Raw genomic sequence first — 131,591 nt, 5'->3', positions numbered from 1 at the left:
ACACCTTGGCCTCCATTATTCTTAAATGGAAGACGTTTGGAGCCACCAAGTCTCTTCATAGAGCTGGCCGCCCAGCCAAACAGAACAATCGGAGGAGAATGGTCTTGGTCAGGGAGGTGACCAAGAAACCGATTGTCACTCTGACAGAGCTCTAGAGTTCCTCTGTGGAGATTGGAGAACCTTCCAGAATGACAACCATCTCTGCAGCACTCCACCAATCAGGCCTTTATTGTAGAGTGGCCAGATGGAAGCCACTGCTCAGTAAAAGGCACATGACAGCCTGCTTGGAGTTTGCCAAAAGGCACCTAAAGACTCTCAGACCATGAGAAACAAGATTCTCAGGTCTGATGAAACCAAGATTGAACTCTTTGGCCCGAATGCCAAGCGTCACTTCTGGAGGAAACCTGGCACCATCCCTACAGTGAAGCATGGTTGTGGCATCATGCTATGCAAATATTTTTCAGCGGCAGGGACTGGGAGACTAGTCAAGATCGAGGGCAAGATGAACAGAGCAAAGTATAGAGAGATCCTTGATGAAAACCTGCTCCAGAGCACTCAGGACCTAAGACTGGGGCAAAGGTTCACCTTCCAACATAACAACAACCCTAAGCACAAAGCCAAGATAATGTAGGAGTGGCTTCGGGACAAGTCTCTAAATGTCCTTGAGTGGCCCAGCCAGAACCCGGACTTGAACCCAATTGAACATCTCTGGAGAGACCTGAAAATAGGTGAGCAGCAACGCTCCCCATTCAACCTGACAGCGCTTGAGAGGATCTGCAGAGAAGAATGGGAGAAACTTCCCAAATACAGGTGTACCAAGCTTGAAGCGTCATACCCAAGATGACTCAAGGTTATAATTGCTGCCAAAGGTGCTTCAACAAACTACTGAGTAAAGTGTTTGAATACTTATGTAAATGTTATATTTTTTCAATTTTATTTTGAATAAATTAGCAAAATGTCTAATATCCTATTTTTGCTTTGTCGTTATGGGGTATTGTGTGTAGACTGATGAGGGGGAAAAAAACAATATAATCCATTTTAGAATAAGGCTGTAACCTACCATGTGGAAAAAGGCAAAAGGGTCTGAATACTTTCCGAAGGCACTGTAAGTGTGCGAAGATTGGTGGGGACATGGTTAATGTGGCCAGTTGAGTTACAGCAGCTGTGTTCTGAATACCCATCACCACATTTACCAAGTGTACTGTTAGTGTGCTAACATTGTGAAATGAACTACACCATTCTTCACCTGCTTATGACAGGCTTCCTTCAACTTCTCAAAAGCTTGACTGGAGACTCTGATTAGTAGATGAGTAGAATAAATTGTGCTACTGCCTGGCCTGGAACAAAACCCGGACCAATGTTTTGCAGGGTTTTGCCAACCCCTGCCCTAAATCATGGACAAAGTAAACAAAGTCAAATTGCCTCACTAAAGTTCGGGTTACAAAGGGAAAAATCTATCAAGGCCTAATGGAAAAATAATTATGTTGCTTTACAGATATATTTAGATGTACAAAGGGGTTCACTACTGGATGTGTTTTGTCCATTGTGTGTACCAACTGTTAGCACTTTGTTGCGTGCATATGTGTCTGTTACCATGAGCAAGAGAAGGCCTGCAACTGATAAAACCTCTCTGCAAATGCACTGGTTGTACCCCCGACACAATGTAGCGCATTCACTGCGATCTGGAAACCCTGAGGGCTATGGTTAAGTTATTACAAATGGCTAAATTATTCATTTTCCAATAGAGAGAGAAAAGAAGGCGAAAAATACGTCAATGCTGACAGGAAGCAGGTTAAGGAGTCCTTGAGGAGTACAGTGGGATCTGCATCATCTGGAAACATGTAGGCCGATACAAGACCCTAAAGATCAGTAGGATGAGGTGCATGAGGAGAGGAGAGGGTGGCTTTATATGTAGGATACAGTTGAGATATATCCATGTTGGATGATAACTGTAAATGATACATGGCATGAAACTGGAAATTATACTATTCCTGAAAAAAAACACAACTCCGTGATCCGCATCATCTGGAAATATGAGGCACGCGTGGTGGTAACAACACCGTGAAGATCAGTGGGAGGAGGAGGATTAGGAGGAGATGATGGCGACTTTATCTGGAGAACTAGTTTAGATTCACGGTAGATGAAAACTCAATGAAAACATGACTTTGTGTTATCATGATTCAGTAAAAGGTCCACTACTCAAGTAAAAAGATGTACACTGTGAATAAACACATGAATAAACATACACACATGCGCGCCCACACACACACACACACACACACACACACACACACATACACACACACACACACACACACACATACACACACACACACACACACACACTTCCAGGAATTTTCGGAGTGTTTTTTAGCTTTCAATCAGCCGCCCGGCCCGGCGAGCCAACCTTTCCAGCAACGACGGGACAGACAGGAAGTGAGTGTTTCCTGAAAGGTTAGGGGCCGTCCAGCCAGACCAAACAAAAAGCTAATGGCGTTATTTGTTGGCCTGCTTTCTATGTTATAGCACTTTTTTTCCCTTTGTTTATAATTCCCAGTCTATTACCTGAAGACTATGTCTGTAATAGGAGTTTGGAGGAGGTAGGCTAGTGACAAGGCCCCATAAATGTTGAGATAACCTTACCCTAGATATAACGAAACACAACCATGTTTTTCCATATCTCTAAGGTCTTCAATATGAAGTGAATGATCGTGTAAAATGTTTCTACTGCAAAAGCGGTTAACATCTGCTAACCATGTGTATGTGACAAATAAAATTTGATTTGATTTGATTTGAACTGCATATAAGTATCCCTTATTCATTTTGTATTATGTTATTCTTTCTTTAAGATGGTTTCATAAGGCTTTTGGTATATCTAGGACTATGAGTGGCACTGCCATGCCTCTGTTGTGTTTGAATAGCTGAAGCAAACTAGTTGTTCGATGTGTGTTCATGTTTTAATCTTATTCACACACTTACAGCATTTTAACAATGGGCAATTCCACAAAATATAATAACAAACACACAGTAGTGTAACCAAGTTACAGGAAAGCAACCGTAGCATGCTGACCACACATTTCCCATCTCCTCATTGGTTTTTAGGAGCATATGCCCACATGTCAGCTCCTCATTGGTTTTTAGGAGCATATACCTACGTGGGTGATTGAAAGATGAACTGAGGTCCACACTCCAGTCCAGTCGGTAGTGGTAATGCACATTAAAGTTGGTTGCCAACCTCCATATAAAGTCCGAAGAAGAAGAAGCCTGAAGCAGGAGAGATTACTAGAAGCAAACGTTTTCCATTTTATCTGTGGATTAATTGTTGGAGTAGAGGACCTTGTGCATTTCAGGTAAAATAACAATGTTTATATCCCAGGCCAAATTTGATAGCAACAGCAAGCTAGCTAGTTAAATTGCCATAAATGATGAATGTGTTTCGACCTGTCCCCAAATTAATATAGTTGGTTCAGAGTTTGTTTTGATATTTCAACATGCGTGTTCTGATCACATCTGGTGAGGGTTGACAAAATCAACATGCGCGCGATGGCGCACGCGGATGCACGCACACGTGTGGTCTGGTAAGCATGTAATACAACAGTCAGCTACTTTACAGCCCTTTTATCCCACTAAAACTAAGTGTGCAAGGTTGATTCAAAGTCTCGAGGTGACCAGGACATGAGTGAGTCCTAAAGGGTGAGGAGACAAAGTAGCCAGTGGTGGTTGTAGTTATGGGGTCTGACCAGCTTGCACAGCTGGTTGTGAAGGAAAGTTTGTGAATAGGCTGTCACAAAAAGACTTGCCTTTCGATCTTTCTAATGCCTAATTGGCCCGTGGGTGGATTTTTTTATGTTGATTGTGGCGAAAAGTCTTGAAGGTCACATCCAACATATTTCTTTATATTCCTTTGGAAGTCAGGTAGGATGATACTTTGGCCTATATTAACTGTGGGTGGTTGGCATTGATTACGGACTACTGGGGCATGTCCAGCAGGAGATGTGGAGAGTGACAGAACCTGTGAGGGTGACCTCAGGTTACTTAGAGTGTAGCTAGGTCATAGACCAGTGTTGTAGTACTCCAGTCTGGTCTCGAGATCACATATTGAGTGTCTCGTCTTATATTGGTGTCGGATACATTTGTACTCGGTCTTGACTCGGTCTCGGACAGTAAGGATTCGTAAATTCTTCCCGAGACCAGCGGAGACCAGCGGAGTAAAAAACTCATAATTATCAGCTTCCATTCAGTCAGCGGAATAAACCGCTTCGCCAGGCCAAATATGTCAATGTCAATCCAATCAAATTAGCAAGGGCAATGATCACAAGTCAGTCATAATGTGGCTATTAGGCTAGCATATATATTTATATAGCAAGCTAAAAACACAGAGCCTGATGTTAGCCAGATAGCTAGCTAGCTGCTAGGAGGATGTCATGTCATGCCATCCGCTCATATCGTTTTTCAGTGGCTAAACACAGCTAGAGATGTAGGTATCATTTGATTAGCTAGCAAGAACTTGAATGACTGTTATCCAGTTAGCATATCACTTGCGTTCGCAAATTCGTTCTGGCTATCTACTCCGATTTCAGGACACCCTCGCCTGAGTGTGCCAGAGCGCAGAACCACTGATTAATTTACGAATGCTCAACACCCGCTGAATATGACCGGTGTCTGTAAATGTGGGGGGAAAAAGTAATATATAGTCAAGAACGCTCTAGATAACATGTAAACAGCCTAACCAGCTCAGCCTAACCAGCTCATATGTGTCTGGAAGTAGCTAGCTTGCAAGCTAACTAACTTTAGCCAGTTAGCTTGGGTGCTTGGTTGGGACAAGCATGCATTAGCAGGCAAGCTGCAGAAGAATGGGGAGGCTAAAATTCCCTGTCATTTATCAGTGCAATTTTGACAGCCAAATAGCTGAAAAAGTATGAGAAGGTTTATCTAATGTTCCTTCGTTAGATTTTTAGCTCGTCTTGCTCTGGTTAGCATTAGTTGTTGTTGATGTGCATTACTGAGAGAGAGACTACATTTTCATGGTTGTTTGATCAATTGAACTGTAAAGTTCCCAAATGTAATTACATATTTTCAGAAATCTATTCAGGTGTATTTTGTGACTTTTGGCGAATGCGTTCTAATTATCTAAAGTCACACTGTTCCAACTGCCTGTAAATACACAGTACGATTCAAAGATAATGATAGCAGGCCCGTGTGGCAAATGGCTTGTTTGTATACAGGCTTATGATGGCTCTGATTGGCTATAGCGCACCGGGCTGTGTAGAGTCCGGTCCTGAACAAGACAGATGTTTTTTTTCTGTTTTATTTACTGCAGTGACTATTAGTTGTCCAAACGCATGGCTGCTTTCCCACTCTACTGTATATTGTTATAGAATTTTCACAAAGGCCTTAAGTATACTAAATTCCAAAGCCTTCTAAGAATTTATGAAAATGTGGAAAGGACTTTATCTAAATCGTTGCTTGTCAGAAAATGTTGCTAAAATTGTGACGATCCTCCCACTCTGTCTGCTGAATTCTTTCTCTTTGCTCTTGTTTTCCTTAACAGGATGGCGGTGAGCAGAGCTGGGAGGGTCGCCAGCGACATGGGACAGACCTGGGCCCGGGTGTGTCCCGGGATAAATACACCTCTTCCCCATTCATCGAGGAGACTCTCTCCATGCAGACACGATGATAGATTTTGGTTGTGGCATTTTTGTGGCCGCTTTATTTGTTTGCTTTGGCACCTTTCAACACCACTCATTATCACATCTATGCACGCATCCACTCACTTACACTGCTGATTACTGACTACACACACCATTGTTAATTGTATTTAGGTTACTTCAGTTAAGAAAATATATTTTTGTTATTCCTTACCTCCACGTTGTCTCCCTTTTTGTTACGGACTTCGAGACGTAACAAAAAAAGTTACACTTTAAAGGCAACAATGTTTCACACACAAGTTATTTTCATTGATAAAAAACACAGTTCCACTCACCAGATGATAATCATTTGAAACGTATCATCTTGTTGAAAGTTATACTTGATAAGGGAGAAGCTAACAAATTAGCAATAACATCCTCTTTGATAACACCTGCTGCAGCCGCTGAAAACTAGCCAGCAAAAAAAAACTAGCTAGCTACCTAGACCGTGGGAAAACTACTGCTTGTTATTGCGCAGTGACCTGTTGGCCTTCGAGAAGGCAGACGTTCCCATACATTTTTGTACAAATGGTCCCATCCATTAAGTCAAAATGTGATTGGTAGATTCCACTGTCACTCCAAAATGTTGCCTTAATACAGTTGAATGGCAGATGCCTTTATCTAGCTTCTGATGGCCTAGCCAATGGCTGACTTGGCAAGCTAGTTTTATCTCCCCAGAGACCAGCAAAGAAAAATCCTGATTTTCTCTTCAGTGTTAACTCTTACCTTTCCAACAAAACTGAAGGGCCAAGAAACACGAGCAATGGACATTAGGCTCGTGGAAATCTGTCCTTCGGTCTGATGAGTCCATATTTTTGGTTCCAACCGCCGTGTCTTTGTGAGATGCAGAGTAGGTGAACAGAGGATCTTCGTATGTGTGGTTCCCACCGTGAAGCATTTGTCTCCTTCATTTGTTTTTCAACAGGATAATGACCCAACACACCTCCAGGCTGTGTAAGGGCTATTTGACCAAGTAGGAGCGGGATGGAGTGCTGCATCAGATGACCTGGCCTCAGCAATTACCCGACCTCAACCCAATCGAGATGGTTTGGGATGAGTTGGACTGCAGAGTGAAGGAAAAGCCAACAAGTGCTCAGAATATGTGGGAACTCCTTCAAAACTGTTGGAAAAGCATTCCTCATGAAGCTGGTTGAGAGAATGCCAGGAGTGTGCAAATCAGTCATTAATGCAAAGGGTGGCTACTTTGAAGGATCTAAAATCTAAAATATATTTTGATTTGTTTAACATATTTTTGGTTACTACATGATTCCATATGTGTTATTTAATAGTTTTGATGTCAACGACTTTTCTACAATGTAGAAAATAATACAAATGAAGAAAAACCCTTGAATGAGTCGGTGTGTCCGAACATTTGACTGGTACTGTACATATGGTACTGTACCACCATTTAATCTTAATGTGGCAGCCATATTTGATTTGGATTTAAATCTAGCGGGGCCCCCAATTGCAAGAGTAGGTGCTAAACATATCAAATCCACAGTGGAACCTTTGACTGGAAGAAAATCACAGTTTTTAGTGTCTGAGACCACTTTTGTATTTACCTAGGCAAGTCAGTTAAGAACACATTATTATATACAATGACGGCCTACCCCGGCCAAACCCTAACACGGACGATGCTGGGCCAATTGTGCGCCGCCCAATGGGACTCCCAATCACTGCTGGTTGTGATACAGCCTGGAATTGAACCAGGGTCTGTAGTGACACCTCTAACACTGAGATGCAATGCCTTAGACCGTTGTGCCACTCTGAAGCCTACTTACTTAAGAGCTGATGTACAATAGCCACAACATTTTTTTTAAACATGTGTAACTGTATGCATTTTTGTCAGGCAGGACCATACAGCACTGAATGAGAGCAAATTTAACTTGGAAGTTGCCTATTGAACAGCTAACAAACAGTGAAATTTGCATTCATCATAAATATTCATAGTGGATACTTCCGATTGTATCAAAATCAAATCCAATTGTATTTGGTATATGCACCAAAGGTGTAGACCTTACAGTGAAATTGTTTACTTGCAAAGCCCTTAACCAACAATGCAGTTTTAAGAAAAATACCTAAAAAATAAGAAATAAAGTAACAAATAATTAAAGAGCAGCAGTAAAATAACAATAGCAAGACTATATACAGGGGGGTACCGGTACAGAGCCAATGTGCGGGGGCCAGTCGAGGCAATTGAGGTAATATATACATGTAGGTAGAGTTATTAAAGTGACTTATGCATAGATAATAACAGAGAGTAGCAGCAGCGCAAAAGATGGGGGGGACTAGATGGGGGGGACTAATGACTAGATGTTCAGCAGTCTTATGGCTTGGGGGGTAGAAGCTGTTCAGATGGCTCCCGGACTTAGACTTGGAGCTCCGGTACCACTTGCCATGCGGTAGCAGAGAGAACAGTCTATGACTAGGGTGGCTGGAGTCTTTGACATGCTCTCGATTGTGCAGCTGTAGAACCTTTTGAGGATCTGAGGACCCATGCCAAATCTTTTCAGTCTCCTGAGGGGGAATAGGTTTTGTCATGCCCTCTTCACGACTGTCTTGGTGTGCTTGGACCATGTTAGTTTGTTGGTGATGTGACCACCAAGGAACTTGAAGCTCTTAACCTGTTCCCCTACAGCCCCGTCGATGAGAATGGGGGCGTGCTCGGTCCTCCTTTTCCTGTAGTTCACAATCATCTCCTTAGTCATGATTACGTTGAGGGAGAGGTTGTTGTCCTGGCACCACACAGCCAGGTCACTGACCTTCTCCCTATAAGCTGTCTCATCATTGTTGGTGATCAGGCCTACCACTGTTGTGTCATCGGCGAACTTAATGAAGGTGTTGGTGTCGTGCCTGGCCTGGCCATGCAGTCATGAGTGAACAGGGAGTACAGGAGGAGACTGATTACGCACTCCTGAGGGGCCCCCGTGTTGAGGATCAGCATTGCGGATGTGTTGTTACCTACCCTTACCACTTGGGGGCTGCCCGTCAGGAAGTCCAGGATCCAGTTGCAGAGGGAGTTGTTCAGTCCCATGGTCTTTAGCATAGTGATGAGCTTTGAGGGCTCTATGGTGTTGAACGTTGAGCTGTAGTCAATGACTAGCATTCTCACATAGGTGTTCTTTTTGTCCAGGTGTGAAAGGGCGTGTGGAGTGCAATAGAGATTACATCATCTGTGGATCTGTTGGGAATGCAAATTGGAGTGGGTCCAGAGTTTCTGGGGTAATGGTGTTGATGTGAGCCATGACCAGCCTTTCAAAGCACTTCATGGCTACAGATCTGAATGCTATGGGTCGGTAGTCATTTAGGCAGGTTAGCTTAGTGTTCTTGGGCACAGGGACTATGGTGGTCTGCTTGAAACATGTTGGTATTACAGACTCAGACAGGGAGAGGTTAAAAATGTCAGTGAATACACTTGCCAGTTGGTCAGCACATGCTCGGAGTACACGTCCTGGTAATCCGTCTGGCCCTGCGGCCTTGTGAATGTTGACCTGTCTTACTCACATTGGCTGCGGAGAAAGTGATCACACAGTCGTCCCCGAGGTGGTATACAAGTACATATTTCCAAGATGCATTAAGATATCCTAATGATGTTTGTTTGTGTATGTACAGTAGGGCAGACAACTGACTACTTGTATTCCACATTTTTCAATATCAGAGCTTGTTTTGGGTTACATGAGCTTAGGGTTACATGAGCTTAGGTGCATTATTCTGCACTGTTTGAGTTAATGGTGTGTGTCACAATATCTATCAATTTACTTTAGCTGTAAAACATTTTTATACAACCATCCATTTCATATATGGGAAACATTAGAGATACGGAAAAACATGGCTGTGCTTTGTCATATCTCAGGTAGGGATATACAGGGATATACAACGGGGCAGCAGGTATACTTCTAGATCCTAAAAGGGTTACTCGGCTGAACCCTTTGAAGAACCCTTTTAGGTTCCAGGTCGAATCCTTTCCCTTTTGGTTCCAAGTAGAACTCTTTTGGGTTCCATGTTGAACCCTTTCCACAGAGGGTTCTACAGGAATCCAAAAAGCCAAAACCCTTTTTTTCTAAGAGTGTAGCCAAGCAGTTAAGAGGGTTGAGCCAGTAATCTAAAGGTTGCTGGTTTGAATCCCCGAGCCGACTAGGCGAAAAATCTGCCGATGTGCCCTTGAGCAAGGCACTTAACCCTAATTGGTCATATAATTTGCTCTGGATAAGAGTGTTCGCTAAAGGAAAAACATTTTAAAATGGGTATCTCAGAAACGAAAGCCCTTTTTAAAGATTGGCCATTAGCCTAAGGGTGGGGGAGAAGGAGTGAGAAGAGGGAAGGGAGGAAGGAAAGCCGAAGGAAGGCATTGACTGAGAATTTGAGACCAGTGGTTGTCGTGATTGGCCCTAATGGGGTGTCTCTCCCTCTCTTTTTCTCCTTATTTCCCTCTCTCCCTACCCATCTCTCTCCCACATCTTGTCTGGAAATATCTAAAAATAGACGGAGCAGGAAGGTGCTTATAGGATCCAGGGGAGGGATAAGGGGGCAAAAGGAGCGGCATTGAAGTAATTAGCCAGAGACAAACAGCTGGGGAACACACGGTGTGTGTGTATGTGTTGGGGGTTGACTCCATGCAGCTGTGGGTTGTCTGTCAGAGTCTACGTCCCTCTCAGACTGTTACATAGCCAAACACACACACACACACACACACACACACACACACACACACACACACACACACACACACACACACACACACACACACACATACAGCAGGAAAGCGAGTAATGGGTCCCTGACAGCCAGAGCCCTAAAGAATGAAAGAATGTGCAACATGAGGCAAAGGAACAGCTGTATAGGGAAGTGGGTTTAAAGTTTAGGCTTTTTTGGCGGGTATTGGGATACGGCCTGAATTGAAGGATAGAGAGAGAGAGAGAGAGAGAAAACAAAAAAAAGAGAGAGAGAGAAATGGGAAGGAAGATTGAGAGGGCGTGATGGGGAGTTTACGAACATTGTTAGACAGAGGGAAATACGACGAGAGGTAATTATATAAAAAGCAGTTTAATTCATTGATTCATTTATTCAGTCATTACATTCGAGCTTCAAATAAGAATTTCCTGCCTCAGAAATAATAGCTCCACCTATGTCTCGATCAGCTGAAGTATTTGGACTTAGGTCATCAGGTTAACTAAAGCCGGATATCTTTATCCCTGGTGTGTTAAGCCCTTTTTAAAACTACCTGCAGAACAGGAGAAAAGTAGTGGATAAAAAACAACACTCGCTCAAGGGTACGCATGCACGCGAAGCACACAGGCATGTACACGACAGACCACACTTCCCTGTGTGGGTGGGCTGGAAATAAAATAATGTCATCATGGTTAGGTGGGATACAAACCTTTCGGGGGGTGATGATCCATGTACTGCATGTGTTCATATTGTACCTGGAAATACTGATTCATGCACAAAGCCATACATTGTGTGCACACATAACACTCGCTAAGTCACGCAGTATGCACACACACATGAACACACATACACACACCTCTAACAATACTATCATGTGTCAGAGGAGTACATCTGTTGACGCCTTTTCCGCAACACTTAGAGATTAGGACAATCTTGGCTAAGTGCATGCAGTCATGCAATACTCATCCCTTTGTCTTTACTTGGACAACAGATTTAGCAGTAGTTACGATTTTAGCTAGATGTACTAATATACTGTCCTATTACATCAGTGGTTCTGTTACAGTTACCCTTACAGTTACCCTGGCATAATGCCTATTTCCTTTTAGCTATTTTCCATTACTTCTTTGCGTGTCGGTGTCTGTGTTTTGCCTTGTCTCTTCCTCTCTTGGAGATAAGAGCAGTAGACAGCACCTGGATGTCTGTGGTTGACAGTGTAACTCTTAGACCCTTCAGAAAGAAAAAAAACCCACACTAACTCTAAAACACACTAAGACAATATTACCAAGAAAGCAGCAGGAAATAACTTTTGAGCAGCTACAAAGGATTTTAGACACAAATCATCATTATGCATGCACAAAATTACCTAACCCTAACTCCAAACCCTAAATCTAACCATATTAACAAAATGTCTCCACTTGTTCAAATTCTCCTCCTTATACTATCCTCGTGAGGACTTTGTGTCCCCGCATGGATAGTTAAACAAACATACAGCTAACCTTGTGGGGACACACAATTTGGTCCCATTCAAAATCCTATTTTCCCTAACCCCTAACCCTAAACCTAATCCGTACTCTAATCCTAACCTTAACCCAAAAACCTAACCTTAACCCTAACCCTAAACATAACCCTAGCTCCTAACCATAACCTTAAAACTAACCTTAGCTCCTAACCCTAAACCTAATTCTAACCCTAACACTAATTCTAACCTTGACCCTAAACCCCCTAGAAGTAGCATTTGACCTTGCGGGGACCAACAAAATGTCCCCAGTTGGTCAAATTTTTGTTTGTTTACTATTCACACACACACACACACACACACACACACACACACACACACACACACACACACACACACACACACACACACACACACACACACACACAAAACACTTTGAGTAGGTCAATGCCGATCATCGTTACATGTGCACGTTCAAGAGCCTTTGGTTTTGAGGCCTCCTCTTGTGAAATTCCCCTTACAGTGGTTCTACTGAAAGCTTGACTGTCACCGTAGTAGTAGACGTGACTTCATCAGAGCAAGTGTGTGGTGTGTGTGTGTGGTTGATTGGGAACAGGGGCGACATATTGACACACCTGCATACTGCCGGAAATGCACCCGGCAACTCACCGCACACACAGCATCTGCACTGTAACACTATTCTGTCTCTCCAAACGTTAGTCTCTGAAATACAGCATGACCATAGTCTCTAATTATGTCATTCAAACAATGGTCATACAGAACTAATTAACGTCCTAAGTCATTAAAAAAAAAAATGGGCCCTGATAGGCAGGGCTCATTTCAGTGTGGACAAAGAGGGTTAGGTACAACAACACACATGCATTTACCTCATTAGGACTCGAGGGACAGTGATTGTGTGTATGTGTGCATGCTTGCGTGTGTGTGTGTGTGTGTGTGGAGAGAGACAACACTCTCTCACTCTTGTCTGTGCAAGAGATAAGTTATAGGCGGCGTAGGAGAAGTAGGAGGAGTCTTTATTATCCATATCTGCTCCCACACACTTCCTTCACTTAGTGCCTCGTCCCGCTGCGATTAATAGGGAAGAAAGGGAGAGGAATTAGGGAACCTCCCTGTTATGTTACAAACCTTTGTGCCATTGACAGACATACACACGCACACACACACACACAAGCACACGCACACAGGCATGCCTTACACACTGTACACATACAGGCACACACACACACTGCATGCACACCAACACACATGCACACACACACACACACACACACACACACACACACACACACACACACACACACACACACACACACACACACACACACACACACACACACACACACACACACACACACACACACAGCAGGAAAGCAAGTAATGGGAATCAGAATAATAGAGATAAATGTGTCAGGCAAGTAGATCTAAAGTCTAAAAACAACATTTTCTACAACCCCCGATCTACCCCAACGTCTCATGGAAGATCACTGAAATACAAGAATTTTGCGTGGAAAGGAAGAGTTGACAAAAAGCTGTCTCATCTGGGTTGCGTTCAGTAGGGCATAACGCAACAAAATGTTTAAAAAGGAAAATTAAACATTTGACATGGCAATGAAGAGTTGACAAAATCTGTCTCCTCTGGGTTGTGTTCAATACGGCATAACGTAGCAAAGCTTTAAAAAGGAAAAGGAAACATTTTAATTCAGGTTGGACAAGTTCAGATACTATCTCCATTTCACTGTTTCTCCTGTATTGTGCCTAAAAATCAAATCAAATCAAATTTATTTGTCACATACACATGGTTAGCAGATGTTAATGCGAGTGTAGCGAAATGCTTGTGCTTCTAGTTCCGACAATGCAGTAATAACCAACGAGTAATCTAACTAACAATTCCAAAACTACTACCTTATACACACAAGTGTAAAGGGATAAAGAATATGTACAGTGCCTTGCGAAAGTATTCGGCCCCCTTGAACTTTGCGACCTTTTGCCACATTTCAGGCTTCAAACATAAAGATATAAAACTGTATTTTTTTGTGAAGAATCAACAACAAGTGGGACACAATCATGAAGTGGAACGACATTTATTGGATATTTCAAACTTTTTTAACAAATCAAAAACTGAAAAATTGGGCGTGCAAAATTATTCAGCCCCTTTACTTTCAGTTCAGCAAACTCTCTCCAGAAGGTCAGTGAGGATCTCTGAATGATCCAATGTTGACCTAAATGACTAATGATGATAAATACAATCCACCTGTGTATAATCAAGTCTCCGTATAAATGCACCTGCACTGTGATAGTCTCAGAGGTCCGTTAAAAGCGCAGAGAGCATCATGAAGAACAAGGAACACACCAGGCAGGTCCGAGATACTGTTGTGAAGAAGTTTAAAGCCGGATTTGGATACAAAAAGATTTCCCAAGCTTTAAACATCCCAAGGAGCACTGTGCAAGCGATAATATTGAAATGGAAGGAGTATCAGACCACTGCAAATCTACCAAGACCTGGCCGTCCCTCTAAACTTTCAGCTCATACAAGGAGAAGACTGATCAGAGATGCAGCCAAGAGGCCCATGATCACTCTGGATGAACTGCAGAGATCTACAGCTGAGGTGGGAGACTCTGTCCATAGGACAACAATCAGTCGTATATTGCACAAATCTGGCCTTTATGGAAGAGTGGCAAGAAGAAAGCCGTTTCTTAAAGATATCCATAAAAAGTGTTGTTTAAAGTTTGCCACAGGCCACCTGGGAGACACACCAAACATGTGGAAGAAGGTGCTCTGGTCAGATGAATCCAAAATTGAACTTTTTGGCAACAATGCAAAATGTTATGTTTGGCGTAAAAGCAACACAGCTCATCACCTGAACACAACATCCCCACTGTCAAACATGGTGGTGGCAGCATCATGGTTTGGGCCTGCTTTTCTTCAGCAGGGACAGGGAAGATGGTTAAAATTGATGGGAAGATGGATGGAGCCAAATACAGGACCATTCTGGAAGAAAACCTGATGGAGTCTGCAAAAGACCTGAGACTGGGACGGAGAATTGTCTTCCAACAAGACAATGATCCAAAACATAAAGCAAAATCTACAATGGAATGGTTCAAAAATAAACATATCCAGGTGTTAGAATGGCCAAGTCAAAGTCCAGACCTGAATCCAATCGAGAATCTGTGGAAAGAACAGAAAACTGCTGTTCACAAATGCTCTCCATCCAACCTCACTGAGCTCGAGCTGTTTTGCAAGGAGGAATGGGAAAAAATTTCAGTCTCTCGATGTGCAAAACTGATAGAGACATACCCCAAGCGACTTACAGCTGTAGTCACAGCAAAAGGTGGCGCTACAAAGTATTAACTTAACGGGGCTGAATAATTTGGCACGCCCAATTTTTCAGTTTTTGATTTGTTAAAAAAGTTTGAAATATCCAATAAATGTCGTTCCACTTCATGATTGTGTCCCACTTGTTGTTGATTCTTCACAAAAAATACAGTTTTATATCTTTATGTTTGAAGCCTGAAATGTGGCAAAAGGTCGCAAAGTTCAAGGGGGCCGAATACTTTCGCAAGGCACTGTACATAAAGATATATGAATGAGTGATGGTACAGAGCGGCATAGGCAAGATGCAGTAGATGGTATCGAGTACAGTATATACATATGAGATGAGTAATGTAGGGTATGTAAACAAAGTGGTATAGTTTAAAGTGGCTAGTGATACATGTATTACATAAAGATGCAGTAGATGATAGCTGTACAGTATATATGTATACATATGAGATGAATAATGTAGGGTATGTAAACATTATATTAAGTAGCATTGTTTAAAGTGGCTAGTGATATATTTTAGATAAATTCCCATCAATTCCCATTATTAAAGTGGCTGGAGTTGAGTCAGTGTGTTGGCAGCAGCCACTCAATGTTAGTGGTGGCTGTTTAACAGTCTGATGGCCTTGAGATAGAAGCTGTTTTTCAGTCTCTCGGTCCCAGCTTTGATGCACCTGTACTGACCTCGCCTTCTGGATGGTAGCGGGGTGAACAGGCAGTGGCTCGGGTGGTTGTTGTCCTTGATGATCTTTATTGCCTTCCTGTGACATTGGGTGGTGTAGGTGTCCTGGAGGGCAGGTAGTTTGCCCCCGGTGATGCGTTGTGCAGACCTCACTACCCTCTGGAGAGCCTTACGGTTGTGAGCGGAGCAGTTGCCGTACCAGGCGGTGATACAGCCCGACAGGATGCTCTCGATTGTGCATCTGTAGAAGTTTGTTAGTGCTTTTGGTGACAAGCCGAATTTCTTCAGCCTCCTGAGGTTGAAGAGGCGCTGCTGCGCATTCTTCACGATGCTGTCTGTGTGAGTGGACCAATTCAGTTTGTCTGTGATGTGTACGCCGAGGAACTTAAAACTTACTACCCTCTCCACTACTGTCCCATCGATGTGGATAGGGGGGTGTTCCCTCTGCTGTTTCCTGAAGTCCACAATCATCTTCTTAGTTTTGTTGACGTTGAGTGTGAGGTTATTTTCCTGACACCACACTCCGAGGGCCCTCACCTCCTCCCTGTAGGCCGTCTCGTCGTTGTTGGTAATCAAGCCTACCACTGTTGTGTCGTCTGCAAACTTGATGATTGAGTTGGAGGCGTGCATGGCCACGCAGTCGTGGGTGAACAGGGAGTACAGGAGAGGGCTCAGAACACACCCTTGTGGGGCCCCAATGTTGAGGATCAGCGGGGTGGAGATGTTGTTACCTACCCTCACCACCTGGGGGCAGCCCGTCAGGAAGTCCAGTACCCAGTTGCACAGGGCGGGGTCGAGACCCAGGGTCTCAAGCTTGATGACGAGTTTGGAGGGTACTATGGTGTTAAATGCTGAGCTGTAGTCGATGAACAGCATTCTCACATAGGTATTCCTCTTGTCCAGATGGGTTAGGGCAGTGTGCAGTGTGGTTGAGATTGCATCGTCTGTGGACCTATTTGGGCGGTAAGCAAATTGGAGTGGGTCTAGGGTGTCAGGTAGGGTGGAGGTGATATGGTCCTTGACTAGTCTCTCAAAGCAATTCATGATGACGGAAGTGAGTGCTACGGGACGGTAGTCGTTTAGCTCAGTTACCTTAGCTTTCTTGGGAACAGGAACAATGGTGGCCCCCTTGAAGCATGTGTGAACAGCAGACTGGGATAGGGATTGATTGAATATGTCCGTAAACACACCAGCCAGCTGGTCTGCGCATGTTCTGAGGGTGTGGCTGGGGATGCCGTCTGGGCCTGCAGCCTTGCGAGGGTTAACACGTTTAAATGTTTTACTCACCTCTGCTGCAGTGAAGGAGAGTCCGCATGTTTTGGTTGCGGGCCGTGTCAGTGGCACTGTATTGTCCTCAAAGCGGGCAAAAAAGTTATTTTGTCTGCCTGGGAGCAAGACAACCTGGTCCATGACTGGGCTGGTTTTCTTTTTGTAATCCGTGATTGACTGTAGACCCTGCCACATACCTCTTGTATCTGAGCCGTTGAATTGTGATTCTACTTTGTCTATATACTGACGCTTAGCTTGTTTGATTGCCTTGCGGAGGGAATAGCTACACTGTTTGTATTCGGTCATGTTTCAATGTTTCAATCCACTGTTTCTGGTTTGGGAATGTTTTAATCGTTGCTATGGGAATGACATCTTCAATGCACGTTCTAATGAACTCGCTCACCGAACCAGCGTATTCATCAATGTTGTTGTTTGACGCAATACGAAACATATCCCAGTCCACGTGATGGAAGCAGTCTTGGAGCGTGGAATCAGATTGGTCGGACCAGCGTTGAACAGACCTCCGCGCGGGAGCTTCTTGTTTTAGCTTCTGTCTGTAGGCTTAACATGACACAGGCCCTACTTAGGTCAGGCATCATGGTAACCATTGGCACTGGCAATCTTTATTTGATTAAGTTAAAGGACACCTGTCATGAGCCTTTCTCTCTTTGCATGTCCCTCTCTCACCCTGTACTTTTCTCTTTCTCTCTGTTAAGTGTATGTAGGTCAATGTAACCACAGGGCTGAACTGGAGCTCTACAGGTGTCCTGGATCCACAGCTGTGAAGCCTGTGGTTTTTACACAGAAAACACCCTGCTCCTGTACACGGACCTTATCACAGGCTGTGATATGGTCCGTGTAGCAAGATGTTGTCTGTGTATTATGCACAGTGCTCAGCCACAGTCCTGTTGCAGGGAAAATCTCATTACGACTTGGACACACATGCACACAGAGAGAACCAAATACTCATGGCTTACTGTATTGCGCTATGTTTTCTTTGTCCCACGTAGGGGTTTAGAAAACCGCAGAGGTGCAGCTTACGTATTTGACATTTACACGACACAGTAACATTCACAGCCCCGAGTCTTCAATATATGCCAGTTAGCAGACTATTCTATCCAAAGCGACTTACATTCATGCGTGCATACATGTTACATACGGGTGGTCCCAGGAATCAAACACACTATCCTGGCATTTCAAGCCCAGTGCTCGACCAACTGAGCTGCGGAGGACGAGTCTCACCACTCCGTTTGACACTACATGCCCTTGCTATAGAGTTTTTACATCTCTCTCTCATCTCTAAATCGCATCAGATCCATTTCTGTGGGTGCAACTAACAATATGCACTGAGTGTACAAAACATTATGGACACCTGCTCTTTCCATGACATAGACTGACCAGGTGAATCCAGGTGAAAGCTATGATCCCTTATTGATGCCACTTGTTAAATCCACTTTAATCAGTGTAGATGAAAGGGGAGGAGACAGGTTAAAGAAGGATCTTTAAGCCTTGAGACATGGATTGTGTATGTGTGCCATTCAGAGGGTGAACGGGCAAGACACAATATTTAAGTGCCTTTAAATGTGGTATGGTAGTAGGTGCCAGGCGCACCGGTTTGTGTCAAGAACTGCAACGCTGCTGGAGTTTTCACACTCAACAGTTTCCCCGTGTGTATCAAGAATGGTCCACCACCCAGAGGACATCCAACCAACTTGACACAACTGTGGGAAGCATTGGAGTCAACATGGGCCAGCATCCCTGTGGAACGCTTTTGACACCTTGTAGCGTCCATGACCTGATGAATTGAAGCTGTTCTGAGGGCTTAAGCGGAGGGGGCAACTCAATATTAGGAAGTTATCCTTAATGTTTTACAGGCTACTGTGCTTTTAGCCGCATCAATAAAGTGTTAATGTTTCACTATCTCACAATCAGAGACCAACTTCTCTGCCCTTTGGCCTCTGACTCATGATTTCTAACATCGCTTTACAGTTCTACGGTCAACTTATATGGATTGCAGAATGACTTCATCAACGGTGCTTAATTCTCTTGAATTCATATAAAAAGTAAGTTAAAGCTGTAACACATAGGGTATATCTCACTTCGGCCTTCGTATCCTAAATTTGGCGAAAAAAAGACAACATGATAAATAAGCGGATTATTTTAAATCTCCATCTCTTTACTCTTGCTCAATCACCATCCTGATTGATTTATTTTGTATACGTTTAATTAACCTTGTATAAGTGAAAAGTGATATTACATTTTCCCAGATGCCTATTGTATGTCGCAATCTGTTTGCAGCAAAATGCCACTGTGTGACAGTGCAGTGTGCTTCGTCCAGTGGATAATCTATGTCCCCACATTTGTGGTGGTGGGTCTACCTCTCAACATGGCTGCTCTGTGGCTACTCCTCTTCGGAATCCGTCGATGGACTGAGTCCACAGTGTACCTCAACAGTCTGATCATCAACGATAGCCTGCTCATCTTCTCTCTGCCCTTCAAGATGTACGCCTATGAACACATCATGTGGCTGCGCTGGTCTACTTCCTGGCCAAGAACCGCACGGAGGAGCCGGGCATCATCGACCCCCTCAGAGACTTTATCCACATCAGTACCTGCGTGAGCAGCGTCAACTGTCTGATGGATGGGGTCTGCTACTGTCCACTAGAGGAAACATGGTGTGGAGGCCCGGGGAAATGAACCAGCTACAGCCGATGGGCAACGTCTAGGCCAATGACCTTTTGCAGAAACCCAAAGAAACAGGCTCAGACATCCAAGACCATGGATTCAGATAAGACTTTCTAGACAGATCTTACTTATCACTTGTTAGGGTGTGCAGAGTGAAGAGCAGGGTGGAGACTCATCCCTTAAAGATGGATGGCTATCACCTCTGACAAACAGGAAACTCAAATCCCCACAGCAGAGGAGACAAGTCTCACGATAGACTCTGAATTAATGAATGAAGACGGAAGAAAGATGTTTTCAAATGAGTCATCCAACCTTCAGGTTTATGTTTCATTGTATTCTTATTGTCTTTTATTAAATGTAATGTTAAGGGGTGGATCAGCTTTAATATTGTGGATAGATTGTTGCTTCCATCAATGTAATTGTCTGTATCATTTCCTATCCCCCATATATATTTGGGGTAAATATATATATCCATATACAGTCGTGGCCAAAAGTTTGGAGAATGACACTAATATAAATGTTCACAAAGTTTCCTGCTTCAGTGTCTTTAGATATTTTTGTTAGATGTTACTATGGAATACTGAAGTAAAATTACAAGCATTTTGTAAGTGTCAAAGGCTTTTCTTGACAATTACATGAAGTTGATGCAAAGAGTCAATTTTTGTAGTGTTGAGCCTTCTTTTTCAAGACCTGCAATCCACCCTGGCATGCTGTCAATTAACTTCTGGGCCACATCCTGACTGATGGCAGCCCATTCTTGCATAATCAATGCTTGGAGTTTGTCAGAATTTGTGGGTTTTTGTTTGTCCACCCGCCTCTTGAGGATTGACCACAAGTTCTCAATGGGATTAAGGTCTGAGGAGTTTCCTGGCCATGGACCCAAAATATCAATGTTTTGTTCCCCGAGCTACTTAGTTATCACTTTTGCCTTATGGCAAGGTGCTCCATCATGCTGGAAAAGGCATTGTTTGTCACCAAACTGTTCCTGGATGGTTGGGAGAAGTTGCTCTCGGAGGATGTGTTGGTACCAATCTTTATTCATGGCTGTGTGCAAAATTGTGAGTGAGCCCACTCCCTTGGCTGAGAAGCAACCCTACACATGAATGGCCTCAGGATGCTTTACTGTTGGCAAGACACAGGACTGATGGTAGCGCTCACCTTGTCTTCTCCGGACAAGCTTTTTTCCAGAAGCCCCAAACAATCGGAAAGGGGATTCATCAGAGAAAATGACTTTACCCAAGTCCTCAGCAGTCCAATCCCTGTACCTTTTGCAGAATATCAGTCTGTTCCTGATGTTTTTCCTGGAGAGAAGTGACTTCTTTACTGCCCTTCTTGACACCAGGCCATCCTCCAAAAGTCTTCGCCTCACTGTGCATGCTCACACCTGCCTTCTGCCATTCCTGAGCAAGCTCTGTACTGGTGGTGCCCCGATCCCGCAGCTGAATCAACTTTAGGAGACGGTCCTGGCGCTTGCTGGACTTTCTTGGGCGCCCTGAAGCCTTCTTCACAACAATTGAACCGCTCTCCTTGAAGTTCTTGATGATCCTATAAATGGTTGATTTAGGTGCAATCTTCAAATCAATCAAATCAAATCAAATTTATTTATATAGCCCTTCGTACATCAGCTGATATCTCAAAGTGCTGTACAGTCTTACTGGCAGCAATTTCCTTGCCTGTGAAGTCCTTTTTGTACAAAGCAATGAGGACAGCACGTGTTTCCTTGCAGGTAACCATGTTAGACAGAGGAAGAACAATGATTCCAAGCACCACCCTACTTTTGAAGCTTCCAGACTGTTATTCGAACTCAATCAGCATGACAGAGTGATCTCCAGCCTCGTCAACACTCACACCTGTGTTAACGAGGGAATCACTGACATAATGTCAGCTGGTCCTTTTGTGGCAGGCTGAAATGCAGTGGAAATGTTTTTGGGGGATTCAGTTCATTTGCATGGCAAAGAGGGACTTTGCAATTAATTGCAATTCATCTGATCACTCTTCATAACATTTTGGAGTATATGCAAATTGCCATCATACAAATTGAGGCAGCAGACTTTGTGAAAATTAATATTTGTGTCATTCTCAAACATTTTGGCCAGGACTGTACATACATACATACACATACATATATATAGAAATATACATACATAAGCATTAATACATACACACATATACATACATACACATATATACAGTTGAAGTCAGAAGTTTACATACACCTTAGCCAAATACATTTAAACTCAGTTTTTCACAATTCCTGACATTTAATCCTAGTAAAAATGACTTGTCTTAAGATCACCACTTTATTTTAAGAACGTGAAATGCCAGAATAATAGTAGAGAGAATGATTTATTTCAGATTTTCTGTCTTTCATCACATTCCCAACGGGTCAGTAGTTTACATACACTCAATTAGCATTTGGTAGCATTGCCTTTAAATTGTTTAACTTGGGTCAAATGTTTCGGCTAGCCTTCCACAAGCTTCCCACAATAAGTTGGGTGAATTTTGGCCCATTCCTCCTGACAGAGCTGGTGTAACTGAGTCAGGTTTGTAGGCCTCTTTGCTCGCACACTCTTTTTCAGTTCTGCCCACAAATGTTCTATGGGATTGAGGTCAGGCCTTTGTGATGGCCACTCCAATACCTTGACTTTGTTGTCCTTAAGCCATTTTGCCACAACTTAGGAAGTATGCTTGGGGTCATTGTCCATTTGGAAGACCCATTTGCGATCAAGCTTTAACTTTCTGACTGATGTCTTGAGATGTTGCTTCAATATATCCACATAATTGTCCTCCCTCATGAGGCCATCTATTTTGTAAAGTGCACCCGATCCTCCTGCAGCAAAGCACACCCACAACATGATGCTGTTTCCTCTGTGCTTCACGGTTGGGATGGTGTTCTTTGGCTTGCAAGCCTCCACCTTTTCCCTCCAAACATAATGATGGTCATTAGGGCCAAACAGTTGTATTTTTGTTTCATCAGACCAGAGGACATTTCTCCTTAAAGTGCGGTCTTTGTCCCCATGTGCAGTTGCAAACTGTAGTCTGGCTTTTTTGTTGGTGTTTTTGGAACAGCTGCTTATTCCTTGCTGAGCGGCCTTTCAGGTTAGGTTGATATAGGACTCGTTTCACTGTAGATATAGATACTTTTGTACTTGTTTCCTCCAGAATCTTCACAAGGTCCTTTGCTGCTGTTCTGGGATTGATTTGCACTTTTAGCACCAAAGTACATTAATCTCTAGGAGACAGAACGCGTCTCCTTCCTGAGCGGTATGACGGCTGCGTGGTCCCATGGTGTTTATACTTGCATACTATTGTTTGTACAGATGAACGTGGTACCTTCAGGTGTTTGGAAATTACTCCCAAGGATGAACCAGACTTGTGGAGGTCTGCAATTAAGGCTGATTTCTTTTGATTTTCCCATGATGTCACTGAAAGAGGCACTGAGTTTGAAGGTAGGCCTTGAAATACATCCACAGGTAGACCTCCAATTGACTCAAATGATGTCAATTAGCCTAATAGAAGCACCTAAAGCAATGACATAATTTTCTGGAATTTTCCAAGCTGTTTAAAGGCACAGTCAACTTAGTGTATGTAAACTTCTGACCCACTGGAATTGTGATACAGTGAATTATAAGTGAAATAATATGTCTATAAACAATTGTTGGAAAAATTACTTGTGTCATACACAAAGTAGATATCCTAACCAACTTGCCAAAACTATAGTTTGTTAACAAAACATTTGTGGAGTGTTTGAAAAACGAGTTTTAATAACCTAAGTGTATGCAAACATCCGACTTCAACTGTACATACAGACATACATACATACATACATACATACATACATACATACATACATACATACATACATACATACATACATACATACATACATACATACATACATACATACATACATACATACATACATACATACATACATACATACAGTGGCTTGTGAAAGTATTCACCACCTTGGCCATTTTTCCTATTCCTATTTCCTATTCCTATGTTGCCTTACAACCTCGAATTAAAATGGATTTTTTGGGGGGTTGTATAATTTGATTTACACAACATGCCTACCACTTTGAAGATGCTAAATATTTTTTATTGTGAAACAAACAAGAAATAAGACCAAAAAAACTGAAAACTTGAGCGTGCATAACTATTCACACCCCCCCAAAATCAATACTTTGTAGAGCCACCTTTTGAAGAAATTACAGCTGCAAGTCTCTTGGGGTATGTCCCTATAAGCTTGGCACATCTAGCCATTTTTCACCAATTTGGACTATTTTGTGGAATGTCCAAATAAAAATCAATTTAAATTACATGTTGTAATGCAAAAAAATAGAAAAAATGCCAAGGGGGTGAATACATTTGCAAGCCATCATATACACACTTTTTCCAGAATATACCTTAATTATTCCCCTCAAACCCCACCATCCTTCCCCCAATTGGAGCAAACTAACAAACAAGAACACTCAGGCTTCAGCTCATGCGTATTATACACATTTTACAGACACAATCTAATTTACAATAGCTATATTTTGTCCGTTTTTAGTCCTTCCTCTATTTCTGATGTCCATCCAGTTTGATTTCTATTTGTGTTATTTCACAACATTTCCAAACCTATATACATTTCACAGACCCTGTATGTTTTACATTGGTGGTTATCTTGTTGTTATTAGTCTCACCCTTCAGCTCCATTCAACCACGCCCATCTATCTCTTAACACCATCCATTTTGGATTTCTATTTGCCAAAAAATTTTCAACTGTGCTGTGACGCTTCACAAACGGATTGAACCTTTCTATTCTCATAGCTTCTACAGATTGTAAACATTTTTGCTAAAATAATAATGATATTATTGATTGATTGACCATGAATTTCCAAATCACCCAGTATTGCTATCTGCAGCGTAGTTCTCGGTAAATGTTGCAATTCTTCAGCCATTCCTGGACCTGTGACCAAAAACGACATATGGACAGTACCAAAATAAGACAGACAGACAGACAGACAGACAGACAGACAGACAGACAGACAGATAGACAGACAGACAGACAGACAGACAGACAGACACGCTAAGCTCACACACCAGAACCTGAATATCCATGGCTTACTGTATTGCTCTATCTTTTGTCCTGCCTAGAGCTTTAGAAAACCACAACAGGTGTATTTATTTATTTGGATCCCCATCAGCTTTTGCAGAAGCAGCATCTACTCTTCTTGGGGCCCACAAAAAACGCAAAACATGACAAGTAGCAAAATACTGATACACTGATAAACAAGGAAATGTAAAATACAACGATACACAAACTATGTAACTAAAAAAGAAAACACACAATACAAAAAAAGAGTGTGCCTGTGTGTGCCTGTGTGTGTACCTTCACAGTCCGCTCCGTTCCATGAGTTGTTTTTAATCTGTTTTTTTAAAGGTTATTTTGCTGTTTGCTTGAGTAATTGGAGATGGAAGGGAGTTCCATGCGATCATGGCTCTGTATAAAATTGCATGGCCATGTATTCATTTTGGACTTGGGGACTGTGAAGAGACCCCTGGTGGCATGTCTTGTGGGGCATGTATGGGTGTCTGAGCTGAATGTTATTTGATTATGCAGACATTCTATTTTGTCAATACTTCTCAGAAAAACAATGAGAAGCAGTTATTATTATCTCATCCACCAGGAAAGACTGGCATGCATTTTGTTGATGTTAGTTCTGTATGTGCAGTTAGGGTTAGGGTAAGGCGTGCTGCTCTGTTTTGAGCCAGCTGCATTTTTGGTAGATCTTTCTTTGCCATATTACTGTACAGTAATCAATATGGGACAAGACCAGAGCCTGAACAATAAGAACAGTTGATTTTTGTGTAAAAAACACAAAACATATTTCTATAACAGACATACCCCTTGCCATCTTCACAACAACTCTCTCAATATGACTTTCCCATGATAATTGACCATTCAATGTTATACCTAGGAGTGGAGCTTCCTCAACTTGCTTACTTAGAAGCCCTTTCCCAACAATGCAGAGTTAAAAAGTAAGAAAAATGTACAGAAAAAAATTATGTAGTAACACAATAAAATAATAACGAGACTATATACAATGGGTTCTGGTACTGAGTCAATGTGCAGGGGTACGAGGTAGTTGAGGTAATTGAGGAAATACAGTGAATTCAGAAAGTATTCACACCCCTTCCCTTTTTCAACATTTTGTGACGTTACAGCCTTATTCTAAAATTGATTAAATTATATTTTTTCCTCATCAATCTACACACAGTACCCCATAATGAGAAAATGAAAACATGTTTAGATTTGTTTTTAAACATTTCTAAAAATACAAAAACAGAAATACCTTATTTACGTAAGTATTCAGCTTTCTTGCTATGAGACTCAAAATTGAGCTCAGGTGCATCCTCTTTCCATTGATCATCCTTGAGATGTTTTTACAACTTGGTGTCCACCTGTGGTAAATTCAATTGTTCGGACATGATTAGGAAAGGTCCCACAATTGACAGTGCATGTTAGAGCAAAAACCAAGCCATGAGGTCAAAGGAATTATCCGTAGAGCTCCGAGACCGGATTGTGTCGAGGCACAGATCTGGGTAAGGGTACAAAAAAATTCTGCAGCGTTGAAGGTCGCCAAGAACACAGTAGTCTCAATCATTATTAAATTGAAGACATTTGGAACCACCTAGAGCTGGCCGGCCCGGCCAAACTGAGCAATCGGGGGAGAAGGGCCTTGGTCAGGAAGGTGACAAAGAACCCAATGGTCACTCTGACAGAACTCCAGAGTTCCTCTGTGAAAATAGGATAACCTACCAGAAGGACAACCATCTCTGCAGCACTTAACCAATCAGTGGCCAGTCACGAGCAACTCATTAGTAAAAGGCATGTGAAAGAGCGATTGGAGTTTGCCAAAAGGCACATAAAGACTAGACCATGAGAAACAAGATTCTCTGGTCTGATGATACCAAGACTGAACTCTTTGGCCTGAATGCCAAGCGTCACATCTGAAGGAAACCTGACACCATCCCTACAGTGAAGCATGGTGGTCATAGCATCATGCTGTGGGAATGTTTTTCAGCAGCAGGGACTGGGAGACTAGTCAGGATTGAGGGAAAGATGAATGGAGCAATGTACAGAGAGATCCTTGATGACAACCTGCTCCAGAGCGCTCAGGACCTCAGACTGGGGTGAAGTTTTACCTTCCAACTGGACACAGACTCTAAGCACACAGCCAATACAATGCAGGAGTGGCTTGGGGACACGTCTCTGAATGTCCAAACATCTCTGGAGAGACCTAAAAATAGCTGTGCAGAGAAGAATGGGAGAAACTCACCAAATACAGGTGTGCCAAGCTTGTAGCATCATTCCCAAGAAGACTCAAGGCTGTAATTGCTGCCTAATGTACTTCAACAAAGTACTAAGTAAAGGGTCTGAATAATTATGTAAATGTGATATTTTCATTTCTTTATTTGCAAGAAAAATGGATTTAATCAATTTTAAAGTAAGGCTGTAACATAACAAAATATGGAAAAGGTTAAGGGGTCTGAATACTTTCCGAATGCACTGTAGGCTACATAATGGTTCAGAATAGTGTGAATAAAGAGTGAAACTTGAAAGTAGGGGGATTGTGAGCTGCAGCACATTAGAAAAAAACGAATGTGGGTAAAAAAAAAAAACATGCGCAGAATGTGACCCGGATACTTAGCTTTAAGTAAGAGGTTTCTGGAGGGGTGGGCGGGTGGGCGATCTGCATGCCAGTTATGATTTTCATATGTGCATTTACGTGGAACAGTTTCATTTCAACAATACAGTTTTTGTTTCTCAAAATTATTTTCACCTGGTTAATCATAAAATGAATGTGAGAGCACCAGCATCTGCCGTATGGGCATATTGATACACCGTGATCCATTGGTGGAAATGAGCTCATGGAACTCAGAGATAGCCTATATGCCAATAGAGCAGTAGGCCTATAACTTCCATTGTCAAGTAGGAAATATCTGCATGAAAATGCATTCATCTCTCTACTCCACCTGTATGCCTCCCTTTATATCTGTCATCACTTGGCTATCGCTAGGGAAGTGCAACAATGTATCAAATCAATCAACTGGGTCTAACCCAAAGCTATTGCTAGCAAACTTGCAACATTGTATCAATAGTTGTTCCGTGCCAGTGGCGTAGTGCAGTTTCACGAAGTCCCGCAAGGTCCGATCAAATTCATTAAATGCAACTAACTGGATTGATGTAAACCTTGTTAGACACCATAAAAGCCATTTCATTTGTACAATTATTGTCCACCAAGTGTTTACAGGCCTTGATTGTTTAATTCAAACATTAGATTATTTAAATATGTAATAGAAATCTACAAAGTTTTTATTTTTGTTTTATAGCTAATCTCTTTAGCATTTTGGCATTTTTTTTCTAGATTTAGAACATAAAACAACAGTTACAAAGCAAATATCATCCCTTAGCTATAGCACAGCAAATACTCTAATTGTTCAAGCATATGTTGCAGAACAGTGATTACATTTCTTTTCAGACCCCAAAAAATATCTTAGGGGTTAGCTATCAGTGACGGAATTGGCAAACCACTGACAGAGTTGACAACAGATACTCAAAACAGACATATTTTTGCCTCTAAAACTAAAGGTTCAATGCAAATGTTTGTAAAATATGGAAAATTATGAATGCGAAAATCCCCAATAAAAATATAACCATTCTATAAGATTGTATAGCGCTCTGACGGAGTTGAGGTTAGACAAAAGTCTGACAGAGTTAACAAAAATAGTTTACAAAAATAGAATTGTTCTTCATTATTCAAGTGTTAAACACAGTAGCAATTTAGTTTTTGCTTTATGACTCTAAAACCTAATTAAATGTAACATATTTGGACCAAAATCAGGTTGACAGTTTAAGGTTGTGAACAAGGTGATTGTTTGTTTAAATCTATCAAAAGTAGAGAAATTTATAGACCATGAGTGGTCTTGTTGCACTACATCTAATGAGGACATGAAGAAGGGGTACTTACCGTAAAGCTAACCTTGATCATTCCTGATTAATTTAGCATTTTAGACATAACTGACGGAGTTGACCAGATCTCCAAACAAATCTTTAAGGAAAAATATTATTTAAGTCACAGAGGTAGACATTGTGAGTTAAGACAATCAGAACTCCGACATCCCCAAATGGGCAATTGCCTACATTTGTGCACAGCAGGCCAGGTACTGTGTGCTCAGGCGTGAATGCTCCCACAACATTATCAGGACACATGGAGCAAAGACAATTAAATAATTTACAAAAATGGTTATAAAATCAACCAAAACTTATTCCTCAAAAGTGTAGCAGGTTGTGAACTCTTGCAAACAACGTTTCCACTTTGAGAATGAGAACAGTACATTACTGTAATTAATACATGTTAATGTTACCAAAATGCTGCCCAGCTAGCACAGTGGATCTGGGCCGATTCCGGCTGAGAGTCAGGGCATTTTGCTGAGAGTCAGACTCGCCGACGTCATGTGACCTGAGTCTGGGCCGCCTTCGGCAGTATTACTTATGGAGCATGTACACTAGATTGAGACAAATTGCTGCGTTTCCCTTAGGCCGCCCATTGTGACTCGCCTGCGGGCGTGCTGGCAGCTTATGGCAGTTGAGTTGCATGTTCAGTTGTGCGTCAAGAATTCAGCATAGCAAGTTTATATGAAGGTCTGGTTAATAAATGGGTACATAGTTCAATCGTAATATCCTCTAAAATGCTCTGGTGACAAACAAACTTTGTTGCCCTGTTTCCAGTTGTCCACATGGCTGGGAGAGTATATTCAAGAAAGTAAATACATTTCGAAAATTTGAAAAACCCCATCTATTATTAGCTAACTAGCTACAGTTCAGGCTAACTCAAATGAGCTGCTAAATTAGCTAGCTAGTTGGTTAGCTAGCAATCTAGCCAACTTCACATACTGTATAGATAGCTAGCTAAGTGAATGAAATATCACCATCTACCTAACTTCATATTAGTTAGCTATCTTGATGTACACTGCTGAAAAAAATAAAGGGAACACTAAAATAACACATCCTAGAACTGAATGGATGAAATATTCTTATTAAATACTTTTTTCTTTACATAGTTGAATGTGATGACAACAAAATCACACAAAAATGATCAATGGAAATCAAATTTATCAACCTATGGAGTTCTGGATTTGGAGTAACACTCAAAATTAAAGTGGAAAACCACACTACAGGCTGATCCAACTTTGATGTAATGTCCTTAAAACAAGTCAAAATGAGGCTCAGTAGTGTGTGTGGCCTCCACGTACCTGTATGACCTCCCTACAACGCCTGGGCATGCTCCTGACGAGGTGGCGGATGGTCTCCTGAGGGATCTCCTCCCAGACCTGGACTAAAGCATCTGCCAACTCCTGCACAGTCTGTGGTGCAACGTGGCATTGGTGGATGGAGCGAGACATGATGTCCCAGATGTGCTCAATTGGATTCAGGTCTGGGGAACGGGCGGGCCAGTCCATAGCATCAATGCCTTCCTCTTGCAGGAACTGCTGACACACTCCAGCCACATGAGGTCTAGCATTGTCTTGCATTAGGAGGAACCCAGGGCCAACCGCACCAGCATATGGTCTCACAAGGGGTCTGAGGATCTCATCTCGGTACCTAATGGCAGTCAGGCTACCTCTGGCTAGCAGAAGGAGGGCTGTGCGGCCCCCCAAAGAAATGCCACCCCACACCATGACTAACCCACCGCCAAACCGGTCATGCTGGAGGATGTTGCAGGCAGCAGAACGTTCTCCACAGCATCTCCAGACTCTGTCACGTCTGTCACGTGCTCAGTGTGAACCTGCTTTCATCTGTGAAGAGCACAGGGCGCCAGTGGCGAATTTGCCAATCTTGGTGTTCTCTGGCAAATGCCAAATGTCCTGCACGGTGTTGGGCTGTAAGCACAACCCCCACCTGTGGACGTCGGGCCCTAATACCAGCCTCATGGAGTCTGTTCCTGACCGTTTGAGCAGACACATGCACATTTGTGGCCTGCTGGAGGTAATTTTGCAGGGCTCTGGCAGTGCTCCTCCTGCTCCTCCTTGCACAAAGGCGGAGGTAGCGGTCCTGCTGCTGGGTTGTTGCCCTCCTACGGCCTCCTCCACGTCTCCTGATGTATTGGCCTGTCTCCCGGTAGTGCCTCCATGCTCTGGACACTACGCTGACAGACACAGCAAACCTTCTTGCCACAGCTCGCATTGATGTGCCATCCTGGATGAGCTGCACTACCTGAGCCACTTGTGTGGGTTGTAGACTCCGTCTCATGCTACCACTAGAGTGAAAGCACCGCCAGCATTCAAAAGTGACCAAAACATCAGCCAGAAAGCATAGGAACTGAGAAGTGGTCTGTGGTCACCACCTGCAGAACCACTCCTTTATTGGGGGTGTCTTGCTAATTGCCTATAATATCCACCTGTTGTCTATTCCATTTGCACAACAGCATGTGAAATGTATTGTCAATCAGTGTTGCTTCCAAAGTGGACAGTTTGATTTCACAGAAGTGTGATTGACTTGGAATTACATTGTGTTGTTTAAGTGTTCCCTTTATTTTTTTGAGCAGTGTATTTATCACTGTAAAAAGCAAACTCCAAATGCATTTGTAAGTAGCTAACTAACAGCCATGGAGGAGGGTGAAAGGATAGCAGCCCCAACTGTCAGTCAGAGAGTAGGCTACTCTGAAGCGATGGGTCGTTCGCGAACGAATTGGCTCTAATTTATAAAAATATACAATATTTTTATATGAATAATCAAAAGACTTAAATGAATAGAATTAACAAATTCAAAGAACGAAAAAATAAATAAAATAATATAGGCCTAAATGCTCAAGCGCACACACATTCGTTCTGACTGTCTGCTCAGACTAACAGCATCACCTGTTCCTCCTGTCAATCAGACACACAGTGTCAACCAATGAACCAAAGATGCGTGAGTGAGGTCCGAGCCAACTCACTCACAGTCAAACACTTAGCAGCCGAGGAGAGCGAGGAAGGACAGCTGTGAAAACAACAGCTGGAAAAGGAGTCGGAAGCACAGTAGCATTTGGATGCATTTGAATAATGTTGACAATGTTAGAGCACAGTGTAGAATTTGCCAAAACAAAATCTCATATAAAGCTGGTTCTACGCACAACCTACACCGGCATATGGGAACTGTACACCCAACTATGAAGCTAGCTCTAACGGAGCTTCGAGAAACTAGCGGGCCTGCTAGTGATAGTGGTGGAGCCAGCACCTCCATACGTGGAGATGCGACCCACAGCATTTTATACCAAAGTTTATGTCAGTAGGAAAACAAGGCCAAATTGATATTGCATTGGCTAAAATGATTGCCATTGACTTCCAGCCACTTTCGATCATGGAGCACAGAGGTTTTAGAAGTTAGAGCAATAGTCTAAATCCAATGTACACAATTCCCAGCAGGAAAACCCTTTCAAAACAGTACGAGAGCACACAGGCTTCAGTGCGGGAAAGAGTCCAAAAAGCTACTGCAGTTTTCCTTACCACTGACTGCTGGACATCAAGGGTAACCACTTCTTACATGTCAGTTACATGTCACTTCATTGAAGATTTTTCGATGTCTGGCTGTCTTCTGGACTGCTTTGAGTTCAGTGACAGACACACCTCAGAGAACTTGGCGGAGGAACTGTTGAGAGTGGCCAGAGAATGGCAAGTAGATGGAAAAGTGGTCTGTTGTGTTAGCTACAATGCAGCTAACACAACCAAAGCCATGAAAATGTCCATGTCTTGCCCACACAATTAACCTGATTGTAAGAGATGCCCTGAAGGTGATGAAGCTCACTATGGACAAAGTGAAAGCAGCTGTAGGTGCTGAAAAGTAGGTGCACAGTAGGTGCTGAAAAACTGAACTCTACACAACACCAGATGAGGATACCTGAGCTGAGGATACCTGAGCTGAGGCCTAGACAAGACTCCACTACAAGGTGGAATTCAACATTTTATATGTTGAAGCGGTTTCTTGAGTCAACGGATGCATCATCTCTACCCTGGCCATTGTCAATGCACCTCTGACCCAGGAGGAATGGGAGGTGTGCAGAGTCCTGGAACCCTTTGAGCAGGTCACTCTGGAGATCAGTGGAGAGAGGCAGTTATTACAACATCATTATTTAACCCAGAAATATATATGTATATGAGCAGTAGATGAAAATGTAGTATCAGTAGACAAAACATGAACCTGAACTAATAAGTTACTGTTCTCTCTTTTCAGCTATGTGACAGCCTCAAAAATGATACTCCTGTTTAAGGGTCTGCAGCGAATCACAGCCAGCCACCAGAGAGTAGCAAATGTAACCACAGGACATGTGACAGAGTTGATGGACACCCTATGTTCATCAATGGACAGAAAGTTCCACAGAATGGAATATAATCACGTGCTATCAGAAACCGCTACACTTGATCCCAGGTTTAAGAAGTGATGCCAGAGCGATTGATGAGGCTCTTCAAAGAATAACCTCAGTAGCAGGGAGGGACAGCCCCAGGAGTCAGCTGGCTCAGGCACCAGGGCAACAGGAAGAAGAGGGATCAGATGGAGCAAAAGCACCCATAGTAGTTCCACAAATGTCTGCTGTTTGGATGCTGTTTGACGAGAGAGCAACTGGGGATGCAGCACGAAGGAATCTCTCAGCAGATGCCATAATGGAGGTTCGATCCTATTTGGAGGAGCCCCTCCAGCTTTCTGAATGCAAATCTCTCATAAAAGCAAAATATGGTCACCATTGCTGTCTGCTGCTGGTTATAACATGGCAATAAAGAAGAGAGAGAAAAGAGGGACCAGTTTAATGTTTTAAGTGGGATGCTGCAGTTTTGCAAATTGTTATTTATTTTTCTTTGATACGGTTCAATATTCTGTTATTATGTAATTCAGATTGTATTCGTTTTGAATGGTTAGATTTATATGCACTTTGTTAATATACATTAAAAAGTTATACTTTAAATGCAAATGTTTAATAGCATAATTTTTTTCATAACAAACCAATGCATTGTTAAATACATTGTGGTTAAGGCAGTGTATGATTTCATTAATAATTTAATTCGAATTGTATTTAACACCAATCATAGCCAAACTATCACAAACTGTTTGAACCGTTTGGGAGCCAAAAGAGCCGGCACTTTTTGGTGAGCTGAGCCGAACGAGCTGGCTCACTGAAAAGAGCCGGAGTGCCATCACTACTATTCTGGATAGGGCAGGTACTTTTGTGTAGTTCCTGTCCCTAGAAGTGAGTATGGAGATAATAGTAACATAAATTACACCGCACTGAATATTGACTGTAATGAAGTCTGTTTCTCGTGAGGTTTTCTGTCCTCAGATAAAGAGAGCTGTCTACAGATCAAGAGGTCCCAATTAAGAGCAGTGGTTCTCAGTCCTGGTCCTGGGGACTCAAAGAGGTGCACATTTTGTTTTTGCCTTAGCACTGCACAGCTGATTCAAATGATCAACTCATCCTCAAGCTTCAAGTGGTACTTATGTATTCATTTGTGATGCTATCCTTGATATGATCCTGTTATTGTCACATGCTACACATGCACATATGTGTGCCCATGCATCTATCAATCCAATGTTATCATGATTTGTTATCAGGGATATCATACTTTAGTAATCCACAATGACCTGGTGATGTTAAAGTCTAATAATTCGGTTGTCATCCATATTCCTACAGATACCTTGTAACTGGAGATTCCTTCAAAATGATTGCCTACAGTTAATGTGTAGGGCACCACAAGGTTGGGTGACCAGGGTCATCTGGGACTGCCTCCTGGAGGAATTCAGGTGTGTGAAGGCTACCTGTGTCCTGCATAACTTCATGAGGATGGACACGAGGACCAGGAGGGGATCTGCAGCTTGCCGCCGTGTGCCAGAGGAGAGGTCCGCTGCTCTACAGGATGTTTCAAGGATGGGGTCCAACATTGCAACAAGAGAGGCAACACGTGTGCGGGAGATCTTCACCTCCTACTTCTTCGAAGAGGGTGCTGTTCTCTGGCAACACCATAGACTACACTATGTACAACCAAAGGCTCTTTTAAGAGCCATTCACATAGCAATAAGAGTATTATTCCATTTACTTAGCTATGTCAGCTGCAGTTATTCAATTTCCCAGTTTCTCTCCCTTTGATTTCTACTTCTCAGGTGAGGGTGCTGTTTAGGTAAGGGTGTGATGTCTGTACAAAAACAAAACATGCTATTTTAAATCACCCATATTGAAAGAATGTAGAACAATTAGACACCCTATAACCCACACCTACACATTCATGTATCAATCTGACTGATGGATTGTGTTGTTCAGTAATCAGGCTCAGGTAGCTCCTTTCACCTTCAAAGATTAGGCAAGATGGCCAACCGTAAGACACTTCATTATTTCTATAAGTACGCTATATTGTTTGTCCTCGTGTGTCCATTCATGTTTTTCAGCATAAAGTACTCTGCAGCCACTTAGTGTGGTGTGGACACCAGGTGAGGCCACACACACAGATTCCTGTTGAACACCGTATCTTTAACTACCTTCTTTTCTCAATAACAGTCTCTCTCCTTCACTTCATCCCTCTCTCCTCGTCTCCCCAAATCCTCTAGGTTATACAGTGCCTTGCAAAAGTATTCAACCCTGTCACGCCCTGGTCAAAGTATTTTGTGTTTATCTTTATGTATTTGGTCAGGCCAGGGTGTGGCATGGGGTTTTTGTAATTGTGGTGTGTTTGTCTTGGGGTTTTGGTGGTGGTATTGGGATTGTAGCTTAGTGGGTTGTCTAGCAAAGTCTATGGCTGTCTGGAGTGGTTCTCAATCAGAGGCAGGTGCTTATCGTTGTCTCTGATTGGGAACCATATTTAGGCAGCCATATTCTTTGAGTTTGTCGTGGGTGATTGTCCTTAGTGTCTTACTTGTACTCTCTGTTAGTTTGCACTAGATAGGCTGTTTTCGGTTTTCATTACGTTTATTGTTTTGTAGTGTTTAGTGTTTAGTCGTGTTTACGTTTTGTTTAATAAATATGGATCGCAATCGACACGCTGCAGTTTGGTCCGACTCTCCTTCATCACCACTAGAAAACCGTTACAGAATCACCCACCACCAACGGACCAAGCAGCGTGTTAACAGGCAGGAACCACAGGAGAGGCAACAGAGGCAGCAGCAGCAGGAGCAGCAGCAGCAGCTGCAGTGGGAGAGGCTGCACCACCTGGAGAAATGGACATGGGAGGAAGAACTGGACGGTAAAGGACCCTGGGCTCAGCCTGGAGAATATCGCCGCCCCAAGGAAGAACTGGAGGCAGCGAAAGCTGAGAGGCGCAGATATGAGGAGGCAGCACGGCGTAGCGGATGGAAGCCTGAGAATCAGCCCCAAAAATTTCTTGGGGGGGGGGCTCAGGGAGAGTGTGGCAGAGTCATGAGTCAGACCTGAGCCAACTCTCCCTGTTTATCGTGAGGAGCCAAGGAGGAGACCAGAACCAGAGACTGTGAAGGAGTTAATGGGGAAATTGGAGGAGAGAGAAATGAGGGAGTTGCTGTGTTGGTGCTTTTTGCATGGAATTCGCCCGACGGAACGTGTTGGGGAATTGATGGCACCTGGGTTAGCGCTCCATACTCGTCCTGAGGTGCGTGTTAGTCGGCTGGTGAAGTTGGTGCCAGCCTCACGCACCAGGCCTCCTGTGCACATCCCTAGCCTTGCACATCCTGTGCCAACACTGCTCTCAAGATCTCCAGTACGCCTTCACGGTCTAGCCCATCCTGTGCCACCTCCACACTCCAGTCCTCCGGTAGCAGCTCCCCGCGCCAGGCTTCCTGTGCGTGTCCTCGATCCAGTACCACCAGTTCCAGCACCATGCACCAGGCCTTCAGTGTGCCTCGCCTGTTTAGCGCAGCCAGAGCCTTTCTCCTCTACAGCGCTGCCGGAGCCTCCCGCCTGTTCAGCGCAGCCAGAGCCTTCCTCCTCTACAGCGCTGCCGGAGCCTCCCGCCTGTTTAGCGCAGCCAGAGCCTTTCTCCTCTCCTACGCTGCCGGAGTCTCCCGCCTGTTCAGCGCAGCCAGAGCTGCCAGCCTGCATGGAGAAGCCAGAGCTGCCAGCCTGCATGGAGCAGCCAGAGCTGTCAGTCTGCATGGAGCAGCCAGAGCTGTCAGTCTGCATGGAGCAGCCAGAGCTGTCAGTCTGCATGGAGCAGCCAGAGATGTCAGTCTGCATGGAGCAGCCAGAGCTGTAAGTCTGCATGGAGCAGCCAGAGCTGTCAGTCTGCATGGAGCAGCCAGAGCTGCCAGTCTGCATGGAGCAGCCAGAGCTGCCAGTCTGCATGGAGCAGCCAGAGCTGCCAGTCTGCATGCCAGAGCTGCCAGTCTGCATGGAGCTGTCAGTCTGCATGGAGCAGCCAGTCTGCATGGAGCAGCCAGAGCCAGTCTGCATGGAGCAGCCAGAGCTGTCAGTCTGCATGGAGCAGCCAGAGCTGCCAGTCTGCATGGAGCAGCCAGAGCTGCCAGTCTGCATGAAGCAGCCAGAGCTGTCAGTCTGCATGGAGCAGCCAGAGCTGCCAGTCTGCATGGAGCTGCCAGTCTGCAAGGAGCAGCCAGAGCTGTCAGTCTACATGAAGCAGCCAGTGCTGTCAGTCTGCAAGGAGCCGTCAGTCTGCAAGGAGCCGTCAGTCTGCAAGGAGCTGTCAGTCTGCAAGGAGCTGTCAGTCTGCAAGGAGATGTCAGTCTGCAAGGAGCCGCCAGTCTGCCCAGAGTCGCCAGTCTGCCCAGCGTCGCCAGTCTGCCCAGCATCGCCAGTCTGCCCAGCATCACCAGTCAGCCAGGATCCACCAGTCTTCCAGGATCCGCCAGTCAGCCAGGATCCGCCAGAAGTGCCAGTCGGCCAGGATCTGCCAGTAGTGCCAGTCGGCCAGGATCTGCCAGTCGGCCAGGATCCGCCAGTCAGCCAGACTCTTCCAGATCTGCCAGTCAACCAGACTCTTCCAGATCTGCCAGTCAACCAGACTCTTCCAGATCTGCCAGTCAGCCAGGATCTTCCAGATCTGCCAGTCAGCCAGGATCTTCCAGATCTGCCAGTCAGCCAGGATCTGCCAGTCAGCCAGGATCTGCCAGTCAGCCAGGATCTGCTGAAACCACCAGCCAGCCAGGAGATGGTAGATCTATCTACCTGCCTGAGCTTCCTCTCACTCCTGAGCTTCCTCTCACTCCTGAGCTTCCTCTCACTCCTGAGCTTCCTCTCACTCCTGAGCTTCCTCTCACTCCTGAGCTTTCCTGAGCTTCCTCACTCCTGAGCTTTCTCTCACTCCTGAGCTTTCTCTCACTCCTGAGCTTTCTCTCACTCCCGAGCTTCCCCTCAGTCCCGAGCTGCCTCAGTCCCGAGCTGTCCTTCAGTCCCGATCTGCTCCTCAGTCCAGTGGGGTTCTGGGTGAGGACTACTAGGCCATGGTCGGCGGCGAGGGTGGACTATCCAGGGACGAAGGGAGAGGGGACTAAGACATTAAATGAGTGGGGTCCACGTCCCGCGCCGGAGCCGCCACCATGGACAGACGCCCACCCGGACCCTCCCTATTGTTTTGAGGTGCGTTCGGGAGTCCGCACCTTAGGGGGTTCTGTCACGCCCTGGTCAAAGTATTTTGTGTTTATCTTTATGTATTTGGTCAGGCCAGGGTGTGGCATGGGGTTTTTGTAATTGTGGTGTGTTTGTCTTGGGGTTTTGGTGGTGGTATTGGGATTGTAGCTTAGTGGGTTGTCTAGCAAAGTCTATGGCTGTCTGGAGTGGTTCTCAATCAGAGGCAGGTGCTTATCGTTGTCTCTGATTGGGAACCATATTTAGGCAGCCATATTCTTTGAGTTTGTCGTGGGTGATTGTCCTTAGTGTCTTACTTGTACTCTCTGTTAGTTTGCACTAGATAGGCTGTTTTCGGTTTTCATTACGTTTATTGTTTTGTAGTGTTTAGTGTTTAGTCGTGTTTACGTTTTGTTTAATAAATATGGATCGCAATCGACACGCTGCAGTTTGGTCCGACTCTCCTTCATCACCACTAGAAAACCGTTACAAACCCCCTTGTCATTTTTCCTATTTTGTTGCATTACAACCTGTAATTTAAATGGATTTTTATTTTGATTTCATGTAATGGACATACACAAAATAGTCCAAATTGGTGAAGTGAAATGAAAAAAAAAAAAGTTTAAAAATCACAAATAACAATTCAGAACGGAACAGTGGTGCGTGCATATTTATTCATCCCGTTAGCTATGAAGCCCCTAAATAAGATATGGTGCAACCAATTACCTTCAGAAGTCACATAATTAGTTAATTATAAAGTCCACCTGTTTGCAATCTAAGTGTCACATGATCTTAGTAGATATACACCTGTCCTGAAAGGACCCAGAGTCTGCAACACACCTAAGCAAGCGGCACCACCAAGCAAGCGGCACCACCAAGCAAGGGGCACCACCAAGCAAGCGGCACCACCAAGCAAGCGGCACCACCAAGCAAGCGGCACCATGAAGACCAAGGAGCTCTCCAAACAGGTCAGGGACAAAGTTGTGGAGAAGTACAGATCAGGATTGGGTTATAAAAAAATATCTGAAACTTTGAACATCCCACAGAACACCATTAAATCCATTATTAAAATGGAATGTAAAGATTATTGCAACACAACAAACCTGCCAAGAGAGGGCCACCCACCAAAACTCACAGACCAGGCAAGGAGGGCATTAATCAAAGAGGCAACAAAGAGACCAAAGATAAACCTGAAGGAGCTGCAAAGCTCCACAGCAGAGATTGGAGTATCTGTCCATAAGCCATACACTCCACAGAGCTGGGCTTTAAAGAAGAGAGGACAGAAAAAAAAGCAAACATGTTTGGTGTTCGCCAAAAGGCATGTGGGAGACTCCTCAAACATATGGAAGAAGGTACTCTGGTCAGATGAGACATGGCCATCAAGGAAAACGCTATGTCTGGCACAAACCCAAACACCTCTCATCACCCCGAGAACCTATCCCCTGAAGGAAGCATGGTGGTGGCAGCATCATGCTGTGGAGATGTTTTTCATCGTCAGGGACTGGGAAACTGGTTAGAATTGAAGGAATGATGGATGATGTTAAATACAGGGAAATTCTTGAGGGAAACCTGTTTCAGTCTTCCAGAGATTTGAGATTGGAACGGAGGTTCACCTTTCAACAGGACAATGACCCTAACCATACTGCTAAAGCAACACTTGAGTGGTTTAAGGGGAATCATTTAAATGTCTTGGAATGGCCTAGTCAAAGCCCAGACCTCAATTCAATTGAGAATCTGTGGTATGACTTAAAGATTGCTATACACCAGCGGAACCCATCCAACTTGAAGGAGCTGGAGCAGTTTTGCCTGGAAGAATGGGCAAAAATCCCAGTGGCTAGATGTGCCAAGCTTATAGAGACATTCCACAAGAGACTTGCAGCTGTAATTTCTGCAAAAGGTGGCTCTTCAAAGTATTGGGGGGGGGGTGAATAGTTATGCACGCTCAAGTAAAAAAAAAAATGTTGCATTTTTTTCTTCTTTGTTTCACAATAAAAAATATTTTGCATCTTCAAAGCGGTAGGCATGTTGTGTAAATCAAATGATACAAACCACGCATCTGAACTGGCTACATAGAGGGCACAGCATGATCAGAGGTGAGAGGTCAATTGGTCAGGTCAACAGGAAGTATTATTAAAGAGATGTTTTACATTGAAATACAGATAGAGATGCAGTAGTCCCAGAGTTACGGATCCAGGGTCAGTTTTGCATTTCTCCTCCTGATTATTATAACTAATAATGTTAGAATAAAAAATTAAAACACAAGGCTTAATTAAACATGCTATCTCTCTCTCTCTCTCTCTCCATCTGTCTCTCGTCTGCAGATATGTTTTGATGTGAGAGAGGATGCCAACCCCCAGTCCCATCATCGCCACCTCACCAGATTTTAAGATAACCTTCGGGCTGACTGGAGACACTATTTTGTGAGAGAATATTTTGGTTGCACTGTAATTCATTAATCATATGCTTCCTTCCCTGCTCCTATGTTCTTACCTCTTTCCCTTTCTGTCTTTTACACCTCACTCGCCACCTCATCTTTCTTCATCTGTTTTTATAATGCACAACAGATGTGCATTGAAGTACAGATTGAACTTGTATTTATAATATTACAAATATAATATGTATAATGAATGTATTTATAACACTGGGATAATGAACTTCTTTCAATAAAGCATTTCACATTCTCTACTGGTTGAAATTAAGTCTCTCATTTGATGAAACTCTTCACCTATCCTGTTTATCAGATGCAGATGAAGGGCATTAGATTTGGGGATTGACCGGTTTTAGAGTATTTACATGATGCATAGGGAGTGTACAGTAGTGTACTGTTTTTAAAATTCTATTTCTGTATATATGAATTACAAATCAGCCTTTTAACTAGTGTCACGATCATTAGAATAACTGGACCAAAGCGCAGCGTTATCTGGGTTCCACATCTTTTTATTTCTCGGTGAAACTCACAGCAAAACAAAAACAATACATCTCAAAACGAAACGTGAAGCTAACAATAGTGCTAACAGGCAACTATCCATAATCAAGATCCCACAAAGTACAAAGGGGAAATGGCTGCCTAAATATGATCCCCAATCAGAGACAACGATAAACAGCTGCCTCTGATTGGGAACCTTACCAGGCCAAAATAGATGTATAAATCACCTATATAACCCACCCTAGTCACACCCCGACCTAACCAACATAGAGAATATAAAGCTCTCTATGGTCAGGGCGTGACAACTAGTTAAATCCTGTTTGTAGTCTATTAGTTACAATGTGTAACCATTGATGTCCCAGGACCAAGATTGGTAAACACTGTTGAAGTGTATAATTGTAGTACATACATGCAGACACAGCATCATTCAAAAATCTAAATTTTCGTAAATTAACTTTATGATAAAAAATATGCATAATTGTTTATCTCTACATTAACTAACATATTTTTGTCAACTGATGGATTGATTCATGATTCGTTATGACATTATAATCACTTACATTTGCTTCCATCCTAGTATTTCGTCAGCCATGTTTGCTGAAGAAAGTCTTAACATTTCATTACTTATTTTTCCATATTTTTTCATTGTTTCTGTGATCAAAAAATACAATTAACATATAAATGAAAATCGTTTAAGAGTCCTGTGTCGTATTTTAGTATACTTTGTGCAACACAACTGATAAGCATTAACAGCTTTGTGGATGGACCCTCCCGAGTGGCACAGCGGTCTAAGACACGCTACAGACGCTGGTTCGAGACCCATGCCGGTTGCCACGCACAATTGGCCCAGTTAGCGGACAGTTTGGCCGGTCGTATCGACTCCTGTGGCCGGCCAGACGCATGTACACTGACAAGGTCACCAGGTGTATAGTGTTTCCTCACAAAATGTATACATTTAATTATATTTGCATCGGGCCGCTTCTGGGGGAATTCTGGTAAAATGCCAGCAAAGTCAGCTGAATTCCGTAACATAGAAATAGCCCGAAATGGCCCGATTCTGGGCAGTCATTCATTTTGATTCGGGCCGAGTGCGACACCCGATTCTGGGCCGATTCAATCAGTTCGGCCCTGGAAGAAGGCCACTTCTGGACCGATTCTAGCTGGGTGGGATTAACCATAAATTTACTAGGCCTACTGGTGACCAATGTCGCCTCTAAACTGTGCGTGTGCGTAGCCACGCAGAAGAAATGCCATGGGGTGCAGAGATGCAAGAGATTGAACTTCACTGAGTTCGCCCTATTAGTTTGCACAATATAGATCAATGTTTTTTCTGTGATACAATCAACATTATATCAGTCCCTTTTAAATGCAACAAACCAAAACAAATATAACTTTGCAAAATTGAGTCTGTGATTTTGTTGTAGGCAGAGCCAGAGCGCAACCGAGTAGAAATATATTGGCAGGGGTAGCCCAACAGCAGTCTTTCAATCACCTACAAGTGAATGTTTCAATTCAGTTCAGATCAGAGCGCAGAGCCTTGTGTGCACATTTGTTGATATTCTTTTCTAGTTTATTAGCCCAGTTATAGATAAGTAAACTGTATGTCAGAAATGGGGAGTAACTGCTTCCTACAAGAGCACAAAACGTGTAGTCTACATTTCAAGCTATCTTTGAATAGCTAAAAAGGTTATGTCTTATTTAAAGGGGCAGTGTTGTATTTTGAGACAGGCTTGAATATGCAAATAAGCCAATAGGCAGAGGGGTAGCCTACATTGTCCAATTCTCTCTATGGTAATAATAATAACTTTTATTTTGTAAAGTGGTTTCTTGTATCATACAATGCAATTTACAGGCACCCATTTGGCCATGGTGTTACATACCAAGTAAAAGAATATACAGTATATAATTAATGTCAAGACAAAAACATTTTTAAAAATCTCATGCAATGTAGGCCTGCATTGAACACCACATATGGGTTACTGTAGGCTATATCATAGAATTCAAAGGATATTTCTATGTGAGAATGTTATGGGATTTGGTTTAGTTGGTCGGCCTACTTTATGCTCAAATAGCCACAATAACATATTGGCTACTGTCTAAAACTGTAAGGGTACAGCCTCAGTGTTCACTGTAAACGCACACCAGAAGTTGCACCAAATTGCTGGTGACATCTGTAATGGGAAATTGATACAAATAAACAATCAAAGGTCAAACAATTCACACAATGAAGTAATGAAAGTGCAAGAATTGACGGGAGACAGTTGAGCACATTCTGGAGAGCTGAGTGCATGCATTCTGGAGAGACACAGTCCACCTAAGCCACACACCCATCCCATTATTCTTCTCAACATTTGAAATTACACTCAAGACATAATCTTCACAAATATTTTATGCTTTTCACTGACAACTCAATAATCAGCTAGGCCTATTGCCACGTGGGCTTCCTAAATGGGCATAGGCCTATGCTCTTGTGATCCGATTTTTTTTGAAGAAGCTAATGATCCTCTGTGACTAAGTCATGCTCTCTGGTGAAGTATTTTGAATGATTTCATTTAGACAGGAGTAATTATATAATTTTGGCAAAACCAATTTATTTTAGGGGAAGCCAGCATATGAACAGTGCACTGTGTACATCAAATCAAATGACATTTCTTTATAAAGCTCTTCTTACATCAGCTGATGTCACAAAGGGCTGTACAGAAACCTAGCCTAAGACCCCAAACAGCAAGCAACCCGGGGCGCCAACCCGGACAGGAAGAGCACATCAGTGACTCAACCCACTCAAGTGACGCACCCCTCCTAGGGACGGCATGGAAGAATACCAGTAAGCCAGTGACTCAGCCCCTGTAATAGGGTTAGAGGCAGAGAATCCCAGTGGAGAGAGGGGAACAGGCCAGGCAGAGACAGCAAGGGTGGTTAGTTGCTCCAGTGCCTTTCCGTTCAACTTCACACTCCTGGGACAGACTACACTCAATCATAGGACCTACTGAAGAGATGAGTCTTCAATAAAGACTTAAAGATTGAGACCGAGTCTGCGTCTCTCACATGGATAGGCAGACCATTCCATAAAAATGAAGCTCTATAGGAGAAAGCCCTGCCTCCAGCTGTTTGCTTAGAAATTCTAGGGACAGTAAGGAGGCCTGCGTCTTGTGATCGTAGCGTACATGTAGGTATGTACGGCAAGACCAAATCAGAAAGATAGGTAGGAGCAAGCCCATGTAATGCTTTGTAGGTTAGCAGTAAAACCTTGAAATCAGCCCTTGCCTTAACAGGAAGCCAATGCAGAGAGGCTAGCACTGGAGTAATATGATCAAATATTTTGTTCTAGTCAAGATTCCAGCAGCCATGTTTAGCACTAACTGAAGTTTATTTAGTGCTTCATCCGGGTATCCGGAAAGTAGAGCATTGCAGTGGTCTAATGTAGAAGTGACAAAAGCATGGATTAATTTTTCTGCATCATTTTTGGACAAAAAGTTTCAGATTTTTGCAATTTTACGTAGATGGAAAAAAGCTGTCTTGATATGTTCATCAAAAGAGAGATCAGGGGTCCTTCACAGTTATATTTGAGACAACTGTACAACCATCAAGATTAATTGTCAGACTCAACAGAAGATCTCTTTGTTTTTTGGGACCTAGAACAAGCATCTCTGTTTTGTCCAAGTTTAAAAGTAGAAAATTTGCCGCCATCCACGTCCTTATGTCTGAAACACAGGCTTCCAGGGAGGGCAATTTTGGGGCTTCACCATGTTTCATCGAAATGTACAGCTGTGTGTCATCCGCATAACAGTGAAAGTTGTCATTCGGAAACATAATGTTATCACCAAGAGGTAAAATATATAGTGAAAACAATAGTGGTCCTAAAACGGAGCCTTGAGGAACACTGAAATTTACAGTTGATTTGTCAGAGGACAAACCATCCACAGAGACAAACTGATATCTTTCCAACAGATAAGATCTAAACCAGGCCAGAATTTGTCCGTGTAGACCAATTTGGGTTTCCAATCTCTCCAAAAGAATGTGGTGATTGATGTTATCAAAAGCAGCACAAGTTCTAGGAGCACGAGGACAGATGCAGAACCTCGGTCTGACGCCATTAAAAGGTTATTTACCTTCACAAGTGCAGTCTCAGTGCTATGATGGGGTCTAAAACCAGACTGAAGCGTTTCATATACATTGTTTGTCTTCAGGAAGGCAGTGAGTTGCTGTGCAACAGCTTTTTCAAACTTTTTTGAGAGGAATGGGAGATTCGTTATAGGCCGATAGTTTTTTATATTTTCTGGGTCAAGGTTTGGCTTTTTCAAGAAAAGCTTTATTACTGCCACTTTTAGTGAGTTTGGTACACATCCAGTGCATGGAGAGCCATTTATTATGTTCAACATAGGAGGGCCAAGCACAGGAAGCAGCTCTTTCAGTAGTTTAGTTGGAATCGGGTCCAGTATGCAGCTTGAAGGTTTAGAGGCCATGATTATTTTTATCAATGTGTCAATAGATATAATACTAAAAAACTTGAGTGTCTCCCTTGATCCTAGGTCCTGGCAGAGTTGTGCAGACTCAGGACAACTGAGCTTTGGAGGAATACGCAGATTTAAAGAGGAGTCCGTAATTTGCTTTCTAATGATCATGATCTTTCCCTCAAATATTTTCATGAATTTATAACTGCTGAAGTGAAAGCCCTCCTCTCTTGGGGAATGCTGCTTTTCAGTTAGCTTTGCGACAGTATCAAAATGTAGGATCCTTCTTATTTTCCTCAATTAAGTTGGAAAAATAGGATAATCGAGCAGCAGTGAGGGCTCTTCGATACTGCACGGTATTGTCTTTCCAAGCTAGTCGGAAAACTTCCAGTACTGTCTTTCCAAGCTAGACTTCCAGTTTGGTGTAGCGCCATTTCCATTCCAATTTTCTGGAAGCTTGCTTCAGAGCTTGGATATTTTCTGTTTACCAGGGAGCTAGTTTCTTATGACAAATGTTTTTTGTTTTTAGGAGTGTGACTGCACCTAGGGTATTGCGCAAGGTTAAATTGAGTTCCTCAGTTAGGTGGTCCTTGGGTAGGTGGAGGGAGTCTGGAAGGGCAGCTAGGAACCTTTGGGTTGTCCGAGAATTTATAGCACGACTTTTGATGATCCTTGGTTGGGGTCTGAGCAGATTATTTGTTGCAATTGCAAACTTAATAAAATGGTGGTCTAATAGTCCAGGATTATGAGGAAAAACATGCCAACGTTCCTTTCCAATTCACAAGTGGCTGCCTGAAACCAGAGTTCTGTATATAATGACAAGATGCTCATGTCTCCGCCCAAATAATGTGAGTTGTTGTCCCAAAGGCGGGAAGGCATGTGACAAATTTCGGTCTGCATATTAAACTCATAGAAACGCATTGGGCTTATTTGTGACAGATTTGGCTGAGAGTGAGCCCTGTTGCTTCGCCTCTTCCTCTCTGCTGAAACAATCTCTCTGGAGAAAGCGTCCAAGCAAGCAAAAGAGTGCCCCTCTGTCTTACTATACTGTATGTAGCCCATGTCTTTGATGCTGTCTGGATAAAAAAATAGTATGTCATGTCATACTCTTTTTGTCCAGACAGCATCAGATACACGGTCTACACATACGGAGAAAGAGGGGCACTGTTTTGCTCGCTCAGATGCTTCATCTGAGATTGATGTGTCTTTCTGTTGCCGCGCATCTCGGTAAAATAAATAGATCCCCCCCCAGTGAGTGGAGATCTTGACAAGTTAAAGATCAAATGTATGTGGTCTTGAGTGGTCTATACACGAAGACCACAAAATGTCTTCTGTGCTGTAGGTGTTTAAAAATATATATTTTACCTTTATTTAACTAGGCAAGTCAATGTGAATAATACAGTGAATAATACATTACAATACCTCTCATAAACTGTCATAAGTAGCTTTCAATAGTTATGAGTCATGGCATGAGATGTAATAAAACTTTGTTATAATGGGTGTTAAAAAGGACTTCATCATATCAGGCGCAGGAGAGCAAGATCAGGCGCAGGAGAGCAAGAATTCCAAGAAGGGCGTTTAATTTACTGGTCCACCAGCACAACAGGTACCACAAAAGCAGCCACAAGAAAACAGGAATGCAGTCTAGAAAAAAACAGAGGAAACACACTCCTCTACTAAACGAACGTGCGGGAAAAACAGTCCTGTTAAAATAAACCTGCTTAACAGTAAAAAAACGCAACCCAAACCAACGACAGTAACTCAAACAACCCCACACAAAACCTAGCAGGTAGGACGAGATTAAATACCTCACTGATTAGATAAACCAGACACAGGTGAACACAAGACAGACAAAACCAAACGAAAAAGAAAAGGGATCGGTGGCAGCTAATAGGCCGGCGACGACAACCGCTGAGCGCCGCCCGATCAGGGAGAGGATCCCCCCCAAACATTATAACCACTTTTACAACATCTCATGCCGTGACTCATAACCATTTAAAACTACTTCTGACAGCGTCTGACAAAAGTTGTGTTGTGTAGCTACTATAAATGCTTTATGAATGCATGCATAAGGACACAAAGTAAACTGTTACCCAATGTATTACAGGTGCAGTACAGCTGTTTTAAATTCAATATCAAACCATTTTTGTGTAACAATAAAGTCACAACTGTTTTCAATTCAAATTGTCAATTTTATTTTTAAATAACAAGATCCAGGCCAATCAGTCCTTTCGGTCCTTTTTCCACGAATGTACTCATATAGAAAAAATAACTTTGATTTTCAGTTTCTATTAGTCACCGGCATAAAGTTGTCTTGTTTCATTGTTTACGTGTGATTCAGGTTTGGCGTCAATCCCAATTGAAGTCAGTCAATTTAGGAAGCAAACTGCATTTACAATTCAAAATAACTCAAAAGGAGAAGCTAATTAATCAATCAATGAATTCAATCACTGCTGTGATCTCTTCCCAACATTGTGTAAGTAGCCCTCTCACGTTTTGATAAATACCATAGTACCAGCAGCTAACACAATCTAATTGTTACACATACAGTGCATTCAGAAAGTATTCATACCTCTTGACTTATTCCACATTGTGTTGTGTTACAGCCTGAATTCAAAATGTATTACATGGATTGTTTATTCTCATACATCTACACACAATGCCCTATAATGACAAAGTGAAAACATGTTTTTAGAAATGTTATCAAATTGATTTAAAATGAAATACAGAAATATCTAATTGACATTAGTATTCACACCCCAGAGACAATACATGTTAGATTCACCTTTGGCAGTGATTACAGCTGTGAATCTTTCTGGGTAAGTCTAAGAATTTTGCACACCTGGATTGTACAATATTTGCCCATTATTCTTTCCAAAATGTTTCAAAGCTCTGTCAAATTGGGTGTTGATCATTGCTAGACAATTATTTTCAAGTCTTGCCACAGATTTTCAAGCAGATTTATGTCAAAACTGTAACTAGGCCACTCAGGAACATTCACCGTCTTCTTGGTAGATTTGGCCTTGTGTTTTAGGTTATTGTCCTGCTGAAAGATGAATTCATCTCCCAGTGTCTGGTGGAAAGCAGACTGAACCAGGTTTTCCTATAGGATTTTGCCTGCTCTTAGCTCCATTCTGTTTATTTTTTATCCTGAAAAACTCCCCAGTCCTTAACAATTACAAGAATACCCATAACATGATGCAGCCACTATGCTTTAAAATATGGAGAGTGGTACGCAGTAATGCGTTGTATTGGATTTGCCCCAATCATAACACTTTGTATTCCGGACAAAAAGTGAATTGACAACCTTCCGGGTGGTGCAGTGGTCTAGGGCACTGTATCACAGTGCTAGCTGTGCCACCAGAGACTCTGGATTCGCGCCCAGGCTCTGTCGCAGCCGGCCGTGACCGGGAGGTTCATGGGGCGACGCACAATTGGCCTAGCGTTGTCTGGGTTAGGGAGGGTTTGTCCGGTAGGGACATCGTGACTCCTGTGGCGGGCCGGGCGCAGTGCACGCTAACCAGGTCGCCAGGTGCACAGTGTTTCCTTTGACACATTGGTGCTTCTGGGTTGGATGCGTGCTGTGTTAAAGAAGCTGGTTGGGTTGTGTTTCAGAGGACGCGAGGCTTTTGACCTTTGTCTCTCCCGAGCATGTACGGGAGTTGTAGCGATGAGACAAGATAGTAACTACTAACAATTGGATACCATGAAAAGGGGGTAAAAAGTGAATCGACCACATTTATTGCAGTATTACTTTAATGCGTTTTTACAAAAAGGATGCATGTTTTTGAATATTTTTATTCTGTACAGGATTCCTCCTTTTCACTCTGTCAATTAGGTTAGTATTGCGGAGTAACTACAATGTTGTTGATCCATCCTCGGTTTTCTCCTATCACAGCCATTAAACTCTGCAACTGTTTTAAAGTCAGCATTGGCCTCAGAGCGAAATCCCTGAGCGGTTTCCTTCCTCTCCAGCAACTGAGTTAGGAAGGACGCCTTTGTCTTTGTAGTGACTGGGTGTATTGATACACCATCCAAAGTTAAAATAATAGTTTTACCATACTCAAAGGGATATTCAATGTCTGATTTTTTTCACCCATCTAACAATACGGGCCCTTCTTTGTGAGGCATTGGAAAACTTCCCTGGTCTTTTTGGTTGAATCTGTGTTTGAAATGCACTGCTCGACTGAGGGACCTTACAGATAATTGTATGTGTGGGGTACAGAGATGAGGTAGTTATTCCAAAGTAATCTTAAACATTATTATTGCAAACAGAGTGAGTCCATGCAACTTCATATGTGACTTGTCAATCACATTTTAACTCCTGGACTTATACTTACCATAACAAAGGGGTTCAATACATATTGACTCAAGATATTTCAGTTTTCAATTGAATTCATTCTTAAGAAATTGAAAAAACACAATTCTACTTTGACATTATGGGTTATTGTGTGCATGCCAGTGGCAAAAAAAAAAATCTACATTTAGGTCATTTTGAATTCAGGCTGCAACACATCAAAATGTGGAAAATATCTACGGGTGTGAATACTTTCTGAAGGCACTATACACATCAATGATTTTTCTCCTTAATTGATGAGCCTATCCAGCATTGCTACTCCTTACATGCACGGGGCCTGTCCCATTCCCCAAAATATTTTACTATGAATGTTTTATTAAGCGTTTTAGGTTCAAATAATTGGTCTTTTATTATTGAAACATGCTTTGTTGTCTCTGTGTAGTCCACGCCTGTACCATAGATCTCCCATCCTCCTCAATTTTTCAAATTACCAGACTTCACTGACACACACACACGCACACAAAGACACACCCACAATTGTGTTTTGTGAACTCAAATCTGAATCTATGCATATGATGTCTTACTTTCAGGCTGAGTATGAATGTAAAGCACGAGGGAATGTTTGGCTGTGAATGGCCTTATTACACACATGCACACGCACAACATATGCAGGCATACAAACATAGACACAGACAGACTCACACACACACCCACCCACACCTCCCTCCTTCAATCTCTTCTAGATCTGCCCTCTTCCTCGAGCCTGCTTGGAGGAAAGTAAGAAGGGCACACGCAGGAGGGAAGAAGTCAAGTTATTTCTCTTTTCTTTCTTTGGAACAATGTCAAACAAAAGTGCAAGAGCGAGAGAGTATATTGATAGAGAGGGGGGAGGGAATGAGAGCGAGAGTGTGGTATTATCTATTTGATACTTGCAGATATACAGATAAATACATTTTGCTTGTATTATATTCAAGTACTCCTTTGAAAAATGCATATTTTTTTCAAAATAACTTTCTCCCTTAAATCCTGTACAGGCCCATCTCAATCTTTGGCCATGTTTCAACAATTCTTATTCTTACCAAAGTTTCATATTCTCACAACCCCAAGATTATTGTTAACTCTTCTCATAATCATCAATTCACGTTGGGTACGTGTACATTATAATAAACACGATTTTTGTGAATAGTCCGATTAATATAGCAGTTTGATAAAAACTTTTACACGCTCGAAGAACGATTTCCCTAATAATCCTGTTTACATGGACACATCTGAAATCAGGCTACCCAATGGGACCTTGATGAAGGCCGGAAATTGCCAATCAAAATAAACGTTCTGCCACAGCGACCATGTCATTTTTGGGAAGCCTATTTGATTTCGATTTCAGACATATAAAGTCTGAGTGTGAAAACTATTTCTAAGATGCATACTTTCAGTCTAGTCTTTCCGAACTCTCTTCATTGGCACAAAAGAGGGAGGCTCTGGCAGCTGGTACACTTCCGGAATTCGGATTAAGGTGCTCACATGTCCAAATAATTTGAAAGATTGCTCAGAAAGGTGTTGTAATCTGTGTATGCTTACTTCGATTAAGACCTTATGCTAATTAAAATAAGTAAAGTAAGGTGTTTAAATGACTGATGCCATACTCAGCCTACTGCCATAATCAGTTTAATATCAAATTATTAGTGTGAATGACGTGCTTGATAATATAAAATCAATACATAAAGCATTGTACTGGGCTTGGCTCTTGCGTTTGTGCTCACCAAAACACTTTTATTGCTAACCCTAACCATTAGCTTGTGACCCATGTTCTGTCTATCAGGCCGCTAATTCTGCCAGCTGAACCGCTAACCATCGCAAAAAACAAAAGTTTATTTAAAAACTGTATGTAGTTCGAGGCTCTCTCGACCTTGAAAACTCTGAGGGGAAAGAATGTTATTCTGCCCCAAAAGAGGGCAACAAAAATAAAGAAACATCTATGTGATATCTGTATGCGTTCCAGACATTCTCCAGGAAACCACATGGTGGGTTTGCAGTAATGATATTTGGATGACTTGCATCAAGGGCATCCAACTTTCAATCTAGATAAGTAGACAGAGAATTAATAGAAAATGAGGAGAGGAAAAGGGACTTCTTTCTATAAGGCGTGCACACACACACACACACACACACACACACACACACACACACAGGATGGACAAGACGGACAGACAGACGCAAACACAGAGTGTCATTCACAACATAAGGGTCCACACACAGGTAATGCATGAGTTTTACATTAGAGAGGCAATTGCATCATCATCAACTCAGCAGGCATACCCCAACTGGAACGTAAAATATAACACACTTCTGATTATGCCAAGGCACTTTCTCAGTAAAAAGTACAGTTGCATTTGGCGCGTAGACAGACTCCCATATCAGTATGCCCATAAGCTGTGTCTCAGTGGATTTCTGATACGAGGAGGCGGCCACCAGTTACCACCCTTTGTATTAATACCCCCTATACAGACAAAAATAAATGCTAATTCAGGGGGCGCTCCTCCTTGGCATTTGAGCCAATAAACCACGCTTTCTCCGCGCCTTCACTCTACATCTTCATCTGGTGCCCTTTATTGGTCCAGACCTCGCCCGAAGAACGCAGCAGGGCCAATGGCACGCTTCCAAGAAGCTGTCCTGGCCTGACCCGGCACTGCCGCTGACTGCGCAGCATGAACAGAAAAGAGGAGCACTCATTGGCAGATCATGGAGGGTTAGGGTGAAAGGGGGGGTGTCCGAGGTGTCCTCCTCCTGAACATTTATTTTAAGAGGAAAATGATATTCTATTATAGAAAGACTTTTACAATTACAACAGGTAAATGGTACATGTTGTCAGGTAAATACAATGGTAACGAAGAATAGTGCACATTTCTAGCGGGTGTACTGTGGGGTAGGAAGGAGAATAAGGAAATATCTTCCCCCCCCACCCAATTGTATTTTATTGATGGCACGAGCTTCGACTTCCAGGTCTTGCTTTCATACCTGGTAGCGGCCATGTAGACGCTTACTTGACATCTGATTTAAGGCACAAAATGTATAGCAGCTGAAGGGTGGATCATGCATATTTTTTAAAAGGGCATAAAGGGGTCTTCCCTTGAGGGTAAAAAGTGAACTATGTTGTCACGCATATATACTGTACCTTGTAACATGCAGGCAAATGTAATATAAGTATATGAAGGCATAAAAGGAAGAGAGGATGCCCACACACCACCATATCTCATAGTCGTGAGTAGTGACAATGTCTCAAATCTTTTGCATTCAAAACTCCTCGGGGAAAACATTCCAGGAGGACTACTGTGAGAAATGATAGTCTGACATGTTGCGTGGTTGAAATGTCATTGTATGACTAATTGTATGGACAGCTCCTCATGATAACAGTTGGATGATGAGCACCATGGCACAAAATAGCTGCCCATCTAAACCAAGTGGAAGGCGCACAGTGTACTACCACGCTAAGATTAGAAGCTGCACGATTGCAATAAATATTCGAGTTGTCATTTTTTGTTGTTATTGTATCTATTGCATTCCAAACTTTATTATTTATTTTTTTACATTCTCCTATACAACAATGTGTGGGTCTCTATATTTGACCTTACCTTGTTGAAACCAGTGCACATGTGACTGGTACTGACAGGCCTACTAGGCTTAGGTCTATACAAAAGCAGTAAATATGAATGCTATGCTAGGAAAATACAGTTAAGATAATGCAACCACTACTGTACTGAGAACAACCAACCAACGGCCTCACCTAGAAGACGTTCTCCTCATCTAAGCCCTATAGGGGTCTAACACTTCACCCCTCACCAAACCGCACTTACACGGCCTTATCAGTGCACAAGCAAGTGCCACCGCTTCATAAAAACACTGACAATTAACTGTCACAACGCTGACTGGATGCTCTGATAACCTTTTATTTTTCCCCCTGCACATACGCCATACATGCAATCTCTCTCTCCATTCCTAAAGAAAGGGGGATGTGGTGTGTGTGAAGGGGAGGACAGTGACCTGAAATCTCTTCTCAATGTACTTGGAACATATTCTCTAAAATCACACAGCAGCATGATAGGCCTAACTGAGAACCAACAAGGGGCATTATGTTGACCGAATGGCAGCAGCATTGAATTAGAACAGACCTGAAACTTGTACAATGCTTTTAAAGGGGAGCCATTGCAGTGGGTTTTCGTTTAGCCAACCCATTATAGCTAAGCTAGCACATTTTAAGCACAATGTACACACCTATTCCTCTGTTGAACTCAAAAGTTGAAAAAGAAGGGTCATAGGTTCAATGGGTTTAAAAAAAAAATCACAATAGGAAACACTACCCTCTACTGGAAAATAGATTAAATGATAGTAGGAGTACAGACAGTAGGACAAGGATAATTCAGCCACGGGCCAATGTTATGTTGAGAGGATGGTGGGTGGCTGGAATTGAATCACGAATAATTTGTAGACTGTATTCTGATCACAAGAAGCCCAAACAGATATGTTTGACTAAAACATAATCATTTCAAACCTTGCTCACATTTGTATACGATCACGCATCTATTATGCGTGGGAATACTTGGGAACAGATTTCTTAAATTAAAATCACTAGGAGCTGATTTCCAGGTGTTTTTAGTCCTTTATGTCCAACAATGAAAATAAAAAAGAATAAAACATGTTTTTTTTTGGCTCATAAAACTTGGGGGGCCAAATGAGACCACTGGCCCACGGCCTCCAGTTGGGGAACCCTGCTGTAGGAGATAAAAACACAACAGATACAGAACAAACACATCAGAAATTGAGGTTGTTTTAGAACATGGAAATATTTTTAACTGACACCAAAAGCTCCAAAGCTTTGAAAACATTTCAACGTGTTTTAAAGTATTCCAGATATTGTATATATTTTATGTTTTTAGATAAAGCAACAACATAAAACGTTGTCGGACAGTAATTCAGTCGCCTTGCGGTCTTTACTACGTCTTCCCATATGAATCTTCGATAAACCAAACACGCATCTCATCCGTTCCAAAAATACTTTACAGCAACCCCGAAATGTGTATAATTATATAGACTATTAAATATTAGTTCCCCACATTATTGTGACATCACCAAAACACTGGTTAAAGTTGGTGCCACAAGCTTAGATCCACCGCTTGTACAGTATGTTACTCCACCACATGAGACAGTTCTCCCCGTTCAGTTTATAGATTTATCTCTGTAATTGTATTTGAGTTATATTGACTAGACTATTCACTCATGCAGCAGTGTCCAAGAACTGCTGAACCAATACACATTGGTTCTTAATTCTTATTAAACCTATCACATAAATGTTATGCGTACAATCACGCTCAAACAGACAGAAACACAACACTATGCACAGTCGTTTATTATTTGATTTGCAAAACATCGGACAAAAATAACATTACATAAACACCCATTTATAATGTCTGTTGTAATAGAAAAAAAAACATCTTAAAAAGAAATAAAAACAAAGAACACACATTGCAAGAAATTAGACAAATGACTTTGATAATTGCAGCCATATAAACGCTGACATCGACAGGCAGTAATTGATAGCATATTCATCCAAATGTACTCATTGTGTTACAAAACAATACTGTAAGTGCTCTTGTTGTTTCGGTCTTTCCATCGAATGTGTCGTGGTGCAGTGTCTTAAAAACAGGATTATTCATTTAACAAGCGAACATTTTTTTAGAAACAATTCTCAAACAACTAAATTTTCTTGCCAATAAAGACAGCTAAAGTAGAATCACCGTCAGTTGCTAGAATAATAGGTTATTAAGTAGTATTGACCAATCTTTGAAATAAGCCATCTTGAGAAACAATATATATATATTTTTTAAAATAGTTTTAACATACTTGGAAAAGTTTGCTTGCTAACTTTCTAATCCTGCTTCACGAAACACTCCAATCTTCCAAAGGTTCCTATAGGCACTCAACTCAGGCCCTGAAAGGCCACAGTGTCTGCTGGATGTCAATACCTATAGCTAATCGCTACTAATTCTGAACTCCTTTCACTCCCTGCATTGTACTCCAAAGTGTAGAGTGAGGAGCACATGGGAGCCAATTCCCCATTTTCTTTGGGAAAAAGGAATTCTTTGTGAATGCAGGTAACTTTAAGGTACTTTTGAGTTAGCTTCTATCGATTTCATGTGTAGCAAGGTCTACATACACTACCGTTCAAAGGTTTGGGGTCACTTAGAAATGTCCTTGTTTTTGAAAGAAAAGCCATTTTTTGTCTATTAAAATAACATCAAATTGATCAGAAATACAGTGTAGACATTATTAATGTTGTAAATGACTATTGGAGCTGGACACGGCTGATTTTTTAAACGGAATATCTACATAGGAGTACAGAGGCCCATTATCAGCAACCATCACTCCTGTGTTCCATTGGCACGTTGTGATAGCTAATCCAAGTTTATCATTTTAAAAGGCTAATTGATCATTGTAAAACCCTTTTGCAATTATGTTAGCACAGCTGACAACTGGGGTGCTGATTAAAGAAGCAATAAAACTGTCCTGCTTTAGACTAGTTGAGTTTCTGGAGCATCAGCATTTGTGGGTTCGATTACAGGCTCAAAATGGCCAGAAACAAATAACTTTCTTTTGAAACTTTTCAGTCTATTCTTGTTCTGAGAAATGAAGGCTATTCTATGCGAGAAATTGCCAAGAAACGGAAGACCTCGTACAACGCTGTGTACTACTCCCGTCACAGAACAGCACAAACTGGCCCTAGCCAGAATAGAATGAGGAGTGGGAGGGCCTGGTGCACAACTGAGCAAGAGGACAAGTACATTAGAGTTTGAGAAACAGACGCCTCACAAGTCCTCAACTGGTAGCTTCATTAAATAGTACCCGCAAAACACCAGTCTCAACGTCAACAGTGAAGAGGCGACTCCGGGATGCTGGCTTTCTAGGCAGAGTTGCAAAGAAAAAGCCATATCTCAGACTGGCCAATAAAAAGAAAATATTAAGATAGGCAAAAGAACTCAGACACTGGACACAGGAAGTTTGGAAAAAAGTGTTATGGACAGACGAATCTAAGTTTGAGGTGTTCGGATCACAAAGAAGACAATTCGTGACACTCAGGAAAAGTGAAAAGATGCTTGAGTGCTTGACGCCATCTGTCAAGCATTGTGGAGGCTATATGACGGTCTGGGTGTGCTTTGGTGGTGGTAAAGTGGGAGATTTGTACAGGGTAAAAGGGATCTTGAAGAAGGAAGTTTATCACTCCATTTTGCAATGCCATGCCCTGTGGACGGCGTTTAATTGGAGCCAATTTCGTCACAGGACAAGGACCCAAACCACAGCTCCAAGCTATGCAAGAACCATTTAGGGAAGAAGCAGTCAGCTTGAATTCTGTCTATAATGGAGTGGCCAGCACAGTCACCGGATCTCAACCCTATTGAGCTGTTGTGGGAGCAGCTTGACCGTATGGTACGTAAGAAGTGCCCATCAAGCCAATCCAACTTCAGGAAGCATGGGGTGAAATCAACAAATTGACAACTAGAATACCAAAGGTCTGCAAGGCTGTAATTGCTGCAAATGGAGGATTCTTTGACGAAAGCTACGTTTTGAAGGACACAATTATTATTTAAATTGAAAAATCATTCTTTCTAACCGTGTCAACGTCTTGACTATATTTCCTATTCATTTTGCAACTCATTTCATGTATGTTTTCATGGAAAACAAGGACATTTCTAAGTGAACCCAAACTTTTGAACGGCAGTGTACCTCCAATAGCTAGCATGACGACTGATTATCAAACTGGCTGATTTTTTCCTAGACACATTTTGTCTTTTCTTTTTTAAAGTTGTTTGAAAACAAACGGTCAAAATTGAGACAGTTAGTTGGAAAGATAGCAGGGACCATTGCCAAAACGTATTCAAAAACAGTACTCAAAAGATATTAAAGCAGTTACTCAACATCTTCAATTGGCACTAACTGAGCAATGTCGGGCAGGGTAGAATTATTTTGTTTTTTTGCCCACGCTACAGACTGCTATATAGGTCCACTAATACAGGACTTGTAAAGGCCTACATTTGTTAAACAAAAACAACAACAAAAACGTTTTCATAATGTAATTCCGATATTTCCGGAGGTACTGTAGCGCCCCTACTTCCCGCGGCTGTGGTAGCTGGCGATTAATATTACACTGATCAATTAAAGCGGTTTAATGAAAGTTTATAAATGGGCATCAACTTCCTCAAGTCCACATTGTTCAAATAGGAACTTGCCCCATGTGTGCTTTTCTAGAACCAGCTTGCCCTAGCTTCAGACCAACCTAAACTACTCAGCTTTACAAAAACTACACAACACGACACTGTGGCCTCCTATGTCCTGGTTAGCATATTTCTGCTGGGTGATACTCAACCGTGCCAATGGTAGTAAGAATAACAACATTCACATCAACCTGTGATGTTCTTGATAAAAGCAGCATTAAATGGATACTGAGGGTTGTCCTCTCAGAACTTTTGCCCTTTCCTGAAAATCTGAAGATCTATATGGAATAGTCTACTCTAAAAATGTGGGCTGGGGCATAAGAGTGGAGAAAATGAGCTGAGAGAAGGAGGGAAGGAGAGAGAGAAGAGATGGATTGGGGAAAGGGGACAGAGTGAGAGACATCTAGTGAGGGCAAAGACCATTCCAACTGTGCCAAGAGGAGCAGACACTCCAACTCTCCGGCCGAAACCATATGACTCATGACCTCTCTATACAGAGGTGACAGTTAAGTCTCTGGCTGCGTTTCATTCCAGGATGTTGCTCCCTCCCTTCTGTCCTTCAATGAAAGCCGAATATGGCGGAAACCAGGTGCAGGTATTTCTTACATTGTTGTGTCAGACGTGCGATATGCGAGTGAACTAAGAAAAAAAAGGGAGGAAACCACGTATTAGAATGAAACGCAACCCCGGCCAACCCAAACCCAGCCTGGAATCCCATTGGTCAGAATGCAGGCACAATTAAACCACAACCCCTGGTGGGTGTTTGTGCGTTACTTCAAAAATGCAATGCTTTTAGTTGAAAAATACTTTACAAAAAAAATCAAAAATACCAATGACTTCATTAGCTGTATAGTCTCCCAGTCTGCGTGATGAGACATCTTTGAGGTAATCAAAGTGTTTCATTAGACAACAATAAATACCAACACATATTACAAAAGTAAAAACAGAGGCAACTGCTTTAATGCTAAAGCATAATCTGTAGCTAAAAGAGGTAGATCATTGTTGTGTACATCCATTGTGGACACTCCTTTTAATGTTTGAAGAAGAACAAAATAAAAATCTACACGTCAAAATCAACGGTACTGTGTATCAATCCCTGTCACATTCAAAACGTTTATTGAAAGGCAATTTCACTCAATCAAAACGATTCATATAATGTTCTTAAAAAAAAAAAAAAAACATCTATTTGTAAATTGAATTTCGAATCGTTTTTTCAAACTGGATTTGTAATGGTAATTGCTTTGTACAACCTTTATACATAAGAACTTCAAAAATGAGACTGTTAAGCTAGCTGATGCTGGTGTACCATGGGCTGTAATGTGGGCATTCACCCTCTGTTTGATATAGAAAAATAAACAAGACAAGAAAAGACATAGCCTACTGTATTAAACTCAACATTTCTAGTTGAATTTCATTTAATAAATGGTTCCTAAAAGGTAACTGACAAAATAAAGGGAACACCAACAAAGTGTCTTAATAGGGCGGTGGACTGCTACGAGACACCAGAACAGCTTCAATGGTCCTTGGCATAGATTCTCCCAGTGTCTGGAACTCTATTGGAGTGATGCGACACCATTCTTCTACGAGACATTCTGTTGATGGTGGTGTAAAATGCTGTCTCAGGCACCGCTCCAGAATCTCCCATAAGTGTTCAATTGGGTTGAGATCTGGTGACTGAGACACACAGAACCTTTAAACCCCCTATGCTCCTTAAAGACCCCCCTCTTTCAAAGTCACTAAGATCTTTTCTTCTAGCCATGGTAGCCAAAATAATGGGTAACTGGGAATTTTTATGCATGATCCTAAGCACGATGGGATGCTAATTGCTGAACTCATTTTGGAACTACACCTGTGTGGAAGCTCCTGCTTTCAATGTACTTTGTATCCCTCATTTGCTCAAGTGTTTCCTTTATTTTGGCAGTTACCTGTATGTTCCAGTTCGGAGTTCGCTAAAAATGTCAGAGCTAAAATTGAGACATTCTAAGTCGATGAATGAAAATGAAAAATGCTTAATTTGGATTACTGATCAAAAATCTATAGAAAGGAACATTCAGAGTTTGCTCGTCCTTACCATAGTTAATGCTATTGAACAGCTTATTAGGTGAAAAGTCTAAAGTTTATATCAATGGTCATAAAGCCACTTTAGGCCTTTTCTTCATCAAGCGTTTTGGAATATCCCCTCCGTTTGACTGGATATTGAGCAGCTATAACTGTGCAAACCAGATGCGAGCGAGAGAGACCTCTCCTTACCCTGTACTTCTTTAAAGGGGAGATATGTGACAACATCCCGCCCTGTGGCACTTACATGATACCCAAGCCTTTATACATACATACCGAAAATCAATACTGTATATCTATATCTCATCAACTGAAAACAATCAACTCTCTTTATGTACACACAGAGATATGCATGAAAGGAAATTAAAAACCAAAACCGCCCAAAATGCACAAGTCATCTAACAACCGTAACCTCGCAACACACCCTAACCTTCAACAAACTGACATGAACACGAGTGGTACTGAGTAAAAGGAATCATGTAGCCTACCATCACCTTAATGAAACACATCCCGAGAAAGAGGAACTTGTCAATCAACAGCATGAACTAAAATAATTCCACGAATCATCAGGTGCCTATGTCAGTGAATTCCTAACACTAGGTATTTAGTGTGTTTTGCAAAACAATATCCCTTTATACAACTTCTATAGCTTAGATCGATAAAAATCCACACATTTTTTTTTCTTCTGCAGTCATTCAATGGAACATTTGCTATGGTGGCTGGGAGGGGACATAACAAAATAATGAATGACTGTCAATAAGGGGGAGATTGAGGGAGTAGGTTGTGGTCCACTATCTGACGTCTAATGTTAATGTTGATATTTTAAAGCAATGACAAGGTTTACTGTATGCTAAGAACACAATGTTCTGATTACGTTCCTTCAACAGTAGGAAGACAGAGTCCTTGTTTTCCCCCACATCCTGCAAGAAGACCACAAAATAGCACTCTCTGTAGCCTATAGTGACGATGTCATAACTAAGTGCCACAGTAGTTTCTGTTTGGCCAATCACGAGTCCAGTTGAAGCAGAAGTGGCACTCGCGTACAGGGACTGAAGGACAGGATGTACAATAGAGCGCCATCTATCCTTGACTCACGCAATCCATTTACCCTCTTTTTGACAATTTCCCCAGATGATGTCAGTGTCTTAGCTTCGAGGCCACAGCTATAGGCTGACATAATTGAAACATTCCAGGAAGTCAATGTGTCATGCCCATTAAAACAGAAGGAGATACTATAGGCGCCGGGGAGAAGTAACCCCTAGGTATAGATCTAGGCTCAGCTTCTCCCTTCCCCGATCCTAAACGTAACCATTAGTGGGGGAAATGACCCAAGGTCAGCATATAAGGGCAACTTCACAATTAACCAAGATATCGCTATAGCCTCTTCGGCCAGTTTCCGGCACACAGATTAAGGCTAAGCCTAGACCTGGACTAAACATGAATTTAATAAAAATGTGTCCAGGGAAAGCGGTCCCCAGTGTCCATTCACTTGCTTTACAATATCATATACATGTAGGTCATTTTGAACACTGGAGCAGGTGACATGACATTAAATGTGGTCAACAGGTGCTCCCTAAAAACCTTTAAGGTCTCTGTAGGGTAGCCTTAATAGTTCATAATAAGGGATTGGAATGAAGTGCTTTACATTGTATGGGTGAACTCACCTAATCCACACAGCCAATGTGTTGCACACCCTTGGGTGACCTTACACACGGTTCTTGCATGGACAGGGGAATGAAGAGATTGAAAGCATATGAGTTGGTTCTACTTTATACATGTACAATAGCATATCTGAGCCATAGAAATAACATATTAGATATATCAATTGTGTATCTACAGCCCAATGAAATCAATAGCTACTAATGAATACGAGCCACATTTCTTTAAACTGGCTTTTTTTGTATTTCTCTCCCTCTATATGGCTTATATTAGAGAGCAGCACTGTATATTCAGCTTGTATAACATCCTTTTTCTCCCAAATGACTAACCAAAGTAAAGGCGCCAACCACCCATCGACGACACAACCTTAGCCAATGCGTCAATCAATCACTCACCCACACCCAAACATATATAGATTCATCTATATATATATATATATATATATATATATATATATATAAGTAGAAAAGTTTGGACACACCGACTCATTCCAGGGGTTTTCTTTATTTGTACTATTTTCTGAAGACATCAAAACTATGAAATAACACATATGGAATCATGTAGTAACCAAAAAAGTGTTTAAAAAAATCTAAATATATTTTAGATGTTAGATTCTTCAAAGTAGCCACCCTTTGCCTTGATGACAGCTTTGCACACTCTTGGCATTCTCTCAGCCAGCTTCATGAGGTATTCACCTAGAATGGATTTCAATTAACAGGTGTGCTTTGTTAAAAGTTAAATTGTGGAATTTCTTTCCTTCTTAATGTGTTTGAGCCAATCAGTTGTGTTGTGACAAGGTAGAGGTGGTATACAGAAGATAGCCCTATTTGGTAAAAGACCAAGTCCATATTATGGCAAGAACAGCTCAAATAAGCAAAGAGAAATGACAGTCCATCATTACTTTAAGACAAGAACTTTGAAAGTTTCTTCAAGTGCAGTCGCAAAAACCATCAAGGGCTATGATGAAACTGGCTCTCATGAGGACTGTCACAGGAAAGGAAGACTCAGAGTTACCTTTGCTGCAGAGGATAAGTCCAATTCGAGTTAACTTCACCTCAGATTGCAGCCCAAAATAATGCTTCATGCTTCAAGTAACAGACACATCTCAACATCAACTGTTTAGAGGAGACTGCGTGAAATCAGGCCTTTATGGTCAATTTGCTGCAAAGAAACCGCTGCTAAAGGAAACCAATAAGAAAAAGAGACTTGCTTGGGCCAAGAAACATGAGCAATTGACATTAGACCGGTGGAAATCTGTTCTTTGGTCTGATGAGGCCAAATTTGAGATTTTTGGTTCCAATCGCTGCGTCTTTGTGAGACATAGATTAGGTGAACGGATGATCTACGCATGTGTGGTTCCCACAGTGAAGCATGGAGGAGGAGGTGTGATGGTGTGGGAGTGCTTTGCTGGTGACATTGTCAGTGATTTAGTTAGAATTCAGGACATACTTAACTAGCATGGCTACCATAGAATTGTGCAATGATACATCATCCAATCTGGTTTGCGCTTAGGGGACTATCATTTGTTTTCCAACAGGACAATGACCCAAAACACACCTCCAGGCTGTGCAAGGGCTATTTGACCAAGGAGAGTGATGGAGTGTTGCATCAGATGACCCGGCCTCCAGAATCACCTGACCTCAACCTAATTGAGATTGGAATGAGATTGGAATGAGTTGGACCGCAGAGTGAAGGAAAAGCAGGCAACGAGTGCTCAGCATATGTGGGAACTCCTTCAAGACTGTTGGATAAGCATTCCTCATGAAGCTGGTTGAGAGAATGCCAAGAGTGTGCAAAGCTGTCATCAAGGCAAAGGGTGGCTACTTTGAAGAATCTAACATCTAAAATATGTTAACTTTTTTGGCTACTCCATGATTCCATATGTATGACTTCATAGATTTGATGTCTTAACTATTATTCTACGATGTAGAAAATAGTCAAAATAAAGAAAAACCCTTGAATGAGTAGGTGTGTCCAAACATTGACTGGTACTGTATATATATAAAAAAAAGTTGAGAAAGCATAGTGTTTCAGAAAGAGAAAGTGAGAATAAGTCGTAAAACACGGTCATCAGTATCATGTTTGCATATATAATCCAAGAATTTCCTTACTAAGCGTTAGTAGTAGTAATATCTATGTAGCCCTATATACAGCTGCGGGGGTCATTGTATTGATACGTAGTATTTACAGGATGCAGCCACTGGAGGGCTGAGCAGCATACAACATCGGAGGACTCGGACGTGTCAAAAAATGAAACAGAAGATGCTCCATCCGAGTCCTCAAGACATTCATTTCAAAGAATTCCACTTCCGAGTTGGAAACGAAAGGGGTGATATCTGTGAAGAAGCAGCTTTGAAACACTCCACCTACTAAAAACTGTACATTTGAGGAAAAAAAAATGAACAATTCATGGAATTGTTTTAAGATCCTGTCCAGATAACTTGCATGGTTTGTGGCTATAATACAAAAAGACGTAGACAGTAGAGTAACCGGCCTAACTATGCATTTCCAGTCAGTTTGGCATTGTAGCCCTTTAAAAACGGTGGTATAACTTGAACATAGACATATATTAATAGATACGCTTGAGTACAGGTAGCAGTGTTCGTGATACATAGAAGTTGTAGCTAAGTCTATTTAGAGCTATCATAATTCCCCCTTCCCCCCAACCCCTCCAAAAGAAAGAAACCAACCAACCAACCAGAGCTCTGGCTTGGTTTGATTGACAGCTTGTTTTAGTGACTAAACAGCCACAGCTCACGCACACTATTCCACAACCAAACTATTTCCAGGTTACAGATAATATTCTGCAGGCTGTATGAATCTATTCAGAGTATACACATTTCCTTCATCAATTCCTAGAGGCTAGTTAGCAAAAGCTAGCACAAACGGTGAGTGTGCACATAAAAGGCATCATGTGGCTACACTAGAAGCCTGGAAGCTTAGAGAGAGCGTGGACAATACCTTTGGCAGAGGTGAAGGACGTGCATTTTGCGGCGTATACGTACACTCAAACACTTGCCCTTGAGGGAAGCGATTGAGCAGAGTAACCGGAGAAAGGATGAGAGAAACACGTGGAAATACTTTGCAGGCACTGTTTTCGCTCCAGTGAGGACCTAGTGTCTATCAGCTATCCACGATTGAAATGTTTTCATGCATTTTGAAGGTTCTATGCTGTGTGTATTTCTGAATACAAAAACTGAGAGAGGAGAAAATCAGAGGTAGCTCCAACAACTGTATAAGTGAGTGTCCTTACGTGTGTGTGTGTGTGTATGTGTGTGATCATATGTATGAGTGACCATACACCGCCATGCATAAAAGCAGCACTTGCATGACACACACACAAAAAGCACACGGTGTACTGTATATACCGGCACACAAGACGCAATACTGTTTGGCAATATACTGTCTCTTAAATACCAAGGTAAGCGTACATGTCAAATACAGGCAGAAGTTCCATGTATGTATGGGTCTGAAGTACATTCCCTTGTTTGTATAATTCGCTCCCCATCGCTTTGCATGTTCCAGTCAACAGCTCCTCAGGTACCCAGTCCCAGGCCTGACCTACCGAAGCTCCTCAAGCACACATGCACACGAGGCAGGGGAATTTCTAACACACACACACACACACACACACACGCACGCACGCACGCACGCACACACACACACACACACACACACACACACACACACACACACACACACACACACACACACACACACACACACACACACACACACACACACACACACACACACACACACACTTCTATTATCCCCCCCTCTCCCTCACAACACACACCTTCACTCACACACTTACATTCACACCATCCACAGTCCGTCTAACCACATTCCTATAGCTCCCACCTCATACTCTCCTCCCACCTCTCCTATGACCTTTCGTCCACCTCATCTACCTCCATCAAAGGTCAACAAAAAGTGTTAATTTAGGAGACCTCGCTGCCGAACACCTCCAGCACCAGCGGGGTCAGCTGCATGCTGTGCTCGGGCTGGAAGGACAGCGAGCGGTACTGCTTGGAGTGCTCCTCGTTCAGGCTACGCAGGTCCGCCAGCTTCTGGATCATTTTGGCGTATACGAGGCGGCCGCCCGGGTGGTGCAGTTGAATGTAGGCCTGCAGCGTCTCCGACAAATGGTCCTGCAGGGTCTCGATGCGCCCGTGGTCCTGCACGCCCGGACGGTCTGGAGGGGAGAGAAAGGAGGGAGAGGGGCAAGGAGACATGGACGGTAAGACATTTAAAGGGCTTCTTCATATTCATTATCTCCTGCCCCATACCAGATAGTGTCTACACATGAAGGGAGGGGGAAGACATGGCCGGTAAGACTTTTAAAGGGCTTCTTCATATTCATTATCTCCTGCACCATACCAGACAGTGTCTACACATGAAGGGAGGGGGAAGACATGGCTGGTAAGACTTTAAAGAGGCTATACAGATCGTTTGCCTCAGAGAGGTGCTCTTGAGCCAAAATGAGTCCGCTAAATGTCCAGAAATAATGTCCAGAAATTACCTTATTGTATGAAAAGGGGCACACCTCCCCACAGCATGTTAGCCTAACATCAGCCTAAAACTAAGCAAATGTATGGTTTTGTGAGAAAATAAATCAATTAGGCTAATATTATATAATGTACAAACACGCTTGCATGTATATCTTAGCCTACAGTGAACTGGGAAATCTACACTGAGTGTACAAAACATTAAGAACACCTGCTCTTTCCATGACATAGACTGACTGTAACGATTCCTGTCCTCCTCTGCTGAGGAGGAGTAGTTAGAAGGATCGGAGGACCAATGCGCAGCGTGGTAAGTGTCCATATTGAATTTATTATATGAACACAAAACAAAAACAACGAGAACAAAACTAAACAGTCCTGAACGGTGAAATACAAAACACAGAACAGAAAATAATCACCCACGAAACACAGGTGGGAAAAGGCTACCGAAGTATGATTCTCAATCAGAGACAACTAACGACACCTGCCTCTGATTGAGAACCATACCAGGCCAAATGCAAAACACAACATAGAAAAACGAACATAGACAACCCACGCAACTCACGCCCGGACCATACTAAAACAAAGACATAATAAAAGAACTAAGGTCAGAACGTGACACTGACCAGGTGAATGTTCCTTATTGATGTCACTTGTTAAATCCACTTCAATCATTGTAGATGAAAGGGAGGAGACGAGTTAAAAAAATGATTTTTAAGCCTCAAGGCAATTGAGACATGGATTGTGTATGTGTGCCATTCAGAGGGTGAAAAGGCAAGACAAAATATTGAAGTTGCTTTGAACGGCGTATGGTTGTAGGTGCCAATGCACCTGTGAGTGTGTAAAGAACTGCATCACTACTGGGTTTTTCACACTCAACAGTTTCCTGTGTGTATCAAGAATGGTTCACCATCCAAAGGACATCCAGCAAACTTGACCCAAATTGACACGAATTGATGCTGTTTTGAGGGCAAAAGGGAGTGCAACTCAATATTAGTAAGGTGTTCCTACTGTTTTTGTATACTCAGTGTATATACACACATGTTATCAGACACTAAGGAATTCATGAGATAAGAAATTGATGAATATTTATGTGCAAACACAGGCACGCAGTGCATGCATGTACAGGGCATTCAGAAAGTATTCAGACCGCTTGACTTTTTCCATATTTTGATACGTTACAGCCTTATTCACAAAAATTTATTAAAATAATAATAATAATCACACATAATACCCCATAATGACAAAGCAAAAACAGTTTTTTACACACTTTTGCAAATGGAAAATGGAAATATCACATTTACATAAGTATTCAGACCCTTTACTCAGTACTTGAAGCATCTTTGGCAGCGATTACAGCCAGATTACAGTTACTTCTTGGGTATGACGCTACAAGCACGGCACACCTGTATCTGAGTTTCTCCCATTCTTCTCTGCAGATCCTCTCAAGCGCTGTCAGGTAGGATGGGGAGCGTTGCTGCACAGCTATTTTCAGGTCTCTCCAGAGATGTTTGATTGGGTTCAAGTCCGGGTTCTGGCTGGGCCACTCCAAGGTCATTCAGAGACTTGTCCCAAAGCCACTCCTACGTTGTCTTGGCTGTGTGCTTAGGGTCATTGTCCTGTTGGAAGGTGAACCTTTGCCCCAGTCTGAGCGCTCTGGAGCAGGTTTTCATCAAGGATCTCTCTGTTCTTTGTCTCCGTTCATCTTCCCCGAGACTTGTCTCCCAGTACCTGCCGCTGAAAAACATCCACAAAACTGCCACCACCATGCTTCACAGTAGGGATGGTGCCAGGTTTCCTCCAGACGTGACACTTGGCATTCAGGCCAATGAGTTCAATCTTGGTTTCATCAGACCAGAGAATCTTGTTTCTCATGGTCTGAGAGTACTTTAGCTGCCTTTTGGCAAACTCCAAACGGGCTGTCATGTGCCTTTTACTGAGGAGTGGTTTCTGTCTGGCCACTCTACCATAAAGGCCTGATTGGTGGAGTGCTGCAGAGATGGGGACCTTCAATTCCTTTGACCTCATGACTTGGTTTTTGCTCTGACATGCACTGTCAACTGTGGGACCTTATATAGACAAGTGCGTGCCTTTCCAAATCATGTCCAATCAATTGAATTTACCAAAGATGAATTCCAATCAAGTTATAGAAACATCTCAATGATGATCAATGGAAATAGGATGCACCTGAGCTCAATTTTGAGTCTTATAGGAAAGGGTCTGAATACTTATGTAAATAAGGTATTTCTGTTTTTATTTGTAAGAAATGTACAAACATTTCTAACCACCTGTTTTCGCTTTGTCATTATGGCATATTGTGTGTAGATTGATGAGGGAAACAATTGATTTAATCCATTCTAGAATAAGGCTGTAACATAACAAAATGTGGAAAAAGTCAAGGGGCCTGAATACTTTCTGAATGCACTGTATATGCACATGTTATCGTCAACCTCACTAACGAAAATGCACAAAATATACACACGCACAGGTGTGTGAACTTCAGCACAAAGACACACAACCCCCCCCACAAGCTAACTGATCCTCACAAAAACAAGCTGACTCCCATAAACAATTCATGACAGACACACACATACACTACCCCCTCCCCCCTCCCACACCCAGTGTCAGCGTGTACCTGGGGAGAGTAGGCAGATGGCCATGAGCAGCACGTGTTCCTCCTCGTGGAGGTTGAGTTTTTTCAGGCCAACCTGGAATTTGACCAGGGGCTCCAGCAGCTCCAGAGTGTGGCCCGCTGCAGGAGACAACACACACACAGACACACACCGTCAATCAGATCAGATAGCAATCACAATATACAGTACCAGTCAAACGTTTGGACACACCTACTCATTCAAGGGTTTTTATTTTAATTAAGAGTGTGCAAAACTGTCATCAAGGCAAAAGGGTGGCTACTTTGAAGAATCTCAAATATAAAATATATTTGGATTTGTTTAACACTTTTTTGGTTCCGTATGTGTTATTTCATAGTTTTGATGTTTTTTTTTTATATTATACTATTATTCTGCCATGTAGAAAATAGTAAAAAATAAAGAAACACCCTTGAATGAATAGGTTTGTCCAAACTTTTGACTGGTACTGTATCTCTCATTATATTGTTTGCCAAACACTAAGGATTTGTGTGGTTTTGTGAGATAAGAAATAGATTTAGAGTATATAATGTATGTGATATGTTATACGGTATATCTACACTTAACAAAAAATATAAACGCAACATCTAAAGTGTTGGTCCCATGTTTCATGAGCTGAAATAAAATGTCTTTAAAATGTTGTGCACAGATTTGTTTACATCCCTGCTAGTGAGCATTTATCATTTTCCAAGATAATCCATCCACCTGACAGGTGTGGCATATCAAGAAGCTGATTAAACAGCATGATCATTACACAGGTGCACCTTGTGCTGTGGACAATAAAAGGCCACTCTAAAATGTGCAGTTTTCTCACACAGCACAATGCCACAGATGTCTCAAGTATTGAGGGAGCATGCAATTGGCATGCTGATTGCAGGAATGTCTACTAGAACAGCTGCCAGACTGTTCATTTCTCTACCATAAGCCAAGCCCAATGTCGTTTTAGAGAATTTGGCAGTACGTCCAACCGGCCCCTCAACTGCAGACCACATGTAACCACATAAGCCCAGGACCTCCACATCCGGCCACTTAACCTGCGGGATCGTATGAGACCAGCGACATGGACAGCTGATGAAACCGTGGGCTTGCTTAAGCGAAGTATTTCTGCACAAACTGTCAGAAACTCATCTGCATGCTCGTCATCCTCACCAGGGCCTTGAGCAGACTGCAGTTCGGCGTCGTGACCAACTTTAATAGGCAAATGCTCATCTTCGATGGCCACTGGCACGCTAGAGAAGTGTGCTCTTCACAGATTTATTCCTGTTTCAATTATAGACGGCAGTCAGCGTGTATGGTGTCGTGTGGGTGACCGGTTTGCTGATGTCGACGTTGTGAATAGAGTGCGGTAGGGTTATGGTATGGGCATGAATAAGCTACAGACAACAAACACAATTGCGTTTTATTGATGGCAATTTGAATGCACAGAGGTACCGTGACAAGATGCCAAGGCACATTGTTGTGCCATTAATCCGCTGCCATCACCTCATGTTCCAGCATGATATTGCACGGACCCACAACGCAAGGGTCTTTACACAATTTCTTGGAGCTGAAAATGTCCCAGTTCTTCCATGGCCTTCTTCCATGGCCTTCTTCCATGGCCTTCTTCCATGGCCTTCTTCCATGGCCATGGTCCATGGCCTTCTTCCATGGCCTTCTTCCATGGCCTTCTTCCATGGCCTTCTTCCATGGCCTTCTTCCATGGCCTTCTTCCATGGCCTGCACCAGACATGTCACCCGTTGAGCATGTTTGGGACGCTCTCGATCGACGTGTACGACAGCGTGTTTACAGTTCTCATCAACATGCAGCAACTTCGCACGTCCACTGGAGAGAAGTGGGAGAACAATTCCACAGGCCACACTCAACAGCCTGTTCAACTCTAAACGAAGGTGGTCACACCAGACACTGACTGGTTTTCTGATCTGCACCCCTACCTTTTATTTAAGGTATCCTGTGACCAACAGATACATATCTGTATTCCCAGTCATGTGGAATCCATAGACTAGGGCCAAATTAATTTATTTCAATTGACTGTTGTCCTTATATGAACTGTAACTCAGTACAATCTTTAAAATTGTTGCATGTTGCCTTCATATTTTTTGTTCAATGTATGTCTCTTATTCATTAGAATTTAAAAGGCCAAACTGATCCTAGATTACAAGGGCACAGGTAACAAATAACTGTTGATTATGGTTTCCCTAACACTCCTCTCAATGCCATTTTCAAAGATGTATGGGTTTATTTCCAATTATTGATCTTCCGGTTTTCATATGGTTTCCCTAAACACTAAGGATTTGTGTGGTTTCGTGAGATAAGAAATGGATGAACTGAATAGCATACAAGTCCTAGTGTTGTAAACGGAAACTTCTAGTTCAACTCAGTTCACTTTAGTTAGGTGTTAAATGCAACTACATGTCTCCTGGTGGTCTACTTCGGATCATGACAAAAGGAAAATGAGAAAAAAGCAAGTTGCCAACCAAAAAGTACACTTATGTGTTATCAATTGTTTAATGAATTTTTAGTAATTAATTATCTCTATTTACAATCATAGCCTGCTTTCTCATATCGCCTTGTAACAAAGGAGAATGGAGTGTCGCTAGACAAAAGCTGTCAAAGTAATTAGCTACGGAAGACAACAACAACAACAGCGTCATTTTGAGTGAAAATAAAAATGGGCACAACGCAAGGTTTTCCTTGTTTTCAGGAAAAGTCTGGCTAATTTGCTGTCGAGCCCGACTCAATCTCCAAATGACTGGTCAGCCACAGCGATGCCGTGGCTAACTTGGGTTTGTCTTCGAGAACAAAACCAAATTCGTTCTGTGAGAGACCAGGCGCTTTGTGAGAGTGTCTTGGTCTAGAGTGCCATTCTTCGGTTGATCTGTAAAAATACCCGAGGCTTAGTTGAAAGGCAAATGAATGCCGTGCCTTGAGGGTCTGCGGATGGGTGTATGGTGTGTGTGTGAGAGTACGTGTTCATAGGTACACGTGCCAAAGTGTGTTACACTCCATTTCAGCTTTCCTGGCGGAACTGACACACAGTCATGATAGGAAGGCCACGGGACATGTACTGGAGAGTGTATAACTGTGTGTTTTGTGCCTGCACAAATGCATGCATGTTTGTTACCCTTTCTCGCTCACCTTTAGTGGCAGCAATAGTGGCGAGTGTGTCACATAGTGTGTGTGAGTGTGTCACATTGCCTCGCCTTTCTGTAAAGTGGTGTCCCCACACAGTTTCAGAGCATGTCCTCTAAGCGAAATGACTGGTGTTTGTGTGTGTGCTAGTGCCATCGTTGACAGAGTACAATGGTTTTGACTGCATATACTTTGTGTGTGTGTCGATCCCATGGTCTGTGTTCCGTCCTCACACATACATGTGTGTGCTAGCCTGCCTAAGTCTCGTACCTTTAGTGACGTCGTTGACGCAGTACTTGAAGTCGGACCCTCCGCAGCTCCAGGACATGTCCTCCAGATTGAAGGACTGGTTGGAGCGCAGCATGATCACCTCGATGGCACTCGACTTGAGCAGGGCAATCTGGTCCTCAGCCGTCAGCTCCCTGGATGGATTTACAACCAGGGGTGTATTCATTAGTGCACAAAAAATTGATTTTGCAACGGGAAACAGAAACGAGCGTTTCTCATTGTTTAAGTCGTTTTTCTTCCGTTTGGTAGTTGGTAGTTAATGAATGTGAATCAGGAAGGTGGCATCTGTTAAAAGAAGAGGACATAATCAGTCGGCTTACGGTCTTTGTACTTTTCTTTGTACAGTCAGAAAGGGGTTAAAAGGATTGGGTTGTAGATTGAGATTTTGGAGACGGTTGGTTCCAGCCCACGATATCTGATTGGTCAAAAAATCAGTCATTCCAGTTGCACAGTGGGCTAATGGTCAGACGGGTTAAGTTCAAAGGCTGGGGTATCTAGATCTAGCTATAGTGGGTAAATATTGGAAGGATCTCGTAACACTTTAGGTAGATGGGGCACAAGATAGCTATTGGCTATTCATAACACCTTTATAAACTCCACTCACAAGTGGTGCTATAAGGAAGTTCATGTCATGTTCATGTCGGCGGTTTTGCAACCCTGTCATTGAGTTACCAAAGATGTATGTATACCCATTAGTTTGAGCAGTTGTGTTGTGCAATGGAGATAAATAATTGTCTACAGTTGTAAGGTGCTGTATCTCACACATGCACGGGTCCATGCACACACCCACACAAACACAGCAAAAACATTTGAGTAACACAACCTTAGATTCAGTTGTAGTAAGACATTCATAAAGTGTATTACAGTTTACAAGCATTTCGCTACACTCGCATTAACATCTGCTAACCACGTGTATGTGACAAATAAAATTTGATTTGATTCGAGTCTTCGAGAAGCAATGGCTTTGTAACATTAATTGTAGCGCACTGACAAGCCTTTAAGCTCAAAGCTCTTCTTGGGTCAGAAGACAGCTTACGTGATCATTACTAACAATGCCCGTTACTGTGTCCTCGACCTCACTTTACTCTGCCACCCCGGGGGGGAGGGGGGAGACAGAATGTACACAGTGACGACCACACACACGCCTAAGGTTACTGTGACGAAAGCCACTCGCGTCATGTGTAGGACAGATATCAGCTGCTGATAACAAAAGATAACAGAAATAATTGCATGTGTAGGCACACTTGTCCTCGTTTGTAGGAACACTCAGACCCTTAAACGAGTAAACACACAAATAAGGCTTTGTTCACATTCATGCCACGTAGAGTTAAATAGATTTTCAGGGCAACTGCTTTTACTCATATTGGAGTATGACATTACACATTTTTTGCGCCCATTGTAGGAACACACACAAACACATGAACGCACACAATCTCTCTCTCAAAAAAAAACAAGCACACAATGTAAAGTACATACCCCCACACACACACACATTACCCCCCTTGCTATCCTGTCATCCCCTACCTAATCCACCCACCCACCCACCCCCTTCCCCCACTCAGCCCTCCACCCACCTGAAGCCAGGGATCATCTTGGCGAAGCCGATGACCTTTTGGATGCTGTAGCTGACCAGGTCGGCCAGGTGGGGCAGCATGGAGAGCTTGGAGCCGTCGTCGTCGGAGTCCGGGATGCCCCCTGCTCCTGGTACATCATCAGCAGGTTACTGAAGTTCATCAGCTTAGTGTCCACCGACTCTATATGGAGGGAGTGTGGAGGAGAGGGGTGGGGTGGGGGGGGTGGGGGTAGGGGGAAGAGAGATTAGATGAGTTAAAAACTCTTCGGAGAAAAACAACATTTCCCATCAGATTCTGCTGATGAAGGGAAAAGGGACATGGAGAGAGTGACAGAGAAAAAGTGAAAACATGAAAACACAATAAAGAAACATAGCATCTGAGTCAGTAAGATAAAAAAACAAAACGTGGATACTGCGGTAAACCACACACACACACACGCAAGTACACACACACATGCGCGCACACATCCACCCACCCACTCACATGTAAATCGAATGAATGACTCAACACAGAGCGAGGTTTGTTCATTGAGGAATGGAACACAGTGACCATCAGAAAACAGCTTAGATAAGAGTAAGAGAGAGAGAAACAGAAGTAGAGTGATAGACAGAAAGAGATACAACAAAAGGATGATAGAGAGAGTTGAAGTCGGAAGTTTACATACACCTTAGCCAAATACATTTAAACTCAGTTTCTCACAATTCCTGACATTTAATCCTAGTAAAAATGTCCTGTATTAGGTCAGTTAGGATCACCACTTTATTTTAAGAATGTGAAATGTCAGAATAATAGTAGAGAGAATGATTGATTTCAGATTTTGTTTCTTTCATCATATTCCCAGTGGGTCAGAAGTTTACATACACTCAATTAGTATTTGGTAGCATTGCCTTTATATTGTTTAACTTGGGTCAAACGTTTCAGGCAGCCTTCCACAAGCTTCCCACAATAAGTTGGGTGAATTTTGGCCCATTCCTCTTGACAGAGCTGGTGTAACTGAGTCAGGTTTGTAGGCTTCCTTGCTCACACACTTCACTGCCCACAAATGTTCTATAGGATTGAGGTCAGGGCTTAATGATGGCCACTCCAATACCTTGACTTTGTTGTCCTTAAGCCATTTTGCCACAATTTTGGAAGTATGCTTGGGATCATTGTCCATTTGGAATACCCATTTGCGACCAAGCTTTAACTTCCTGACTGATGTCTTGAGATGTTGCTTCAATATATCCACATCATTTTCCTCCCTCATGATGCCATTTATTTTGTGAAGTGCACCAAGTCCCTCTTGCAGCAAAGCACCCCCACAACATGATGCTGCCACCCCCGAGATTCACGGTTGGAATGGTGTTCTTCTGCTTGCAAGTCTCCCCATTTTTCCTCCAAACATAGCGATGGTCATTATGGCCAAACAGTTCTATTTTTGTTTCATCAGACCAGAGGACATTTCTCCAAAAAAGTACGATCTTTGTCCCCATGTGCAGACTATTTGCATTGACCCCCCCCTTTTACACCGCTGCTACTCTCTGTTGTTATCATCTATGCATAGTCACTTTAAAAACTCTACCTATATGTACATATTGCCTCAATTACCTAGACTAATCAGTGTCCCCGCACACTCTATTTTACTGCTGCTCTTTAAGTACTTGTTACTTTTTATTTACTGATCTTATTTGTACTGCATTGTTGGTTAGGGGCTTGTAAGTAAGCATTTCACTGTATTCGGTGCATATGACAATGAAAATTTGATTTGATTTACTGTTTTTGAAGGCAGGGAACACAGGCTGTGAGGACCATGTCCCTCTGTGAGTTCATTTCATTATGAGCGGATGTGTTAATGGGAGACTGTGGTCTGAAGGGCTACAGGGTGTCCTGAGAAACCCCTGAAGATTCTAAGTAAAACCCCATGAGGGATTGACACACACACACACACACACACACACACACACACACACACACACACACACACGGGAGCAGAAGTGAGCTCCCACACAAACACACAGGAATCAATCACTGGTGACAACTAACACCAATTGTGTGAGCTGCACCTCCCTCTCCATGTGTCCGCTTCACCATCTGATTCTGAATTGCTCACCTTTTCCCATTTTGTTCTGTGTGTGTGTGTGTGCATGCGTACATGTCTAACGGAGGTAAGAATGTGTCATAAGCTCACTCCACAGCTAGCTTGAAATGTTGCCAGTGGTGCTATCGAAGATAATATTTTTCTATAGCACAACTGGACGGTACGTTGTCAAAAAAGAGCGGTCACGTGTTTGCCATCAGAGGATCACCGGTTCAAGCCCAGTAAGGGGACAGGGGCAGTGGAGGAAGCGAAGCTGTTAGCAGCACACTGACGTTTGTTTACCTGGAGAGTGGCTGAAGGAGTCAGATGAGGCATCAGATAGAGAGTGGAGAGAGGCAGCTCTGCTGGCACTGCGTGTCACTGGGCCTTCTCGGACCGGAGGCTAAAGGAAAACACACAAACCATTTAGTACACATTTTTACATGAATATAAAATCAAACCCACAATCATGGCATTGCAAGCGCCATTCACTACCAACTAAGGCTGACCGTAATTAGTAGACTGGTCGAATGTTTGGTGGATAAGCTATTGGTCAACCGAGATTTTTAGTCGAGCAGTAGCATATATATACACTGCTTTCGGAAAGTAATCAGACCCCTTCCCTTTTTCCACATTTTGTTACGATACAGCCTTATTCTAAAATGTATTAAATAAAAAAATATTTAATTGATTAAATTGTTTTTTTTTCCCCCTCATCAATCTACAAACAATAGCCCATAATGATAAAGCAAAAACATTTTTTTTACACATTTTTGCTCATTTATTTTTAAATATTACATGGAAATATTACATTTGCATAAGTATTCAGACCCTTTACTCAGTACTTTGTTGAAGCACCTTTGGCAGCGATTACAGCCTCGAGTCTTCTTGGATATGTCACTATAAGCTTGGCACACCTGTATTTGTGGAGTTTCTCACATTCTTCTCTGCAGATCCTCTCAAGCGCTGTCAGGTTGGATGGGGAGCATTGCTCTAAAGCTATTTTCAGGTCTCTCCAAAGACGTTTGATCAGGTTCATGTCTGGGCTTTGGCTGGGCCACTCCTGCGTTGTCTTGGCTGTGTGCTTAGGGTTGCTGTCCTGTTGGAAGGTGAACCTTCGCCCCAGTCTGAGAGCTCCTGAGCAGGTTTTCATTAAGGATCTCTCTGTACTTTGCTCCATTCATATTTGCCTCGATCCTGACTAGTCTCCCAGTCCCTGCCTCTAAAAAAACATCCCCACAGCATGATGCTGCCACCAGCATACTTCCCTGTCGGGATGGTGTCAGGTTTCCTCCAGACGTGATGCTTGGCATTCAGGCCAAAGAGTTCCATCTTGATTTTATCAAATCAGAGAATCTTGTTTAAGTGCCTTTTGGCAAACTGCAAGCGGGCTGTCATGTGCCTTTTACTGAGGAGTGGCTTCCATCTGGCCACTCTACCTTAAAGGCCTGATTGGTAGAGTGCTGCAGAGATGGTTGTCCTTCTGGAAGGTTCTCCCATCTCCACAGAGGAACCCTAGAGCTCTGTCAGAGTGACCATCGTGTTCTTGGTCACCTCCTTCACCAAGGCACTTCTCCCCCGATTGCTCAGTTTGGCCAGACACCCAGCTCTAGGAAGAGTCTTGGTGGTTCCAAACTTCTTCCATTTAAGAATGATGGAGGCCACTGTGTTCTTGGGGACCTTTAATGCTGCAGAAAGGTTCTGCTACCCTTCACCAGATCTGTGCCTCAACACAATCTGCGGCAATTCCTTCGACTTCATGGCTTGGTTTTTGCTCTGACATGCACTTTCAACTGTGGGACCTTATATAGACAGATGTGTGCCTTTCCAAATCATGTCCAATCAATTGAATTTACCACAGGTGGACTCCAAGTTGTAGAAACATCTCAAGGATGATCAATGAAAACAGGATGCACGTGAGCTCAATTTTGAGTCTCATAGCAAAGGGTCTGAATATTTATGTGAATAAGGTATTTCTGTTGTTAATTTTTTATCCATCTGCAAAAAAATAAATATCTGTTTCACTTTGTCATTGTGGGTTTTTGAGTGTAGAACGTAACAAGTTGTGAAAAAAGGGGGGTCTGAATACTTTCCGAAGGCACCGTATGTAAAAAAATACACTTTTAAAAATGTTGACCAATCGATTGGTCGAAAGTACTGACAATTTTCCAGTCAACCAATCATTTTTTAGTCGGGGAAAGCCCTACTACCAACTGAGCCATACAAGACCGCGAGTACTCAATATAGTGTGTGTCACTGACCACTGGACAATTAAATGCCACACTGCACACCTCGGGAGTTTCATCCTCGGAGCTAGAACCACGATGATCAATTCAATGTAGCTTCCTCCTATATCGGTGTAGGTGTCTGACTGTTACTGTTGTTTGATTCTTGCTGTATTTACTATGTGGTTTGTGTGTGTAATGTGTGAGGTGAGCTAAGAATCTTCTTGTAGGACAATAAACGGCAATCTAGTCTGGCAATATTGTGCAGGCAAACAGTCAATTTGTATGACAGCATGTACAGTATACTTCAATCTGTAAGTTCCTTGATAGGGAAATAAATTGTCCTAAGGTAAATAAAAGGCAGAAATTGAGTTATGGAGTAGTCTGACTTCAACGCGAATGATGTCACTGAGGTGACCGAGTGGGAGTCTTTGTTGGGGGCCGCAGAAGTCCAGATACCAGAGAAGGAGTGGTATTTGCAGGTGGGGGGAAACTGGGTGTGAAGAAATGGAGTGGACACGGACTGTAACATACAGCGTATACATAATTGACACTGACCCTGGAGCAGGAAATGTCAGTTGTATAGAAAGAGATACTGCAGTGGGTGTTGTGTAACATGATGGATGCTGGCAGAGTAGCAAATAGTATCAGGGTAGGGCTTATCTGTGGACAATTGAAATAAGAGTGGTGTTAGGAAGTGGAGTATGGTGTTACAGAGTTGACACTAGTGTAACAGAGTTGGCACTGGTGAAATGGAGTGGAGACTTGTGGTAGAGAGTGGAAACTGGTGCTTTAGAGTGATTACTGGTGTTACAGATCAGAGACTAGTGTATTAAGTGAAGACAGGTATTAGAGTGAAGGCTGGTATTATAGAGTTGAGTCTGGTGTTACGGAGTGGAGGATGGTGTTATGGAGGGGAGGCTGGTGTTACGGAGGGGGGGCTGGTGTTATCGAGGGGAGGCTGGTGTTACGGAGGGGAGGCTGGTGTTACGGAGTGGACACGGACCCTGAAGCGGTTGAAGTCAGAGTAGGAGTCGTCGTAGGTCTTGTGGTGAGCCTCCACCAGCGTGGCGATGACCTGGCTCTGCTCCTCGCTCAGCCGGGGTCGCTGCGCCTCCCTCTGCGCCTCCTCATCCTTTCTCCGTTGAATCAGGTCCTTCTTCCTCTGCACCTCCTCGTCTGTCAGAATAACTGGCAGAAAGAGGTTTAGAAGGAGAGAGATCAGGGTTATAAAAAAGGATTAGAGAGAGAGAGAGAGAGAGAGAGAGAGAGAGAGAGAGAGAGAGAACGGGTTAAAGAAAAAGAGAATGTGCCCAATATAAATCATTTCTGGGTAACAATTAAGTACCTTACTGTAGATTTCAATTAAAATGGCAAAAAACGATTTCTCACGCAAGAATTTTGCTAGAACTGTCTAGGAGTGGTATGAGTGGAAAGGAGAAAACTGAAAAGTAGCTGTAATTGGCAGAACTCTCTTTATTGGTCTATTTACCAATTTAACGCATGGTGATGTCATGCTGATTAGATCAGAAAATTACACAGACATTTTTTCCCCCACACTTTTACAGTGTTAGTTTCATCAGATGTTGTACTGTGCAACATAAAACACAGGAAAAGCTGACTTGTGACTGGGCCTTTAAGGAGTTTAAAGGAGAGAGAGGAGCTCCAAAGAAAGAAATGGTACGACAGAAAGTGAGGAATGGAGAACCATGAGTATATCAGACCAAAATGATTGGGACTAGGGCGATATGGACAAAATATTTTTTTTAAATTGTTTTTTTCTCATTTTCGACAGCATGGTGATATTTGACTGTATTCAATGTTTCTGAGAAATACAAGTCTGAAATGTGTTTTTATGATTCATGGATGATCCAAGAAAGGCAACAAACTAATTTGAAGTGATTTAAATGATCTTTCTCCATTAAGATGGTTTTACACTGAAACAAACTAGGACAAAACTGACAGTGAAATGTTCCACTTTGTAGAACTTTTCATTTAATTTAGCATTGTATCAAAATATAACTATAAACTCAGCAAAAAAAGAAACGTCCCTTTTTCAGGTCTTTCAAATACAATTCATAAAAATATAACCAAATAACTTCCAAAATCTTCATTGTAAAGGGTTTAAACACTGTTTACCATGCTTGTTCAATGAACCATAAACAATGAATGAACATGCACCTGTGGAACGGTCGTTAAGACACTTACAGCTTACAGACGGTAGGCAATTAAGGTCACAGTTATGAAAACTTAGGACACTAAAGAGGCCTTTCTACTGACTCTGAAAAACACCAAAATAAAGATGCCCAGGGTCCCTGCTCATCTGCGTGAATGTGACTTAGGCATGCTGCAAGGAGGCATGAGGACTGCAGAAGTGGCCAGGGCAATAAATTGCAATGTCCATACTGTGAGACGCCAAAGACAGCGCTACAGGGAGGCAGGGCGGACAGCTGATCGTCCTCGCAGTGGCAGACCACGTGTAACACCTGCACAGGATCGGTACATCTGAACATCACACCTGCGGAACAGGTACAGGATGGCAACAACAACTGCCCAAGTTAAACCAGGAACGCACAATCGCTCCATCATTGTTCAGACTGTCCGCAATAGGCTGAGAGAGGCTGGACTGAGGGCTTGTAGGCTTGTTGTAAGGCAGGTCCTCACCAGACATCACTGGCAACAACGTCGACTATGGGCACAAACCCACCGTCGCTGGACCAGACAAGACTGGCAAAAAGTGTTCTTCTCTGACCAGTCGCGGTTTTGTCTCACCAGGGATGATGGTCGGATCCGTGTTTATCGTCAAAAGAACGAGCGTTACACCGAGGCCTGTACTCTGGAGTGCGATCAATTTGGAGGTGGAGGGTCCATCATGGTCTGGGACGGTGTGTCACAGCATCATCGGACTGAGCTTGTTGTCATTGCAGGCAATCTCAATGCTGTGCGTTACAGGGAATACATCCTCCTCCCTCATGTGGTACCCTTCCTGCAGGCTCATCCTGACATGACCCTCCAGCATGACAATGCCACCAGCCATACTGCTCGTTCTGTGCATGATTTTCTGCAAGACAGGAATGTCAGTGTTCTGCCATGGCCAGTAAAGAGCCTGGATCTCAATACCATTGAGCACATCTGGGACCTGTTGGATCGGAGAGTGAGGGCTAGGGCAATTCCCCCCAGAAACATCTGGGAACTTGCTGGTGCCTTGGTGGAAGAGTGGGGTAACATCCCACAGCAAGAATTGGGAAATCTGGTGCAGTGCATGAGGAGGAGATGCACTGCAGTACTTAATGCAGCTGGTGGCCACACCAGATACTGACTGTTACTTTAGATTTTGACCCCCCCCCCCCTTTGTTCAGGGACACATTATTCAATTTCTGTTAGTCATATGTCTGTGGAACTTGTTCAGTTTATGTCTCTGTTGTTGAATCTTATGTTCATACAAATATTAGCACATGTTAAGTTCGACAGCGAGAGGACGTTTCTTTTTTGCTGAGTTTTAGATGGTTTTGTAAAAATCCATATAGGTGTACGGATTCATACTGGTAAACCGGTATTCACAATATATCGTCCAGCCCTAATTGGGACTTAGGCAAAATAGAGATGTTAACACTGATGCTGTGTGTGTGTCAGAACCAGCGTCTGTAAGTGTGTGTGTGTACACAAACACAAGCCAGCGTGTGCTCTACGATGGGATGAGGCTGCCGCGGCGCTCACATCGAAGGGGCTTGTTGTTGTCAGGGGGGTGTCCGTGAAAAAAAAAGAGTCCCTAGTGCTGTCGTCAACACAGCGCGCATTGTCTCCCATTCCGTTCCGCCTGTTGTTGCCCCAGCCACTGAATTAGCTCACACTCTGCTCCGCACTACAACATGTTGTTGTCCATGCAGCAACAGCTCCAAGAGCAGCAGCAGCAGCAGCATAAGTGCATTCCAATGGCTCCCATTCATGTACAGTGTTCCGAGCGGTGGCGTCACTCTCTGGGAATTCACTGTTCAATCTCAGGGGGAGAACAACATCCGGAACCAGCCCCTGCTTCAAATACAAATTATAAACACCCGCCTGGACAATATCCGGATTTCACGGGAAAACAACAGAACGACCAAACCTTCCATTTACGGACTCTGAAAACAAACAGTCCATTGGATTGAAGCGTGGCCAAAACATCAGCAGGTGTCTAAAGTTCAGATGGGCGCATAATGTACAGGTTCTCCCAGAACGATCTAGTACTTCTAGTGGACATTATAAACATTCTCATGAGGGCAATGGCCTAGAAGGACTTGACCAAGGAGTCCCAACGTTGTGTAACACTATTGGTATATAACAAACACTATACGACGTGTGCCTGCCTTGCGCTCGACAGGCATGGGGGGGGGGGTAGATGGCACTGTGACATGTGTCCAGTGTTTGCGTGTGACTGTTATTGCTATTGGCACGCTAATACATGTTTTAAGGCTGACATGATTTGCTTCTAAGAGGAAAGGAGCTTTATTTCATTTTAAATTCCCATTTTCCTCCAAGAGCGGCTGAATTATTTCCTGTTATCAGTGTGTCATTACACACCATCAACAGTTGCCTAACAACAGACTGATAGAAGCACATCTCTCTCTCTCTTCAGTGCACTTTCTACTCTTTTCAACACACACATCGTCACGGTTCAAGAGATCGTTCATAATTCAAGAGATCATACGGCCACTCATGGAGGAAAATGAGTATATTTGCCTTGCAACCAGCTGAAAATACATTTCTTCCTGTAGTGCTCTTCAGAGTAAAATGACATTTTTCTTTGCTCGATCATGTGTATGTCTGACCTTATACCTCAGTAGGACAACACCACATGGTTCAGTGGCTCATACCTAGTGTTTCTTAGTCCTGGACCTGGGTGCACCTTCTTGTTTTTGCCCTAGTACTACACACCTGATTCCACTAATCAAATGATGAGTTGATTATTTGAATCAGGTGTGTAGTGCTAGAGCAAAAACAAGAAGGTGCACCCTTTTGGGTCTCCAGGACCAGGATTAAGAAACAATTCATTAATCTGCAAGGCTAACCTCTATCAGTCAAAAAGAAAACAAGCAATTCTGATGGAAGAGATGAGGAAGGAGGAGTGGGATAAGGTTTCCCCTAGGCAGTGCTCTACGGTCAGTTTTGCATTATACTCCCTAAAAGCTGATGGTAAGATTTGGGAAAAGGGAAGCTGATCTCATACACTCACATTCCTTAACCATGCTGGTCTGTCTTAGGTCAGTTTTGCCTTATTCCCCCGAATGGCTGACATTAGGATTTACTGAAGCGGAAACTGATCCGGGATCTGTGTACAAGACACTCACACTCCTTCATCATGCCGATGTCCACGCAGCGCTTGAGCCGGCAGGCCTGGCAGTGGCGGCGGTTGTCCTTGGTTATGGTGCAACTGCCGTTGAAGGGACAGGTGAAGCTGGCCTTGCGCTTCATACTGCGTCTGTAGGCGAAGAGGGGGAAGAGGGAAAGATAGGGATAGAGCGAGGGAGAGGGAGGAGGAGCGAGAGAGGGAATGTGATGAGAAATAAGGTTCTTATATGTGAATGTGGCGTGACCCTTTTGCCACACTTCACACAGCATGATACTACTTCTGAATGATTTCTTTAAAATCTATATTACAATAACCAGACTAAGTTAACATAACGATAAATAGAAAGATACATTTAGAACATTAATGTGCATCACAGTTTTTTAAATATTACCCTTAAAACTACTAGGACTACTTTGAATGTTATCATTATCAATTGATAACAAGCCCATATTAGCAGAGTTGTTTCATTTCAAACTTCACATTTCTCTAGTACTGGCCACTTGTATTTAACAATATCATCATAATGTCCCCGATGAGTGGTCTGTTTGGTTGATGCCGGTAATTTCCGGTTTATCTTCCCGGCTCTACTAACCATCAGTTCGAAGTGGGACCCAAATGTGTAATCATAGTGTAATAGTTACATAAATATTTATGTCCTTCACCTTTTCATTCTGGATCCTACTCAAAGGAGCACAACCATGAACACATTCCAGTCGAGGCAAAAAGAGAGAGAGGGATGCTTAAAAGCCATGCATAATGACTAACAGAAACGCACATGTAAACATTCGTGACACAAATACACACACACACACACATACACACACACACACAAAGTGTTAAATCAAAATATACTTTATATTTGAGATTCTTCAAAGTAGCCACTATTTTCCTTGATGACAGCTTTGCACAATCTTATGGCTGCAGGGGCAGTATTGAGTAGCTTGGATGAAAGGTGCCCAGAGGTTCCCAGAGTAAACTGCCTGCTCCTCAGTCCCAGTTGCTAATATATGCATATTATTGTTGGTGTTGGATAGAAAACACTCTGAAGTTTCTAAAACTGTTTGAATGATGTCTGTGAGTATAACAGAACTCATATGGCAGGCAAAAACCTGAGAAGAAATCCAAACAGGAAGTGGGAAATCTGTGGTTGGTCGATTTTCAGTCCAGCCCCTATTGACTACACAGTGGGATATTGGTTATGTTGCACTTCCTAAGGCTTCCACTAGATGTCAACCATCTTTAGAAACTTGTTTGAGGAATCTACTGTGAAGTGGGACCAAATGAGAGAGGAATGAGTCAGAGGTTTCACATTTCACATGAGAGGTAGCTGTGTTCCTTTGCTTTTCTGAAGACAAAGGAATTCTCCGGGTTGGAATATTATTGAAGTTTTATGTTAAAAACATCCTAAAGATTGATTCCATACATCGTTTGACATGTTTCTATGGACAGTAACGGAACTTTTTAACATTTTGTCTGCAACAAGGGAACGTGCTTCATGACTTTGGATTTGTTTACCAAACGTGCTAACAAAAGTAGCATTATCGAACAAATCAAACATTAATGTGGAACTGGGATTCCTGGGAGAGCATTCAGATGAAGATCATCAAAGGTAAGTGAATATTTATAATGCTATTTATGACTAATGTTGACTACCCAATATGGCGGATATCTTTTTGGCTGCTTTGTTGTCTGAAAGCTGTACTCAGATTATTGCACGGTTTGCTTTTTCCGTAAAGCTTTTTTGAAATCTGACACAGCGGTTGCATTAAGGAGAAGTGTATCTATATTTCCATATATAGCAATTGTATTTTCATCTACATTTATAATTAGTATTTCTGTAAAATGATGTGGCACTCTGCAATATCACCGGATGTTTTTGGAACTAGTGAACATAACACACCAATGTATACTGAGATTTTTTCATATAAATATGCACTTTATCGAACAAAACATACATGTATTGTGTAATATGAAGTCCTATGAGTGTCATCTGATGAAGATCATAAAAGGTTAGTGATTAATTTTATCTCTTTGTGCTTTTTGTGACTCCTCTCTTTGGCTGGAAAATGGCTGTGTTTTTCTGTGGCTTGGCTCTGACCTAACATAATCGTTTGTGGTGCGTTCGCTGTAAAGCCTATTTGAAATCGGACACTTTGGTAGGATTAACAACAAGATTACCTTTAAAATGGTATAAAATACATGTATGTTTGAGGAATTGTAATTATGAGATTTCTGTTGTTTGAATTTAGCGCTCTGCACTTTCACTGGCTGTTGTCATATCAATCCCGTTAACAGGATTGCAGCCCTAAGAAGTAAACACTTTTTTGGTTACTACATGATTCCATATGTGTTATTTCATAGTTTTGATGTCCTCACTATTATTATAGAATGTAGAAAATAGAAAAAAATAAAGAAAATCCCTGGAATTAGTAGGTGTGTCCAAATGTTTGACTGGCACTGTATTCATGATGCGACATCTGCATTTCTCCCTTTCTGTCACACCTCTCTTTAAACCCCTTAAGTCTAATTTCTTCTCCTTCAACACATTCTCTCTTTCTTTAATGCATAATTACTGTAAATAAATATTTGTTTTGTTTTTTGACACACACACACACACACACACGTCTGTCTGTAAGAGAGAGAGAGAGTGTTTAACAACGTGATAAGGCTGAGTCAAATCAAATCAAATGGTATTTGTCACATGTGCCGTAAAATGCTTACTTACAAGCCCTTAACCAACAATGCAGTTCAAGAAATAGAGTTAAGAAAATATTTACTAAATAAAATGTGAAAAATTTAAAGGAGTAACACAATAAAATAACAATAACAAGGCTATATCAAATCAAAGGTTATTTGTCACATGTGCCAAATACAACAGATACCTTACAATGAAATGCTTACTTAGAAGCCCTAAACCAACAATACAGTTAAGAAAAAAACAAGTTTTAATTAAGTATTTACTTAATAAACTGAAGTAAACAATAAATAAATACAAATGAAAATAAAAAAAGAGGAAAATAACAAATAATTAAGGAGCAACAATAAAGTAACAGTAACGAAGCTATACACTGGGGGTACCGGTACCGAGTCAATGTTTCGGGGTACAGGTTAGTCGAGGTAATTTGTACATGTAGGTAGGGGTAGTGACTATGCATATAGATAATAAACAGCGAGTAGCAAATATAGGGGGGGGATAAAAATAAGAATTTGTTCTTAACTGACTTGCTTAGTAAAATAAAGGTAAAAAAAATATACCGCTGTGCGGTAGCAGAGAGAACAGGCTATGACTTGGGTGACTGGGGTCTGACAATTTTTTGGGCCTTCTTCTGACACCGTCTAGTATATACAGTGCATTCGAAAAGTATTCAGACCCCTTGACTTAAAAAAAAAAAAATTACATTACAGACTTATTGTAAAATGTATTAAATTGCCTTTTTCCCTCATCAATCTACACACAATACCCCATAATGACAAAGAAAAAAAAGTTTTTTAGACATTTTTACAAGTATTCAGACCCTTTACTAAATACTTTGTTGAATTTTTATTTATTTTAATATTTATTTAATCTTTATGTAACTAGGTAAGTCAGTTAAGAACTAATTCTTATTTACAATGCCGGCCTATCCCGGCCAAACCCTAACAACGCTGGGCCAATTGTGCACCGCCCTATGGGACTCCCAATCACGGCCTGTTGTGATAGTTAGTTGCCTTTTTGGCAAACTCCATTCATGCTGTCATGTGCCTTTTACTGAGGAGTGGCTTCCGTCTGGCCACTCTACCATAAAGCCTGATTGGTTGAATGCTAGTTGTCACCTCCCTGACCAAGGCCCCTCTCTCCCAATTGCTCAGTTTGGCTGGGCAGCCAGCTTTAGGAAGAGTCGGTGGTTCCAAACTTCTTCCATTTAAGAATGATGGCGGCCACTGTGTTCTTGGGGACCATCAATTCTTCAGACATTTTTTGGTACCCTTCCGCAAATCTGTGCCTCGACAGAATCCTGTCCCGGAGCTCAAGAAACAATTCCTTCGACCTCTTGGCTTGGTTTTTGCTCTGACATGCACTGCCAACTGTGGGACCTTATATAGAGAGGTGTGTGCCTTTCCAAACCATGTCCATTCAATTGAATGTGCCACAGGTGGACTCAAATCAAGTTGTAGAAACAAAGATGATCGATGGAAACAGGATGCACTTGAGCTCAATTTCGAGTCTCATAGCAAAGGGCCTGAATAATTATGTAAATAAGGTATATGTCTTCATTTTGAATACATTTGTAAAAAATTGTGTGTAGATTGATGAGGTATTGTGTGTAGATTGATGAGGAAAACATGTAATTTAATACATTTTAGAATAAGGCTGTAACAAAATGTGTAAAAGGGGAAGGTGTCTGAATACATTCTGAATGCACTGTAGGTCCCTGATGGCGGGAAGCTTGGCCGCAGTGATGTACTGGGCACTAAACTTGCGGTCGGATGCCGAGCAGTTGCCATACCAGGCGGTGATACGAACGGTCAGGATGCTCTCGATGGTACAGCTGTAGAACTTTTTGAGGATCCGGGAAACCATGCCAAATCTTTTCAGTCTCCTGAGGGGGTGCCCTATTCACAACTGTCTTGTGTGTTTGGACCATGATAGTTTGTTGGTGATGTGGACACCAAGGAACTTGAAACTCTCAGCTCGCTCCACTACCGCCCCGTCAATGTAAATGGGAGCGTGTTCGGCCCTCCTTTTCCTGTAGACTTGCTCACGTTGATGGAGAAATTTTTGTCCCATCGAGTCAAGGATTCAGTTGCAGAGGGAGGTGTATAGTCCCAGGGTCCTTAGCTTAGTGATGAGCTTTGTGGGCATTATGGTGCTGAATGCAAAGCTGTAGTCAATGAACAGCATTCTCACATATGTGTTCCTTTTGTCCAGGTGGGAAAGGGCAGTGTAGAGTGCGATTGAGATTGTGTCATCTGTGGATCTTTTGGGGTGGTATGTGAATTGGAGTGGGTCTAGGGTTTTCGGGATGATGATGTTGACATGAGCCATGACCAGCCTTTCAAAGCACTTCATGGCTACCGTCATCAGTGCTACAGGGCGGTAGTCATTTAGGCAGGTTACCTTCGTTTTTGGGGCACAGGGACTACGGTGGTCTGCTTGAAACATGTTACGTATTACACACTTGGTCAGGATTTATTTTTTAAATGTCAGTGAAGACACTTGCAAGTTGGTCCGTGCATGCTCTCAGTACACGTCCTGGTAATCCGATTGGCCCTGCGGCCTTGTGAATGTTGACCTGTTTAAAGGTCTTGCTCACATCGGCTATGGAGAGCGTGATCACACAGTTGTCCAGAACAGCTGGTGCTCTCATGCATGCTTCAGTGTTGCTTGCCTCGAACCGAACATAAAAGGCATTTAGCTTGTCTGGTAGTCTCGCGTCATTGGGCAGCTCAAGGCCCACAATGGAGGGTCTTGTTGTTGCCAGGAAGTGTGTGCGTGTGCATGTGTTTACGTCTGTCCATACCTGAAGAAGCCCTTGCAGCCCTCGCAGGTCATGGCATTGAAGTGGAATCCGGAGGCCTTGTCCCCGCACACACCGCAGATCCGCGGCACGTTCCTGTCAAACTCATCATTGGCCAGAGTGGTGGTACTCACAGCCGTAGTCTCCATTACTACAGAGAAAGAGAGAGTGAGGAGGAAGAGAGACAGGGAGCAAGAGCGAGAAAGTGTGAGAGAATGAGTGAGGGGGGTGAGATGGAGTGGGAGAGAGAGAAATAGAGAGCGATAGAAGGAGAAAGGGAAAAAAAGGCACGTCAACGACCGTTGACCTGCAATGCACACTGTGGGATTGGTTAGTATGTGATCGGTCCTCTGACCCCCTTCGGACCTATGGCTTAATTGTGGGTCATGTATGTATACTGTTGAATTGTATGGCTGCATAGACAAACCATCTTGAAATAAGATACATATCAGACAGACAGAAATATCAGTGTGTTTGTATCATGTGTGTGTGCGTGTGTGTGTGTGCGTGCGTGCGTGTGTCAGAGAGGAAGGAAGCAAATATTTGCATGTGGAAATTGTTTGACAAAACGAAACGTGACAACATCTTGCCCAAAATCTTATGGTCATTGCAGAACAATGTCGCCTCTCAAAAACCCAACCCCTCGTCCAAGTCGTTGGAGGCGGAAACAGGTAAAGTACTGGATTGCCAGACAGGGCGAAGCATGGTGGGTGGCTCTACCAGCCGGGCCGCTAAGGTTACCATAAAGGCCTGTCTGGAAACCTGGAAACACGCTGGCCAACAGGGCCCTGGTAAAGCTAGGTGGACCAATCATCCACTTAGTGGTAAATACCATTTACAGAAACATTCACAAAGAAACTACAGCAAGATTTGGAAAAGGAAGGTGTCTCAAGTCAGACAAGAATAATGTTGCACAACCAAAACCGAAAGGAAGTTGCACAGTTGACCCCCCCTTCAACCACAGAGAACAATTCAGTGACTTCTGTGCATTCCACAACCTTGCCATTGGAGGGATTGTCTTCCCACCCAAAAGAGTGTACAACGCCACATAGGTATCTTGAGACCACACCAAGGAAAACCAGATACGTAGATCCTAAACTCAGCAAAAAAAGAAAAGTCCCTTTTTCAGGACCCTGTCTTTCAAAGACAATTCGTAAAAATCAAAATACCTTCACAGATCTTCATTGTAAAGGTTTTAAACACTGTTTCCCATTCTTGTTCAATGAACCATAAACAATGAATGAACATGCATGTTCGGTACATCCGAACATCACACCTGCGGGACAGGTACAATTCCTCCGTCAGTGCTCAGATTGTCCGCAATAGGCTGAGAGAGGCTGGACTGAGAGCTTGTAGGCCTGTTGTGAGGCAGGTCCTCACCAGACATCACCAGCAACAACGTCAACTATGGGCACAAACCCACCGTCGCTGGAAAAGACAAGACTGGCAAAAAGTGCTCTTCATTGACGAGCCATGGTTTTTTCTCACCAGGGGTGATGGTCGGATTCGGGTTTATCGTCGAAGGAATGAGCGTTACACTGAGGCCTGTACATTGGCGCGGGATTGATTTGGAGATGGATGGACTGTCATGGTCTGGGACGGTGTGTCACAGCATCATCGGACTGAGCTTGTTGTCATTGCAGGCAATCTCAACACTGTACGTTACAGGGAAGACATCCTCCTCCCTCATGTGGTAGTCTTCCTGCAGGCCCATCCTGACACGACCCTCCAGCATGACAATGCCACCAGCCATACTGCTTGTGCGTGATTTCCTGCAAGACAGGAATGTCAGTGTTCTGCCATGGCAAGCGAAGAGCCTGGATCTCAAGAGTGAGGGCTAGGGCCATTCCCCCCAGAAATGTCCGGGAACTTGCAGGTGCCTTGGTGGAAGTGTGGGGTAACATCTCACAGCAAGAACTGGCAAATCGGGTGTAGTCCATGAGGAGGAGATGCACTGCAGTACTTAATGCAGCTGGTGGCCACACCACATACTGACTGTTACTTTTGATTTTGTTCAGGGACACATTATTCCATTTCTGTTAGTTCCATTTAAAAAATTTATTTTTACATTTAACCTTTATTTTACTAGGCAAGTCAGTTAAGAACAAATTCTTATTTTCAATGATATCCTAGGAACAGTGGGTTCACTGCCTGTTCAAGGGCAGAACAACAGATTTTGTACCTTGTCAGCTCGGAGATTTGAACTTGCAACCTTTAGGTTACAAGTCCAATGCTCTAACCACTAGGCTACCCTGTGGAACTTGTTCTGTTTATGTCTCAGCTGTTGAATCTTTCATACAAATATTTACACGTGTTAAGTTTGCTGAAAATAAACGCAGTTGACGGTGAGAGGACGTTTATTTTTTTTGCAGAGTTTATATGCATCAGCAAAATGCAGCATCAGACCACCACCTCATAATAGGACTGCTCATGCTGAAAACTCAAGAAATTCACAGACACAGCAAGAAAAAAACAGTTTGTCAGCCTACTCCAAGACCAGAACTTAAGAGAGCTACTCCAGATGAACCTTTCAAACAGTTTCAAATCTCTTGATAGCTGATGAGGAAGAAGAGAAAACCCCGGACCAGAGGTGGCAGATAATGAAGAAGGCGTGGACAGAGGCATGCAAGGAATCCAGTGGAAGGACACCAAGACGACACAAATAATTCATCTCAGGAGAGAGTCTTGGGACAATACAAAAATTGAAACAGGCCAAGCAAAACCTCAACAACAGTCGCACAAGAGCAGCAAAAGCAAAACAAGGATACTCCAAGGCGGACAAACAGGTATAAAAGAGCATAAAAAAAGACAAGAACCAACGGCGACCCAAGCAGAGGCAACAGCTCAACACAACATGAAGGAGCACTACGACACCACATGGAAAATGGCAGGGAAACCCAACAGACCAATCATAGACAAAAGCGGCAAAGCACTCGCAAGACAAGAAAAGAGATGGGAAGAACACTTTTTGGAGATACACCAATACACCAATAGAGCCGGGCCAACATACCTTTAGCAGAACACCCTATTCAGGTCCATACCAACATGCCCTGTAAACATGAAATAGACAAAGCCGTCCAAAAACGGAAAACCAGAAAAGCACCAAAACCTGACGGTATACCTCCAAAAGCTATCAGAGCAGACCCTGAGAAAGCAATCCAAATGCTGCTCCAACTTCTGGGACAGATTTGGGATGAAGAAAGAGTACCAACGAATGGGTAGAAGGACACTTGGTCAAGCTTCCCAAAAAGGGCAACCTCAGAGGCCACAATAACTACAGGGGCATAATGCTTTTATCTGGGCCAGGAATAGTCTTGAGCAGGAACATCCTGGCAAGACTTTCAAAGCACTGGACAAAGAACTCCGAGACCAACAAGCAGGATTCCGACCAGATAGATCATGTACCGACCACATCGCCACCATTTGCATCATTGCTGAACAGACCCAGGAATGGAACACATCTCTACTCCTCACATTCATTGACTTTCAAAAAGCATCCGTCGGCCTGGACCGAGAAACCTTGTGGAAGCTCATGGCACACTACGGCACACCAAAGAAGTTCATCAACATCACCCAACAGTTACATCTACAGTCATCCTGCAGACGAATACATAATGGGCACCTCACGAACAGCTTCCCCATAAACACAGGAGTTTGACAGGGCTGCCTGCTGTCCCCCCTTCTCTTTCTGATGGCAGTCGATAAGATAAAACTTTGGCATACCGTGGACCCAACTAGAAGGACAAGACTTACAACATATACAGAACAAAACCTCAAAACCGGCTTTTAGGCTTGGGTGGTATACGGTATATACAGCTATTTGGAAATAGCCACGGGATGTTTTTTTTTTTCAGTACCGTCAACACCGTCAAAACTATTTCTTTGACGTTTTTCAATACCTTTTCATATTTGTAGCTATTTTTGAAGTAAATACCTGCAGTCAACTTGTGCACTGCGTTTAGGAGATAACGCAGATTGCGTTCTTATTTCACCTGTCACATTATGAAGCTGACTTCGTTTCCCAGCACCTTTGAGCCAGTCATGTGTGTTTGCGTGTAATTAGCACAATGGGAGAAAGAGGGAGCAGGTGAGTCCAGCTGTGTACTGACAGAGGTCCGTTTTATATTGAAAGTCAACAGTGTTTTTCTGCTTCAGTAGAGTGATCAGGGACGTGCAACTATAGTTTTCCTTCACAGAAAATACATTAGTGCGGCACATTTGGCATAAAATAGCTTAAATTTCATCAGATGACAACTGAAGTACAATGTTATTTGGCTGGCAGCCACACAAGTAAATGAGCTTACAATGAAAAAAAAAAAAAGGTATTATTTTGATAAAACTATGCATGGCCATCACAATCCTAATGTTTAGGCCTATCATAATGTTTTGCTTAAAGTGAATCTTGCGTTTTACCTGAGAAAAACAGGCTGGCTACACTGAGAAAAGTACAGGAGAAAAGAAGCTACACATCATTCTGAGTTCCGTCTGCTGATAGAACGCCCGTTCTTGAATTCTCATCCAAGTTGAGAATTAAGAAGTGCAACTGAAGCACAAAATGAGTCTGATGCCGAGCAGAAATTACAATAAGAAGCATTTTAGATCTGTGTTTACAAAACGCGGCAAGATATTTATTATGCATTTTTTTTCCTGAGTGAAAAATGCATAATTACTTGTTTGACACGACCCCTAGTTTAACTTGCTATCTAAGTAAGTGGCTGAATTAATAAGGCGACAGGGCATCATACTGTGTTAGCTTTCGGCCGTGTTTGAGAAGGCAAAGCCCTTTGGATGAGTTATTTTCTCCTCTCTGCTCTCAGCCTGTCTGCTCCTCCCCCCTCTTCTCCAAGCAGAGCGAGCAGGCCCGTTGCCCTAGCGACTCCAGACTCCACACAGACAGCCCGTAGACATGCTGCATGTAGAGCCAGCACTGCATGCGTCAAACCTTGTTCATTTGCACAATGTCTCTCGTTCACATTTGCTCGTAAATGTCCAAACTCACCAAGAATGACATTAGGTATATTGGCCAAACATCATAAGGAATGAAAAATCTCTGGGAAAATCGCACAGCAAGAACATATTGACACTCAAATAAAATGCAGGAAATGAGGCTGGATCGGGCACACCTTAAGAAAACGACTCAACAACATAACCAGACAAGCTCTAACCTGGAGACCATATTGGAAACCAGGAAGACCCAGGAACAGCTGACGAAGATCTGTAAAGACAGGGTGGCAGGGTAGCCTAGTGGTTAGAGCGTTGGACTAGTAACTAGTAAGGTTGCAAGTTCAAATCCCCGAGCTGACAAGGTACACATCTGTCGTTCTGCCCCTGAACAGGCAGTTAGCCCACTGTTCCTAGGCTGTCGTTGAAAATAAAAATTGGTTCTTAACCGACTTGTCTAGTTAAATAAAGGTAAAAAATAAAGACAGAACTTCGTGGCAGGATCATCCTAGAAAAAAAGCAAAGAAAAACTGCCCAACACTGAACTCACTGGAGGAAGTTTGTGAATGACCTATGCTTCCCAAAGAGCAAAAGGTATTAAGTCAAGATGTGTCACAGGCCACCAGTGGCCAATATCCCAGTCACCGCTCTCGAGTGAGTCCAATGGAAATGCAAATTGCCTTCTTAGACCGAGGTGACTGAAAACCAGAAACATTTTACAAACATGTTTCTGATGGCTCAACCTTCAATACCCTTGGCCCTCCACTCAAATTTTTTGTACAAATTGCATTTCCAGCTTAAACATTGTACATTTTAGTCATTTAGCAGACACTCTTATCCAGAGAGACTTACAGTAGTGAGTGCATACATTTCCCCCCAAAAATTCATACTGGTCCACCGTGGGAATCAAACCCACAACCTGGCATTGCAAGAGCCATGCCTCTACCAACTGAGCTACACGGGACAATATGCTTTGTGTGGAGGGACATGGTATGTTTTTCAAAAGTTAAACCTTGCTCCTTTGCCTCGTCCTCCAAATGAAGACTAAAAACGGGTAAGAGGCCACTTTATGCAGGCTGTGCCGACATTTTGCCAGTATAACGGTCTGTATCTACACTGCCATCATAGTGGAGTCTTCAATTGACTTAGTGGAGAGGTGAACTCCAGTGTCTTCATTTGTCCTGGGGCTTGGAATATTACCCGGAAGGATTAAAGTGGAAAAACCCTTGTTCCAGTCCAAATGTCGGGTCTGAGTTACATTTGATTACATAGTACGCAGAGTATCAATTTCACTTAAGAGTGTCTGTGAGGGGGGAAAAAACCATGTCACCGCATGGGTAGCACCCCCATAAACAAACAATCACTATCCTTTACAAAGCCTTTTCTCATTCCTTTCCACTGCCAACGAGTGAAAGGAAAGCAGAGGCAGAGATGGAGGGATGGATGGAGGAGGGATGGAGGGATGGATGAAGGAGGGATGGAGGGATGGATGGAGGGGAGACAAAAGGACGGTGACAGAATCTCAATACTGTACCGACATGAATATAAATAAACTCACAAATCACGAGCAATGGGGTAAGGAGGCAAGTTGAATAATTTAAGCCGTTTTGACAGAGCTCTCCATCATCACTTGCTGCAAACCTGGGTGTCTAAAAACATAGGTGCTAAACCCCCCCCCAAAAACACATATTGATACATATACTGTAGGTCTATATGTATCAAGCATGACAGAGTAGGAGTACTGATATACATTGAGTGTACAAAACAATTCCATGACATAGACTGACCAGGTGAATCCAGGCGAACGCTATGATCCCTTATTGACGTCACCTGAAGTGCCTTCGAACGGGGTACGGTAGTAGCTGCCAGGTGTCCAGAACTGCGTCGCTGCTGGGTTTTTCACACTCAACAGTTTCCATTGTGTATTAACTTGACAAACCTGTGGGAAGCATTGGAGTAAACATGGGCCAGCATCCCTGTGGAACGTGTTAGACACCTTGTAGTCCATGCCCCGAAGAATTCGAGGCTGTTCCTAATGTTTTGTACACTCAGTGTATGCCATCCTCGGAAAAGCAAACAAATATTTGTGTGACTATGGTTAGCAGATGGCCCGAGCTAGCCTTTGCTATGAAAACCATGGCAAGGAAAGACCCAATGTTGATGAGTGAACACTTTGCCGAACCACTCGACTATGAAGCAGATTGTTTTTACGACGAAGAACAGCTGAACAGCTGGAGGGCTTGCCTCAACACCGTAAACGCAGAACGACAGCTCTACTTAACGGTATAACACAGATTGGGAGATCCAGTCAATATCACAGCCCCAGTGAGAAAGCAATGCTCAATACCATGACACACAGTATGAGACTTCTACTCTATCAACACCGTTTGAATCAACACCGTGGCGGACTTGACAGCTGCACACCACAATTTAACACCACTCGTTGCGGCATGAAACGTGGGCGTCGGCTTCTCCCCAGCTAAGATTGTCCAGAGCACTCTGTGGCCATGTCTGCTTTGATGTGACACTATAAAATATAAACAAACATCTAAACTGTTTTACGGAGGTGATGGGACTGGGCCTTGTGTGATGGAACAGTCAAGAGTGTCTTGTTTTCTACCCCAGATTGTTTTACTGTACAGATCTTGTGTCTCGTCCTCAGTTGTTCGCCCCCCCACCCCCACCCCCACCCGAGCTCACTTTTTCCCCACACTCACCCTCCCAAATAGCCCTCGCCTTTCACGAGTGCTGAGGTAAAGTACACGCAAAGGGTCAACGGTCACAGAGAACAACAACAAGCTGGTTTCACCAGGCAACTGGGAGGCCATTTTAGGGCAGGGGAGAAATTGGCAAATAGTGGAATCAAAGCATATCAATAATGCACTAAACATTCATATGTTTAAAGAGCAGGGCCACGGACTATATTGCACATTTATGATATGGCTTATTGGTCGCTAAATATAGATAAGGACAGTATTTAGCCTACAATATGATCATTTATGATGTGGATAAGGACAGTATTAGTCTACAATATGATCATTTTTGATATGGTTGAGAACAGTATTTAGCCTACAACATGATCATTTATGATATAGATAAGGACAGTATATAGCCAACAATATGATAATTTATAAATATAGATAAAGACAGTATTTAGCCTACAATATGATCATTTATGATAAGGACAGTATTTAGCCTACAATATGATCATTTATGATATGGCTTATTGGTGTCTAAAAATAGATAAGGACAGTATTTAGCCTACAATATGATCATTTATGATATGGCTTATCGGTGTCTAAATATAGATAAGGACAGTATTTAGCCTACAATATGATCATTTCCATGGATGTTACGAAACAACAAACTGGCTCAAATTCCTAGCTGTCCACACAAAATACATTAAGTACAATAGTAGCCTAAATCAAAGCATATCATAGGAAAGTAGACAGTAATATTGTAAAGTATAGGCTAGTGTATAGACCTATTATTATCTGGATACAAAAATGATATTACCGATTCTTAATTTGTAGTCTATTATTTGTAGGCTTTGTTTAACATATGGTTGACCCCCAAAACAGGACATCCCCAATGCAAACAGGAAGATAGAATGAAAATACAGTTATGTGCAGACAAAGTTTACCAAGTTTCCTGTTTCTCCCCCAGGTCTCAGCTTTCCAGGTCATTAGTTTCTTAATAACACTGATTTCATGGGAAAATTGCTTCTTTTAAGGACAATAAACACTTCAGTGTCTCACATACAGTGCAAGAAGGGAGGTCTTCCGGAGTCTTGCTGAGTTTTTGTGAAGTTAGGCATTTGAAAATATCCTGTAGACTTGCACATCCACAACCTAACATATAAACCCAGCAAAAAAATAAACGTCCTCTCACTGTCAACTGCGTTTATTTTCAGCAAACTTAACATGTGCAAATATTTGTATGAACATAACAAGAATCAACAACTGAGACATAAACTGAACAAGTTCCACAGACATATGACTAACAGAAATGGAATAATGTGTCCCTGAACCAAGGGGGAGTCCAAATCAAAAGTAACAGTCAGTATCTGGTGTGGCCACCAACTGCATTAAGTACTGTGGTGCATCTCCTCCTCATGGACTGCACCAGATTTGCCAGTTCTTGCTGAGAGATGTTAACCCACTCTTCCACCAAGGCACCTGCAAGTTCCCAGACATTTCTGGGGGGAAGAGCCCTAGCCCTCACCCTCCAATCCAACAGGTACCAGATGTGCTCAATGGGATTGAGATCCAGGCTCTTCGCTGGCCATGGCAGAACACTGACATTCCTGTCTTGCAGGAAATCATGCACAGAACGAGCAGTATGGCTGGTGGCATTGTCATGCTGGAGGGTCATGTCAGGATGAGCCTGCAGGAAAGGTACCACATGAGGGAGGAGGATGTCTTCCCTGTAACGCACAGCGTTGAGATTGCCTGCAATGACAACAAGGCTCAGTCCGATCATGCTGTGACACACAGCCCCAGAACATGACGGACCATCCACCTCCAAATCGATCCTGCTCCAGAGTACAGGCCTCAGTGTAACGCTCATTCCTTCAATGATAAACGCGAATCCGACCATCACCCCTGGGGAGACAAAACCATGACTCGCCAATGAAGAGTACTTTTTGCCAGTCATGTCTGTTCCAGCGACTGTGGGTTTGTGCCCATAGTCGACGTTGTTGCCGGTGATGTTTGGTGAGGACCTGCCTTACAACAGGCCTATAAGCCCTCAGTCCAGCCTCTCTCAGCCTATTGCGGACAGTCTGAGCACTGATGGAGGGATTGTGCGTTCCTGGTGTAACTCGGGCAGTTGTTGTTGCCATCCAGTACCTGTCCAGCAGGTGTGATGTTCGGATGTACCGAGCCTGTGCAGGTGTTGTTACACGTGGCTTGCCACTGCGAGGATGATCAGCTGTCTGTCCTGTCTCCCTGTAGCGCTGTCTTTGGCGTCTCACAGTACGGACATTGAAATGTATTGCCCTGGCCACTTCCGCTGTCCTCATGCCTCCTTGCAGCATGCCTAAGGCACGTTCACACAGATGAGCAGGGACCCTGGGCATCTTTCTTTCTGTGTTTTTCAGAGTCAGCAGAAAGGCCTCTTTAGTGTCCTAAGTTTTCATAACTGTAACTTGAATTGCCTACCGTCTGTAAGCTGTTAGTGTCTTAATGACCGTTCCACAGGTGCATGTTCATTCATTGTTTATGGTTCATTGAACAAGCATGGTAAACAGTGTTTAAACCCTTTACAATGAAGATCTGTGAAGTTATTTGGATGTTTACGAATTATCTTTGAAAGACAGGGTCCTGAAAAAAGGGGACGTTTCTTTTTTTTTTGTGCTGAGTTTAGGTTAGCGACTCTCGTTCAACCGGTTCATACAAGCGCTATAGGCAAATGTAACACATAGATGTGTAGGCCTGTACTACATTGGCAATTTGGCACTACTGCTGCACAACCATACAATAAACAACACATAGGCAACAACCACATACTTACATACAACACATACTTATCAGCACATTCAAGGCCGAGATCCAACCTTCTGACTCACCCCAAGTTTGACAAATCAGTGAACAGACACTTATTATGAAAACATGATTAATTACTTATTCGATGCCGTTCCACTCTATCAGAGACATTCGATCCATTGTGATTCAACTCGGCCCTGACAACCCATTAGACTAAACTCACAAGAGCGTACAGTGGAGCTCTAAATAATGAACGAGTCTATTACAGCAGACCTGCTGCCACTAGTGCCCAACACGGAAGAGGGGAAACGGTAAATAAGAAGAAGAAAAACCTGTGCCCCCATCCCAGTTTTGATGAATTCATATTCAGACAATGTATGGTCCTGGTCAGATGTGGGAGCAGTATCAATCAAGTTGCCAATATATGTTCATGCAGTGGCTTTTGTTTACACGACTACTGCTAATTCACAGAGGTCGTGGTAGTACAGTATGACATGTAACGTAGGTCAACTGTAAGTGGAGACTACCCGCTCCGTTTACATTGCAAAGCCTTATGTCCCTTTGACAATGGGAGGGGGAAAAAAAAGGGTATTGTTTATGCCAACGAAAGAGAAAATCCCACCGGTACCGACGTTGAACCGCTAACGGGATGGAAGTGTATGTCTGTAACGCTGATATGCTCCCAGTCCCGACTCAGACACAATCAGACATGGACGTTTCAATCCCCGTTGGAATCATGGTCAGGATGTTGATATGCGCTACTGTTTGCATAAATACTGCAATGCACCGTTTTTATCATGGGATAGAGTCCCCTGGTTACTTAGTGCTGCCTGGTGGAAAGTCCCTCTTCCACATGTGATAAGAAGCAGTCAACCTACGCCAAGCCATAAAACAATGGGAGATCAATAGGTCAGGGTAGTTACTAGCTTCTACTGCGTTATCACATGTAATAGTAGGACACCTACAGCTAATTGGCCATTGTAGTCTGCCATTACCGGAGCCAATCCAGGTCAGGGATAGGTCAGGGATAGCAATAAAAATACATGTTTATCGTGCTGGTACAAAGACGGAGAGGAGAGCATTCCTTGGGTTTAGTTAGCGAAGAGTTGCGTAATTGTGTTCTTGAATGTTACATTGCAGAGATGCATAGAAAGTGACACACTTAAAGCGACTCTCTGGGATCTTGGCTTGAATCTAGGCCAAGGAGCTACAAGGGATAACGCAGCCTTACTGTCGTCTATATAAAAAGTGTGTCACGTTCACTTTGCGTTACACATGTTCTACTTGATTGGCGAGCTGCTCGTGGTAAGCTCAGGTATCTCTACAGTACGTGACCACTGAGTCGGTTCAAGACTAGAACTGACTCTAATCCGGTGTGATAACAGTGCTAAAGACACACTCTGTGAGATTTGATTACCATACAAGAGTTGGGCCAGGGCCCACCAACAAAACCCTAAACCAGGGTACCCCAAATGGCGTCCGGGGATTTTATTTGCCCCTCTCCCCAAGTAAAAATAAATATACTAAGTATACAAAATATTAGGGACACCTTCCTAATATTGACCATTCTTTATACACACAGGCAGTGTTGGAAAAACTACCCAATTGTCATTCTTGAGTAAAAGTAAAGATACTTAATAGAAAATGACTCAAGTAAAAATAAGCCACCCAGTAAAATACTACTTTATTAAAAATCTAAATGTATATGGTTTTAAATATACTTAATTATCAAAAGTAAAAATATAAATCATTTCAAATTCCTTACATTAAGCAAACCAGATAGCACCCGTTTCTTATTGTTTTTTACTTACGGATAGCTAGGGGCACACTCCAACACTTAATTTACAAAGAATGAATTTGTGCTTAGTGAGTCCGCCCGATCAGAGGCAGTATGGATGACAACCAGGGATGTTGTCTTGATTATTGTGTGAATTGTACCATTTTCCTGTCATGCTTAGCATTCAAAATGTAACGAGTACTTTTGGGTGTCTAGGCAAAATATATGGAGTAAAAAGTACATTACTTTCTTTAGGAATGTAGTGAAGTAAAAGTAAAAGTAGTCGAAAATATAAATAGTATAGTACAGATACCCCTTTAGTACTTTAAAGTATTTTTACTTAAGTAATTTACACCACTAAACACAGGAAACTGTTGACCGTAAAATCCAATCAGCGTTGCAGTTCTTGACACAAACAGGTACAACTGGCAACTACTACCATACCATAACCCTGTTCAAGGGTCTTGCCCATTCACCCTCTTAATGGCACAAATACACAATCCAGGTATCAATTGTCTCAAGGCTTAAAAATCCTTCTTTAACCCGTCTCCTCCCCTTCATCTACACTGATTGAAGAGGATTTAACAAGTGACATCAATAACGGATCATAACTTTCACCTGGATTCACCTGGTCAGTCTGTCATGGAAAGAGCAGGTGTCCTTAATGTTTTGTATACTCATATGTATATAATATTTCTTACTTTTTAAAAAATTGTTGGACATATAAGACTGTAAAAACACCAGCAAATCAGCTCCAACTGATTTGAATGTTGGAAAATCTGTCCCAAAGTATTCCCACGCATAATAGATGTGTGATCGTATACAAATGTAAGCAAGGTTTGAAATGATTATATTCGTTTCGGACCCCTGACCATCCGCTCAAGAAAATAATCGTCCCACGGCTGAATCTAGTTGATGACCTCTGCCCTAAATAATGGAAACAATAGCTCAAGGTACATTCGTAATCAGTAAACAACAAATTCTGCCTCAACGATTTGCAATATGTGGTTGGTTGGGCTTCTGAACACACTAGAAGAGTCCTATTTGAAAAACAGCTGTGATGGTTTCTCTTAAGCGACCAAAAGAGACAACATCTTGGAATCAATCACATTTTTTTACATGAATATTCACTCTCATGAATACGTTTCCCTCCGTGCGGTGTGGTCAAAGTTGAGCGGTCAACGTGGCATACATCAATAATTTCACAGCCTAGCTGTTCCAGTAAACAACTGGCTACTCAAAATGTGGAGTGTCCAAGATTCCAAGATAACAACATGGATCAGCCCCAAATGTCATCCTATTCCCTTTATAGTGCACTACTTTTGCCCAGGGCCCATATGGTCCTGTACAAAGGTAGTGCACTGTATAGGGAATAGGGTGCCATTTGGGACCCAGAACCCTTGTTGTTACCTTGGAATCTTGGACGCTCCACATGTTGGGTAGCCATCTCCTGCGCCCCCTTGAGCTTGACGCTAGGAATTCCTGCCACACATGAACGGCATTGATTCAAATGTTCATTAACACATATATCCTCTAGAATCCATTCATCTAATTACCAAATTAATTGTGAATGAGACACAGGGCAATTGTGCTCCTCCTGACAACTATACTATTACTTCAATGAGTCACGACTTTAGGGTGTACGTCCCAAACGGCACCCTATATCCTATATAGTGCTCTACCTTTGACCAGGGCTCTGGTCAAAAGTAGGGCACTATATAGGGAATAGGGTGCCATTTGGGATGCTGACAGGCACTGTTGCTTCTCTACAGGGACTATTGGCCTGAACCTTCCGCTGCTGCCCTCTAAATGGCCTCTCGCTGTTGACAGCCAGGGAGAGGAAGTGGCAGCCCACGGGCTGCAGAGCTAGTGTAGGAGGGAGGGAGGGAGCGAGGTACAGATGGACAGACAGACAGACAGACAGAACTATGGAGAGTATGAAACAGAGTAAGAGAGGGAGCTAGAGAGAGGTCCGAATAAGAGAAGGGAAGCTCATCAGAAACCACGACAAACCGAGAAAGAATAGAGTGTCAGAAATCGGCAAACAGAGCCAAAGCGACAGAGATGGATTAAAAGAGATAGAGATGGAAGGCGAGAAAATCTGAATCAGAGAGAGAAATGGACAGCGAGAGAATGAGGGAGCGGTGGCGGTGGTGACCTCCTTGTCTCAGTGACATTGTGTGTCACAAAGCCCCAGTGTGCCTGATGCGGATACGGAGCAGGAGTTGGAGGCAGCCCAGGAAAAGGACCAGTGGGCAAACAGCATGAGGGAACAGAGTAGTGAAGAGGACAAACAGACTGTTTTTTTGTGTTATTCAAACGGCGGCTAAAAATATAGCTAGCTACACACAGAGTGCCCGGGTAAAATTGCTAAAAATAAAACACAACACATCTCTCGACAACTATTTATCTTCTTTAGATCCATCAGCAATAAAATGAAAAGGGTGCGGCCTGCGTTTGTATTCCGGAATGCGGAATGGCCTAATAGCTAGTGTGGTGTGATGTGTGGGACTTGTCTTGTGGTGTGTGTGTAATGTGTGTGATGTGTGTTGACGGAGTGCGAGGGAGATGGAGGCCCCTTTTTTCCCACATCCTGGCCAATCGGGCCATTGTATACATTGACTGTACAGGAAGGAGTAGGCCGACCTATGGCAGACGGGGGCCACGAAAGTGGACAGGGTGACATGTTACAAACTGACTGGAGCAGTGTCTGACACGCCCCCTCACGCCATGGGTCAGGGGGTCAAAGGTCCCACACTGTACAGTGTCACTATAGGGTCTCAGGTGCCGGGATCTCATTGGTTGGGGGAACAAGTGCCTGTTTCACACTATAGGGCCAAACCAAGCCAAACAGAGCTGTACTGAGCTGGCCTGGTTACTTCTCCACCATAGTCGCTGGAACCATGCTGGAAAGGGCCATTTGAAATGAAAATATCCTGGTCTGCACAGTACGGTCAGGTTTTTGTATCACTGTAGGGTTAAGGTTGAGTGTAGGGTAATCTGAATTCAAACTTGGTGTGTGGAATGTCTGGCCAATCAATGATTTTACCTGATGAATCAAGTGTTAAGGAAACCCTGTAATACAGCAGTCATCACACAGCCCTGGTCTCGTGAAATAACTCACGAGAGAGATATGAAGTGGTGGTTAAGATGTGCAAGCAGCGAGGCACGCTATAATTACACGCTAGGCCGCAAAATCGAGTACGACGTGCCATTTCAAGTGGGTGATGATAGCTACAGGAATATTTTATTAATTTTTTATTTATTTCACCTTTATTTAACCAGGTAGGCTAGTTGAGAACAAGTTCTCATTTGCAACTGCGACCTGGCCAAGATAAAAGCAAAGCAGTGGGACACATACAACAACAACAGAGTTACACATGGAGTAAACAAAACATAGTCAATAATACAGCAGAACAAAAGAAAACAAAAAGTATAGGTACAGTGAGTGCAAATGAGGTAAGATAAGGGAGTTAAGGCAATAAATAGGCCATGGTGGCGAAGTAATTACAATATAGCAATTTAAACACTGGAATGGTAGATTTTATTTATTTTTTAATTTTTAATTTCACCTTTATTTAACCAGGTAGGCTAGTTGAGAACAAGTTCTCATTTACAACTGCGACCTGGCCAAGATAAAGCATAGCAGTGTGAACAGACAACACAGAGTTACACATGGAGCAAACAATTAACAAGTCAATAACACAGTAGAAAAAAAGAAAAAAAAGAGTTTATATACATTGTGTGCAAAAAGCATGAGGAGGTAGGCGAATAATTACAATTTTGCAGATTAACACTGGAGTGATAAATGATCAGATGGTCATGTACAGGTAGAGATACTGGTGTGCAAAAGAGCAGAAAAGTAAATAAATATAAACAGTATGGGGATGAGGTAGGTAAATTGGGATGGGCTATTTACCGATAGACTATGTACAGCTGCAGCGATCGGTTAGCTGCTCAGATAGCAGATGTTTGAAGTTGGTAAGGGAGATAAAAGTCTCCAACTTCAGGGATTTTTGCAATTCGTTCCAGTCACAGACAGTAGACAACTGGAACGAAAGGCGGCCAAATGAGGTGTTGGCTTTAGGGATGATCAGTGAGATACACCTGCTGGAGCGCGTGCTACGGGTGGATGTTGCCATCGTGACCAGTGAACTGAGATAAGGCGGAGCTTTACCTAGCATGGACTTGTAGATGACCTGGAGCCAGTGGGTCTGGCAACGAATATGCAGCCGACTAGAGCATACAGGTCGCAGTGGTGGCTGGTATAAGGTGCTTTAGTAACAAAACGGATGGCACTGTGATAAACTGCATCCAGTTTGCTGAGTAGAGTATTGGAAGCTATTTTGTAGATGACATCGCCAAAGTCGAGGATCGGTAGGATAGTCAGTTTTACTAGGGTAAGTTTGGCAGCGTGAGTGAAGGAGGCTTTGTTGCGGAATAGAAAGCCGACTCTAGATTTGATTTTAGATTGGAGATGTTTGATATGAGTCTGGAAGGAGAGTTTACAGTCTAGCCAGACACCTAGGTACTTTTAGATGTCCACATATTCTAGGTCGGAACCATCCAGGGTGGTGATGCTAGTCGGGCGTGCGGGTGCAGGCAGCGAACGGTTGAAAAGCATGCATTTGGTTTTTACTAGCGTTTAAGAGCAGTTGGAGGCCACGGAAGGAGTGTTGTATGGCATTGAAGCTCGTTTGGAGGTTAGATAGCACAGTGTCCAAGGAAGGGCCGGAAGTATACAGAATGGTGTCGTCTGCGTAGAGGTGGATCAGGGAATCGCCCGCAGCAAGAGCAACATCATTGATATATACAGAGAAAAGAGTCGGCCCGAGAATTGAACCCTGTGGCACCCCCATAGAGACTGCCAGAGGACCGGACAACATGCCCTCCGATTTGACACGCTGAACTCTGTCTGCAAAGTAGTTGGTGAACCAGGCAAGGCAGTCATTAGAAAAACCGAGGCTACTGAGTCTGCCGATAAGAATACGGTGATTGACAGAGTCGAAAGCCTTGGCCAGGTCGATGAAGACGGCTGCACAGTACTGTCTTTTATCGATGGTGGTTATGATATCGTTTAGTACCTTGAGCGTGGCTGAGGTGCATCCGTGACCGGCTCGGAAACCAGATTGCGCAGCGGAGAAGGTACGGTGGGATTCGAGATGGTCAGTGACCTGTTTGTTGACTTGGCTTTCGAAGACCTTAGATAGGCAGGGCAGGATGAATATAGGTCTGTAACAGTTTGGGTCCAGGGTGTCTCCCCCTTTGAAAAGGGGGATGACTGCGGCAGCTTTCCAATCCTTGGGGATCTCAGACGATATCAAAGAGAGGTTGAACAGGCTGGTAATAGGGGTTGCGAAAATGGCGGCGGATAGTTTCAGAAATAGAGGGTCCAGATTGTCAAGCCCAGCTGATTTGTACGGGTCCAGGTTTTGCAGCTCTTTCAGAACATCTGCTATCTGGATTTGGTTAAAGGAGAACCTTGAGAGGCTTGGGCGAGTAGCTGGGGGGGAGTTGGAGTAGCCAGGAGGAAGGCATGGCCAGCCGTTGAGAAATGCTTGTTGAAGTTTTCGATAATCATGGATTTATCGGTGGTGACCGTGTTACCTAGCCTCAGTGCAGTGGGCAGCTGGGAGGAGGTGCTCTTGTTCTCCATGGACTTTACAGTGTCCCAGAACTTTTTGGAGTTCAAGCTACAGGATGCAAATTTCTGCCATAAGAAGCTGGCCTTGGCTTTCCTGACTGACTGCGTGTATTGGTTTCTGACTTCCCTGAACAGTTGCATATCGCGGGGACTATTCGATGCTATTGCAGTCCGCCACAGGATGTTTTTGTGTTGGTCGAGGGCAGTCAAGTCTGGAGTGAACCAAGTGCTATATCTCTTCTTAGTTCTGCTTTTTTTTTTTAAATCTAAAATGGTGAGGAAGTTACTTTTAAAGAATGACAAGGCATTCTCAACTGACGGGATGTCTGCACACGAGATGTGCAGAAGATGAATGTGCAAGTAGAGATACTGGGGTGCAAAGAAGCAAGATAAATAAATAAATACTGTATGGAGATGAGGTAGGTAGATAGATGGGCTGTTTACAGATGGGCTATGTACAGGTGCAGTGATCTGTGAGCTGCTCTGACAGCTGGTGCTTAAAGCTAGTGAGGGAGATATGAGTCTCCAGCTTCAGAGATTTTTGCAGTTCGTTCCAGTCATTTGCAGCAGAGAACTGGAAGGAAAGATGACCAAAGGAGGAATTGGCTTTGGGGGTGACCAGTGAGATATACCTGCTGGAGTGCGTACTACGAGTGGGTGCTGCTATGGTGACCAGTGAGCTGAGATAAGGCGGGGCTTTACCTAGCAGAGACTTGTAGATAACCAGTAGCCAGTGGGTTTTGCGACGAGTATGAAGCGAGGGCCAAGCAACGAGAGCGTACAGGTCGCAATGGTGGGTAGTGTATGGGGCTTTGGTGACAAAACAGATGGCACTGTGATAGACTGCATCCAGTTTGTTGAGTAGAGTGTTGGAGGCTATTTTATAGATGACATCACCGAAGTCGAGAATCGGTAGGATGGTCAGTTTTACGAGGGTATGTTTGGCAGCATGAGTGAAGGATGCTTTGTTGCGATATAGGACACCAATTCTAGATTTAATTTTGGATTGGAGATGCTTAATGTGAGTCTGGAAGGAGAGTTTACAGTCTAACCAGACACCTAGGTATTTGTAGTTGTCCACGTATTCTAAGTCAGAGCCGTCCAGAGTAGTGATGCTGGACGGGTTAGCAGGTGTGGGCAGGGATTGGTTGAAGAGCATGCAATTAGTTTTACTAGCGTTTAAGAGCAGTTGGAGGCCACGGAAGGAGAGTTGTATGGCATTGAAGCTCGTCTGGAGGTTAGTTAACACAGTCCAAAGAGAGGCCAGAAGTATGCAGAATGGTGTCGTCTGCGTAGAGGTGGAATGAGCCATACCCATCTGAGAAAAAACAAGGGCCTGTTCAGAAGGGTGCAAAAACGTAACAAAACCTTCAGATGGAAATAGGTTTTGTAGAACAGATGTGATTTTCCGTCTTACCAGGTCTATTTGACACATGCACGAGCGCGCACACACACAAACACACCGTCAATCAGATCAGATAACAATTACGATATATCTCTCAATATATTTGTTTGCCTAACACTAAGGATTTGTGTGGTTCGGCAAGATAAGAAATTTATCTATATTATATAATGATTGTGATATACAGTGCCTTCAGAAAGTAATCACACCTCTTGACATATTCCACATTTTCAAAATTGATTAAATAGATATTTTTCTCACCCATCTACACACAATACCCCATAATGACAAAGTGAAAACATGTTGAGACATTTTTTGCTAATTTATTGAAAATGAAATACAGAAATATCTCATATACATAAATATTCACACCCCTGAGTCAATACTTTGTAGAAGCACCTTTGGCAGTGATTACAGCTGTGAGTCTTTCTGGGTAAGTCTAAGTGCTTTCCACACCTGGATTGTACAACATTTGCCCATTGTTATTTTCAAAACTATTCAAGCTCTGTAAAATTGATTGTTGATCATCACTAGACAACCATATTCAGGTCTTGCCATAGATTTCCAAGAAGATTTAAGTCAAAACAGCCACTCAGGAATATTCCGTCTTCTTGGTAAGCAACTCCAGTGTAGATTTGGCCATGTGTTTTAGATTATTGTCCTGCTGAAAGGTGAATTCATCTCCCAGTGTCTGGAGGAAAGCAGACTGAACCAGGTTTTGCTCTAGGATTTTGCCTGTGCTTAGCTCCATTACGTAAAAAAACAAAAAAAACAATCCTTAACGATAAGGATGCATGTTTCGGAATTGTTTTTTTTTATTGTGTACAGGCTTCCTTCTTTTCACTCTGTCAATTAGGTTAGTATTGTGGAGTAACTATAATGTTGTTGATCCATTCTCAGTTTTCTCCCATTACAGCCATTAAACTCTTAACTGTTTTAAAGTCAACATTGGCCTCGTGGTGAAATTTCTGAGCGGTTTCCTTCATCTCCGGCAACTGAGTTAGGAGGGACGTCTGTATCTTTGTAGTAACTGGGTGTATTGATACAGCATCCAAAGTGTAATTAATAGCTTCACCATGTTCAGAGGAATATTCAATGTCTGCTTTTTTATTTTTACCCATCTACCAATAGGTGGCCTTCTTTGCGAGACATTGGAAAACCTCCCTGGTCTTTGTGTTTGAAATTCACTGCTCAACTGAGGGACCTTACAGATGTGTGTGGTACAGAGATGAGGTAGTCATTAAAAAATCATGTCAAACACTATTATTGCACACAGAGTGAGTCCATGCAACTTATTATGTGACTTGTTAAGAAAGGTTTTACTCCTGAACTTATTTAGGTTTGCCATAACAAAGGTGTTGAATACTTATTGACTGAAGACATTTCAGGTTTTCTTTTCATTTTGTTGTGTTAATTTGTAGAAATTCTGCAAAACATAATTCCACTTTGACATTATGGGGTTTGTGTGTAGCCAATAACAAAATAATCTCAATTGAATCCATTTTCAATCCATTTTCAACAAAATGTGGAAAATGTCAAGGGCTGTGAATACTTTGAAGGCAACGTAATCACTTTTGCATCAAACTGTCAAAATGAAGACCAGAATTGACGTGTTTCACTATAACGAAGCCGAACAGTTCTTTTCATGAAAGTTACACTTTAAAGGCCCAATGCAGTCAAAAACTTGACTTTCCTATGTTTTATATATATTTCCACACTATGAGTTTGGAAAAACACTGTGAAATTGTGAACGCAATGAAAATGCCATTTTACTGTAAGAGCTGTTTGAAAAGGCCGCCTGAAATGTCCCCATGTGGTAAATGAGTTAATAGACCAATAAGAAAGAGAATTCCAAACCTCTCTGGGAATAAAAGCTCATTTCTCATTTTCCCCTGCCCTCTCAGACCACTTCTAGACAGTCCTAGCAAAATTCTTGCTTGAGAAATTGCTCTTTGCTAAGAAGCTATTTTGGTTTCTTTTTGGCAATTTCTATTGAAAACAATCACAGTAAGGTACTTAATTGTTACCCAGAAATGATTTGATATTGACATAAAAAAACAGCTGCATTGAACCTTTAAAAACAGCTTATAACAAATTCCCAAAACACCATTCCTTGTGTTTCGATGTGTAACATATGCAAAACTTTCTAGCCTATTGTTTTATTGTTTTTTTTTAACTTTCCTAAAACTATAATTTTCCACATCACGATTCAGCTGTCGGAGATTTGAGCGCTAAATGTCCTAAATCAGGGGAATTGCATGCATAGGCCTATAGGCTTTCACTGTATGCTATTAACATTTAAAAAAACCGATATAAAGGAAGAGAAGCTTAGGCTTTAGCCCCAGAGAGATAGAGAGAGATATATGCCGCCAGCATGCTACGACACCGTCATGCAATTTCTTCATCCTTGTCAGATAGGCTACTGCATCTGCTACACAGATATAGGCATACAGAAGAGGCTAATTCGTGAATTTCCTATCAGAATGTATATTTTTTTATAAAGATAAGCAACATATTGTTACGTTATAGGTGTAAGTCTGCTCGGCCTAAAACATTCTTCCTCACCTCAAGTTCAACTGTCGGAGTCAGTTGGAGAGGCAGGGCGCACTGCCTTCATATCATAGCCCTGCAGTAGCTAAAGCTTAATAATTGCCACACAAAAGTGTCTACACTTTATTAGGGTAATATAAAAATAAGTCAAGCCATTGATTATAGTGAAAATACAAACAGACTATTATATTGCGGCAAACACATCACTACAGTTGGAACTTAATTAAACAAAACACTTCACAAAAAATGTAAACAGGCTATATTGCAGCAATTACCAAGAAAGGCTAGTGCCTACCGTACCCAACAAATAACAGCAATAGGCTAATGATTTTTTTCCCCAGACACCTTGAAGGCCCTGAAAGAACTTCACTGGATTCAATGTAAACTGTAATCCATATATCCTGAGGCTGCATTTAGTGTAGCTGGGGATTTTAACAAAGCTAATTTGAGAACAAGGCTACCTCAATTCTACCAGCACGTTGATTGTTGTACCCACTCGAGCGAAACATTGGACCACTGCTACTCTAACCTCCGCGATGCATACAAGACCCTCCTCCGCCCTCCCTTAACTCTATCCAACGCTGGTCTGACCAATCGGATTACACGCTTCAAGATTGCTTCGATCACGTGAACTGGGATATGTTCCGGGTAGCTTCAGACAATAACATTGACGTATACGCTGACTTGGTGAGTGAGTTTATTAGGAAGTGCATTGGAGATATTGTACCCACTGTGACTATTAAAACCTTCCCTAAGCAGAAACCATGGATTGATGGCAGCATTCGCGCAAACTTGAACGCACGAACCACCGCATTTAATCATGGCAAGGCGACTGACCGAATACAAACAGTGTAGCTATTCCTTCCACAAGGCAATGAAACAAGCAAAGCGTCAGTATAGAGACAAAGTAGAGTTGTAATTCAACGGCTCAAACCCGAGACGTATGTGGCAGCGTCTACAGACAATCACGTATTACCAAAAGAAAACCAGCCTCGTTGCGGACATCGACGTCTTGCTCCCAGACAAATTAAACAACTTCTTTGCGTGCTTTGAGGACAATACAGTGCCACCGACACGGCCCGCTACCAAAGACTGTGGGCTCTCCTTCTCCGTGGCCAACGTGAGTAAAACATTTAAATGTGTTAACCCTCGCAATGCTGCCGGCCCAGATGGCATCCCTAGCCGCGTCATCAGAGCATGCGCAGACCAGCTGGCTAGTGTGTTTATGGACATATTCATTCAATCAATCCCTATCCCAGTCTGCTGTCCCCACATGCTTCAAGATGGCCACCATTGTTCCTGTTCCCAAGAAAGCTAAGGTAACTGAACTAAATGACTATCGCCCCGTAGCACTCACTTCTGTTATCATGAAGTGCTTTGAGTGCTTTGAGAGACTAGTCAAGTATCCATTTGCTTACCACCCCAATAGGTCCACAGACGATGCAATCGCCATCACACTGCACACTGCCCTATCCCATCTGGACAAGAGGAATACCTATGTAAGAATGCTGTTCATTGACTACAGCTCAGCATTCAACACCATAGTACTCTCCAAACTCGTCCTTAAGCTTGAGAATCTGGGTCTCGACCCCGTCCTGTGCAACTGGGTCCTGGACTTTGACGGGCCGCCCCCAAGTGGTGAAGGTAGGAAACAACATCTACACCCAGCTGATCCTCAACACTGGGGCCCCACAAGGGTGCATTCTCAGCCCTCTCCTGTACTCCCTGTTCACCCATGACTACGTGGCCAAGCACGCCTCCAACTCAATCATCAAGTTTGCAGACGACACTACAGTGGTAGTCTTGATTACCAACAACGACGAGACAGCTTACAGGGAGGAGGTGAGAGCCCTCGGAGTGTGGTGTCAGGAAAATAATCTCTCACTCAACATCAACAAAACAAATGAGAGGATCGTGGACTTCAAGAAACAACAGGGGGAGCATCCCCCTATCCACATCGACGGGACAGCAGTGGAGAATGTGGAAAGTTTTAAATTCCTCGGCGTACACATCATGGACAAACTGAAATGGTCCACCCACACAGCCAGCATGGTGAAGAAGGCACAACAGTGCGTTTCAACCTCAGGAGGCTGAAGAAATTTGGCTTGTCACCTAGAACCCTCACAAACTTTTACAGATGCACAATCGAGAGCATCCTGCCGGGCTGTATCACCGCCTGGTTAAGGCAACTGCGCCACCCTCAACCACAAGGCTCTCCAGAGGGTAGTGCGGTCTGCACAACGCATCACCGGGGACAAACTACCTGCCCTCCAGGACACCTACAGCACCCGATGTCAAAGGAATGCCAAAAAGATCATCAAGGACAACAACAACCCGAGCCACTGTCTGTTCACCCCGCTATCATCCAGAAGGCGAGGTCAGTACAGGTGTATCAAAGCTGAGATCGAGAGACTGAAAAACAGCTTCTATCTCAAAGCCATCAGACTGTTAAACAGCCATCACTAACATAGACAGTCGGCTGCCAACATACAGACTCAAATCACTGGCCAATTTTATAAATTGATTTAATAATGGTATCACTAGTCACTTTACATAATGCCACTTTAATAATGTTTACATATCCTACATTACTCATCTCATTTGTATTTACTGTATTCTATACCATCTACTGCATCTTGCCTATGCCGCACGGCCATCGCACATCCATATATTTATATGTACCTATTCTGATTCCATCCACTTACATTGCTTGTATAAGGTAGTCGTTGTGATTTTGTTAGATTACTTGTTAGATATCACTGCACGGTCAGAACTAGAAGCACAAGCATTTAGCTACACTCGCATTAACATCTGCTAACCACATGTATGTGACCAATACAATTTGAACTATCCCTTTAAAACTAATGCAATCCCTTTAAAATGGTGTACTAATATAATATAAGCTTGGTGTGGGATGAATGTACATGAAGACATTCGATGAAAGGGTACAGGTACATGCACTCCCACAATTCCATCCAACTCAACACAGTCAATAAATCAGGAGTACATGGTTAGAATTTTGTACCGAGGGTGTATACATTTCCACACTTTGTTGCGGTATGCTGTATCTCCTATCTTCTACCCACAGTCAGTTGGCACTGTTACAAGCTCTTATTGCAAAGAGGACAGAGGTGCAGTTGTGGTACGTCCACAAACTGACCTTGGCAGTGTTGCAACCCTCACAAAATACCTCCTTTCCTTGCTTCCTTTTTGTTACTGACCATATAATAGTGGACAGGTAGGGAAACTAACAATTGGTTTCACCTATCCAGTTGTTTCAGGCTTGTGGTGAGGCAGAAAAGGAGACAAGGAAACAGGGGGCCATGCAAAAGGTTTGGAACTCGACTTCCATGAACGCCAATAGAGGCCGGGCATCCCACCAACCTGATTAGGTGGTGATGTTAGAAACCTAGCATTACAGCTAAGTAAAGGGTGATTATGGAATACCGTAATAGAGGGAGGGGAAGAAGGTTAGGAGGGGGGAAGGAGGATGCAGACGGGATTTTCTAAAAGTGATCATTTGCCTTAACTGCGCACAGACACGCAGGAAAGTGGAAGAAAGAAAAAAAATGTCTCGGCATCATGCCTCAAGAATGTCAGCAATGAGCTTACAGACCACATCCCTGACACACAAGAGTCGGAGCCGGAATCACATCCAGACCTATAACAAAGCTGGAAAAATGAGAGGGGACGGAACGTCGGTGGAGCGAGAGAGAAGGGGGCCTTCTCCAAAACGACAGAGCCCAATGAGCGGCTCTCTACCGCATCACATGACGCAATCCTAGAAATGGCTTGGAAATCACTCCCGACTGCCAAGATTTTCCCGAAAGGAAAAAAAAGAGAGAGAGAGGAGAAAACACAAGGCGATGTGTTTTACTGCATACCTCTGGCTGGGTCACTACGAGTACAGAACAGACATAAAACAAATCAGACCTGGAATGACCCTCGCAATAGAGAGAGAGAGAGAGAGAGAGAGAGAGAGAGAGAGAGAGAGAGAGAGAGAGAGAGAGAGAGAGAGAGAGAGAGAGAGAGAGAGAGAGAGAGAGAGAGAGAGAGAGAGAGAGAGAGAGAGAGAGAGAGAGAGAGAGAGAGAGAGAGAGAGAGAGAGAGAGAGGGGGAGAGAGAGAGAGAGAGAGAGGGGGATAGAGAGGGAGAGGGAGAGAGAGAGAGAGGGGTAGAGAGAGAGAGGGGGATAGAGAGGGAGAGAGAGAGAGAGAGAGAGAGAGAGAGGGATAGAGTGTGTGAGAGAGAGAGAGAGAGCAAGAGAGGGAGAGAGAGCGAGAGGGAACTAACTGGCCTATATGGAAATACACTGGCCATACACTCCACATCCACACACAGCGAGATCAACTAAAATCTGCAGAGAGAGGAGGAGGGAGGGAGAAACTAGCAACTTTACGAGGCGAAGAAAAGTGGGGGGAGGAGGGGGAGAAAGGGAGAGAAAGAAAGAGTCAGAAACACAGGCAAACAGAGCAAAAAATAAGAAAGGGATATAGAAAAACAGGGAGAGAAGTGTCAGAAGAGATAGGAAATGCAGTAATGAAACCCTTAAAAGACGGTGATCGACTGATGGGAAAAAAAAGAGAGCGAAAAGAACAATAGACAGAGAGACAATGGCAGAGAGAGAACGTGGAACAACAGAATAGGCCCCAATAGACAGGAGTGAGTAACTGACAGAGCAGACTAGTCCAGTCCTGTCATTCCATTTGCCTTTCTCTCTCTCCCTCTTTCTTTCCCTCCGTCTTACTCCCTGCCTCGTGTTCTATTTTCTTCCCTGCATTCACAGAGAAGCATGCAGCGGCAGCACATGACGAGGTGACCTGTGCCCCACAGGATGGGCTGGACTGGGGGGGTACCATGTTCTGTGACCAATCCCCATGGTCTCCACACAGAACACACACACACACACACCCCTCTCCAGGCCCCATTGCGAGGGGAGAGAGGCAGTAGCGGCCTGCCCTTTCGCTGGGCCCCTCGCTAGACTCTGGAGAGGGGAGAGAGGACGAGGCAGGGAGAGGCCCGCTTGGACACAAACAGACGAAACACACACAGACAGGCAGCCCCGTCTCTGCAGAGCTCGGCAGCAATTGAGTGCTCTCGCTCTCTCGCAAACACACACACAGTCACACACTCTGAACTAGCAAGGACAGGAACGGATAGACAACAGACATGTGGGTGATGTGGGTGCATAAGCACTTAGCTCTGGTCCCAGTTACATAACCTCAACCCAAAAAGCACAAACCTCGGCGACGTGTACTATGCCCAAAGTCAATCGTCAAGTCATTAAATTCCAGGAAATAATGCCATGCTGACTTTGTATCATCAGTATGGGTGGATAGTAAAGCACTCTATTTCCACACTACTAACTCATAGTAAATCATACCAACTCACTCATACTAACTAAATCATACTAACTCTTAAAGGTCATGAACAGTCAAAATCATGTTTTTCATGAAATGTTATGATATTTGAAGGAAACCAGATCAAAAAATGACTGTTGCTTATACATTGATAAAGTTACATTTTAGAGTTACTGGTCGCCTCCCCCATGTCAAACACTTGGATTATTTATTAAGGTGACAAGGTGGCATGACCTTAACTCTCATTTTAACACACCAATTGTAACATGATATTCTTTTACTTCATTTAAATATGTACCCGCCTTCTAACCAACATCGGAGAAATAGTGGTTTATATAGCTACAGTGCCTTCAGAAAGTATTTATACACAGGCTTTTTACAATTTTGTTACAAAAGTATTGATAATGAAATACAGAATTTACATAAGTATCCACACCCCTCAGTCAACACATGTTAGAATCACCTTTGACAGTGATATTTCTGGGTAAGTCTCAGAGCTTTGCACACCTGGATTGTACAATATTTGCACATCATTCTTTTCAGAAATTCTTCAAGCTCTATCAAAGTTGATTGTTAATCGCTAGACATTCATTTTCAAGTCTTACCATAGATTTTCAAGCCGACTATAAGTCAAAACTAGAACTACGCCACTCAGGAACATTCTATGTTGTCTTGGTAAGCAACACCAGTCTATATTTTCCCGCTGAAAGGTGAATTTGTCTCCCAGTGTCTGTTGGAAAGCAAACTGAACCAGGTTTTCCTCTAGGATTTTGCCTGTGCTTAGCTCTATTCCATTTATTTTTATCCTAAAAAACTCCCTAGTCCTTGACGATGACAAGCATACACATAACATGAGGCAACCACTATCATGCTTGAAAATATGAGGAGAGGTGCTCAGTGATATGTTGTGTTGGATTTGCCACAAACATAACACTTTGTATTCAGGACAAAGTTAATTTCTTTGCCACATTTTTTTGCAGTTTTCCTTTAGTGCCTTATTACAAACATAATACATGTTTTGGACTATTTTTTATTATGTTCAGGCTTCCTTCTTTTCACTCTGTCAATTAGGTTAGTATTGTTGAGTAACTACAATGTTGTTGATCCATCCTCAGTTTTCTCCTATCACAGCCATTAAACTCTGTAACTGTTTTAAAGTCACAATTGCCCTCATAGTGAAATGCCTGAGTGGTTTCCTTCCTCTCTGGCAACTGAGTTAGGAAGGACGCCTGTAACTTTGTAGTGACTGGGTGTATTGATACACCACCCAAAGTGGAGTTCATAATTTTGCAATGCTCAAAAGATGTTCAATGTCTGCTTTTTACCCATCTACCAATAGGTACCTTTCTTTGCTAGGCATTGGGAAATCTCCCTGGTGTTTGTGGTTGAATCTGTGTTTGAAATTCACTGCTCGGCCAATGAACTTAACAGATAATTGTATGTGTGTGTGTGTTATTTTTAAATTAATTTGTCAAAATGTCTAAAAACATAATTCCACTTTGACATTATGGGCTACTGTGTGTAGCAGGCCTGTAACACAAAATCTCAATTCAATCCATTTTAAATTCCAACTGTAACACAACAACATTTAGAAAAAGTCAAAGGGTGTGAATACTTACTGAAGGCTCTGTAGATAGCTCTTCTACTGGTGCCAAAATTTGACTGGAGGGTGTCAGAAAATATATTTTACAGTTTACCATAATCATCTATGGCAAAGTCAACACATCCGTCTGTCAAGTCAACACATCCCTCAGTGCTGCTGTGAACCACATCACAAGAGACATGCCAAACGGGAGATGTATAAAAATATATATATATATATCATTGATGCAATTTTAATGTTGTTTGAGTTTTTGTGTATCCCCACATTTGCTCGAGATGATTTTACTGCAACCCTGCTCACTGCATACAAGTTGCTTGACATGGGCGTTTCAAAGAGCTGTCAGTTAATTAAGGCGAGCTAAGCTCCCCGCCCACTCAGCCTGTCTTTTCAAGAGAAAAAGTGCTTTTCAGAATATCTTTTCAGGACCTTTAACAACTCACTCATACCAACTCACTCATACCAACTCACTCATACCAACTCTGCCATACCAACTCTGCCATACCAACTCTGCCATACCAACTCCCTCCTACTAACTTATAGTAACTCATACAGGAACCAAACAAAGCCCACTGGGTTTCTCCTTTGCTCACGTTCCCAAGAAGCCGTATTATTCGACATGACTACTGCCTGCCTATACTTAAAACAGTAAAAAATATGTGACGCATCGAGTGTAAGAACCAGCAATCACTGGAAGTTTCAACTTGGACCCAACACTAAAGAGCTATTTATACCCTACGGTGCATAGCGCAGTGTCACAATGTCATTTTTTGACACAAAAGGGGTGGCTCTTTGTAGTGCGCTCCGACATTCTATGTACTCTCTCGATTGTAACGCGCCGTATCATTCCTTGAGTAGTCATGGAGGCAGTGCAGTGTAAGCAATGAAGTTCGCTTGGTTCCTTGATCTGATCTAGAGGCAATGCATCAAAGTAACCTATTTTGCATTGATAAGTAAATATACTCTCAGCGGCTGTTCAAATAACAAACCAAACAACATTGTAGCCTTATTAGAATCGCCACCAAAATGTATTTTGTTTGGAAGTAATAACTATTGATTCCAGGCTATTGGTTAAAACAGCTGTGAGATATGTGCTTTTTCTCTGTCCAAAACATGATGACATTCAATTTGAAGCTGACATTTGAAGCAGCATATCAAAATTGGGATAATATTGTAGGTTACACTGGCCAGTATAAGAATATTTGCGAGGGCATATTATTTAATTATAAATCTAATTATTTCACATGGCGATGTGGGAAGCTAATCAACATCAAAATCGCCTTATTATAATCTCTCCAAAATGTGTTTTGTTTAGAAGTGACTATTGATTATTGATTCCAGGCTACTGGTAAAACAGCTGTGAGATATTTGTTTAGAAGTGATAACGTTATTCTAGGCCATTTGGAAACGTAAAAACATATAGACGCGCTTTTTTTCTCTGTGAATAAAAAATAAGACATTGTATTTTAAGCTGATATGGGAACGAATACACTGAAGCAGCATATCAAACTGGGATCATGTTTTCAGGTAAACGAGCAAGTATAAGAATATTTGCCAGGGCATAATATTTAATTATAAATCTAATTATTTCACATGGCGATGTGGGAAGCGAAAAGGCTAGCTAGCTTGTAGTGTTTAGCCAACTTGCTAGCAAGGGAAGACAAGTGACTTCTTTTACTTTAACAACAAATGAGAAGACAACAAGAAAGCCTCTGTCGCCCCCTTGTGAATTTTGCTATTTGGGAGTCTGGATTGCCGAGGTATCTTGTTACCCCCCAAAAAATCTAACTCCCCCAGCGCACGCATGCACATAGGTTTACGCACGTTAAGTGCGTTGAAACCTTAACAGGTGGAACTTAACACGTCATTACTCCCAACAACAGCTTCAAATGTGTCCTATATACACCTATATGGCACACACTCACACAAAAGCCCATCTTGTGGTGCCTAGTAAAGGCCAGCTCTATAGGAGGCCTATACTATTACATGTGGGAGAGGAGGAAGCAACCAATTAGTGGTCACGGCAGAGGCGGGGTGGGTATGACGACTGTACTGCTGTCGCAGAGTGGACAAAAAGCTAATGGACTATACCAACACGACTGATTGGCCGTCGTACACAACCTACCATTGTTGTAGCAGTGACTGGCCGGAGCTGAACATGAGCCTACATTACAATGCCCTCAGCTACTGTTCTAGGTTCAGCTCTTGTTGTGCAGCTCCTAGCGGGATAGAGTTTGGAGTAATGCGGGAGGGCTGTTCCAAAGTCAGTTGTTAAGGGCACAAAGTAATCACTGTGTGCCAGTGAAGCTCTCCCTCAAAGCTTTCCAATGAATCGCCGAAAGGATAGCTTGGTCTGAAATGAAAACAACCCCCTACGCCTCTGTTGTTTCAGATCGGAAGGAACTGGATAGGTGTAAGAAGAGGTAAGCAATAGGGGGGAAGCTCCCCTGAGACCATTGAGAAAGACTGGGTGGAACCGTCACCATCACATTGCTGACTTACACTTATCCGCTCAGTCAGATATGAAATCACTGAAGAAGTGGGGGCTAGGGGAAGTGAATATGAGTTTGTTTTCTTTCAACCGAGAAGGACTTCTGCTTTCTTTAGATCGTATCACGTGTATCCAAGTTCTCCAAATCTCCAGACCCAGTGGTGGAAAAATACGTCTCTTTTCCAACTTGTGGATCAAATCTTTACAGCCCACAACAATGAATATGTTCTTGGCATCTTTTTAGTTTTATCCAAAGCTTTTGACACGGTTGATCATGAAATATTACTTTCTAAATTGCATTATTACGGTTTTCAAGAATATACATATAAAATCGGCAGTGGTGAAAAAAGTACCCAATTGTCATACTTGAGTAAAAGAAAAGATACCTTAATAGAAAATTACTCAAGTAAAAGTCACCTAGTAAAATTCTACTTGATTAAAAGTCTAAGAGTATTTGGTTTAAAATATACTTAAGTATCAAAAGTACATTTAATTGCTCAAATATATTTTAAGCATCAAAAGTAAAAGTGTAAATAATTTCAAATCCCTTATATTAAGCAAACCAGACGGCACCATTTTCTTTTCTTTTATTTATGGATAGGCAGGGGTACACTCCAACACTCAGACATAATTTACAAACGAAGCATGTTTGTTTAGTGAGTCCGCCAGATCAGAGGCAGTAGGGATGACCAGAGATGTTCTGTTGATAAGTGCGTGAATTGGACAATTTTCCTGCCTTTATTAAGTAAAAGTAAAACTAGTTAAAAATATGAACATTAAAGAAAGGATAACCCCCCAAAAATGATTTAAGTAGTATTTCAAAGTATTTTTACACCACTGACTAGACCGGTGGTTCTCAAACTTGGTCCTGGGGACCCAAAGTGGGGCACATTTGAGTTTTTTGCCTTAACACTACAGAGCTGGTTCAAATCATCAAGTTATCATCAAGCTTTGGTGATTTGAATCAGCTGTGTAGTGTTAAGGCAAAAACAGAAATGTGCCCCCCTTTGGGTCACCAGGGCCAGGTTTGAGAACCACTGGTCTAGACTCTAGAGGTGAACGCGCTGTACGTCAATTTCTACAGGCCTCTAAACATGTCCCCTTGGCTAACTTGACTTCACCATTTCTCTCATCGTCCCCTCTTTGGCAGAGGAAGTGTGATTGAGCAAGGGAGTGTGTTGGGGAGAAATTTGGCACCCCGACCAGGTTCAGATAATCTTATTACACGGTCCTGTACATAGCAACCAGGAACTGCACGTTCCACAACCAGAGGGACTTAATTAGGGGTGCTGCAGTGTACACTGCGACTTATCAGTACATTGTCATCTGCTTACAAATGCTCTCGAGTCCCATCTGAGGTGATGGCAGCCGGTGGCAGGAGGACCGTAAACATTAAGACAATTTCCTTAGGATAGCTCTTTATTGTCCCAAAGAAGGAAATTGTCTTGGACACACAGTACTGCTGTAGGCTATAAAACATAAACACTACACATTACAAACTTGACAAATACATAGTACAGGCCTACATTGCATTGCCCTGTCATATACATCATACAGATCTATCCTTAGTGGGTTACATAGTTCTTTTGTCCGCGGTAGGCCTATCCCTGGAATGACACCACTATAATATTGTGTGTCAAGAAAAAAAAAGGGGGAGTTACACTTCACATTACAGTGCTCTTATGACTCGTATGTATTAATGTTCATAGTAAGTGTCCTCGAGTATCCTCAAGTACAGACTATTGTCATCACTTATTGTACTTACACTGTACGTAGGATTAGGATATGGGTTAAGGGTAGGGCTATAGTCTACAATTGTAAAACAGTAGAACACTGTGATATTTACACAGGAATAAGAACACTGTGGTGTAAAGTGTTAATTAAACAACACGGCTATTTATTTATTTATTTTACCCCCTTTTTCTGCCCAATTTTGTGGTATCCAATTGCTAGTAGTTACTGTCTTGTATCATCGCAACAACTCCCATACGGGCTCGGGAGAGACGAAGGTCGAGAGCCATGCGTCCTCCGAAACACAACCCAACCAAGCCGCACTGCTTCTTAACACAGGGCGCATACAACCCGGAAGCCAGCCGCACCAATGTGTCGGAGGAAACACCGTACACCTAGCGACCTGGTCAGCGCGCACTGCGTCTGGCACGCCACAGGAGTCGCTAGTGCGCGATTAGACAAGGATATCCCAACCAGCCAAACCCTCCCTAATCCGGACGACGCTGGGGCAATTGTGCGTGGCCCCATGGACCCCCCGGTCACGGCCGGCTGCGACAGAGCCTGGGCTCGAACCCAGAGTCTCTGGTGGCACAGCTAGGTGCGCCACCCGGGAGGCCCACAACAAGGCTATTCTAATGTAATTGAATGGTTTATTGGTCTAAACCTTTTCAATTTTTCAATCATCTAGGCCTGAGTAAAGATCTATCAGAGGCCGTATGAGAGGAATAACGTACCAATAACACAGAGAGCACTGATATCAATTCACAATTCTTAATAGCTCGAGGACTATCAAATTAACATTTTTGTTGGATTCATTAGAGCCAACCAAAGCATGATTCCTACAACAACATGACCAGTTGCCCCAGGTCACTTATGACAAATCAATGACATTTAACTCAGCATTGTGAGTAGCACTTAGAGAGGCAGTGTTTTGAATTCTCATCATTCCAAATAGTGAAATCTCATATGGAATCACTCAACACCTTCAGCTACAAAGGCTGTGAGGTAAAACAAAGGACACTCCCCAGTTCTAAATGGAAACCGGGTCATGTTCATTAGGAGCAAATGGTAGAAAAAATGTTGAAGCAGAGAAGGGGCTGCATGTGAACTTGTCTAACAAGAGCACTGATTTGTTTTCTGTTTGACATTGTGTCCTACATGCTTAGAAAAAAGGGCTGTGAAAAGGTTCTTAGGCTGTCCCCATAGGAGAACCCTTTTTGGTTTCCAGTAGAACCCTTTTTGGTTTCAGGTAGAACCCTTTTGTGTTCCATGTAGAACCCTCTGTGGAAAGGGTTCTACATGGAACCCAAAAGGGTTCTACCTGGAACCAAAAAGGGTTCTTCAAAGGGTTCTCATTTGGGGACTGCCGAAGAACCCTTTTAGGTTCTAGATAGTACTTTTTTTCCAAAAGATGAACATAACTATTGACTAAAATAAGAATGTGAGGTAGCATAAGTTTACTTACACGCAGAAAGTAAGGCAGTACCGTCCATTACAGCACCCCGGCAAAATAAAATAGTGGAGGTACGCCGTACCGTTAAAACATGATCCATTCACAATAATTAAAACCAAATGCCCCCCCAAAATGTCACTATTACACCACTATTTACCCTTAACGCATGTCAGAGGCATGAAAAATGAGCGAATTGACTCAAAAACAGATGGTAGCCTATAGCCTACGCTCCAAAATGTGATGTGGTTCGATGAGAACATTGACATTTTGCCAAAGTAGAGATTAGTAGCCGAGACGCGCACTGACAGCAGTGGACGCATCAATTCTGGCCTAATGACAATTGCCAAATGTCATTACACTTTATTTTTTATTTTTTTTGTGTAACAGATGTCTCTTTCAATTCACCACTGTTTGGAGGATGGAAATATATTGCGAGTGGATGAATGTGCACGGGTAGCCTAGTAAAGGAAACCTTTGAAGTGCTTGTTTGACAAGCGCGTGCACACATAGGTGGTCACAAACCGGGAAAAATGTATTCTACTTTCACCCCTGCTTACATGTCACCTACTTCCAGGATAGTTTTATGCATATGGTGCACATTTGTGAATAAAAACAAACCTGATTTGTTTCAAACATATATATATATATAAACGTATGTGGACACCCCTTCAAATTAGTGGATTCGGCTAATTCAGCCACACCCATTGCTGACAAGTGTACCAACTCGAGCACACAGCCATGCAATCTCCATAGGCAGTACAACGGCCTTACTGAAGAGCTCAGTGATTTTCAACGTGGCACCATCATAGGATGCCACCATTCCAACAAGTCAGCTCGTCAGATTTCTGCCCTGCTTCAGCTGTCCCGGTCAACTGTAAGTGCTGTTATTGTGAAGTGAAAATGTCTAGGAGCAACAATGGCTCAGCCGCGAAGTGGTAGGCCACACAAGCTCACAGAACAGGCCCAACACTCACTACCGAGTTCCAAACGCCCTCCGGAAGCAACATAGGCACAAGAACTGTTCGTCGGGAGCTTCATGAAATGGATTACTTTGGCCAAGCAGCCACACACTGGTGTAGTGTACAGCTCGCCGCCATTGGACTCTGGGTCAAGGGAAATCGTTCTCTGGAGTGATGAATCACGCTTCACCATCTGGCAGTCCGATGAGTGAATCTGGGTTTGGCTGATGCCAGGAGAAAGCTACATGCCCAAATGCATGTTGCCAACTGTAAAGTTTGATGGAAGAGGAATAATGGTCTGGAGCTGTTTTCATTGATTCGGACTAGACCCCTTAGGTCCAGTGAAGGGAAATCTTAACACTACAGCATACAATGACAATCTAGCCGATTCTGTGCTTCCAACTTTGTGGCAACAGTTTGGGGAAGGTCCTTTTCTGTTTCAGCATGACAATGCCCCCGTGCAAAAAGCGAGGTCCATAGAGAAATGGTTTGTCGAGATCGGAGTAGAAGAACTTGACTGGCCTGCACAGAGCCCTGACCTCAACCCCATCGAAAACCTTTGGGATGAATTGGAACGCCGACTGTTAGCCAGGCCTAATTGCCCGACCTCACTAATGCTCTTGTGGCTGAATGGAAGCAAGTCACCACAGCATTGTTCCAGTGGAAAGCCTTCCCAGAAGAGTGGAGACTGTTAAAGGCAGCAAAAAGGGGGACAAACTCCATATTAATGCCCATGATTGTGGAATGAGATGTTCGAGCAGGTGTGCACCTACTTTTGGTCATGTAGTGTATATTTGATTTAACCTATGTATTGAACCCATTAAGATGAAAAGTTAATGTGAGACATCACAAGAGGCCTATTTTCATCGTTTTATGGTCTAGTAGCAGAAGCCTAAAATGTAATTCCTGTTATGTAAAATAGTAGTAGTCTGTCACATTTGGGGCAAGGGTGTCTGCAATTCACTCAAGCTTTTAATAAGCCTATCGGTCACACTTTCTTTGGATAGTCCGGATTATCCAAATAACAGATGGTCACACTATTAACAAACTATCTGTTGATAAGCAACTGCTTGCTAAGGTTACGGTTAGGTTTAGAATAAGGGTTAGAGTAAGGGATAAAGTTAGGGTTAAGTTTAGGTTTAGTAGATAGTTAGTTGAAATGTTATTCGATGGTCTCTAGAGATAAAATACCAGGAAAATATTCAACCATAGTCGGTAGAGTAGGGATTATCAACTAGATTCAGCCGCAGAATAATTTTTCTTGAGTGGATGGTTACGGGGCCAGAACATTAAATAACAATAATTTGTAGACTGCAAACAGAAGGCCAAACAAATATATTTGATTAAAGTGCAATAATTTCAAACCTTGCTTCCATTTGTATACGACCACATCTCTATTATGCCTGGGAATACTTTCGAACAAATTTCCAAAATGTATGTTTGAAAAAATTATAGTAAAGACATCAAAACTATGAAATAATGCGTATGGAATCATGTAGTAACCACCAAATGCTTTTCCAACAGTCTTGAAGGAGTTCCCACACTTGTTGGCTACTTTTCCTTCACTCTACGGTCCAATTCATCCCAAACCATCTCAATTGGGTTGAGGTCGGGTGATTTTGTAGACCAGGTCATCTGGTGCAGCACTCCATCACTGTCCTTCTTTGTAAAATAGCCCCTACACAGCCTAGAGGTGTGTTGGGTCATTGTCCTGTTGAAAAACAAATTATAGTCCCACTAAGCGCAAACCAGATCGGATGGCGTATCGCTGCAGAATGCTGTGGTAGCCATGCTAGTTAAGTGGGTCTTGGATTCTAAATAAATCACTGACAGTGTCACCAGCAAAGCACCCCACACCATCACACCTCCTCCTCCATGCTTCACGGTGGGAAACACACCTGCGGAGATCATCCATTCACCTACTCTGCATCTCACAAAGACGATTGGAACCAAAAATCTCAAATTTGGACTCATCAGACCCAAGCACAGATTTCCACCGGTCTAATGTACATTGCTTGAGTTTCTTGGCCCTAGCAAGTCTCTTCTTATTATTGGTGTCATTTAGTAGTGGTTTCTTTGCAGCAATTTGGCATGAAAGTCTTGATTCTCGCAGTCTCCTCTGAACAGTTGATGTTGAGATGCGTCTGTTACTTGAACTCTATGAAGCATTTATTTGAACTGCAATGTCTGAGGCTGGTAACTCTAATGAACGTATCCTCTGCAGCAGAGGTAACTCTGGGTCTTCCTTTCCTGTGGCGGTCCTCATGAGAGCCAGTTTCATCATAGCGCTTGATGGTTTTTGCGACAGCACATGAAGAAAGTTTGAAAGTTCTTGACATTTTCCAGATTGACTGACCTTCATGTCTTAAAGTAATGATGGTTTGCTGATTTGAGCTGTTCTTGCCATAATATGAACTTTGGTGGTCCATATTATGGTCTTTTACCAAATAGGGCTATCTTCTGTATACCACCTCTACCTTGTCACAACACAACTGATTGGCTCAAACGCATTAAGGAAAGAAATTGCGCAAATGAAACAAAGTTCAACAAAGTGCGTTTGAACAAGGCACACCTGTTAACCTTTTCACACATACCAACAAATGGGTGTGATCATTCTATAGTGGTCCCTTTAGCATACGCTCAAACCGGTGTGATTAGAACGCTTATTTAGAACGTCTAGTTTCCATTGACGCAACAGTCAGCATTTCAGCTGGCCACACTGTTTTTTCGCAGAAACATTTTGCACAAACACAGTCCTTACAAAGTTATGTCCAGAATGTGACCAGTTTATTTTTGGATGCAATGTTCAGACATTCACAGAAGTAGCTACAGCATAACACAATCATCCAAACCGGAAAAATGTAAGCTACATTAGTCCTAGCACTATCTGAGGAAAAGTTGATGTTACACAAGTGGTCATATTTAGATAACGACAGAAACCACAATATGAATTAGCTAATAGCAATTACTATTTAAAATTCATCACATCCCGGGTCAGCTCAACATTGATCGAAATAATTGAGTAAAACACTTTCTAGAAATCAAAAGTAATCTTATGGGTAGTTTGTGCATGCCTCCATGTTTGTTTTTTGCATCAACCAAATATAATAAGCAGAGACAAGATGAGTTTGGTCTTTTTGCAGTATGCATGTTGAAGGGGGTGTGTTGTCTACGATCATTCACTTCCCTTCATTCACTTCCGGAAGTTTACCCGAAAGAGGAGTGAACCATTCCTTCACCTCATTATAACGTCTTTAGTCTGACAGACATTTACGTGAGACCCAAAATGCATTGTATGACGTCAACAAACATGGTGCGACACATAGCTGGCAAATAGATTAGCATTAGCTCATTATAATCAGTACAACGATCAAAAAGGTATTTTACACCCATCATAGGTGTCCATTACAATCTATGCAATAATCAGAATGCATTATTCGTCACCAGTACTTGAAAACATGTGAATAAAACTGTTAATACATTATGCTCCATACATACATACTTCATGCTACAGTAACAATGACAGCATGATATGCAGAAAATAAGGCACTTACTTTGATAGGAACGCACACATGTCCAAAGTCATTATTTGTATGGAAAACAACAATGGAGGCATTGGGGAAGGGCTCTCCTCGAAGACGGAAGTTTGTCCGGCTCAGTAAAGCCTCAAACATAAATTGTCAGCAACACCGAAATGGGCTACTTCCATGTGAATTAACGAGGCGGAACACACCTCAATTCAAACTGTTGTTAGAAAATAAAACGTGTAAAAAAATAATTTGAAATTGACAAGTTGAAACATAGATAATTAGCAGGCAGCGCATGTTAACTGCCCTGTTGTGTAACAATCACATTTTGGAACAATGAGTGCATTCTGACATCACGTGCATAAAACAATTCATGCTGGGCGACTGTTAGAGATATTTGGAACTCACGTATGAAAAGGTTCATTGAAATGCATTCCAGGTGACAACCTCATGCAGCTGTTTGACAGAATGCCAAGAGTGTACAAAGCAGTCATCAAGGCAAAGGGTGGCTACTTTGAAGAATCTCAAATGCAAAATATATTTTGATTTGTTTAACACTTTTTTGGTTATTACATGATTCCATATGTGTTATTTCATAGTTGTGAAGTCTTCGCTATTATTTTACAATGTAGAAAATTGTCAAAACAAAGGAAAACCCTGGAATGAATAGGTGTGTCCAAACTTTTAACTATATATATATATATATATATATATATACACTCAGAAAAAAAAAGAAATGTCCCTTTTTCAGGACCCTGTCTTTCAAAGATCATTTGTAAAAATCCAAATAACTTAGCAGATCTTCATTGTAAAGGGTTTAAACAATGTTTCCCATACTTGTTCAATGAACCATAAACAATGAACGAACATGCACCTGTGGAACAGTCGTTAAGACACTAACAGCTTACAGAGTAGGCAATTAAGGTCACAGTGATGAAAACTTAGGACACAAAAGAAGCCTTTCTACTGACTCTGAAAAACACCAAAAGAAAGATGCCCAGGGTCCCTGCTCATCTGTGTGAACGTGCCTGTGGGACAGGTAGAGGATGGCAACAACAACTGCCCGAGTTACGCCAGGAATGCACAATCCCTCCGTCAGTGCTCAGACTGTCCTCAATAGGCTGAGAGAGGCTGGACTGAGGGCTTGTAGGCCTGTTGTAAGGCAGGTCCTCACCAAACATCACCGGCAACAACGTCCCCTATGGGCACAAACCCACCGTCGCTGGACCAGACAGGACTGGCAAAAAGTGCTCTTCACTGATGAGTTGCGGATTTGTCTCACCAGGGATTATGGTCGGTTTCGTGTTCATCGTCGAAGGAATGGAGGGTCCGTCATGGTCTGGGGCGGTGTGTCACAGCATGATCGGACTGAGCTTGTTGTCATTGCAGACAATCTCAGCACTGTGCATTACAGGGAAGACATCCTCCTCCCTCATGTGGTACCCTTCCTGCAGGCTCATCCTGACATGACCCTCCAGCATGACAATGCCACCAGCCATACTGCTCGTTCTGTGCGTAATTTCCTGAAAGACAGGAATGTCAGTGTTCTGCCATGGCCAGCGAAGAGCCGGATCTCAATTCCATTGAGCACGTCTGGGACCTGTTGGATTGGAAGGTGAGGGCTAGGGCCATTTCCCCCAGAAATGTCTGGGAACTTGCAGATGCCTTGGTGGAAGAGAAGTGGTAACATCTCAAAGCAAGAACTGGCAAATCTGGTGCAGTCCAAGAGGAGATGCACTGCAGTACTTAATGCAGCTGGTGGCCACACCAGATACTGCCTGTTACTTTTGACCCCTCCCCCCTCCCCCCTTTGTTCAGGGACACATTATTACATTTCTGTTAGTCACATGCCTGTGGAACTTGTTCAGTTTATGTCTGTTGTTGAATCTTATGTTCATACAAATATTTACACATGATAAGTTTGCTGAAAATAAATGCAGTTGACAATAAGAGGACTTTCTTTTTTTTTGTTGCTGAGATATATATTATATATATATATATGTATATATATATATATATTTATTACAATTGCTTGGAAAACTGGGAGGGCAAAATCCAGTCTGCTGGTTGGAGAATCCTGCTGTAGAGCATCTATAGATGGACTATCCAAATAAAGTCTATAATAAAGTCTATTATTTACAAATTGTGACAGATAATACATATTTGGAAATATCCAGTTGAGATTAAATGCATGCATTTTATACAGATGTAGTTTGGCTATGAATGCAAGTATTTAAAACAGATCAAATTAATTTACCTGGGATTTTGGCATGCCCTTTTTTGCAGATGGGAGATAAAGACTTGGCAACTCTCTTCTTAACCATAAAGATATCTTTAATCCTGAAAAATAAGAAATATGCTTAATCAATTCAGACCTTGTTTCAAACAGTTTGGTTGTTTGAATAATAGTCTTATCATATATTCTCTGTAAAGAAAAGCATGACAATTATTTGAGCAACATGCGTGCAATGGTTTGATTGTAAATATTATTTTGGTAAACTGACAGCCTTGTAACGCTGCGTTTGTTTTGAGCTCGAGCCGCAGAATAGTTTCAGCTTTCACATTCCTTCTCTGGATGCGAGTTTCATACCTGCGTACAACTTTTTCCAAGACCAAATTGCCCTTAATCCGTTTTGTCGTCGTCAATCTCTTGAAAATAAATTCATTCCCATGTTGACTTGTGGTATGAGATACTGTGTAATAACTGCGTTATACAAATATCCGCATGTGATCGACTCGAAACGTCCAAACTATCACGCCCAAGGAAGGTTCTAAATGTTGGCTGGTGAGCTGATACTGATAGCTAGCGTGGCTAGATGGCTGGTTAACCCTAAATTGGTGTATCAAGTTCAGGCGATATATCAACTATATTCAGACCGAACGCGACTGCAATTAACGAATACGGCTAGTAATACTGGTTACGATGTTTACCTTGTTCGCTCTACAAACGGCGAATTCTATAGAATAGCTATGATAGACGAGAAATCCCCTGGCCAGACCCTAAATAGATGGCCATTACTTTTTGGTATGCCCCGCCCCCGGACTTCGACAAAATGGGATATTTTCTCCAAGCCTCTCCAATAACCAATCAAAGGTGTAATCTGCGTGTATCCCGTGTATCCCGTGTTTTGGTTGGTGACGGTTTACACCAGCCCTGCTTTGCTTGGTCAAATCCAATGCTCGTAACGTGTGTGAGCGACTCCCCTTCCCCCAAACACAGGGGTGTGTCATGACGTCAGAGGTAACGAAGAGGTAAACAACTTTGACCGCGTGAGGTTTAAAGCAACATTGTTTCTTCGCAGGCACTGATACAGTGCTTCAATAACACTGTAACAATATGACAATAGATGCGCTGAAAAGAAAAGTATAGCATTATATACCACAAGTATGTGCAGCGCACTCTCCTTTGTTATGT

The 131,591-nt window shown here is 42.7% G+C and overlaps 1 protein-coding gene across 1 annotated transcript; it reads right to left on the bottom strand.

Annotated features, from left to right (window-relative positions):
• Positions 1-63,744: 63,744 nt before the first annotated feature.
• LOC112267746 (vitamin D3 receptor B-like) lies at positions 63,745-131,360 on the bottom strand. Its single transcript, XM_042300479.1, is given in 11 exon segments — positions 63,745-66,197; positions 69,143-69,259; positions 72,556-72,707; positions 74,148-74,250; positions 74,253-74,327; positions 76,507-76,606; positions 79,435-79,619; positions 83,756-83,886; positions 89,259-89,406; positions 130,434-130,516; positions 130,767-131,360. Coding segments are annotated over 10 exon segments (1,332 nt in total). The 5' UTR covers positions 130,501-130,516; positions 130,767-131,360; the 3' UTR covers positions 63,745-65,943.
• Between the last annotated feature and the right edge of the window lie 231 nt (positions 131,361-131,591).

Source organism: Oncorhynchus tshawytscha, linkage group LG02, assembly GCF_018296145.1.
Source record: "Oncorhynchus tshawytscha isolate Ot180627B linkage group LG02, Otsh_v2.0, whole genome shotgun sequence".
NCBI lineage: Eukaryota > Metazoa > Chordata > Actinopteri > Salmoniformes > Salmonidae > Oncorhynchus > Oncorhynchus tshawytscha.
Note: the sequence above shows the minus strand (reverse complement) of the source record. Positions and strands in the feature narration are given on the sequence as shown.